At 38.7% G+C, this 144,179-nt stretch overlaps 1 non-coding gene and 3 pseudogenes across 1 annotated transcript; 3 read left to right on the top strand and 1 right to left on the bottom strand.

Annotated features, from left to right (window-relative positions):
• Nucleotides 1-25,321: 25,321 nt before the first annotated feature.
• LOC122911781 lies at nt 25,322-26,255 on the bottom strand (annotated as a pseudogene).
• A 19,163-nt stretch (nt 26,256-45,418) lies between these two features.
• LOC122897536 lies at nt 45,419-45,525 on the top strand. The gene has a single exon (XR_006382545.1). It is a non-coding gene; the product is annotated as a U6 spliceosomal RNA (small nuclear RNA).
• Nucleotides 45,526-48,875: 3,350 nt separating this feature from the next.
• On the top strand, nt 48,876-133,730 carry LOC122911709 (annotated as a pseudogene).
• Nucleotides 133,731-136,233: 2,503 nt separating this feature from the next.
• Nucleotides 136,234-137,183, top strand: LOC122911642 (annotated as a pseudogene).
• The last annotated feature ends 6,996 nt before the right edge of the window (nt 137,184-144,179 follow it).

Here is a 144,179-nt window from a genome sequence, read left to right as displayed (position 1 = left end):
TAATCCTAAATTTTCTGTAAAATACAATCATGTCCTTAAAAAAAATGAGACCATAATATCAGTTCAGTCAAGAAAAAAAAATGGTCTTCTAGAGAACATTTTATTCCTTCTGAACAAAATCTAACCCCAAAATTCAAATCTTTAATCATTTCAGTTAAATTGTGCTTACACTACTCCTCTGTTTGAACTTCAGAGTTCAAGGGCTTGCAATGATACATGAGTTAATTAAGATTCATTTATGACATTTCTCAAGTATTTTTTATAGTAAGTTGAAATCACCTTGAACTGAAGTTCTCTGGATGAGTTGTGGAATTGTGTCGATGTGGAAATGAGTGTGTGTATAGCTATCTATTAATCTATCTTTCTATCATCTATCTGTCTATATATCATCTATCATCTATCTATCTACCATCTATCTATTTACCTATCATATATCTACCATCTATCATTTATCTATCATCTTCATCATCATCATCATCACAATCATCTATGGTGTTCTATTCTTTTTAATATAAATTTTTTTCAGTGTTCCAAGAGTCATTGTTTATGCACCACACCCACTGTTCCATGCAATACGTGACTTCCTTAATACCTACCACCAGGCTCACCCAACCTCCTACCCGCTCTCCTTCAAAACCCTCAGTTTGTTTCTCAGTGTTCACAGTCTATGGTGTTCTTATAAAAAATTAATTCAAAAAGTTAGTTATCCTAAACATTTGCATAGCACCAACTTGGACTTATGAAGAATAACAAAATTTCTCTATGCTCTTATTTAATAGGCAGAATCTGAAGTTTAGATAGTTTATCTGTCTCATCAAATGCCATTATTTTAATGATAAAACAAGCCCAACTGTGATAGAAATTGTAAAGTTGCTACCTCATTAATTTGTGAAAAACCCTTCAAAGTACAAATGCACTCAATTAACACCAACAGAATAAATTATTACTTACTATCAGAGCTATATAAATGTGTCAAGTTTCTCACATCTTCAAGGAAGCACTTTATATAACATTTTCTTAAATTGTGTTTACAGTTCTAACCAACATCTGACACATAAGATGACTGATTTCTAAAATATGTCTTATTAAATATTCTCATTTCTAACACAAGCAAATCCTGAAGAAACTATTTTAGCAATAATGAGAATTGTGATATAGGGGGATCTTAGAATGGGGAAGTTGGCAATGTCTTGAAAAGGCCATGGCTTGTTTACAGTTACTAAGTCATCTGGGGAAAACATGTGTCCCCAGCAGGCAATTAGCCAGGGGACTAACTTCTGGAGATCATCCAAGAAAAAAATGGATACACATATTTCCCTAGTGTGAAGTATTCCATTCTTTCTGGAATATTGCTTTGGGGCCATCTACTTCATAAAGGAAATAGAAGCCATTAGACTTGCACAAAATAAAAACAAGTTATTTCATTAATTGAATTTACTAATTGATTAAAATTACTTGTATTGGATTCTTTCAACTCCACTCCAGTTATAAGAAAGAAAATTAGTCTTATCTTTTTTTTCCAATTTATTTATTTTCAGAAAAACAGTATTCATTATTTTTTCACCACACCCAGTGCTCCATGCAAGCCGTGCCCTCTATAATACCCACCACCTGGTACCCCAACCTCCCACCCCCCCCGCCACTTCAAACACCTCAGACTGTCTTATCTTTTTGAAGTTAATCCTTCCTTCTGTATTTTGAATTTCCTGCATCATATTACTCACTGTAACTTCAAGCATCTTTCCCTATTGAACAAAGTAACATAATAAAAGTTTGTTCCCTATTAGAACAAAGTAACATTATAAAAAAGGGATCTGGAAAATGTATAGATTTACTAACTTTTTGCAATCTCAGCTTTCTCAAAATTTTAATGTTGGATTTCTCAAACCCAGTCCAATGTCCTCTTCTCTTATCACTTTTAATGTCTCCCTAATTAAGCCCATCTGCTAATGACTATATTAATTATGCATATATACCTCTATGAAGACCAGATCCATTTACACAAATTACTTCTTATTTTTCAATTTTTATTTAAATTCTAGTTAGTTAACATACAGTGAATATTAATTTCAGGTGTATGATTTAATGACTTAACACTTACACAAATACCTGGTGTTCATCAAAAAAGTGCCTTCCTTAATCCCCATACAAATTAATCCATCCCCTCAACCTACATCCCCTCTGTTAGGCTTCACTTTGTTTTCTGTTAAAAATCTGTTTCTTGGTTTCTCTCTCTCTCTTTCCCACTATGATCTCTTTCTTTGTTACTTAAATTCATATATTAGTGAAATCGTATGGCATTTATCTTTCTCTGACTGAATGACTTCTCAACATAATACCCTCCAGCTCTGCGCACTTCATTGTGAATGGAAAGATTTCATTCTTTTTTGATGCTGAGCATTAGTCTATTGTATATATATATACCACATCTTTATTTTTTTTTTAATTTCAGGTTTTTATTTAAATTCCAGTTAGCTCTTATATGGAATTTAAAATACAAAACAGATGAATATATAGGAAGGGAAAAAAGAGAGATAAACAAACCATAAAAAACTCTTTACTATAGAGGAAAAAGTGAGGGTTAATGGAGGGGCATAGGTAAGGGATAGGCTAGGTGAGTGATGGATATTAAGGAGGGCATTTGTTGTGATGAGCACTGGGTTTTGAAAATTTTTTTTTTAGATTTTATTTACCCACTTGACAGAGAGAGATCACAAGTAGGCAGAGAGGCAGGCAGAGAGAGAGAGGAGGAAGCAGGCTCCCCGCTGAGCGGAGAGCCTGACACGGGACCCTATCCCAGGACCCCGAGACAATGACCTGAGCTGAAGGCAGCGGCCTAACCCACTGAGCCACCCAGGCACCAGAGCACTGGGTTTTGTATGGAAGTGCTGAATCACTGGATGTTGAATACTAGAATTAAAATAAGACTTGAAAAAAATTTTAATATTAATTTCAGGAGTAGAGTTTTGTGGTTCATCATTTCCATACAATACCCATTGATCATCACAACAATACTCCTTAATCTCTAACACTCATTTAACCCATCCTCTACCCACTTCCCCTCTGGTAGCCATTTGTTCATTCTCTATAGTTAAGAGTCTCTCTTATGGATTGCCTCCCTCTCTTTTTTTTCCCCATTCCCTAGGTTCATCTGTTTTGTTCTTTAAATTCCACAGATGAGTTAAATCATATATATTTGTTCTTCTCTGACAGACTTATTTCTCTTAGGGTTCTACTCTCTAGTTACATCCACACCATAGTAAATGGCAAGATTTCATTCTTTCTCGTGCTGAGCAATATTCCATATATATAATCTCATACCTGTCAGAATGGCTAAAATTAACAAAACAGGAAACAAAAGGTGTTGGTGAGGATGTGGAGAAACGGGAATCCTCTTACACTACTAGTAGGAAAACATATATTCATACTGAATGACTGATTCAATATCTTTGCTGGTTATCAGTCTCTTCAAGTTTTCTTTTTTTTTAAGATTTTATTTATTTATTTGACAGAGAGAGATCACAAGTAGGCAGAGAGGCAGGCGGGGGGGGGGGGAAGCAGGCTCCCTGAGCAGAAAGGCTGAGCAGAAAGCCCAATGTGGGACTCGATCCCAGGACCCTGAGATCATGACCTGAGCCAAAGGCAGCAGCTTAACCCACTGAGCCACCCAGGCACCCCTGTTCAAGTTTTCTATTTCTTATTGTATCTGACTTGGTAATTTATGTTTCTCCGAATTTATCCATTTCTTTCAGGTTGTCCAATTTTTTGCATACAGGTTTTCTTAATATTCTCTTAAGATTGTTTATATTTCTGTGGTGTTGGTTGTTATTTCTCCTTTCTCATTTGAGATTTTCTTTATTTGGGTCTTTTCTTTTTTTGATAAGTCTGGTTAAGGGTTTGTCAATTTTATTGATTTTTTTTTTCAAAGTACCAGCTCCTGGTTTTACTCTTTTCTATCAATATCATTTATTTCTGCTCTAATCTTCATTATAACTCTCTTTCTGTTGGCTTTAGGATTTGTTTATTATTCCTTTTCTAGTTCATTTAGGTATAAGATTAAGCTGTCAATTTGAGATTTTTCTTCCTTCTAGAGGTAGGTTCAAATTGCTACATACTTCTCTCTTAGAATGACTTTTGCTCCATCCCACAGGTTTTGAACCAATTTTTTTTTATTTTCATTTGTTTACATGTATTTTTTTAATTTGTTCTTTAATTTCCTATTTGAACCATTCATTGTTTAGTAGCATGTGATTTAACCTTCATATATTTGTGGTCTTTTCAATTTTTTTTTCTTCTGGTTGATTTCAAGTTTCACAGTATTATGGTCTGAAAATGTGCATAGTATGTTATCAATCTTTTTATAATTTTAAGGCCTGGGTTGTAAACTATTATGTGATGTGTTCTGGAGAATATCCCATGTGCACTTGAAAAGAATGTGTATTCTGCTGTTTCAGAATGAAATTGTCCTGAATATATTAAGTTTATCTGGTCCAACATGTTATTCAAAAGTATTGTTTCCTTGTTGATTTTCTGCTTAAATGATCTGTACATTGCTGTTGGTGTTACACTAACACTTAACTATTATTATAATACAATAATACAACATATAATGCAATAAAAGCACAATACAATAATGCAATATTATTACTGTATTATCAGTGAGTACCTTTAAGTTTGTTATTAATTGTTTTATATATTTGGGTGTTCCCACATTAGGTGCATAAATATTTATTACCATTAGATCTTCTCTTTGGATTGTCCCATTTATTATGATATAGTGTCTTTCTTCATCTCTTGTTACAGTCTTTGTTTTAAAGTTTAGTTGGTCCAATATAAATATTGCTATGCTGACTTTCCTCTGACAACAATGTGCATAATAAATATTTCTTCCCCTCACTTTCAGTCTACAGATGCCTTTTCATCTAAAATGAGTCTCATGTAGGTAACACAAAAGTTCTTCTTTGTTTGTTTTTATCCATTATGACACCCTATGAATTTTTTAAAAAGATTATTTATTTATTTATTTGACAAACAGAGATCACAAGTAGACAGAGAGGCTGAGAGAGAGAGAGAGAGAGAGAGAGAGAGAGAAGGAAGCTAGCTCCCTGCTAAGCAGAGATCCCAATGTGGGGCTTGATCCCAGGACCCTGCAGTCATGACCTGAGCCGGAGGCAGAGGTTTTAAACCACTGAGCCAACCAGGCATCCCAATCCCATGTATTTTGATTGGAATATTTAGTCCATTTACATTCAGGGTAATTACAGATGGATAGGTATTTAGTGCCATACATTTTCATCATTGTTTCTGGAGATTTTCCTCTGTTCTTTTCTTGTCCTTGCCACCTTGCCCTTTCCTTTACATTCAGAGAATATTAAAATATTTCTAGGGGGGACAAGATAGCGGGGTAGTAGGAAGAGGCGTCTTTTCAGCTGGTACCCCAAAGTGAGCTGATTACATACCAATGAACTCCGATCACCCATGAAATCAGCCTGAGATCAGAATTATACACGTCTGGATCTCTACAGGGGCAGAAGACACCAGTGAGCAGGTAAAGCAGGATGGGAACGGCGGACTGACATCGGAAGATAAGCAAAAGGGGGAGGGAGCCACCAGTGGCGACCGGTGGGAAAGTAATACCCCAATCCGAGCAAGAGTGCCCTGCGTCTGGGGACCAGCATTAACTTGGAGACTGGTTGAAAGCACTCCAAAAGAGCAAAGGATCGCGGGGGGAAATTGTGGGAATCGGGGCAGCTAGGGACAGGGGGTTAAGTCCCCGGTCCCAGACGGCCTCCCCGGTGGGGAGGCAGACAGAGTGCGGCGGAGAAACCAGCTCCTGGTCCCTAAGCCGCCAGCGCGCCCCAGAGCGCGTGGGTTCCAGCTCCTGTGAGGGGACGGGAGCCGCACTGGTCTGCAGAATGCGCGCTAGCCCTACCACAAAGCTTGAGATATGCACGTCCCTTGAGCTCCCCTGGGTTACTGAGGCCCGGCCTGCACTCCTTGACCCGCGCCATTGTTTCAAAGCCTAAGCCGCCCGTGCGCGAAACTCTTCCCAGGACAGAGGCACGCAAAAGCACAGCCTGCGGCTTACGGACCAGCGCCTCGTTCTCAGTGCCCCAGACACACGCCCGACCAACAGCCGCCTATGAAAAGAGGTGTGTGCAAGCCGGGCACTCCCAGCCCAGGCCAGCGGAAAAATCTCAGTATGCGATCGCTGTTTGGAACCTCTCTGGCGGTCGGGAGCTCCCAGACAGCCACCACTGCCTTGGCTTTGGGGACGAGCAAAAGATCCTGCGACCCCAGGGTCTGCAACTTGGAACCTGCGCTGCCAGTGGCCAAGGGGGAATTTATTCAGCTTGGGCACCCAGACTGAGGCCTCTCTCTGAGATGGAGATCAGGGTGTGGTTTGATTTCTTCTAATACTACAAAAACCATCAAAGGCAGTCAAGGTGAGAGGGAAAAAAGTGAACAAGCAAAAAAAACCGCCAGAGAACAAAAGCCTGAAAAAAAACCAAATCCCCAGAGCCCACCACCTTGAGGGGGGCGGGGAGACTCAACTCAGGAAACATCATTGACTGACAACCCACGTGGCAGGTCCCTCCCCCAGAAAACAAACCAAGAAAGAAAGAAAAAAAAGGACTACAAGAGAACCACCACTACTTCATAGGAAAACATGTATTATTCACTGGTTTCCACTATTCCGGTTCATATATATATTTTTTTTACACATAGGTAATTTTTTAACCTATTTACCATCACAGCAAGCTGTACAGTACATCAAATTCCATAATACCTTTCTAACCTGAACTTTTTGATACATACACCTATGTTTTTCTTTTGCATTTTTATTTTTTGAATTCCTTTTTTTAAAATTTTAGTTTAGTTTAGTCTAGTATATTACTTTTTATTTTTATCCTCTAATATTCATATAGAGTTAACTTCAAAGTAATCCCCTTTCCCAAATTAATACTACCCCTATAGGTAAACCATTTTTAATCCCATTTATCTTAGGAAAGTTGAGTCCTTTAACAAAGATATCAAGATACATCCAGGAAGAATCAAAACAACCTTCCTCGCACACACTGAGTATTTATAAGAACTCTCCCATCTTCTTCCACCACTGTTTCTGTGTTTTTTGAGTTTATCCTGATAGCATATAAATTTTACACTTGTGGTTCTTTTTGACGAGGTTCTTTCTTTATTTGCATATATATATATTTTTCTTTTTTTCTCTTGCCATATAATTGTACAGTCTTTTTTTCTCTTTTTGTTTGTCTCCTTCATAAATCTTACCTTGGGGCCCACGTGGGCTGAACCTTCTCTTTCATCTTCCCTTTCTTTCCTGTCTCTCTCTATTTTTCTTTTTCTTTTTATTTTCTTCTTTTCCTTTTTTTCTTTTCTTTTGTCTCTCGTTTGGGTGGGGAATCCTGATTGCTCAGAAGTGTTCCAGGGTGCACCTCGACTGCACCACAGTTGATACATCCAGCTACATCTGTTCAGTCTTCTCCCACCAAAATGACTAGGAGGAGGAATGCCCAACAGAAGAAAAATACAGAGGATGGACCTTCTGCAACAGAGCTAACGGCTATCAACATAGACAATATGTCGGAAAGAGAATTCAGGCTAACAATTATCCAGGCAATAGCTAGGTTGGAGAAAGCCATGGATGACCAAACAGAATTGATTAGGGCTGAACTGAAAGCGACCAGGCAGGATGTTCACAATGTTAGGGCGGAGCTTAAAGCTACCAGGGAGGAGGTCCACAATGCTCTCAATAAGTTCCAATCTAATCTAAACTCTCTAAAAGATAGAGTAACTGAGAAAGAAGATTGAATTAGTGATCTGGAAGACAAACAGATAGAGAGAAAAGATCAGGAGGAAGCCTGGAACAAACAGCTTAGATCCCACGAAAGCAGAATCAGAGAAATAAATGATGCCATGAAGCGCTCCAACGTCAGAATTATTGGAATTCCTGAAGGGGAGAGAAAAAAGAAGTCTAGAAGATATCGTGGAACAAGTCCTTCATGAAAATTTTCCGAATCTCGCGAATGAAACCAGCGTTCATGTACTAGACGCTGAACTGTCTCCACCCAAGATTATACACTCCAAAAAAACATCACGACACCTGATAGTCAAATTGAGAAATTATAATTGTAGGCATAATCTATTGAAAGCTGCCAGGGCAAAGAGACTCCTTACTTACAGAGGCAAGCCCATCAGAATAACGTCAGACCTGTCCACAGAGACCTGGCAAGCCAGAAGAGGCTGGCAAGATATATTCAGGGCACTAAATGAGAAGAACATGCAGCCAAGAATACTTTATCCAGCAAGACTGACATGCAAAATGGATGGAGAGATAAAGAGTTCCCAAGACCGGCAAGGCTTAAAAGACTATGCAACCACCAAGCCAACACGGCAGGAAATATAAACGGGGGTTCTATAAAAGAGGAAAAATCCCAAGAATAGCATTGAACAGAAATATAGAGACAGTCTACAGAAAGAAAGACTTCAAAGGTAACTCGATGTCAATAAAAACGTATCTATCAATAATCACTCTCAATGTGAATGGCCTCAATGCACCCATAAAATGGCACAGGGTCGAAGATTGGATAAAACGACAGGACCCATCCATATGCTGTCTACAAGAGACCCATTTTGAACCTATAGATACACGCAGACTGAAAGTGAAGGGGTGGAGAAGCATCTTTAATGTCAATGGGACTCAAAAGAAGGCTGGGGTAGCGATTCTCATATCAGATAATTTAGACTTCAAACTAATGACTGTAGTCAGAGATACAGAAGGACACTGCATCATCCTTAAAGGGACTATCCACCAAGATGATCTAACAATTGTAAATATCTAGGCTCCCAATATGGGAGAAGCCAATTACTTAAGAAAACTGTTAATCAAGATAAAGAGTCATATTGATATGAATACACTAATTGTAGGAGATCCTAACACGCCTCTTTCAGAATTAGACAGATCATCGAAGTAGAAAATCAATAAACAAGAGCATTGAATGACACATTGGACCAGATGGACCTCATAGATATATACAGAACATTCCACCCTAAAACAATAGAATACTCATTCATCCAAGCCTTGCTCAAAGAAATGGAAAATGCCAGAACACACCAGCTGTCTCTACACCTTAAAGAACTGGAGGATCAACAACAAATCAAACCAACTCCACACATAAGAAGGGAAATCAACAAGATTAGAGCTGAGATCAATGAGGGAGAAACCAGAGATACAGGAGAATGTATCAATGAAACTAAAAGCTGGTTTTTTGAAAGAATCAATAAGATTGATAAGGCACTGGCTACACTAATCCAAAAGAAAAGAGAGAAAGCCCAAATTCATAAAATTATGAAAGAAAAGGGAGAAATCACAACTAAAACCAAGGAAGTAGAAACAATCATCAGAAGTTATTACGAAGAGTTATATGACAATAAGCGTAGAAACCTAGATGAAATGGATGCATTCCTGGAAAAATATAAATAAACTACCAACTTTGAACCAGGAAGAAATCGACAACCTGAATAGACCGATATCTAATAATGAGATTGAAGCAGTGATCAAAAACCTCCCAAAAAACAAGAGCCCAGGACCTGACGGATTCCCTGGGGAATTCTACCAAACCTTCCAAGAAGAAATAACACCTATTCTCCTGAAGCTGTTACAAAAAATTGAAGCAGAAGGAAACCTTCCAGACTCTTTCTATGAAGCCAGCATTACCCTGATCCCCAAACCAGGCAAGGACCCTACCAAAAAGGAGAATTTCAGACCAATATCACTGATGAATATCGATGCTACGATTCTCAACAAGATCCTAGCCAACAGGATCCAACAGTACATTAAAAAGATTATCCACCATGATCAGGTGAGCTTCTACCCTGGTCTACAAGGATGGTTCAACATTCGCAAATCAATCAATGTGATACAGCAAATTAATATGAGAAGAGAGAAGAACCACATGGTCCTCTCAATTGATGCAGAAAAAGCATTTGACAAAATCCAACATCCGTTCCTGATTAAAACGCTTCAAAGTATAGGGATAGAGGGAACATTCCTGAACCTCATCAAATCTATCTATGAAAGACCCACAGCAAATATCATCCTCAATGGGAAAAAGGTTGAAGTCTTCCCATTGAGATCAGGAACAAGACAAGGATGCCCACTTTCACCACTCTTGTTCAACATAGTATTAGAAGTCCTAGCAACAGCAATCAGACAACAGAGAGAAATAAAAGGTATCCAAATTAGTAATGAAGAAGTCAAACACTCTCTCTTCGCAGATGCATGATTCTTTTTATGGAAAACCCAAAAGACTCCACCCACAATCTACTAGAATTCATACAGATATTCAGCAACGTGGCAGGATACAAAGTCAATGTGCAGAAATCAGTGGCTTTCTTATACACTAACAATGAAAATACAGAAAGGGAAATTAGAGAATCGATTCCATTTACTATAGCACCAGGAACCATAAGATAGCTGGGAATTAACCTAACTAAAGAGGTAAAGGATCTGTACTTGAGGAACTACAGAACACTCATGAAAGAAATTGAAGAAGACACAAATAGATGGAAGACCATTCCATGCTCTTGGATTGGAAGAATAAACATTGTTAAAATGTCTATACTGCCTAGAGAAATCTATACTTTTAATGCCATTCTGATCAAAATTCCACCGGCATTCTTCAAAGAGCTGGAGCAAATAATCCTAAAATTTGTATGGAATCAGAAGAGACCCCGAATCGCTAAGGAAATGTTTAAAACCAAAAATAAAGCTGGAGGCATCACCTTACCTGATTTCAAGCTTTATTACAAAGATGTGATCACCAAGACAGCATGGTACTGGCATAAAAACAGACACATAGACCAGTGGAAAAGAGTAGAGATCCCAGATATGGACCCTCAACTCTATGGTCAATTAATCTTTGACAAAACAGGAAAAAATATACAGTGGATAAAAGACAGTCTCTTCAATAAATGGTGCTGGGAAAACTGGACAGCTATATGTAGAAGAATGAAACTCGACCATTCTCTTACACCATACACAAAGATCAACTCAAAATGGATAAAAGACCTCAATGTGAGACAGGAATCCATCAGAATCTTAGAGGAGAACATAGGCAGTGATCTCTTTGATATCAGCCACAGCAACTTCTTTCACGATACGTCTCCAAAGGCAAAGGAAACAAAAGCGAAAATAAACTTCTGGGACTTCATCAAAATCAAAAGCTTCTGCACAGCAAAGGAAACAGTCAAAAAAACAAAGAGGCAACCCACCGAATGGGAGAAGATATTTGCAAATGACAGTACAGACAAAAGGTTGATATCCAGGATCTATAATGAACTCCTCAAACTCAACCCCGAAACAGACAAACACATCAGAAAATGGGCAGAATGTATGAACAGACACTTCTCCAATCAAGACATACAAATGGCTATCAGACACATGAAAAAATGCTCATCATCATTAGCCCTCAGGGAGATTAAAAAAAAACCACATTGAGATATCACCTTACAACAGTTAGAATGACCAAAATTAACAAAACGGGAAACAACATGTGTTGGAGAGGATGTGGAGAAAGGGGAACCCTCCTACACTGTTGGTGGGAATGCAAGTTGGTGCAGCCTCTTTGGAGAACCGTGTGGAGATGTTCCTCAGGAAATTAAAAATAGAGCTTCCCTATGACCCTGCAATTGCACTCCTGGGTATTTACCCCAAAGACACAGATGTCGTGAAAAGAACGGTCATCTGTACCCCAATGTTTATAGCAGCAATGGCCACAGTCGCCAAACTATGGAAAGAACCAAGATGCCCTTCAACAGATGAATGGATAAGGAAGATGTGGTCCATATACACTATGGAGTATTATGCCTCCATTAGAATGGATGAATACCCTACTTTTGTAGCAACATGGACGGGACCGGAAGAGATTATGCTGAGTGAAATAAGTCAAGCAGAGAGAGTCAATTATCATATGGTTTCACTTATTTGTGGAGCATAACAAATAGCATGGAGGACAAGGGGCTTTAGAGAGGAGTAGGGAATTTGGGTAAATTTGAAGGGAGGTGAACCATGAGAGACTATGGACTCTGAAAAACAATCGGAGGGGTTTGAAGTGGCGGGGGGGGTGGGAGGTTGGGGTACCAGGTGGTGGGTATTATAGAGGGCACGGCTTGCATGGAGTACTGGGTGTGGTGAAAAAATAATGAATAATGTTTTTCTGAAAATAAATAAATTGAAAAAAAAAACACATTGAGTTACCACCTTACACCAGTTAGAATGACCAAAATTAGCAAGACAGGAAACAACCTGTATTGGAGAGGATGTGGAGAAAGGGGAACCCTCCTAAAGTGTTGGTGGGAATGACAGTTTTTGCAGCCATTTTGGAGAACAGTATGGAGATTTCTTAAGAAATTAAAAATAGAGCTTCCCTATGATCCTGCCATTGCACTACTGGGTATTTACTCCACAGATACAGATGTAGTGAAAAGAAGGGCCATCTGTACCCCATTGTTTATAGCTGCAATGGCCACAGTCGCCAAATTGTTGAAAGAACCAAGATACCCTTCAACGGACAAATGGATAAGGAAGATGTGGTCAATATACACTATGGAGTATTATGCCTCCATCAGAAAGGATGAATACCCAAGTTTTGTAGCAACATGGATGGGACTGGAAGAGATTATGCTGAGTGAAATAAGTCAAGCAGAGAGAGTCAATTATCATATGGTTTCACTTATTTGTGGAGCATAACAAATAGCATGGAAGACATGGGGCTTTATAGAGGTGTAGGGAATTTGGGTAAATTGGAAGGGGAGGTGAACCTTGAGAGACTATGGACTCTGAAAAACAATCTGAGGGGTTTGAAGTGGCGGGGGCGTGGGTGGTTGGGGTACCAGGTGTTGGGTATTTTAGAGGGCACGACTTGCATGGTGCACTGGGTGTGGTGAAAAAATAATAAATAATGTTTTTCTGAAAATAAATAAATTGAGGGAAAAAAAAGAAAGGATAAATACCCAACTTTTGTAGCAACATGAATGGGACTGGAAGAGATGATGCTGAGTGAAATAAGTCAAGAGTAAATCGTCATATGGTTTCATGTATTTGTGGAGCATAACAAATATCATGGAGGACAAGGGAGTTAGAGAGGAGAAGGAAGTTGAGGGAAATTGGAAGGGGAGGTGGACCATGTGAGACTATGGACTCTGAAAAACAACCTGAGGGTTTTGAAGGGGTGGTGGATGGGAGGTTGGGGGAACCAGGTGGTGGGTATTGGAGAAGGTATGAATTGCACTGTGTGTGGTGCAAAAAGTATGAATAATGTTACACTGAAAATAAATTTTTAAAAAATGGTACAGTCATTATGAAAAACAGAATCAACATTCCTCAAGAATTAAAAACAAAACTTCCATATGACCTAACAATCCCATTTCTGGTATATATCCAAAAGAACTGAGATCAGGATCTCAAAGAAATGTCTTTATTTTTGTGTTCATTACAGCATTATTTACAACAGCCAACTTAAGTGTCCATCTATGGGTGAATAGATATGGTATTTATTACTCACTCTTAATGAATATTATATAATTTGATATTAATGTAATGTTATTCAGTTTTTAAAAAGAAATCCTGCAATGCACATCATGGATAAACTTTGAGGGCATTATGCTAAGTCAAATAAGCCAGACACAGAAGGAAAAATACTCCTCTTTCATGAGGTATATAAAACAGTTAAACCTACAGAAATAAAAAATAAAATGGTGTGGTGGCCAGAGGATGGGAGGAGAGGAAAATAGGAAGTTGTTCAATGATTATAAAATTACAGTCATTGAAATGAATAAATTCTAGAAAAATACTGTCCAACATATTTCTTGAATTTAACAATACAATTATGCAATTAAATTTAATTATGCAATTAAAATGTGTTAAGTGGACAAATTATGTTAAGTATTTTTACCACACACACACACACACACGAGGACACAAGTAAACTAGAAAACTTTTGCAGGTAATTTATTACCTTGATTGTGGGAATAGTTCATATATATGTCCAGATTCATCAACTCTATACTTCAAATATGTGAAGATTTTTGTGTATCAGTTATATGTCAATAAAACTGTGTGTGTGTTGAGGGAAGCAATATTATCTACTGCAGGAAATAAATTAGACCATCATTTCCATCCAATCAAATTTACCTCTTTATATTAACATCTTTCTAGTTACAGAAAGATGGGAAATGCAACTAATTTCAATAGAAGGGAAGAAACAGGTTTGTTTTAAGCAATTTTCAATCAAGGGAATAAAACCATTTTCATCACCCAAAATAGTGGAAGCCATTTATAAATTTATATTTTTAAAAATATAGCAAAGGTAATGGTCATTACATTTTTTAAATGGCATTACTTTAAAAATCAAGTCCTGAGAGCTCATGTGACCCAGTCAAAAGCACACATATACTTAACAAATGTATTATATACACTATATAGTGTACACTATATACACTATATAGTGTATATAATATATAGTATATATTATTATGTATTATATATGTATATATCATGTATTATATAATGCATTAATACATTATATAGTGTACATAATATAGTATTATATAATACTATAGTGTATTTTATATACAGTGTATTATATATAGTGTATTATATATATATATATGTATATATATAGAGAGAGTATTATATACACTTAACAAGTCTATTTCTTCCTCCAGTTAATTTTCTACACTACCTTTCTTCTTCCTTCTCATTATGTTTATTTCTTAGGGGTTTTTTGGTGGTCGTGGTGGTTGTTTTTTTTGTTTGTTTGTTTTGCCTACACCTTTTTTCAGAGACTCAGGATACTCCAGGCTCCATAATCAATTTTTAGGAAGTGAAATCCTATCCATATGTTTTAGATTTCTTTTTCCTGGAATCACGTGTACTTTAGTCATCAGCTCAAAGTATGAATGCAAAATGTGACTCTTGTCTTGGAAATAATTAATTAAGGGGCTATTTTATTTCCAATGATGGCACTGTATCCAATTTGTAAAATAATGATACTTAGCAAGTTAGTAATTATGATTTCATTATAAAAAGATGAGTCCTTCTTTTACATTGCAGCTACCAATGAAATTTTCCTCAGTATCATACTTTAATTCTATACCCCAAAACCTTTGTCCTTATTTGAATGGGAAACTAGCTAATGGGGTAATTTTTTTGCACATGACTAGATAATATACAACATCTTCTCTATTTGCTTACATGACTAAGTTGTGTATGTATCTGTTCACAACAGCTTCTGAGAGTCATGAGGCCAAGAGTCATATAAAATGAAATTTTGTAGCACCCAATCCTTAGATGGCTCAGCACAAAGTAGTCTCCCCAAAATTAGTCAACAATTCATCTACATTAAATTCACCATTTCATACCTATTTTATTTTCCCTGAAGAGACTAACACATCTCTAGTCAATAGTAGAGTTACTAGTAGATGCCATTACCAAATGAATGAATAATCAGGCCTTACCAATCTTCTTCCACCTTGGAGCTGCTTCAAACAAATGCTATTCTGCCATCTATTTAAACGTGGCTATATTAGAATTGCTAAAATTGGGACACCTGAGTGGCTCAGTCAGTTAAGCCGCTGCCTTCGGCTCAGGTCATGATCCCAGGGTCCTGGGATCAAGTTCCACATCGGGCTCCTTGCTCAGGGGGGAGCCTGCTTTTCTCTCTGCTTCTACCTGCCACTTTGCCTGTTTGTCCTCTCTCTGACAAATAAATAAAATCTTAAAAAAAAAGAATTGCTAAAATTAACAACATAGGAAACAACAGGTGTTGGCAAAGATGCAGAGAAAAGAAAATCCCCTTACACTGTTGGTGGAAAAGCAAACTGGTGTAGCCCTCTGGACACAGGTTGGAGGTTCCTCAAGATGTTAAAAATAGAGCTACTCTATGGCCCAGCAATTGTACTACTACGTATTTATCCAAAGGATACAAAAATACTTGTTTGAAAAGACATGTGTCCTGATGTTTATAACAGCATTGTCAACAACAGACAAACTATGAAAAGTACCCAAATGTTCATAGATTGATGAATGGATAAAGAAGATGTGAGGGTGCCTGGGTGGCTCAGGGGGTTAAAGCCTCTGCCTTCAGTTCAGATCATGTTTCCAGGATCCTAGGATCAAGGCCTGCATCGGGCTTCCTGCTCAGTGGGGAGCTTGCTTCCCTTCCTCTCTCTGCCTGCCTCTCTGCCTACTTGCAATCTCTGACTGTCAAATAAATAAAATCTTAAAAAAATATGTCATAGATACATACAATGGACTATTACTAAGCTATTGAAAAGAATGAAATTTTGCCAATTTCAACAACATGTATGGAGCTAAAGTTTATTATGCTAAGAAAAATAAGTCAATCAGAGAAAGATAAATACTGTATTGATTTCATGCTTACATGGAATTTAAAAAACAAACAAACAAACAAACAAACAAAAAGATGAACATATGGGAGAGGGAAAAAAGAGGAGACAAACCCCAAAAAAGACTCTTAATGATGGAGTACAAACTGAGGGTTACTGGAGAGGAAGTAGGTGGAGGGAAGTTTTGAATGGGTGTTGGGCATTAAGGAGTGCACTTATTGGGATGAGCACTGGGTAATGTATGTAAGTGATGAATCTCTAAATTCTACTCCTGAAACTAATATACTATATGATAACTAGAATTTAAATAAAAACTTACAAAGACAAAATAAAATTAAAAAATGAAATGAAATAAAATACAAGTATTAAAAAGCATGAATTTGATAGGGGGCTTTTAACGTGGTAAGTAGGAGTCAGACCACACAAAGTCCTCTTGGTTTTGATGAACTCCACCTCAATCTTGTAATTACAAAATGGAACCATCCTGTAGTATCTTCATTACTATTTTGTTTATTTGCCCCATTCTTTCCCAGTAGAAAAAATCATGTATTTTATCTATTATTAAAGAAAATATATGTCTATTACAAAAACAAATGCTTCCTTTTTCAAATTCATTTTTTTCTTGAGTAAATATTATGCAGAATTAATTGTTTTTAGTTCCGTCTTTGTCACTTCATGTACGAGTCCAGCAAAATGTTCGCAGCCCCTTCACTGGTGAACCCTGAAACCACTACCTTTAATATGCATGGAAAATAAACATTGCCTAAGTCTACCCTCCTCCTGAACCTTTATTGATTTCACTCTACACATCCACAAGTGGACTCACAGAGAACAGCAGTGTCCAGTCACCTGCCAATGATGCATTGCAGAGTTTACAGAAAGCAATTAAACCCACTTCAGGTAACACTGAGTTTGGACCTTTTAATCATAGCAATTTTCTGATCAAGTTAGAAATCCTCATTACTCATTAAGAGCAACATGAATTACTAAGCTTTGAAGGTTTTTAAATTAGTTCTATAAAAAAATTATTAAGCTATAAATATTGGCAGTAAAGGCAGTATTTCCACAACTTTTCTCTTCAAATCTTATAGCTTCAACATATCAAACAGGGAGTAGAAATAGAATATTCTAAACAGGAACAATTATAAAACTATGAAATGTGTAAACATATGTATCACATTCCATGTATATGTGCCTAAATTAGAGGAATTCTGTATAGTCATACGTCCCTATATATGCAGATACACAGGAAGCTTTTCAGAGCAGTGGCTTATAGGAGTGGTAGACCTCTGGGAGAGAGATGAGATTTTGCCATTCACTGTTTTATTATTTTGACTTGTGTAACACAAATAGTAATTGTTCAAATATGAATAAATATTTTTCCTATTTTAAAAAGATGGAGTGAAAAAAGATCATATTTAGCAAGTAGTCTAATAAAACATGGCTCATTTTTTTAAATTTTTTAAATTTATTTATTTTCAGAAAAATGGTATTCATTATTTTTTCACCACACCAGTGCTCCATGCAAACCGTGCCCTCTCTAATACCCACCACCTGGTACCCCAACCTCCCACCCCCCCGCCACTTCAAACCTCTCAGATTGTTTTTCAGAGTCCATAGTCTCTTGTGGTTCACCTCCTCTTCCAATTTACCCCAACTCCCTTCTTCTCTCTAACACCCCTTGTCCTCCATGCTATTTGTTATGCTCCACAAATAAGTGAAACCATATGATAATTGACTCTCTCTGCTTGACTTATTTCACTCAACATAATCTCTTCCAGTCCCTTCCATGTTGCTACAAATGTTGGGTATTCATCCTTTCTGATGGAGGCATAATACTCCATAGTGTATATGGACCACATCTTCCTTATCCATTCATCCGTTGAAGGGCATCTTGGTTCTTTCCATAGTTTGGCGACTGTGGCCATTGTTGCTATAAACATTGGGGTACAGATGGCCCTTCTTTTCACAACATCTGTATCCTTGGGGTAAATACCCAGGAGTGCAATTGCAGGGTCATAGGGAAGCTCTATTTTTAATTTCTTGAGGAATCTCCACACTGCTCTCCAAAGAGGCTTCACCAACTTGCATTCCCACCAACAGTGTAAGAGGGTTCCCCTTTCTCCACATTCTCTCCAACACATGCTTTTTCCTGTCTTGTTAATTTTGGCCATTCTAACTGGTGTAAGGTGATATCAATGTGGTTTTAATTTGAATCTCCCTGAGGGCTAGTGATGATGAGCATTTTTTCATGTGTCTGATAGCCATTTGAATGTCTTGATTGGAGAAGTGTCTGTTCATATCTTCTGCCCATTTTTTGATAAAACATGGCTCAGTTTTAAAGTATATAAAAGTGTATCTAATATATATTAAGCAATGTTCACTACAAATAAATGTGCTTAATGAGGAAAACACAGAAAAGCATCCAGGAGAAGAAAAGAAGAAGAAAGAAAGAAAGAAAGAAAGAAAGATGATTCTGTTTATTCAGGAAACAGTAAGCCTAGGTCAGTATGTACATCCAAAGGTGGGTATTTAAAAAATATAAAAACACTGTACCTAGGTTTTGAACATCTCAAAAAATAACTAAAATACAAAACAAGACCAAGGACAAAGACAAAAAGGAGAATGTGCGACCTTCAAGAAACGCAAAGTTCAATAAAGAACATACACTTGCAGAAGAATTTTTCCAAAAACGAGTATAAATATTTGGGAAGCAAACAGTAGTTCTTCACACTCAAGAAATTTAAGACAAGGGTGGTACTAAAACAAATGATTCAAGACAACAGTTGATTTTAAAATTCAAGACAACATTATGTTCTCTAACTCATTTCTACTGGCTGTAGAAAACGATTAAGGACATACAGAGCAATTGCAACCTAATTTGTACTAAGGAAGTGAAAACAAAGCTGAGTAAAAGATATGCCTGAGTAACTTGCCCAGAATGGAATAAAGGAGAAAGAGGGAGTTACAATGAAAGGTGACATGAAAGAGTTAAAATCATAATATATCATAAGATTTTCAATGTTAGTAAATTTTGACATGAAACACTCACAGTTTAACATTATGAAAGTGAACATGCAAGCTAAAGTTCTAATTCTCACAGTTACTTTTTAACTATATGTTAATCTACAATGAGACATAGCCCTACTAAATTCCCATAAAACAAACACAAAATACACAACACACTGGTCATATAATAAAGCTTGTGTTATTGACCAGGTGTTAAGCTTTAATGAAAGACTCAATTATGTGGAGAATAGAAATTTCTCTCATTATATTCTCTAATTCATTGCTGTGAAACTTAAATATATAATAGAAATTTAAGTGAAGGAGTGTGCCAAAATTTCAGTTGGGGATTATTAAATGAATTTTTTAAATTTGAATATTAAAATGTAAACAGAATGTTTAATAATTCCTTTAAATAAGATAAAATGAGAAAAAAATAAATAAGTTAGAAAAATGTCAGAAAATATAATCTAGTAAAAATAAAGATAATATTTTACATAGCATAATAAACAAAAGTAATCATGAATATTAATATAACATCCCCCAAAAGTATGAATGGATAAATGATAGCATATTATAGTAACACAAAAGTAAAAAGATAATTTTTAAAATATTTCAGAAACAGTTTAATAATTTAATAATTTTCATATAAAATGCAAATTAAGAGGCTATATTGTAAACTAATTGTATATTTTTTTACAAAACTGTAAAACACCTGCATTACAAAATACTATCGCTGTTTTCTTAATTAAAGCAGAAAATATCTACAAAGAAAGACACATTTTCTTAAATATGCAGGGATACATTGGAAACAATGAGATTGTCTATTTGGGAACCAAGTAAATCATGCTAGTCATTGCCTCTTTTACCAATATTGAAGAAGTTTCTTTTAAAGTCCAAACAACTTCCCTTCCAGTCCCTCCAGATGCTGACCATGTCCCATTATGCTTCTGTTTCTCCTTTCTGTGCAGACTAGTCTCCCTTGCCATTCAAACACACTATAGCCTAGCCCCTAAACTATCATATAAAGCTGAATTTTGCATTTGACAACTGAAAAGACTTTTAACATGAGCATTTTTAGTCCCTTTGTCTAGACCCTACCCATAGTGACATGCAGCATCCCATGGGACAGGGTTCTCTACACCTTTGCAGATAATGCTTTCTGTGTCTCCACAGTCACTCACCACTTTTAAAGGCCACTAATTGTGCCAACCTCAGAACATAAAATGATCCTAACTAATGCTATTTTGGATATACCTCTCATCTATCTGCCTTAGAATATAGTAAAATTTGCGTATTTCCATATCACACAGGGTCCAGCCTGATGATTGTATCTGATTATCATTGAAAAAGCCCATGCCCTCTGCTTGTGCTGGACACCCCCATAGCCGCTCATCCCCACTTGGAGCTTTTTCTCCTTTAAAAACCTATTCACCAGATTCCAGATCTAGAGTCACTTTCCCAGTCTGCTATTCTAGGCTGACCCTATCAGAAATGCTACATGGATCACTGGATTTTGTGAATTCCTACATCTTACCTCCTTCTCTAAGTGGAATTATTTTCACTTTGAGAATAGTGTGCCCTCCATTATTTCACTGTGTGATTGTAGGGCATGAGTTGAAAATGCTATTGTAATGATGAGTCCATGTATTCTAAATGTTGCTATGAACTATTTAACCTGCTACTCTGTTCTAGAAGACCCCACCCCCACCCCTTTTATTCCTTTTCTAGACCTAACTACAAAACACAAAACAAGAACTTACTTTAAACATACTAAAAGCAACTTTCTCATGCAAATAGAATAAATCTAGGCCAAAGGACACAAATATTGTCAGCTAACTAGATGTACTTTTTAATACAAGAAAAGTTGCACTCAAAAGCAATTTTTTAAAAAATTGAGTTCAGGGTGCCTGGGTGGCTCAGTGGGTTAAGCCTCTGCCTTCAGCTCAGGTCATGATCTCAGGGTTCTGGGATTGAGTCCCACATCGGGCTATCTGCTCAGCAGCAGCCTGCTTCCCCTCTCTCTCTCTGCCTGTCTCTCTACCTACTTGGGATCTCTCTCCCTCTCAATTTAAAAAAAATGAGTTTAGAGGCACCTGGGTGGCTCTGCTGGTTAAGCAACCAGCTCTTGGTTTGGCCTCAGGCAGTATTCTTGGGGTCATGGGATTGCCCTAGCATCATGCTCCCCACTCAGCGGGCAGTCAGTCTGCTTCTCTTCCTCTACCCCTCCCCCACTCTCTCTAAAATAATTTATTAATTAAAAACTCTTTTAAAAAATTGAATTCAAATATTCTCTCAAAACAAGATAATTATGACATGTGCCATGAAAGGAGGGAGCATGCTGATGTAAAATACAAGCATCTTCATTGTCTATAGAATCAAAGATAGCCCGAGAGCAGTCCAGGAGACTGTGGCTGCAAGTAGACAAAGCAGCAAAGAGGGAGGTAAGTGGACATACATGCCATATATTGATCTCCTTTCAGAGCCAATTTTTTCAATAATTTATTTGTAGTCAGAATTAAGATGAATTTGTTGAGCAAATAATGTATATCCTCAATCAATTCCCTTTTAATTCAATGAGATTGTCACCATATCCTCGTAAGATGTTTCACAAATGTTTATTAAATGCAAAAATATTTGAGTGAGAATGACTATTTTTTTCAGTTTGAAGAATATAGAAGAATCAGGAGTGAACAATTTAAACCCAGTCTTTGCTGCCTTTGAGCAGAAGGAATATTGGGTATAAAAAAGAGAGAACAAAATAAAAAGAATTTTATGAGATATTTCCTGTTTGGTTGTGAATAATCAAAGGCAACATGAAAAGACTAGTCTGAAATTCAGACTTCATGATTCTGAGTTGCTTTAATTTCAGTTTGATCTAAGTGCCATAAAACATAGAATCTAACCATAAATGCAAATATACCTATTTCAGGCCAAGAATATTCATTCTGGCCTCGGGAGTTACTTTCTCGTCTGCAGTATCTTCAGCTGCCTGTGTCTTGAGAGGAAATAAAAAGGTGTCCCCAGGTTAAGATCCCAGAAAAAAACTAGCTGGGAACCACATGTAAGATTCTAAGAAAAGAGGAGTCTGGGTTGTTGTAGACTCCAGTCACTGACTGCCCCATAAACGAGAGAGTAGTATGCCCTCAAAGATGATACCTAGCTCTTACCACTGTCTGGAAAGGTATGCAAAAATGTTGAAGCTATGGCTGAGAGTTAGGACCACAGGTGAAGTCTGACCCTCAGTTATGCTTGCAAAGTAAAACAATGGCTCGAAAGCTACCTCTCTCATCCCTGAATCTCTCTGCAACAGCTCCAAAAGTGGTTAATCCTGATCCATGCCTTATGTGGTACAACATGGAAATGTTCATGCCAAATAAGGTAAAAAATTAAATGGTTTCTAGACTAGATGTCAGGACTTGCCAGAGAACATGTCAGAAGAAAGTGAGCTAACCTCAGTGACTCCACTTCTAAGAAAAAGAACTTGGAATTTAGAAACCCAGTGACTTACCTCTGCGATGAGGAAATGGCTTAAGCTAGGAAAGAGGAAAAATAAAGTCCTGTTGATGTGACCTAATCATGTCCCCAGAAGGGTTAGAGATTTACCATCTTTCCTCTATGGAAAATGTGTAGCTCGTTAAAATGTCTTTAGGAGAGGATGCTGGGACATGGTGAATGCACAAGAGCCCTGCGATCATAATTTTTCCCTATCATGTAAGCCTTCACTAAGACATCAGGATCTTACCTTGACACTTTCCAAAACATTACCAATTAAAGTCATCCTGATTATCCCATTGTAATGCAAGAGGCAGTAGAAAAATGCTGTTTCAGTAATCACAGAATTCAGAGAAATTACCTCAAGAATAAGTCCCTTGAGTAACCAGCTCACAATATCATGGTGCCTATGGAGTGAGCTCCAATGGGACACAAAATGCCAGACATTATTGCACTGTGCTATTCTCACTCTAGTAAACTGTCCCTTTACAATTTTGAGCAGAAAAGTTAATAATTCTATTCTTACTTATTGCATCTATACTCAAACACTTAATTGCCCTATAGAAGTAAAAAAGAACTGTTGCTCTATTGTTACTCAAAATAGGAGAGTCCCCATTTTTCCTTCATTATCTAAGTCTCTGATCATGCTTATCAACAATTCCCAAACTCTGCCTAAGAAATCTTTTCATTTCCCATATGTTTTTCTAGATCATTAAGCCCCAGTTTACGTGGAGTTCAGAGATGTTAGTGCACTCCTGAGCACAAAGAAAAACATTCTATTTCCAACCATATCTTTGTATTCTATATATCCTCTGGCTCTTCTAATAATGTTAAATAAAATGGCCTCTCGGTTATCTAAAGTGTATTGCACCATTTGAAGACTATTTGATTTCTGTTATAAGCTGTCAGTCCTTTAAAATTCACCCATGGATCCTTTTCTTTCTTATACACATATTAACTTATTTGTAACTTAGCAAAAAACAATATAAACTATTTCTTCCTTTTTCAAGTTGATGTGCCACTGTTTAGATAAAGTTGATTTGCAACCACATCAATTTAGTAACAAATATCCAAGTAAAATAAAATCACATAGCCATTAAGCTTATAGCTTGAGATAGATTTGGTTTTTTGCAACCAACTTGCTGAAAGTGACTTTTCCCCCCATTAATGACTTATTTTGTTAATAGATACTATCAGATAGTGAAAATCTACCAATTAACTGAATTGAACCACTAGCATATACTGTTTCCTTCACATCTGTTTTCTCAATGTCTCAAAAATTGTTGGACAAACAATTGCATTTTTTAAAGCAGATAGGACAAGCATGTATTCCACAGTGCATTTAAAATTGTGTGCACCTAGTAATGTAAGATAGAGGGTATAATGGAAGATGTGAGTAATTAAATAAATCTCTCCCCATCTAGTAAAGAAGCCATCTCAGCAGTATGCAGGTAGCAGGGAATTAAAATGGAAAGAAGTGGGTAAACTAGGGAGATAATTAAAAGGTAAAATCTACAGAATTGTGTATAGGTTACATACAGTTGGTGAAAGAAAGGGCAGGATTTAGGATGGTGCATGCTTCATTTCATGATATTGAGAATAGTGAGAAAGGGCCAAAAGCAGAGAAGGTTTTGACTTAGTTATCATGTGCTCATTTTGAAGTTGTTTTAATACACTTAGGTGGAGAAGTAAAGCACATAGCTGAACATGAGAATATAGATAGAAAATACAAATCCAGGAGTCACCTGTAAATATATTCTACTTTAAATCATGATTAAGTCAAAATGTAGTTGCCATTCTCAAAAACTTACTAAGGAGAGAAATACAAAAAATCAGAAACTTGTCAAACAGGAGGGAAAATGCTGCAATAGAAATGAGCTCAGTGTGTGATGGAGACTTGACCCCAACTTCAGGGTCCAATAATCCACACTTGGTTGAAAGAGCAATACCACTGAAGTTTAACATTTCTTCTTTCTATTTTGAGCAAATAGTTAAAATATCTTGATCTCTGCAAAATAAGACATAATAATACCGATATAGCACACAGTTGTGTCTATTAAATACAACATACTTTATGAATAAACCTTATTTAAAGTCAGATGCTTTGGGATAGTGATCTAATTTTAATTTGGGTTGTTCAATATTACACTTTCCAGTTCATAGATGGTATAAATTTTATGCAAATTGTTCAAGTCACACAGCTATTATGTCATGAAATGAGCATTCAAACTCAGGTTTGTCCAACTCAGAAATTCAAGTACTATTAATTTTTTTCTAATGAAACCCATTATAGGTTTATGGACATAACCAAATAATTTACTGAGTCATCATCCATTAAATTAATCAGTCGTAATAACTGCCTCCTAAAAAATTTCTTGATAATCACGTTTCACTAAGTCAAAGTTCTCCCAAGAATTTTTTTCAGTGCTGCCTTCACTTCCTTGTTTCTCAGGGTGTAGATGAGGGGGTTAAGTATGGGGGTCACCACAGTGTAAAAGAGGGAAACAAACTTTCCCTGGTCCTTTGATCTACTCTTGGCTGGCTGCAGATACATGAAGATGATGGTTCCATAGAAGATTATGACAACCATCAGGTGGGAGGAGCAGGTCCCAAATGCTTTGTGCCGTCCGATGGCTGACTTGATCTTCAGAACTGCTAGGGCAATGCGCCAATAGGAGATCAGGATGAGTGACAAAGGCACCACCAGGAATAAAACACTAGCCACGAAGAGCTCTGCCTGGTTGAAAGTGGTGTCCACACAAGCCAACTTGATGAGCACAGGGACCTCACAGAAAAAATGATCCACTTGGCGATGCCAACAGAAAGGCAGCTGCAGGGTGAGAGTGGACTGTATGAGGGTGGTGGCCACCCCACTGAGCCATGCCACAGATGCCAGGATGTGACAGAGTCCAGGGCGCATGGCAAAGGCATAATGTAGAGGATGGCAGATGGCAATGTAGTGATCATAGGACATCACAGCCAGGAGGACACACTCTGTGGATCCCAGGGCAAGAGAGACATAGAGCTGAACCACACAGCCACCATAAGTGATGGATTTATCTGAACCACCCAGGTTGACTAGAAGCTGAGGAATAATGCTGCTGGTGAAACAGAGGTCGAGGAAGGAGAGATGGGAGAGAAAAAATACATGGGAGTCTGCAGTTTAGAGTTCAAGAGGGATACTAGGATGATAGTGGTATTGCCTAGGAGTGTCATCAGGTAAAGAAAAAAAAAATTATCCCAAAGAGAACCAGCTCTAACTGAGGCCGGTCAGAGAAGCCTACCAAAATGAACCCAGGGAGTGTGCTATCATTAGTCCACCACATTACTCTTTGATTATTAACTCCAGAGTGATAAAGTCACATTAAACAGAAACAGCAATGATTTTATGTAAATTCCTTCATAATTAAGATCTAAAATTGAAAAATAAGACTTTGGATGTAGGTAAAGAGAATATCAAATGAGATGCCATTGATTATCCCACGAAGTGGCATACCTGGTGTGTTGATCATAGGTTTTCCATCTACCTTGAGGGCAAAACAGAAGTTAAAATAAATCAAAGATCAGGTTTACCCCACTGTTTTCTCAATACCTTTTTTTTCAGTATAAAGGTAATGAAATTGTGTAGGAAATATGGGAATTGCAAACACCATACTGCATTATCAGAATCTATCATATAGGTGGACAAATTAGGGAGGAACATAATGAAACATGTCAGAATGAACAAGAAACCACCAGGGTCAGCAATGTGGTATGAGAGTACAGAGCAGGGAGAAGAATCTATAGAGGGAAGGTTGAGATTAAGTTCAAGGATTAGGTTACATCTTCTTCTTAAAAATGAGAGGAATCAAAAATGATAGAATTGCACGATGTTAAGAAATAAGTATAGAAATGGAGAGTACACTATAGAGTGTCATTAAAAAGAAAGGAACTAAATTTAGGGTGTGATTATTGCATACACTGGCTATGCTATATAATAGAATATGATATTTACAAGGTAAATTTGAGTCACTTTTTCTTTTCTTTGAAACTTTATTTGACATACAGAGATCAGAAGTAGGCAGAGAGAGGAAGGGAAGTAGGCTCCCTGCTGAGCAGAGAGCCTGATGTGGGGCTCAAACCAGGACCCTGGGATCATGACCTGAGCCAAAGGCAGATGCTTTAACCCACTGAGCTATGCAGGCACCCCACACTTTTTCAATGACACCAGTAAGCATTATTTGGATAGCAGAGGCTCTTTTTAGGAGGGTTTTTGTTTGATTTGAATTGTTCTTTTCAAGATAAGTATGGCTACACAATATAGATTTGGGGGTGGTAGCTAAAGAGATGGAGGGAAGTGGGATGGGTAAAATAGGTGATGGGGATTAAGGAGTGCAACTTTCATGATGAGCACTGAGTGTTGTATGGAAGTGTTGAATTACTAAATCCTAAACCTGAAACTAATGTTACACTATATGTCAACTAGCCAGAATTTAAATAAAAACTTGGGAGAAAAAAATAAACAATATAGAATATTTTTAAAAAGAAGACCCTCTAGTCCAGAAACTATGTAGGCAGCCAATGTAACAGTGAATAACACCATGTTACAAATTTAGAATAGAATAAAGGTGATGTAAATAGAATGCAAGAAATGCTGCACAGTTAAATGACAATCAAGATTTAACTACTAATGGGATATAAGACAAATGAATAGGAAGAAGTAAAATTATTAAAGTTTTACATATGATGAAAAAGGGAGATCTAGTAATTAAGAACAGCCTGCATTTGTTCAGTCCCAACTCACTTGGTGATGCCAGGAAGAATCAGACTGATAATTTCTACAGAGTCCTAGAATTGGTTTGATGACCATTGTTTTGATGTTCTCCTTGGTATAAAGACTTGGACCTAGAGTCTCACTTAAGCTGTGACGCATTGGTAGCAGCTACTCATTTGATACGCCTCACAATTTAGACTCTGTAAAAATACATAAGTCATATATATCTTATATAACCACAAAAATTGCATAAAAACATAATTAGGGAAGCTCAATTAACATAAGGACTATTCCCAGTCAAATAATCGCAACCTAGGGTAGTTGGGTTATGGACATTAGGGAGAGTATGCGATACGGTGAGTGCTGTGAAGTGTGTAAGCCTGATGATTCACAGACCTGTACCCCTGGGACAAACAATACATTACACGTTAATATAAATAATTAATTTTAAAAAAGCAAATACAGTTGAAAGGAGTTCTTTAAATTCATTAAGGTCCTAAGTCTTTACTCTGAAGTTATGTTTCAACATCCTATTGAGATTTTAAATTTTTACTGATTATATTTCTTTATACCACCAAGTTTGCCATCTCAGTTCAAGTTTTAAAAATTTTGTCTTTTATGGCATGAAATGAACTTAAAACTAGTATCCTTCCACCGGAACACAACTGAAGCCATATTTATTGTGTTTAAATACACATGCAATCATTGCCACTCCCCATGCTGATGGAATTCTATAAAGCATTATGAAAAATCAAGGACTTTGGTAACAGAAAAAGCTTAGGTTTAATTCCTGGCCCTCCAACTTTTGGTTGTGCACCTGGAGTAAATAAGTAGATACTGCTGAGCTTTGGTTTGTCTGTCTGTGACATGGAGATGATAAATAGTTACCATTTATAGGGATAGTGTTAGGACTGTAGGAGATGGCAGGTCTGCAATACCTGGGCTAGAGTTGAGCATGAAGATGCATAAATAAACAGTGTATTCAGTGTGTGAATCAGGATATTAAATGTAAGTCCTTTCTATAGCTTATAAGCCCCTCAATATTTGCCTAAACCTACCTTCCCAGGTTTTGATGCCTCCATCCAAGCCACAAAAGGAAATACTTCCAGTTCTCCAAACTCAGAGTATGGTCTTCCATTATCAGGCTCTGTCATTGGCTGTGATTTTCATTGTGTTTACTCATGGCACTTGCTCAGACATTTTTCTGCAACCTTTAAGACTTGGTTCAAATAACAAAGATTCTGGGAATCTTTATAGAAAAGTCACCTTTTACAGTTCATTTCCACATCACTCTGTAGGTATTTCTATGTACATTGTAGAATTAAAGGATATTGAATGCTATATCTCACTTATCTTGATGATCTTTAATGCAGCATAGTCCCCCAAAAATGACTGTGAAATAATATGTGTGTATGTGTATAAATAAATGAAAATAAAAATGAAGATTTTATCACTTATTTCATTATATATGTCTTTTATCTTCCAACACGAATACTGATCTTTTATCTTTATCATGGATTTTATTAAAAATACAATATACAATTAATGATATAATATATAAAATATATTATAATAATAGAGTATATAAGAAATCCATGATAAAAATAAAATATCTATAAAAATATATGATATACAGTCATGCACATATTTTACTTGAACACATTAATATATAGCCATATGTACATTATATTATATTAAAAGAAATACCCAACTTTTGTAGCAACATGGACGGGATTGGAAGAGATTATGCTGAGTGAAATAAGTCAAGCAGAGAGAGTCAATTATCATATGGTTTCACTTATTTGTGGAGCATAACAAATAGCATGGAGGACAAGGGGCATTAGAGAGGAGTAGGGAATTTGGGTAAATTGGAAGGGGAGATGAACCATGAGAGACTATGGACTCTGAAAAACAGTCTGAGGGGTTTGAAGTGGCGGGGGGGTGGGAGGTTGGGGTACCAGGTGGTGGGTATTGTAGAGGGCACGGCTTGCATGGAGCACTGGGTGTGGTGAAAAAATAATGAATACTGTTTTTCTGAAAATAAATAAATTGCAAAAAAATGCAAAAAAATAAAAAAATAAATGTAATGAATACATAATACATACTTTATATATAGAAAAATAGGTGATAAAAATAACAGATAATAGATGTAGAGAAATAAAACTCTGGAAATAGCTAAAGAGAAAGGGTTAAAATAGAGAATATAAGGATAAAATAAAAGAATACATTTAGGTTAAGGTCTTCCTTACTTTTTCATCACTGTCAAATGTATTTATATATAATTTATATATACATATATATGTATGTAAAATTATATGTGATTGTCCTACACTGCTCTATTCAGCCATACACACAAAGAGGACATATTTTTTTCATGTTTTCAACAACAAGTTTTAAGGTACATTATAGATATATAATTATAACTTAACTATTTCCCATTGGACATTTTGTCAATTAATGTATCCATCAGTATTTACTGGATACATACAGTGTTCCAGGACCTCTGCTGGGTATCAGACATATGAAATTAGAAGGGCATGAATTTTGGGATGCCTGGATAGCTCAGTCAGTTAAGCATTCAGACTTGATTTCAGCTCAGGTCATGATCTCAGGGTCATGAGACTGAAGCCCTACATGAGGTTCCACACCCAGTGTGGAGCCTGCTTGGGTTTCTCCCTCTCCCTCTGCCCCTCCCCCTGATCATGCACACTCTCTAAAAACAAAATAAAAAGGAATTAATTTTGCTATCAAGAACCTTCTTGGCTATCCAAAACAGAAGGAAACTAAAAAAATATAAGCACAATAGTAAGTTTTAAGTGCAACTAAATGACAAATCTTATTCCATTCTACAATGACTAATAGAAGAGAGAAAGAAGATGAAAAAAAGGCCTCAGAAAACAAATTTGAGTTTTTAAGATTATGAAGTGTTCTTGAGTTGGACAAGGTTGTCCCAGGAGGAAAAAGCAGTCTTACAGATTATGCAAAGTCTTAAAATAATTGGGCATCATGTTCCATCACTCGTAGAGGTTGTGTGTGCTGCTGGAACTGAGATTTTAAGGGATGGAAAGGAAAAAGGGAAGACTAAAACCAACTAAGATTGATCTTAAGCCATGCTCTTTAGGACTAGAAATCCAAACAACATTTTACAATGAAAACTATATGGAAAATTTTACCAAAAGGAATGTTATGAAATGACTTTAAAGACATCAGTGGCTGAGTGAGACTAACGGGATCTGAAATAGCAGGATGGGAAGGATATGGATATAGGGACTACTGACCTCCAGTTTCATTTCCCACTATCTCTGACCCAGTGTATGACTTTTTCTAAAAATAAATGCATCTCATTGCTGCTTTTGAACAGGACATTCTGATACGAGAATTCTGAGTGGGTTTTCTGTTTATCTAGCAATATGAACGTCTAGCTCTTCCAACCACATGTAAATGAAATATTAGCCAAGGATGTCACTCTTCAGACGTTCTAGTAGGAAAGTCATTAGGTGTAAAACAGCCTCAGGTCATCTCTATGAATGCTCCCTGCACCATAGTCACACATGACAAGTAAAGAAGTATGCAGGAAGGAGAATAAAATTAGGGGGAAAAAGTTACTAGACAATAAAACAATAAAAATGTAACAATGGTTTAAAAGGTATCATCAGTAGCAGTACAGAGAGAACATATGATGCATTTCTGAGAGTTAAACCATAATTTATGCAGTTCTTAAACTTTTTAGGGTTCTTCAAGATATCATAACTTAAAAGCTCAGATTAACAGTTTTTACCAGCTGTGTACATCAATGTTTGTCTGCATTCCCTACCTAACTCAAATACCCTGTTACATTTTCCTCCTTGCTGGAAGAACATGTGAGTTTATCCAGGGGAGTGCTACCAATTGGGTTCAACCCATATCCATTTGGAAAGTGACCTGAAGGCGAAGGGACAGCCTGGTCTGTGTCTGAGGGAAGCAGCCAGTAGCATATCCCTCTGAAGTCTGAGGCATGGAGAGAACCTCCAGCGCAAACATCCAAGTCTGACTGCAAACCAGGAACTCAGAAATAAAGCCAGCACTGCATGTTATATGCCTAATGAGTCAATGACTTCATCAAAAATTAATGAGGTACTATATGTTTGCTAATTGAATTTAAATTTAAAAGAAGCAACCCATTGGTGCACCTCACATTGCTGAACATTTTCCCTCTGCATAACAATGCAGTTTCCACGCTTTGCTGCAAGAAGTTTCCAACAGCTTTTACGTTTCTTTTGGAACGGAAGAAAGGTGTTCTGGACTGTTAATGCTGTATTTATCCTGATAGAATGCTTGGACTACAATCTGTGCTGCTGCCCGGGAATTCACTAGATGGATGATGAGCCACGAATCCATGCTAAGGTTGATTACTGAACTCCCTCAATAACCATAGGGAATGATTTCTTATCCCTAAAACTAAGTATCTCCCTATGTAAAGCAAAGATAGTAACATTGGTTTCTGCAAGCACTTAAGACATGTTGTCATGAAGAATGATAAATATCTGAGCATCTGCATTGAGAGCCAACAGTCTGGCCCTGAGCTCCTGGTGATCATGCTATTAGGCACACTTACAGAGGGCTCACTCTTCACCTCAGATTCTGCTCCAAGGACCTATCTTCTATGAAGCCACTGAATCTCTCCACAATGAAAGTGGGGGTATTACTATTCCTATCAACACAGATAAGGAAACTAAGACTCTGAGAGACTCTGAGTGAAGTTGACTTTATAGGCAAAGCCAGAATCTGAGCCCAGGTGATTGCATTCCCAAGCCCCTTGCACTATTCTGGCCTCCTGGATCCATGCTGAGATGGAAGAAATGGACATGCTTATAAATGCTGGGCAAGAACCAGTACCTTCTAAATCATCTCTTTGTCATGCTATTCATAGTGCTTTTCTTCCTCGTAAGCTATTTATTTTAGTGAATGATAGTTCTGATTTGAATTACAGCTTTGAGCTTCCAAGGTTGTGCTGGTCACTTAGAGAACTCTCAGATATTTCATGTTTAAACACTTGTCATTTATACCACAAGATTGCAGACAGGACACAGTGTCTCCATAGTGATGTAGCAATTCTCATTTTAAATATGCATGTCCAGATGTGCTGCTTTGGGTTACAGAGAGAAAGAAATATAAAAGAATATATAGAAAAGACCAGTGACAGTAGAAAAGGAATTAAGGGCATAAGAAATATAATCTTGAGATAACTGGCAGATATGATACTTTGCATCTTCTGGAGCTGAAGATACTTGCCTAATCAGCTGAAGAATTCTGGCATGAATAAGGCCTATGTTTAGGGTTTAATCTCAAGGTGGTGTCTTTAGGTTCAGAAGTGTGCATCATAGGACAATGCTTGGAGAGGGGTGGCAGTCCAGAAAATATTTCTGTTGTTCCACACAATGGACTATAAGTCACAATATCTAAGCATATTTTACTCAAATTAATATATAATGGGTTAATCTGGTTAGATTTTTCAAAACATTTAAACATTACTTATGGGAGAAAGCAGTATTGGAAAAATCAGCATGGTCACTCTTGAAACCTAATGATAAAAGACTTCATGTATAATTGTTTCTCTGAGCTTCCCAGTGTGAAGCTCATAGCTGACCTTTGCTGTGATAGGAGACTCTCATCCTTCCTGCATAAAACATTTGGTCTAATCTTAGTAACTAGTTTTATTTTTCTTTTTTCTTTTTTTTTTTTGGACCACCACCCCCTTTCTTTTCTGAAGTAGAAAAAAGAATAGGGAATACAATTGAACTGTGCAAGGACTGAGTTATAAAAATTTAATTCTTCAACCGGATGGTCACCAGAAAAGAGGTGGGTGGGAGGATGGATTAAATGGGTAATCGGCATTAGGGAGGGCACCTGTTGTGATAAGCACTGGTTGCTGTACATAAGTGTAGAATGACTAAATTCTACACCTGAAATTAATATTACAGTGTATGTTAACTAACTGGAACTTAATAAAATCTAAAAACATAAACAAAAAAAAACCTCAAAAAAATTTTAATTCCTATCAGAACCCAAATCAAAGCATTCCCCAGGGCAGAGGGAATCTTTGCTACTATCTCATCTTAATGCTATACATTAATAAAAAGGACATGCAATTTAAAATACAGTGTTTTGAAGCACCTGGGTGGCTCAGTCAGTTGAGTGTCTGCCTTGGGCTAAGGTCATGATCCTACAGTCCTGGGATCGAGCCCTGCATCAGGCTCCCTGCTCAGCAAGGAGCCTGCTTCTCCCTCTCTAACCCCCTATGCTCTCTGTCACTATCTCTCTCTCTCTCAAATAAAATCTAAATTAATCAATCAATAAAATACAGTGTTTTAAGCCCACAAAACATAAGAAGAGGACTTTATATTTTCCTAAGTTTACCAAGGGAATGGGACTTTGGAAGCCAGGCAGTAGGCAGTCTCTCACAAACCTGCTGGCATTTTTCCATTGGAAATGCATTACCCAGTTACCTTTTCTCTGCTCCATGGCAACATGAGTCCAAACAATCTGCCACCAACTCACTGTAGATTCTTAGACTCCTAGTTTCAACTCTATATGCTTCTGTTTTCAAATCTGGAAAAAGAAAATGAAAATTAAAATAATTTCTGCATATGCTTTAAAGAAAAACTAAAATCATTTCATTTTTAAAACTGCAAAGTTATTGTAACTCAATGAACTACCCATTATATATAAATTTAAGGGTCACAAATGGAGATTCTGCAAATGCTTTAGAAAGATGTCTCTGAAGGAATAAAGTTAATATCATTATTTGGTTGTGATTTAATGAACTCCCTCACGTTTTCCAACTCTAAAAACATGAACATTTCCCTTTGGTCAGCACAGTAGTCCAACCAGAAAAATTCTAAAAACCATCCTTAAAAGCTATCCTTTTAGATGACATAATACCTAATTTTGAAGAATTTCCAAAAAATGCTACTTTTATAATAATCCATCTTCAGAGCAGTACAACACTTGTAGTAGCTTATGGTGTTCTTCCTCCTTGGTGTTCAGAGGATAGATGTAATTTATTCTGAAAATGCCAATTTCCCTGACGTGTGGATTCTTGCATACTCTAGAGAGAGGTCATGGGTTGGTCTTCTGGGTACCAGCTACCATTACAGCCTAGGAAATTTCAATAGTATTTCTGGAAGTGCTCAAAACAATTTGAACACAGGCAGTCTTGCATGAACCCAGCCAGCCAGCTAGCCAATGAGCCCTCTGTCCTTCTTGCCATGTTAACATTTCATTTAATGATTTCTCATTATATTCTAAAATATCACAAAGGGGTTTTTTTTGTTTGTTTGTTTGTCGTTTTTGTTTTTGTTTTTTACTTTTGTTGTTGTTGTTTCAACTTTTTATTTAAATTCTAGTTAGGTGTGGTGCCTGGATGGCTCAGCCAGTTAGGCATATGCCTTTAGTTTAGGTCATGACCTTGAGGTCCAGGGATTGAGCCCCACATCAGACTCTCTGCTTAGTGGGGAGTCTGTTTCTCCCTCTCGCTCTGTGCTTCTATGCTCTCTTTCACTCTCTCTCTCACCTAAAGAAATAAAATCTTCTTCTTCGTTTTTTTAAAATTCTAGTTAGTTAACATATAGGATACTATTGGTTTCAGGTGTATAATTTAGTGATTCACCATTTCTATACAACTCCTATTGCTCAACACAATAGGAGATTACTTTAATACCTATCACCTATTTAACCTATCCCCACCTCCCACCTACTTCTCTTCCAGCAGCCCTCAGTTTGTTCTTTATTGTCAAAAGTCTCTTATGGTTTGCCTTCCCAAAGTTCTGTTTGTTAATAGCAACATTAATAAACATACTAATGGAAAACAATGCAAATATCCAATAAGACCTCATATTTCTATAGAAAAAAATATCATTTAACAAATAAAAAGGGGAAAATTATGAATACATCTGAACACAGTACATGGCCCAGCATGATTTGTATTAGCTTTCTTATTCAACTCCATTTGCCTGTGATTTGTATTTCTTTGTGTTTTTTTTTTTTTTTTTTTACATTTCTCACATTTTAATTTGTTCCTTATTTTGGAACATTTTTTTTAAAGTGTAAAACTGTTTCCTTTGATTTATTTATTTTTTTTCCAATTTATTTATTTTCAGAAAAACATTATTCATTATTTTTTCACCACACCCAGTGCTCCATGCAAGCCGTGCCCTCTATAATACCCACCACCTGATAGCCCAACTTCCCACCCCACCGCCACTTCAAACCACTCAGATTGTTTTTCAGAGTCCATAGTCTCTCATGGTTCACCTCCCCTTCCATTTTCCCTCAACTCCTTTCTCCTCTCTAACTCCCCATGTCCTCCATGCTATTTGTTATGCTCCACAAATAAGTGAAACCATATGAAAATTGACTCTCTCTGCTTGACTTATTTCAGTCAGCATAATCTCTTCCAGTCCCGTCCATGTTGCTACAAAAGTTGGGTATTCATCCTTTCTGATGGAGGTATAATACTCCATAGTGTATATGGACCACATCTTCCTTATCCATTCATCCGTTGAAGGGCATCTTGGTTCTTTCCATAGTTTGGCTGCCCTTAACACAAAAATGTTTTTCTCAGTCTACCTATTCTTCACACTTTATTCCTTAAATACTTTTTCCATAGTACCAGTCTGAAACAAATCTCTTTTTTGTCATGCTCTTTATTTTTTAAAGAGCATCTAAAACAATTAGAAAATTGTCCAACCTGTTTTTTTTTTTAATTCTGGCTATGATCCTAGATTCTGAACTTTGAGATGGTGTCTTAACAATTGTAAAAAAAAAATGCACTAGCATTTAATTGACTGTCTGACACATAGCAGTTGTGCAAAAAAATACTCTTAAATGGGATAATCATTTTAATTTACCTTTCTGTACTTGCATAATTTCCATCAAAATTTACTTCACATTTGAAATAATTTTATGTAAGCATATGATACTTAATAATCATATATACCTTATGTTATTAAAGACAGGTATCATCTCTTACTAATCTTTTAAATTTTCTATAGTAATAAATGCATACTGAATTAAATTGAGTAGTAAATGAATGAAACTGATTCAGGAGTTATTAAGCAAGATTTCATTCCATGGTTATTTCTTGAGTATCTATCTTTTAGCATCTGTATCAAAAAATGAATATGTAGCAATGAACATCCTCTCAGGCATATCATGGGATAGCAGAAGAATGATTACATCTAAGTCAATTGTACAAAGTCAATACAATGCCATATTATCATGTAAAAAAAAGAACAAAAATTTAATCTAGACTCTAAAAAGACAAAAGAGCTATCTGAAATAGGAATGTTCACTCTGAGTTTGAAAAAAGCAGAAATTGAAAGATGTGAGGAAACAAAGTGAGGAACTGTGCAAGAAAAATATACAGAAGAGAAAAATCTCAGAAAAATTTTATTAGTGTTCTGCAAGTAGCTTTGCAAGATCAGGGATAGGGGGCCAGAAAGATAGTGTATGTATAGAAATGTAGATAAATACACAGGACTATAGGAAAACATTACAGATTAAGATAATAAATTTAGCAGCCACTTTCCATGACAGTAATTAAGGCATTTTAAAATTTTAATCAAAAAGCTCAAGGAGAAGGGAGAAAAAATTTTAGATTTAATATAAAATAAACAAGTTTTATTGATACATGACAAGGTAATTTTAAAAGTTATATAGGGAGAGTCACTTATGGGACACGGACAAGATGGCGGGGTAGTAGGAAGAGGCGTCTTTTCAGCTGGTACCCCAAAGTGAGCTGATTACCTATCAGAGAACTCCGATCACCCATGAAATCAGCCTGAGATCAGAATTATACACGTCTGGATCTCTACAGGGGCAGAAGATGCCAGTGAGCAGGTAAAGCGGAATGGGAACGTCGGACTGATGTCAGAAGATAAACAAAAGGGGGAGGGAGCCAACAGAGGCGACCGGTGGGAAAGTAGTACCCCAATACTAGCTAGAGTGCCCTGCCTCTGGGGACCAGCATTAACTTGGAGACTGGTTGAAAGCACTCCAAAAGAGCAAAGGATCGCGGGGGGAAATTGTGGGAATTGGGGCGGCGAGGGACAGGGGCTTAAGTCCCCAGTCCCAGACGGCCTCCCCGGTGGGGAGGCAGAGAGAGTGTGGAGGAGAAACCCGCTCCTGGTCCCTAAGCCGCCAGCGCACCCCAGAGTGCCTGGGTTCCGGCTCCTGTGAGGGGATGGGAGCTGCGCTGGTCTGCAGATTGCGCGCTAGCCCTACAACAACGCTTGAGATACACTCGCACATCCCTCGAGCTCCTCTGGGTTAATGAGGCCCGGCAGGCACTCCTTGACCCGCGCCATTGTTTCAAAGCCTAAGCCGCCACGTGCGCGAAACTCTTGCCTGGACAGAGGCACTCAAAACCCAAGCCTGCGGCTTATGGACCAGCGCCCCGTTCTCAGTGCCCCAGACGCGCGCCCGACCCACAGCCGCCTCTGAAAAGAGGTGCGGGCAAGCCGGGCACTCCCAGCCTGGGCCGGCGGCAAAATCTCAGTGTGCGATCGCTGCTTGGAACCTCTCTGGCGGTCGGGAGCTCCCCGAAAGCCGCCACTGCCTTGGCTTTGGGGACGAGCAAAGATCCTGCGCCCCCAGGGTCTGCAACTTGGGACCTGCGCTGCCAGCGGACAAGGGGGAATTTATTCAGCTTCTGCACCCACACTGAGGCTTCTCTCTGAGAGGGAGATCAGGGTGTGGTTTGATTTCTTCTAATACTACAAAAACCATCAAAGGAGGTCAAGGTGAGAGGAAAAAAAGTGAACAAGCAAAAAAACCACCAGAGAACAAAAGCCTGAAAAAAACCAGTTTCCCCAGAGCCCATCCCCTTGAGCGGGGCGGGGGGACTCAGCTCAGGAAACATCATTGACTGACAACCCACGTGGCAGGCCCCTCCCACAGAAAACAAACCAAGAAAGAAAAAAAAAAAACAGGACTACAAGAGAACCACCACTACTTCATAGGAAAACTTGTATTATTCAATCGTTTCCACTATTCCGGTTCATATATATATATATATATATATATATATATATATATATATATTTTACACATAGGTAATTTTTTCAACCTATTTACCATCACAGCGAGCTGTACAGTACATCAAATTCCACAATACCTTTCTAACCTGAACTTTTTCATATATACAACTTTTTTTTCTTTTGCATTTTTATTTTTTGAATTCCTTTTTTTAAAATTTTAGTTTAGTTTAGTCTAGTATATTCCTTTTTATTTTTATCCTCTAATATTCATATAGAGTTAACTTCAAAGTAATCCCCTTTCCCCAATCAATACTACTCCTATAGGTAAACCAGTTTTTAATCCCCTTTATCTTAGGAAAGTTGTGTCCTTTAACAAAGATATCAAGATACATCCAGGAAGAATCAAAACAGCCTTCCTCGCACACACTGAGAATTTTAAGAAATCTCCCATCTTCTTCCACCAGTGTTTCTGTGTTTTTTGAGTTTGTCCTGATAGCATATAAATTTTACACTTGTGGTTCTTTTTGACGAGGTTCTTTCTTTATTTGCATATATATGTATTTTTTTCATTCTCTTGCCATATAATTGTATCAGTCTTTTTATCTCTTTTTTTTGTCTACTTCATAAATCTTACCTTGGGGCCCATCTGGGCTGAACCTTCTCTTTCATCTTCCCTTTCTTTCCTGTCTCTCTCTGTCTCTTTTTTCTTTTTCTTCTTTTCCTTCTCTTTTGTCTCTCGTTTGGGTGGGGAATCCTGATTGCTCAGAAGTGTTCCAGGGTGCACCTTGACTGCACCAGAGTTGATACATCCAGCTACATCAGTTCAGTCTTCTCCCACCAAAATGACTAGGAGGTGGTATGCCAAACAGAATAAAAATACAGAGGATGGACCTTCTGCAACAGAGCTAATGACTATCAACATAGACAATATGTCAGAAGGAGAATTCAGGCTAACAATTATCCAGGCAATAGCTAGGTTGGAGAAAGCCATGGATGACCAAACAGAATTGATTAGGGTCGAACTGAAAGCGACCAGACAGGATGTTCACAATGTGAGGGCAGAGCTTAAAGCTACCAGGGAGGTGGTCTACAATGCTCTCAATGAGTTCCAATCTAATCTAAACTCTCTCAAAGCTAGGGTAACTGAGACAGAAGATAGAATTAGTGATCTGGAAGACAAATAGATAGAGAGAAAGGATCAGGAGGAAGCCTGGAACAAACAACTTGGATCCCACGAAAGTAGAATCAGGGAAATAAATAATGCCATGAAGCATTCCAACATCAGAATTATTGGAATTACTGAAGGGGAGGAGACAGAAAGAATTCTAGAAGATATCGTGGAACAATTCCTTCATGAAAATTTTCTGAATCCCGCGAATGAAACCAGCGTTCATGTACTAGTGGCTGAACGGTCTCCGCCCGTGATTATACACTACAAAAAAAATCACGACACCTGATAGTCAAATTGAGGAATTATAATTGTAGGTATAATCTCTTGAAAGACACCAGGGCAAAGAGGCTCCTTTCTTACTGAGGGAAGCCCATCAGAATACCGTCAAACCTGTCCACAGAGACCTGGCAAGCCAGAAGAGGCTGGCAAGATATATTCAGGGCACTAAATGAGAAGAACATGCAGCCAAGAATACTTTATCCAGCAAGACTGACATTCAAAATGGATGGAGAGATAAAGAGTTTCCAAGACCGGCAAGGCTTAAAATACTATGCAACCACCAAGCCAATACGACAGGAAATATTAAGGGGGGTTCTATAAAAGAGGAAAAATCCCAAGAATAGCATTGAACAGAAATATAAAGACAGTCTACAGAAAGAAAGATTTCAAAGGTAACTCGATGTCAATAAAAACGTATCTATCATTAATCACTCTCAATGTGAATGGCCTAAATGCACCCATAAAACGGCACAGGGTTGCAGATTGGATAAAATTTCAGGACCCATCCATATGGTGTCTACAAGAGACCCATTTTGAACCTAAAGATACACGCAGACTGAAAGTGAAGGGGTGGAGAAGCATCTTTCATGCCAATGGAACTCAAAAGAAGGCTGGGATAGCGATTCTCATGTCAGATAAATTAGACTTCAAACTAAAGACTGTAGTCAGAGATACAGAAGGACACTACATAATCCTTAAAGGGACTACCCACCAAGATGATCTAACAATTGTAAATATCTATGCTCCCAATATGGGAGCAGCCAATTATTTAAGAAAACTGTTAATCAAGATAAAGAGTCATATTGATATGAATACACTAATCGTAGGAGATCTTAACACACCTCTTTCAGAATTAGACAGATCATTGAAGCAGAAAATCAATAAAGAAACAAGAGCATTGAATGACACATTGGACCAGATGGACCTCATAGATATATACAGAATATTCCACCCTAAAACAGCAGAATACTCATTCTTCTCAAGTACACACGGAACCTTCTCCAGAATGGACCACATACTGGGACACAAATCAGGACTCATCCGATACCTAAAGACTGAGATGATTCCCTGCATGTTCTCAGATCACAATGCTTTGAAACTGGAGCTCAATCACAAGGAAAAGTTCTGAAGGAACTCAAACACCTGGAAGCTAAAGACCACTTTGCTTAAGAATGCTTGGATCAACCAGGAGATCAAAGAAGAACTGAAACAATTCATGGAAACCAATGAGAATGAAGACACTTTGGTCCAAAACATATGGGATACAGCAAAGGCGGTCCTAAGGGGAAAATATATAGCCATCCAAGCCTTGCTCAAAAACATGGAAAAATCCAGAACACACCAGCTGTCTCTACACCTTAAAGAACTGGAGGATCAACAACAAATCAAACCAACTCTATACATAAGAAGGGAAATCATCAAGATTAGAGCTGAGATCAATGAGGGAGAAACCAGAGATACAGTAGAACGTATCAATGAAACTAGAAGCTGGTTTTTTGAAAGAATCAATAAGTTTGATAAGCCACTGGCTACACTAATTCCAAAAGAAAAGAGAGAAATCCCAAATTCATAAAATTATGAATGAAAAGGGAGAGATCACAATAACACCAAAAAAGTAGAAACAATCTTCAGAAGTTTTTACGAACAGTTATATGCCAATAAGCTTAGCAACCTAGATGAAATGGATGCATTCCTGGAAAACTATAAACTCCCAACTTTGAACCAGGAAGAAATCGACAACCTGAATAGACTGATATCTAATAACGAGATTGAAGCAGTGATCAAAAACCTCCCAAAAAACAAGAGCCCAGGACCTGACTGATTCCCTGGGGAATTCTACCAAACCTTCCAAGAAGAAATAACACCTATTCTCCTGAAGCTGTTTCAAAAAATTGAAGCAGAAGGAAAACTTCCAGACTCTTTCTATGAAGCCAGCATTACCCTGATCCCCAAACCAGGTAAGGACCCTACCAAAAAGGAGAATTTCAGACCAATATCACTGATGAATATGGATGCTAAGATTCTCAACAAGATCCTAGCCAAAAGGATCCAACAGCACATTCAAAAGATTATCCACCATGATCAGGTGGGATTCATCCCTGGGCTACAAGGATGGTTCAACATTCACAAATCAATCAATGTGATACAACAAATTAATATGAGAAGAGAGAAGAACCACATGGTCCTCTCAATTGATGCAGAAAAAGCATTTGACAACATCCAACATCCATTCCTGATTAAAACGCTTCAAAGTATAGGGATAGAGGGAACATTCCTGAACCTCATCAAATCTATCTATGAAAGACCCACAGCAAATATCATCCTCAATGGGAAAAAGCTTGCAGCCTTCCCATTGAGATCCGGAACAAGACAAGGAAGCCCACTTTCACCACTCTTGTTCAACATAGTATTAGAAGTCCTAGCAACAGCAATCAGACAACAAAGAGAAATAAAAGGCATCCAAATTGGTAATGAAGAAGTAAAACTCTCTCTCTTCGCAGATGACATGATTCTTTATATGGAAACCCAAAAGACTCCACCCCCAAACTGCTAGAACTCATACAGCAATTCAGCAACGTGGCATGATACAAAGTCAATGTGCAGAAATCAGTGGCTTTCTTATACACTAACAATGAAAATACAGAAAGGGAAATTAGAGAGTTTATTCCATTTACTATAGCACCAAGAACCATAAGATACCTTGGAATAAACTTAACTAAAGAGGTAAAGGATCTGTACTTGAGGAACTACAGAACACTCATGAAAGAAATTGAAGAAGACACAAATAGATGGAAGACCATTCCATGCTCTTGGATCGGAAGAATAAACATTGTTAAAATGTCTATACTGCCTAGAGAAATCTATACTTTTAATGCCATTCCGATCAAAATTCCACCGGCATTCTTCAAAGAGCTGGAGCAAATAATCCTAAAATTTGTATGGAATCAGAAGAGACACCGAATCGCTAAGGAAATGTTGAAAAACAAAATTAAAGCTGGCGGCATCACCTTACCTGATTTCAAGCTTTATTACAAAGGTGTGATCACCAAGACAGCATGGTACTGGCATCAAAACAGACACATAGACCAGTGGAACAGAGTAGAGAGCCCAGATATGGACCCTCAACTCTATGGTCAGTTAATCTTTGACAAAACAGGAAAAATTATACAGTGGAAAAAAGACAGTCTCTTCAGAATCTTAGAGGAGAACATAGGCAGTAATCTCTTTGGTATCAACCACAGCAACTTCTTTCAAGATACGTCTCCAAAAGCAAGGAAACAAAAGCGAAAATAAACTTCTGGGACTTCATCAAAATCAAATCTTCTGCACAGCAAAGGAAACAGTCAAAAAAACAAAGAGGCAACCCATGGAATGGGAGAAGATATTTTCAAATGGCAGTACAGACAAAAGGTTGATATCCAGGATCTATAATGAACTCCTCAAACTCAACCCACATGAAACAGACAAACACATCAAAAAATGGGCAGAAGATATGAACAGACACTTCTCCAATCAAGACATACAAATGGCTATCAGAGACATGAAAAGTTGCTCATCATCATTAGCCCTCAGGGAGATTCAAATTAAAACCACATTGAGATATCACCTTACACCAGTTAGAATGGCCAAAATTAACAAAACAGGAAACAACATGAGTTGGAGCGGATGTGGAGAAAGGAGAACCCTCTTACACTGTTGGTGGGAATGCAAGTTGGTGCAGCCTCTTTGGAGAACAGTGTGGAGATTCCTCAAGAAATTAAAAATAGAACTTCCCTATGACCTTGCAATTGCACTCCTGGGTATTTACCCCAAAGATACAGATGTCGTGAAAAGAAGGGCCATCTGTACCCCAATGTTTATAGCAGCGATGGCCACAGTCGCCAAACTATGGAAAGAACCAAGATGCCCTTCAACGGATGAATGGATAAGGAAGATGTGGTCCATATACACTATGGAGTATTATGCCTCCATCAGAAAGGATGAATACCCAACTTTTGTAGCAACATGGACGGGACTGAAAGATATTATGCTGAGTGAAATAAGTCAAGCAGAGAGAGTCAATTATCATATGGTTTCACTTATTTGTGGAGCATAACCAATAGCATGGAGGACAAGGGGCGTTAGAGAGTAGTAGGGAATTTCGGTAAATTGGAAGGGGAGGTGAACCATGAGAGACTATGGACTCTGAAAAACAGTCTGAGGGGTTTGAAGTGGCGGGGGAGTGGGAGGTTGGGGTACCAGGTGGTGGGTATTATAGAGGGCACGGCTTGCATGGAGCAGTGGGTGTGGTGAAAAAATAATGAATAATGTTTTTCTGAAAATAAATAAATTGGGAAAAAAATTACAGACGCAATGATCAGAAATATATAAATAAAAAGATTGGGAATGTTTAAAAAAATTATAGGGGATTTTAGTAAGATGGAAAAGTCAAGAAATTTTTGAAAACATAAAACAGTTCATTCACAAAAATTCATTCTACCATATTACTAAGACCTCTTAGAATAGTAATCAAGACTTTGCATAATAAGAGCATTGATAACTAAATAGATCAGCAGAAGGAAGAAAAAAACTTAGACACAACAACATGCATCTATGATATGTTACAAGTGTACAATGGAGATCAATAAGTGATTTTTTTTTCCTTTGAATGAATATTTCTAGTCCCACTGGATATATAAATAAAAATAAAGTTGCTATAAAGTTTGTTTGGAATGATGAAATGGATGGAGATATTGGTTGCACTATATTGTGATTATTTTTAGTATCACTAAATTATACACTTATAAATGCACATTTCTTATTTATATATACTTTATCTCAAAATTTCATTTTGTATATTTTACCTCCATAAAAATAAAATTGCACGGCTATCAATACAATGCCTAAAATACCCTATATAGCTACAAATCTGAGAGAAAATGCAAGAAATACAACAAATTTTAGAATTTATTATTACATTTTATTTATCAAGTAAGATTTTTTAAAAAAAATAAATAAAATGAGATTGAGACATTTAATGACAGAACAATCAAGAAATTCTGCTCATTAAAAAAGTTAAAGAAAAGCTATTTGACTTGATATTTATAAAATAAATACACAACAAATGACTTGTATCCAGCATACAAAAACACATCCTAGAAATCAATACAAACATTAAATCCATGGAAGTATGTTCCAAATAATTAAATGTGTACTTTGGAAAAGAAACCAATCAATAAAATAAAGGTCTTCAAGGGAAATATAATTTAAAATAAGAACATGGTTTCAGTGCTCGCTTCGGCAGCACATATACTAAAATTGGAATGATACAGAGAAGATTAGCATGGCCCCTGCGCAAGGATGATACGCAAATTCGTGAAGCGTTCCATATTTTTCAGTAATCTCTTTGATATCAGCCATAGCAACTTCTTTCAAGATACGTCTCCAAAGGCACAGGAAACAAAAGTGAAAATAAACTTCTGGGACTTCATCAAATCAAAAGCTTCTGCACAGCAAAGGAAACAGTCAAAAAAACAAAGAGGCAACCCACGGAATGGGAGAAGATATTTGCAAATGACAGTACAGACAAAAGGTTGATATCCAGGATCTATAATGAAATCCTCAAACTCAACCCACACGAAACAGACAAACACATCAAAAAATGGGCAGAAGATATGAACAGACACTTCTCCAATCAAGACATACAAATGGCTATCAGAGACATGAAAAGTTGCTCATCATCATTAGCCCTCAGGGAGATTCAAATTAAAACCACATTGAGATATCACCTTACACCAGTTAGAATGGCCAAAATTAACAAAACAGGAAACAACATGTGTTGGAGAGGATGTGGAGAAAGGAGAACCCTCTTACACTGTTGGTGGGAATGCAAGTTGGTGCAGCCTCTTTGGAGAACAGTGTGGAGATTCCTCAAGAAATTAAAAATAGAGCTTCCCTACGACCCTGCAATTGCACTCCTGGGTATTTACCCCAAAGACACAGATGTCATGAAAAGAAGGGCCATCTGTACCCCAATGTTTATAGCAGCGATGGCCACAGTCGCCAAACTATGGAAAGAACCAAGATGCCCTTCAACGGATGAATGGATAAGGAAGATGTGGTCCATATACACTATGGAGTATTATGCCTCCATCAGAAAGATTGAATACCCAACTTTTGTAGCAACATGGACGGGACTGGAAGAGATTATGCTGAGTGTAATAAGTCAAGCAGAGAGAGTCAATTATCATATGGTTTCACTTATTTGTGGAGCATAACATATATCATGGAGGACAAGGGGCGTTAGAGAGGAGTAGGTAATTTGGGTAAATTGGAAGGGGAGGTGAACCATGAGAGACTATGGACTCTGAAAAACAGTCTGAGGGGTTTGAAGTGACGGGGGTGTGGGAGGTAGGGGTACCAGGTGTTGGGTATTATAGAGGGCACGGCTTGCATGGAGCACTGGGTGTGGTGAAAAAATAATGAATAATGTTTTTCTGAAAATAAATAAATTGGAAAAAAAATGAATAATGTTTTTCTGAAAATAAATAAATTACAAAAAAATAAAGATAATGCACAAGGGTGCAGTTTTCAGTTAACCTGAAGCAAAGTTCTCACTGAGATTCGCTCCTTTGGCACACTGAGTAGTCTTGGCATATCCCCAGCTACTGAGAGCCAGTAAATCAAAGTAAACTGCTTGGAAAATTACAGTGGTTTGAGAGACTACCAAAGTTAGGGCAAGTTTGAATAATAAGATTCACCTTCTACATGAGGCCATTCCTCATAAGACTACGGAAAAGGGCTGCTTTATCTAGCACTCAGAAACAGACACAGATATTAAATAAAAATGAAAAACAATATTAAAAAATAGGTTCCCCCAAAATGAACTTAAAAACCTCAGAAAATACCTTAATGAAATGGAGATAACTAATTAACATGATAAGGGAGTTCATAAAGATGCTCAGAGGCCAGATGAACAATACCTTTGATTCAATGAACTAAAAAATTTGATTCAAGACAAAGTGAGAATTTCAATAAAGAGATAGAGAATATGAAGCAGTACCAAACAGAAATCATAAAGTTGAAGCATAGAATAACTGCACTGAAAGAATACAATAAAGGGTTTCAAGAGCAGTCTAGATGAAGCAGAAGAAAAGAGTAATGAGTTTGAAAACATGACAGTGGTACTCATTCAATCACAGCAGAAAGAGAAAAAAAAAGTTAAGAAAGAGTTAAAATAGCTTAAAGGATTTATGGAACAACATGAATCAATCCAACCTTTACTTTATAGGATTCTCACAAGGAAAGAGAAAGACAAAATAGGCAGAAAACTTATTTGAAGAAATAATATCTTAAACTTCCCAATGTGAGGAAGGAAACTAACATCAAGATTCAGGAAGTTCAGAGTTCTAAATAATATAAACCCAAAAAGGCTCTCACAAAGACATTGTGCTTAAATTTCCAAGAGTTAAAGGCCTAGAATCTTAAAAACAGCAAGAGAAAAACAATTTGTGGTAAGAAAACCCCCAGAAGACTATAGGTTGACTTTTAAGCAGAAACTTGACATGCCCCCCAAAGAGTAGCATAATATATTCAAAGTGCAAGGAAGAAAAGAAAAATTTCCAACAAAAAATACTCTATCCAGAAATGTTGTCCTTCAGAATTGAAGGATATATAAAAAGTATCTTCAGGTGAAAGTGGAAAAAAATTATCACCACTAGACTGGCCTTACAATAAATTATATACAGACTATTTAAGCTGAAAGAAGGATGTTAATTTGTAACAAAAAATTAATCACTTGTAAGTCTAGTATAAAGTTTAAATGAAAAATGTAGCAAGAATAACTAGAACTACATACTTTGTCGAGAAATATGCAAGGTAAAAGGATGTAAAGGGTAACATAAAAAACAAAAAAATATGGGGGAATAAACCAAATATAGATTCAGAATGTATTCAAATTTATGTTATTAACTTATGTAGTCTGTTATACATACAAGTTGTTACAGGTAAGACTCGTTGTAACATCAAAGCAAAATCCTAAAAGATAGAAAGGACTCTAAATATACCACTAAATAAAAATATCAAATCACAAAGAGAGAGCAGAAGAATAAAACAAGAGTTAGAAACTAAAAAAAAAAAAAAAATCCAGAAAACAATTAACAAAAAGGCAGTAAGTAAGGACTTATTAGTGATTATTTAAATGTAAATGGAGTAAATTGGACTTTAGAAAGACAAATAGTGGCTAAATGGGATTAAAAAAAAAGATGCTGTTTATAAGAGTCTTAGAGTGGAAGATACTCCATACAAATGGAAAACAAATGAAAGTTGGGAAATGTTTATAGCAGACAAACAGATTTTGAAACAAGGACTGTAAAAACAGATTTGCCTCTCTGCTAGTGCCTGAACTGTGGTCTGCCCACCCCTTGGGCTCTCTTCGCAGCCCCATGGTTACGGGGGAGAGGTGTTGGGTTGGTCGTGGATGTCGCCTCTCGCTTCTCTCCCTGCTGAGCTACTGGAGCTATGATGAAGTTCTAGAATATAGGTTAGGTTCGGTGGGGTGAGGTCCAAAGCTGATGACAAAGAAACAATACTTGAGACATCTTTGGTGCAAAATGGTGGTTTATTAAAGAAGGGGGACAGGACCCCTGGGCGGGAAGAGCTGCTGCCCTGTGTTGTGAGAGGTAGCAGGTCATGTACCATGGGGGTGGGGAAGTAAGGAAAAGGGAGGTTTCAATAGAACTTTCATATGCTAAAGAAGACCTGCAAGATACTGGATACCCGAGGCCTTGCCTTTACCAAGGTTGTTTTGTCCTCTAGCAAGGTATTAACATTAAGATGGGTGGGAGATTCCTAAAGAATGTCACAAATGTCCCACCCAAGAATGGTGGGTTGGGGCATGGGGGGTGGGAGGGGTTGCAAGGTGTCAGCTTTTGCTTTGTTCTCAGTCAGCGTTCTGTCCCCTCATCACTAGGACTGTCATCTCTGTCCCCCAACACAGTGGGAGCCTCTTGTTTGGGTGGCCACCGGTTGTCCCTAGCCTTTCCCACCCACGGTTACCCATGGTTACTTTGGGGCCCTCCTGATGGTGGCCACAGCCCTGCCACCTGGACCCTGAATTCCGGACCTCTGGGCACTGTCCGACACCCTTTACCTCTCTCACTTTCTAGGGTGAGACGGTCCCAGGCTGACTGCACAGTCTCATGCCCCTGCAGCTCTGTCCAGCTGTAGTCTTGCTCTGATGGGAGGCATCACTTGGGCAGTACAAAAGAAGTGGTGAAAGAAGAGAGTGCGGGCCAGCACAGCTGGACAATTGCCCAGCTGCTTCCATCAGTACCATGGGCACTGGCCAGTCCTGGAGGGCAGGCAGAGCCCCTCAACTGGCCTAGTGCAGCACAGGAAGCCCCACACCAGCTGGCCAATTTAGCTCCTGGTCCAGTCCTGCAGTTGCAACCCAAATTGAGGAAGTGAGCCCTTTCCCTGTGCAGCTGCTGCTGGCCGTGCCCAGCCAACTCTTGTTCAGAAGAGAAGTTTTACGGGGCGCCTGGGTGGCTCGGTGGGTTAAGCCGCTGCCTTCGGCTCAGGTCATGATCTCAGGGTCCTGGGATCGAGTCCCATATCGGGCTCTCTGCTCAGCAGGGAGCCTGCTTCCCTTCCTCTCTCTCTCTGCCTGCCTCGCTGCCTACTTGTGATATCTTTCTCTCTCCTCTGTCAAATAAATAAATCTTAAATAAAAAAGAAGAGAAGTTTTACATTCAAAAACAGGAAAATTGGAGAAAATTGCCATTTCCTATGTCCAGTTTGTTCATGGTATACACTTGTGTGAACAACCAAAGATAAGCAGACAGAAAAGCAAATATAACTTACCACTAGCCAAAATCACTATTCAAAAAGAAGTGAAAATAACTTTCGGGAGGATTCTGCTTCATCTGACAACTCCAGAAGCAGGAAAAAAAAGAAAGCCTTTTTAAAAATACTGAAAACATTAAAAATACACCATTTGAAGAAATCAGCATTTCTAACTGAAGTGAACCAAAAGGAAAATTATGCTGGGGCAAAATTTAATGATCAGCCTTCTCCTAGTGTTCTTCTAAAGGCTCCCAGTCACTGGATAGGAAACACTTTTGGAAATTCCAACCAAAATAGGGAGTTGATGGCTGTACATGATGAGGGAGCAGGAGGCTGGCTGAGGACAAAGCAAAAGCAAAAGCTTTGCACCCCCTCTCCACCCACTCCCTACTGTAATGTGTGTGACATTCCTCAAGCACCCCTGACTGCTCAGTCATGGGCCATCAAACAATGTCGTTCAACAGGTGCAACAATAGCCAGCCATCATTTTATGATGTGCCAAGCTTCATGCCCTCATCTACCCCAACATGCAGTCCCCAGCTGACACGGAGATTCAGGGGATCCTGCATAGGACTAGTGGCCCCATGCAAATTTTGTTAACACCACTGCCCTGCATCCAGCTTCCACAGAAGTCTTGCCTTGTCTGCTTCCTACAGAGAACAAAAATATCCCACAACAAGCAAAAAGTCAGTGCAAAAAAGCAAACTGAAAGTAAAAGGGAATCAAACAAAATAGCACAACATTCACAGCACTTTTGGATATTTTCCAAAAGTGTCGGGTTCTGCCGAAAGGGGGAACTGTACTTCAGGGCAATCCAGTACCTCTTCTTCATAAAATTACTAATTTCAGGAAAATAATACAAAGCTCACTTTCTTTTTTTTTTTGCTTTCTTTTTCAAATTTTTATTTAAATTTTGTTTAAATTCTACTCAGTTAACATACAAGTAACAGTTAACATAAAAGTCAGTTAACATACTAGTAGGATTTAGCAATGCTTCACTTACATATAAAACTAGTGTTCAACACAAGTGCCCTCCTTAATACCCATCCCCCACTTACCCCATCCCTCACTTAGTCCATCACCCACCTGCCTTCCTTCCATCAACACTCAGTTTGGTCACTATAGTTAAGAGAATGTTTCTTGGTTTATTATCTCCTCCACCCCCCCTTTCCTTATATTCATCTGTTTTGTTTCTTAAATTCCACATTATGAGTGGATTGTATGGTATTTTTCTTTCTCTGATTTATTTCACTTATTTATTTTAATATCCACTAGCTCTATCTATGTCCTCACAAATGACAAGATTTCATTCTTTTTGATGGCTGAAATTATATATTATGTATATATGTACATATACAGATGTATACATATGATTATATATATACACACACATATATGTATATGTGTGTATGTATATGTGAGTACTAATGAGTATGTGTGTATGACACATACTCAATAGATGTGGTGTACATCATAGTACATCACACCTTCTTTATCCATTCAAAAGTCAATGGACATCTGACCTCTTTCCGTATTTGACAAAACATGGCATCTAGGGGGTAAGAAGATGGCGGGGACTAGGAAGAGGCGTCTTTTCAGCTGGTAACACAAAGTGAGCTGATTACCTACCAAAGAACTCCGATCACCCATGAAATCAGCCTGAGATCAGAATTATACACGTCTGGATCTCTACAGGGGCAGAAGACGCCAGTGAGCAGGTAAAGCGGAATGGGAACGGCAGACTGATATCAGAAGATAAACAAAAGGGGGAGGGAGCCACCAGAGGCGACCGGTGGGAAAGTAATACCCCAATATGAGCGAGAGTGCCCTGCGTCTGGGGACCAGCATTAACTTGGAGACTGGTTGAAAGCACTCCAAAAGAGCAAAGGATTGTGCGGGGAAATTGTGGGAATCGGGCGGCTAGGGACAGGGGCTTAAGTCCCCGGTCCCAGACGGCCTCCCCAGCGTGGAGGCAGAGAGAGTGAGGCGGAGAAACCAGCTCCTGGTCCCTAAGCTGCCAGTGCGCCCCAGAGAGCATGGGTTCTGGCTCCTGTGAGGGGATGGGAGCTGCGCCGGTCTGCAGAACGCGCACTAGCACTACCACAAAGCTTGAGAGGCACGCGCACGTCCTTCCAGCTCTCCCGGGTTACTAAGGCCCGGGGGCGCTTCTTGACCTGCGCCATTGTTTCAAAGTCTAAGCCGCGCACGCGTGAAACTCTTCCACTGACAGAGGCACGCAAAAACCCAGCCTGGTGCTTACGGACCAGCGCCCCGTTCTTAGTGCCCCAGATGCGCACCCAACCCACAGCCGCCTCTGAAAAGAGGTGCGCACAGGCCGGGCACTCCCAGCCCGGGCTGGCGGCAAAATCTCAGTGTGCGATCGCTCCTTGGAACCTCTTTGGCACTCGGGAGCTCCCAGACAGCCGCCACTGCCTTGGCTTTGGGGACGAGCAAAAGATCCTGCGCCTCCAGGGTCTGCAACTTGGAACCTGTGCTGCCAGTGGCCAAGGGGGAATTTATTCAGCTTCTGCACCCAGACTGAGGCTTCTCTCTGAGACGGAGATCAGGGTACGGTTTGATTTCTTCTAATACTACAAAAACCATCAAAGGCGGTCAAGGTGAGAGGAAAAAAAAGTGAACAAGCAAAAAAAAAAAAAAAAAAACCGCCAGAGAACAAAAGCCAGAAAAAAACCAGTTTCCCCAGAGCCCACCCCTTTGAGGGGGGCGGGGGGATTCAACTCAGGAAACATCATTGACTGACAACCCACGTGGCAGGCCCGTCCCCCAGAAAACAAACCAAGAAAGAAAAAAAAAAAAAAAGGACTACAAGAGAACCACCACTACTTCATAGGAAAACTTGTATTATTCACTCGTTTCCACGATTCTGGTGTGTTCCAGGGTGCACCTTGACTACACCAGAGTTGATACATCCAGCTACACCTGTTCAGTCTTCTCCCACCAAAATGACTAGGAGGAGGAATGCCCAACAGAAGAAAAATACAGAGGATGGACCTTCTGCAACAGAGCTAACGGCTATCAACATAGACAATATGTCGGAAAGAGAATTCAGGCTAACAATTATCCAGGCAATAGCTAGGTTGGAGAAAGCCATGGATGACCAAACAGAATTGATTAGGGCTGAACTGAAAGCGACCAGACAGGATGTTCACAATGTTAGGGCGGAGCTTAAAGCTACCAGGGAGGAGGTCCACAATGCTCTCAATGGGTTCCAATCTAATCTAAACTCTCTCAAAGCTAGGGTAACTGAGACAGAAGATAGAATTAGTGATCTGGAAGACAAACAGATAGAGAGAAAGGATCAGGAGGAAGCCTGGAACAAACAGCTTAGATCCCATGAAAGCAGGATCAGGGAAATAAATGATGCCATAAAGCATTCCAACGTCAGAATTATTGGAATTCCTGAAGGGGAGAAGAAAGAAAGAAGTCTAGAAGATATAGTGGAACAAGTCCTTCATGAAAACTTTCCAAATCTCGTGAATGAAACCAGTGTTCATGTACTAGAGGCTGAACGGTCTCCACCCAAGATTATACATTCCAAAAAAACCTCAAGACACCTGATAGTCAAATTGAGGAATTAAAATTGTAGGTATAATCTCTTGAAAGACACCAGGGCAAAGAGGCTCCTTACTTAGAGAGGGAAGCCCATAGGAATAACGTCAGACCAGTCCACAGAGACCTGGCAAGCCAGAAGAGGCTGGCAAGATATATTCAGGGCACTAAATGAGAAGACCATGCAGCCAAGAATACTTTATCGAGCAAGACTGACATTCAAAATGGATGGAGAGATAAAGAGTTTCCAAGACCGGCAAGGCTTAGAAGACTATGCAACCACGAAGCCGATACTGCAGGTAATATTAAGGGGAGTTCTATAAAAGAGGAAAAATCCCAAGAATAGCATTGAACAGAAATATAGAGACAGTCTACAAAGAGAAAGACTTCAAAGGTAACTCAATGTCAATAAAAACGTATCTATCAATAATCACTCTCAATGTGAATGGCCTAAATGCACCCATAAAATGGCGCAGGGTTGCAGATTGGATAAAACGACAGGACCCATCCATATGGTGTCTACAAGAGACCCATTTTGAACCTAAAGATACACGCAGACTGAAAGTGAAGGGGTGGAGAAGCACCTTTCATGCCAATGGGCCTCAAAAGAAGGCTGGGGTAGTGATTCTCATATCAGATAAATTAGACTTCAAACTAAAGACTGTAGTCAGAGATACAGAAGGACACTACATAATCCTTAAAGGGACTATCCACCAAGATGATCTAACAATTGTAAATATTTATGCGCCCAATATGGGACCAGCCAATTACATAAGAAAACTGTTAATCAAGATAAAGAGTCATATTGATATGAATACACTAAACATAGGAGATCTTAACACAACTCTTTCAGAATTAGACAGATCATCGAAGCAGAAAATCAATAAAGAAACAAGAGCATTGAATGACACATTGGACCAGATGGACCTCATAGATATATACAGAACATTCCACCCTAAAACAGCAGAATACTCATTCTTCTCAAGTGCACACGGAACCTTCTCCAGAATAGACACATACTTGGTCACAAATCAGGACTCAACCAATACTAAAAGACTGAGATGATTCCCTGCATATTCTCAGATCACAATTCTTTGAAACTGGAGCTCAATCACAAGGTAAAGTTCCGAAGGAACTCAAACACCTGGAAGCTAAAGATCGCCTTGCTTAAGAATGCTTGGATCAACCAGGAGATCAAAGAAGAACTGAAACAATTCATGGAAACCAATGTGAATGAAGACACTTTGGTCCAAAACCTATGGGATACAGCAAAGGCGGTCCTAAGGGGAAAATATATAGCCATCCAAGCCTCGCTCAAAAAAATGGAAAAATCCAGAACACAGCAACCTTCTCTACACCTTAAAGAACTGGAGGATCAACAACAAATCAAACCAACTCCACAAATAAGAAGGGAAATCATCAAGATTAGAGCTGAGATCAATGAGGGAGAAACCAGAGATACAGTAGAACGTATCAATGAAACTAGAAGCTGGTTTTTTGAAAGAATCAATAAGATCGATAAGTCACTGGCTACACTAATCTGAAAGAAAAGAGAGAAAGCCCAAATTCATAAAATTATGAATGAAAAGGGAGAGATCACAACTAACACCAAGGAAGTAGAAACAAACTTCAAAAGTTTTTACGAACAGTTATATGCCAATAAGCTTAGCAACCTAGATAAAATGGATGCATTCCTGGAATAATATAAACTACCAACATTGGGCCAGGAAGAAATCGACAACCTGAAGAGACCGATATCTAATAACGAGATTTAAGCAGTGATCAAAAATCTCCCAAAAAACAAGAGCCCAGGACCTGACTGATTCCCTGGGGAATTCTACCAAACCTTCCAAGAAGAAATAACACCTATTCTCCTGAAGCTGTTTCAAAAAATTGAAGCAGAAGGAAAACTTCCAGACTCTTTCTATGAAGCCAGCATTACCCTGATCCCCAAACCAGGCAAGGACCCTACCAAAAAGGAGAATTTCAGACCAATATCACTGATGAATATGGATGCTAAGATGCTCAACAAGATCCTAGCCAACAGGATCCATCTGCACATTCAAAAGATTATCCACCATGATCAGGTGGGATTCATCCCTGGGCTACAAGGATGGTTCAACATTCACAAATCAATCAATGTGATACAACAAATTAATATGAGAAGAGAGAAGAACCACATGGTCCTCTCAATTGATGCAGAAAAAGCATTTGACAAAATCCAAGATCCGTTCCTGATTAAAACGCTTCAAAGTATAGGGATAGAGGGAACATTCCTGAACCTCATCAAATCTATCTATGAAAGACCCACAGCAAATATCATCCTCAATGGGAAAAAGCTTGCAGCCTTCCCATTGAGATCAGGAACAAGACAAGGATGTCCACTTTCACCACTCTTGTTCAACATAGTATTAGAAGTCCTAGCAACAGCAATCAGACAACAGAGAGAAATAAAAGGCATCCAAATTGGTAATGAAGAAGTAAAACGCTCTCTCTTCGCAGATGACATGATTCTTTATATGGAAAACCCAAAAGACTCCACCCCATACTACTGGAACTCATACAGCAATTCAGCAGCGTGGCAGGATACAAAGTCAATGTGCAGAAATCAGTGGCTTTCTTATACACTAACAATGAAAATACAGAAAGGGAAATTAGAGAATTGATTCCATTTACTATAGCACCAAGAACCATAAGATACCTTGGAATAAACCTAACTAAAGAGGTAAAGGATCTGTACTTGAGGAAGTTAGAACACTCATGAAAGAAATTGAAGAAGACACAAATAGATGGAAGACCATTCCATGCTCTTGGATCGGAAGAATAAACATTGTTAAAATGTCTATACTGCCTAGAGCAATCTATACTTTTAATGCCATTCCGATCAAAATTACACCGGCATTCTTCAAAGAGCTGGAGCAAATAATCCTAAAATTTGTATGGAATCAGAAGAGACCCCGAATCGCTAAGGAAATGTTGAAAAACAAAAATAAAGCTGGCGGCATCACCTTACCTGATTTCAAGCTTTATTACAAAGCTGTGATCACCAAGACAGCATGGTACTGGCATAAAAACAGACACATAGACCAGTGGAACAGAGTAGACAGCCCAGATATGGACCCTCAACGCTATGGTCAGTTAATCTTTGACAAAACAGGAAAAAATATACAGTGGAAAAAAGACAGTCTCTTCAATAAATGGTGCTGGAGAAGAATGAAACTCGACCATTCTCTTACACCGTACACAAAGATCAACTCAAAATGGATAAAAGACCTCAACCTGAGACAGGAATCCATCAGAATCTTAGAGGAGTACATAGGCAGTAATATCTTTGATATCATCCACAGCAACTTCTTTCAAGATACGTCTCCAAAGGCAAAGGAAAGAAAAGCGAAAATAAACTTCTGGGACTTCATCAAAATTAAAAGCTTCTGCAAAGCAAAGGAAACAAAGAGGCAACCCACGGAATGGGAGAAGATATTTGAAAATGGCAGTACAGACAAAAGGTTGATATCCAGGATCTATAATGAACTCCTCAAACTCAACACACACGAAACAGGCAAACACATCAAAAATGGGCAGAAGATATGAACAGACACTTCTCCAATGAAGACATACAAATGGCTTTCAGACACATGAAAAAATGTTCATCTTCACGAGCAATCAGGGAGATTCAAATTAAAACAACATTGAGATATCACTTTACACCAGTTAGAATGGCCAGAATTAACAAAACAGGAAACAACATGTGTTGGGGAGGATGTGGAGAAAGGGGAACCCTCTTCCACGGTTGGTGGGAATGCAAGTTGGTGCAGCCTCTTTGGAGAACAGTGTGGAGATTCCTCAAGAAATTAAAAATAGAGCTTCCCTATGACCCTGCAATTGCACTCCTGGGTATTTACCCCAAAGACTCAGATGTCGTGAAAAGAAGGGCCATCTGTACCCCAATGTTTATAGCAGCAATGGCCATAGTCGCCAAACTATGGAAAGAACCAAGATGCCCTTCAACGGATGAATGGATAAGGAAGATATGGTCCATATACACTATGGAGTATTATGCCTCCATAAGAAAGGATGAATACCCAACTTTTGTAGCAACATGGATGGGACTGAAAGAGATTATGCTGAGTGAAATAAGTCAAGCAGAGAGAGTCAATTATCATATGGTTTCACTTATTTGTGGAGCATAACAAATATCATGGAGGACAAGGGGCGTTAGAGAGGAGTAGGGAATTGGGGTAAATTGGAAGGGGAGGTGAACCATGAGAGACTATGGACTCTGAAAAACAGTCTGAGGGGTTTGAAGTGGCGGGGGGGGTGGGAGGTTGGGGTACCAGGTGGTGGGTATTATAGAGGGCATGGCTTGCATGGAGCACTGGGTGTGGTGAAAAAATAATGAATACTGTTTTTCTGAAAATAAATAAATTGGAATAAAAAAACATGGCATCTACTCTTGGTAAAAACTTCAACAAAGCAGGAATAGAGGAACATACCTCAGCATCACAAAGGTGATATATGGAAGACCCACAGGTAATAAGATCCTTGATGGGTAAAACAGAGCTTTTCCTCTATGGTCAGGAACAAGACAGAAATGTCCATTTTTACCACAGTTATTTAACAGCAGAAACTCTAGTCTCAGCAATCAAACAACAAAAAGAAATAAAAGACATCAAAACTGGCAAAAAAGAAGTCAACCTTTCAGTCAAAACCTGAAAGACTCCATCAAAAAATTACTAGAACTAACACATGAATTCAGCATAGTATAAATATAAAATCAACACTGAATTTCTGCCTGCTGAAACACACAAAGGCAAAAATTTAAGCAGACAGAGAAATTTACACCAATTAAAAGAACAGGAGAAGGCCACAGCCAGAAATCTAAGTGAAACAGATATAAGCCACATGCCTGATAGATAATTTAAAGCAATGATCTTAAGGATACTCACTAGACTTAAGACAAGAGTAGAAGACCTAAGTGACACTTAACACAAAGATATCAATAACATGACATATATAAAGTGCACAATAAATGATATGAGAAACCCACTTGATGGAATGATGAGCAGTCTGGAAGAAGCAGAGTAGTGAATAAGTGACCTAGAAAACAGATTAATGGAAAATAAACAAGCTGAATAAAAGAGAGAGGAAAGAATTAAGCAGAATGAGAGAAGACTTAGGGAGCTCAGTGACTCAGATATAATAACATTCATATTCTAGGAATCATAGAAGGAGAGAAAAGAGCAGAACATTTATTTGAAAAAAATAATAGGTGAAAACATCCCGTATCTGGGGAAGGAAGCAGACATCCAGAACTAGGAGGCACAGAGAATTTCAGCCAAAATTAACAATACCAAAAAAAAAAAAAACCACCAAGACATATTGTAATTAAATTTGACAAATATATTGATGTAGGAAAAAAATCTTAAAAGCAGCTGGAGTTGTGTAGTAGTTACGGCAGAGTAATAGGGGAGTAATAAGTAATGAGTAATGGTAATAAGTAATGGCTTATATCTGTTTCACTTAGATTTCTGGCTGTGGCCTTCTCCTGTTCTTTGGACTTAGGGAACTATGCTTGTCTTTTCCCTTGAACACAGCTAGATAATATCAAGTCACTCTGAGAACCCCAAGAAGTTGATCTGAGACATGAGAGAACAAACTACCACAACTAGAGAAATATAAGAGGTCATATGATGGAAGGTAGGAGGTACAGAGATGTGATTGGGGGGAGAAAAAAAATGAGTGCTGCAGAGGGAAAGGAACCTGGATCAGGGGATAAGAGAGAGAAACAGGGGAATAGAGACTAACATCCTGGGGATTGCACAAGAAAAACCCTTCCCCAAAGCCATTTACAAGGAAAATAAGTAAAGTTGATTATTCCAAGTTTTTATAAGTGGCAGCACTCAAAGTACAGAGTTTAGAAGTCTGCATTGCTGGGGTATGCCCTGGCAGGCACAGCAGTACTCCTATGGAGAAGGAGGACAGGGCCCAAGGAGAAGACAGTGTTGTCTGAGTCCTCTTCAGAGTGTGTGGGTAATTTTAACTAAGTGTGTTTTGGTCTGCTTGTTAAAAAAGGCTAGATCCCATTTCCACTAGAGCTGAAGTTAGCCAAACTCTATGACAGTAGACTTGGTGCATGTGTGTGTAGGGCATGGTGGTGGTTTCTGATGGTCTTCTGGAGAAGGGACCCCTGCTGTTCTGGCTCTTAGGCTGAGTTTCCCTAGTTAAAAGGCACTTGCAGAGTGAAGGGGGATGGGGCTTGGTATAAGCAGCTCAAGCCTCCATTATGGGCACTGTACTGGTCATTGAAGTCAGTCCATACTGACTGGCAGGGAATAAAAATGGTATTAGCCTGTTCTATCATCCCTAGAAAGGGGAATTTGCATCCACTGCTATTCAGGAAGCCCTCAGAAAAGAGTGAATTACCTCCCCTTGTGTGTTCTAGGTATCCCTCATATCCCTGCCTTCATCCTGTCTTTATCCAAGCTATCTGACCACCTGGTGATGCTGTGTTCCTGTGTTTTATGTTATGTGTGCTGGTTATGCTTCAAAACCCTAAATTTTAGGGACCCAGCATGATGTAGACCTGTACTGATCCTCTGGGCAAGGGTCTCTCTTCTCTGGTGGGTGCTAGTTTGTCCCACAGTGGCAGCAGCACGAACGCTCAGGGGCTTGGAGTTTATAGTAAAACACACCAAGAAGCCAGCATCCAGACTAGTTGCCCTTAGCAGTGCCTCTGAGACTATGCTAATGAGTGGGTTAGGTCAATGGCACTCACCAGCTTTTTTGTCCCCTGAGAGGTAGTGCCACCCCTCCTAAATTCCCTCCAAGAAGGGGAACTGTTTTTCCTGAAGTGACCCAGACTATTGCACTGCTTCAGCTCTAGGGGAAATTTTGTCTACCCTCTTTAACACCGAGACCAAAACTCACCTAGTTAAAATACTCCCCCACACTAGACAAGGTCCACACACTTCCCACTGTAGGCAAGGAAAACTCTGAAGAGGACTGACCTGAGGACTAGAACACCCCAAACACAACAGCAGAGAACACAGAGCATATGCCAGAAACACATTCTGATGCCAGACCTTTATAAGTATATGACATCCTCATAATATAGACATTATGCTCAAGAGTAAGAAATACAGACTCTCCTAACACAAAGAAAACAGACTTAGGAAAAATGTCAAGACAGAGGAATTCATTCCAAATGAAAGAATAAGAAAGGGCACAGCCAGGGATCTAATCAAGATATAAGTAATATGCCTGAACCAGAATTAAAAGAACAACCATAAGGTTACTAACTGGGCTTAAGAAAGGCAAAAAGACACCAAGGAATCACTTAGCACAGAAATAAAAAGACATAAAAACTAATAAAGGTGAAATAAAAAGTGCTATAACCGAGATGTGAAACTAATTGCATGTAATGATCACAAAGACAGAAGAAGAAGAAGAGGAATTAATGTGATACAGAAGATAAAATTATGGAAAATAATGAGGCTGTAAAGGAGAAGGTAAGAAAAATATTAGCTCATGAAAGTGGACTTAGGGAACTAAGCAACTCCATAATGCATAACATTCATACCATATAGTTCCAGAAGAAAAAGATAGGGAAAAGGTTTGCATGAGTAAATTTTAGCTGAAAATTTTGCTAACTGGGGAAGGAAAGAAACATCTAAATCCAGGAGGCAGAGAAGACTCCCATCAAAATCAATAAAATCAGGCCAACACCAAGACATACTGTAGTAAAATTTGCAAAAATACCGACATAAGAAAAACATCCTGAGACAGCAAGGGAAAAGAAATCCCTAAGTTACAAGGGAAGACACATTAGGTTATCGTCAGATTTATCAAGAGAAACTTGGCAAGCCAGAGAGAGTGGCATGATATATACAATGTACCGAATGGGAAAAATATGCAGTCAAGAATACTTAATCCAACAAGGCTATCATTCAGAAAGAAGGAAATATAAAGAGTTTCCCAAACAAAAACTAAAGGAACTTGTGGCCACTAAACAATCCCTACAAGAAATAATAAAGGGGACTCTTAGAGTGTGTGTGTGTGGTTGTCGGGGTGGGGGGGTAGTAGCCAAAAGCAACAAAGACTAGAAGGGAACAGGGAAAATCTCCAGAAATTATGAATTTACAGGTAAAACAATGGCAATAAATTCATACTTACCCATAATCACTCAGAATGTAAATGGACCAAGTACTCCAATTGAAGACTTGGGTGCCAGAATGGACAAAAAACAAGACCCATCAATATGCTGGATATAAAAGACTCATTTAGACCTAAAGTCACCTGCAGATTGAAAGTGAAGGGATAGACAAACATTTACCATGATCATAGATGTCAAAAGAAGAGTAGCCATCCTTATATCATACAAATTAGATTTTAGACCAGACTGTAACAAGAGATGAAGGACACTACATCACAACAAAGGGACAATCCAACAAGAAGATGTGACAATTATAAATATTTATGTCCCAAACTTTGGAGGACCCAAACATACAAATCAATTAATAACAAACACAAATAAATTCATTGCTAATAATACCATAATAGTGGGGGATTTTAACATCCTACTTACACCAATGGACAGATCATCTAAACAGAAAATCAATTAGAAAACAATGGCTTTGAGTGACACACTACACCAGATGGAATTAACAGATATATGCAGAACATTTCATCCTAATGCAGCAGACTACACATTTTTTTCAAGTATACATAGTTCATACTCCAGAATAGATCACAAACTGAGTCACAAACTAGTCCTTAACAAATACAAGAAGATTTAGATCATAACATGCATATTTTAAGACCATAATGCTATGAAACTAGAGTCAACCAGAAAAAAAAAATGGAAGGACTATAGGCACATGGTGGTTGAAGAACATAGAATGAATGCTTTAGAATAGAATGAATGATTTAACCAGGAAATTAAAGAAAAAATAAAGAAATACATGGAAACAAATGAAAATCCTACTGTCTAAAACATTTGGGATGCAGCAAAAGTGGTTCTAAGAGGGAATCAAATAGTAATACAGGACTCAAGAAGCAAGAAAAATCTCAAAGAAACAGCCTAAGCTTATACCTAAAGGAGAAAAAGAAAAGCAAATAAAGCCTAAAGCCAGTAGAAGGGAAATAACAAAGATTAGAGCCAAAATAAATGATATAGAGATGACAACAACAACAACAACAAAACAGTAAATCGGATCATTGGAACTAGGAACTGATTCTTTGACAGAATTAGTAAGAAAGGTAAATCCCTGCCAGACTTATCAAAAAGTAAAGAGAAGGATCCAAATAAATAAAATCACAAATGAAAAAGAGATTACAACCAAAACCACAGAAAAATTGGACAGCTATATGTAGAAGAATGAAACTCGACCATTCTCTTACACCATACACAAAGATAAACTCAAAATGGATAAAATACTTCAACGTGAGACAGGAATCCATCAGAATCCTAGAGGCGAACATAGGCAGTAATATCTTTGATATAAGCCACAGCAACTTCTTTCAAGATATATCTCCAAAAGGCAAAGGAAACAAAAGCGAAAATAAACTTTTGGGACTTCATCAAAATCAAAAGCTTCTGCACAGCAAAGGAAACAGTCAAAAAAACAAAGAGGCAACCCACGGAATGGGAGAAGATATTTGAAAATGGCAGTACAGACAAAAGGTTGATATCCAGGATCTATAATGAACTCCTCAAACTCAACACACACGAAACAGGCAAACACATCAAAAAATGGGCAGAAGGGGGCGCCTGTGTGGCTCAGTTGGTTGCACGACTGCCTTCGGCTCAGGTCATGATCCTGGAGTCCCTGGATCGAGTCCCACATCGGGTTCCCAGCTCCATGGGGAGTCTGCTTCTCCCTCTGACCTTCTCCTTGCTCATGCTCTCTCTCACTGTCTCTCTCTCAAATAAATAAATAAAATCTTTAAAAAAAATGGGCAGAAGATATGAACAGACACTTCTCCAATGAAGACATACAAATGGCTTTCAGACACATGAAAAAATGTTCATCATCACTAGCCATCAGGGAGATTCAAATTAAAACCACATTGAGATATCACCTTACACCAGTTAGAATGGCCAGAATTAACAAAACAGGAAACAACATGTGTTGGAGAGGATGTGGAGAAAGGGGAACCCTCTTACACTGTTGGTGGGAATGCAAGTTGGTGCAGCCTCTTTGGAGAACAGTGTGGAGATTCCTCAAGAAATTAAAAATAGAGCTTCCCTATGACCCTGCAATTGCACTCCTGGGTATTTACCCCAAAGACACAGATGTCGTGAAAAGAAGGGCCATCTGTACCCCAATGTTTATAGCAGCAATGGCCATGACCATGGCCAAACTATGGAAAGAACCAAGATGCCCTTCAACGGATGAATGGATAAGGAAGATGTGGTCCATATACACTATGGAGTATTATGCCTCCATCAGAAAGTATGAATACCCAACTTTTGTAGCAACATGGACGGGACTGGAAGAGATGATGCTGAGTGAAATAAGTCAAGCAGAGAGAGTCAATTATCATATGGTTTCACTTATTTGTGGAGCATAACAAATATCATGGAGGACAAGGGGTGTTAGAGAGGAGAAGGGAGTTGGGGTAAATTGGAAGGGGAGTTGAACCATGAGAGACTATGGACTCTGAAAAACAATCTGAGGGGTTTGAAGTGGCGGGGGAGTGGGAGGTTGGGGTACCAGGTGGTGGGTATTATAGAGGGCACGGATTGCATGGAGCACTGGGAGTGGTGAAAAAATAATGACTACTGTTTTTCTGAAAATAAATAAATAGAAAAAAAAGAAATATCATTATTAGAGAACATATGGAAATTTTATGTCTGGACGAAATGGATGAATTCCTAGAAACATATTAACTACCAAAACTGAAACAGGAAGAAATGGAAAATTTGAATAGACATAGCCAGCAAAGAAATTGAATCAGTAATCAAAACAATAAAAGTCCAGAGCCAGATGACTTCCTGGAGGAATTCTACCAAATATTTAAACAAAAGTTAATATCCTATTTTTTAGCTCCTTAAGGAACCCCCATACTGTTTTCCAGAGAGTCTGTACCAACTTGCATTTCCACCAACAATGTAAGAGGGTTCCCCTTTCTCCATATCCTCATCAACATTTGCTGTTTCCTGGCCAAATTGGCTGCTGTGAGGTGATATCTTAGTGTAGTTATGATTTGTATTTCCCTGGTGTCAAGTGATATGGAGCATTTTTTTCATGTTGGTTATTTGTATGTCTTCTTTGCAGAAATGTCTGCTCATGTTTTCTGTCCATTTCTTGGTGTTGAGATTGAGAAGTTATTTATAGATCTTAGATACCAGTCCTTTATCTATAGTGTCATTTGCAAATATCTTTTCTCATTCCATAGGTTCCCTTCTAGTTTTGCTTACTGTTTCCTTTGCTGTGCAGAAGCTTTTTATCTTGACGAATTTCTAATAGTTTATTTTTGCTTTTGTTTCCCTTGCCTTTGGAGATGTATCTAGTAAGATGTTGCTGCACCTGAGGTCGAGGAGGTTGCTGCCTGTGTCCACTTCTAGGATTTTGATGAATATCTGTCTCTCATGTAGATCTTTCATCCATTTTGAGAGTATTTCTGTATATGGTATAAAAGAATGGTCTTGTCTCATTCTTCTGCATGTGGCTGTCCAGTTTTCTCAGGAACATTTATTGAAGAAACTGTCTTTTTTCCATTGGATATTCTTTCCTGCTTTGTTGCAATGGAATATAACTCTTACCATGTGCATCTACATGTATGCTGAGTGAAATAAGTCAATCAGAGAAAGACAATTATCATATGGTCTCATGAGTAGAATATAAGAAATAGCACAGAAGGTCATAGGGGAAGGGAGGGAAAACTGAATGGGAAGTCAACAGAGGGAAGAAAAAACATGAGAGACTCTTAACTATAGGAAAAAACTGAGGGTTCTTGGAGAGGAGGTGGATTGGGGGATGGGGTAAATGGATGATGGACATTAAGGAGGACACATGATGTGATGAGCAGGGGGTGTCATATGAACTGATGAATTATGGAACTCTACATCCGAAACTAATGATGTGTTATATGTTGGCTAACATAAGGAAGGCAGCATTCTCTTTGACCTCATTTGTACCAGCTTCTTACTACACACTTTTCCAGAGTCAAAGGAAACAAAAGCAAAATGAAGTATTGGGACTTTATCTAAATAAAAAGCTTCTATACAGTGAAGGAAAATATCAGTATAATTAAAGCCATCAGATAGGATGAATACCCATCATTGCATTGACATGGATGGAAGAGGAGGAACTTATGCTATGTGAAATAAGTCAAGCCAAGAGGGACAATTATCATACGTGGAGCATAGGGAATAATGCAGAGGACCATAATGGAAGGGAGAGAAAACTGAATGGGAGAAAATCAGAGAGGGAGACAAACCATGAGAGACTCTGAACTCCAGGAAACAAACTGGGAGTTACAGAATTGGGGTGTGTGTGTGGGAGGATGAGGTAACAGGGTGATGAATATTAAGGAGGGCACATGTTGTGATGAGCCCTGAGTGTTTCAATATATATAAGCTAATTGAACTTAATCATAAAATTTTTTTTAAAAGAACACCATTAAAATAATATAATGTTGTTTGGAACATAATATATGAATACTTAATGATCATCTTAATATAATAAAATATAAAATATGCTTCTAAAGTACTGATTTGAAGGGGCACATACACATTGATAGTAGCATTATCAGCAATAGCCAAATGATGGAAGAAGCCTAAGTGTCCAACAACTGATGAATGGATAAAGAAGATATGGTATATATATACAGAATGGAATATTACTCAGAAATCAAAACTGATGCAATCCTGCCATTTGCAATGACATACATGGAGCTGGAGTGTATTATGCTAAGCAAAATAAGTCAGTCAAAAAATATGATTTCAGTTATATATGTAATTGAAGAAAAAAAAAAACAAACAAAACAGATGAACAAAGAGGAAAGAAAAATAACCAGAGGGAGGCAAACCATAAGAAAATCTTAACTATAATGAGCAAACTGAGGGTTGATTGAGGGAGGTGGGATAAATGGGTGAAGGTAAGGAGGGTACTTGTGATCAGTACTGGGTGTTATATGTAAGTGATAAATCACTAAATTCTACTCCTGAAACTAATATTACACTATATTTTAACTAACTAAAATTTTAAAAGAACTTGAAATATTGGTAAGAAAAATAAAGCATAAAAATTAGATTACTTATGTGATAAATATTAAAATCATAGATCTGGGTCACCTGGGTGGGTCATTAAGTTAAGTGTCTGCCTTTGGTTCATGTCATGATCCCGGGGTCCAAGGATTGAGCCCCACATCAGGCTCCCTGCTCAGTGGGAATTCTGCTTCTCCTTCTGTCTCTGCTCCTGCTTGTGTTCTCTCTGTCCCTCTCTCAAGAAAATAAAACCTTTTTTTCTTCCTCTTTAACTTTAATCTTTGACATTTTCATTATTATGTCATGGTTTGGATTTCCTTGAGTTTATGGTATTTGGAACTCACTGTGCTTCCTAAATTTGGATGTCTCTTTCCTTTTCCAGGTTAGGGACATTTTCAGCTATTATTTACTCAAATCGCTTTAGTACTCCTTTCTCTCTTCTTCTTCTGTGACCCCTATAATGTGAATATTTATATACTTGATATTATCCAAATGTTTCTTAACCTAGCCTCATTTTTATTTTATTTTATGCTTTTATTTTATTTATATGCTTTTATTTTATTTATAAAATAAAATTTATCTATGTATTTATCTATGTATTAAATTTATATATGTATTTATGTATTTATTTATCTATGTATTTATTTTTCATTTTGCTGTTCTGCTTGGGTGCTTTCTATTACCATGTCTTCCAGATCACTGACCTATTCTGCATCTTGATCTCCTGATGAAACCTTCTAGTGTATTTTTCATTTCAGTTATTATGTTCAACTCTGAGTTTTACTTATATTTTTTATTTATTTTTTAAAGTTCTCACTGAGTCCTTTCAGTCTTCTTTCCAGTCTAAGGAACATCTCAATGATAATTTATAATCATACATCTTCACCTGACCTAATGTTCATCTCTACTTCACTTAGTTATATTTCCGAGGTTTTATCTTGTTCTTTCATTTGAAGCATATGCTTCTATCTCCTCAATTTGTTTGCCTTTCTGTCTTTGTTTTTTTTTTTTTTTTTTTTTTTTTTTATGAATTAGGTGGTACTGCTATTTCTTCTAGACTTGGAGAAAAGACGGAGAAAAGAGGGTCTACAGTCACTCCCTGTTTAGACTGTGCCTGGGGACTTCAGTTGGCTAAATGGAGCTGTGTCTAATATGAGCTGGGGTTCCTGAGGTTTCCAGGGCACTCTATGTCAGAGCTGCTATGGGAGAGTGGCCAGAGGTAAAGTGGGTATAGGCCATTGTGGTTGCTAGGTTCTCCATGCAGAATACAAACCAGCAAAACAGCTAAAGCTTGTGCAGATGCAAGCTGGGGAGCCCAAGGATCTGCACAGAGGGTACCTGGCAAGATAGCTGACAGAAATGTGGGTGTAAGCTGTATTTCCTGGAATGTTCTATATGGAGCATACAGAGATTCACTGGGGCTGAAGCACGATGTGGGCTAGGGCATTATGAGATGCTTTTTGGGTGGGAAACCCTGCTGGGGTGGCTGGATCCGAGATGTATTAATGTCCTGGGGGTCCCAGTGCTCTCCATGTAGGGGGGTGTCGTGTGGACAGCACTTTATCAAGTGGGTGGAAGCAGGGGTGGTCCCAGGTCCCTTCACACAAGGACACCCTGGAATAATAGCTAACACTGAAGTGCATACACACTGTGTTCAGTGCAGTGAGCACCCTGACATTGTGGCTGGTACTGAAATTGGTGCAGGCTGAGTGCTTGTGTGATGCTGGGGGCACCCTGGTATTGTGGCTAAAGCTGAGATGGACAAATGTTGGAAATATGTGAACACTGTCTAGAGCTGAAGCAGGCATAAGCTGGGAATTCCCTGAGAACTATGAGCAAGAGATGCCTTAGAAAGATATCTGGAGCCTAAGTGGTGTAACCCTGGAGTGTTTCAGGGTGCTTTGCACATTTGTCACCTTGGTGAGAGGGCTGGAGCTGTAGTAGGAACTGACCAAATGTGTCCCTGTATGCACTATGCTAAGGGTGGCTGGGGCTGGTGTGGGGTAGTAGTTTGAGGCTTACTAAGGTTGTAGGTGAAATAGAGCATCTGGACCCAGCTCCCATCCATGCTATCAATAACATAAGAGAATGTAAATCCTATCACTCACTGGTTTCTCTGACGCAGAGTGAGTTCCAGCTGCTCCTCTGCCATTTGTCAGAGTTTGTGGCTAGTTTCTTCATAGTGTAGTAGTTCTTTTAATCCATGGCTTTCTCTTTCTGTCTTCCAAGGCATCTGAGCCTGCTGTGGTCTAGAAGCCTAGAGTTTGCTTATGTGGCATGCTTCCCATAACATCTAGATCCTGCTCCTGTCTGCACTGTAAGTATGGAGGAAGAACATAAACCATCATGCTCACCAGCTTCTCTGACCCAGAGAGAGTATAAGTAGCTCCTCTACCATTTGGCAGAATTCTGGAGCTGGGTCTTTTTTTGGTTCAGTTGTTCTTTTAAACCATGGCTGTTTTCTGTGTCTCAGGGGAGACGAATCTGCTCCTGTTCTAACAGTACTATCACTCCCCACTGCAGTTTGCAGCAGGAGTGAGCATTCCCTTTGTTCCTGTGTCTCCATCTCTCCTCCTATTACTTATGCAGTCTCTCTCTCTTTTGTTGAGCAGAAGCTGTTCAGTTGATTGGTTCTTCTTCAGGAGGAATCATTCTATAAATAGGTGTATATTTGATGTTTCCACAGAGAATGTAAATTCAGAGTTTTCCTACATCACCATCTTGGACCAGGATATTTTTTTTTAATCAGAGTACATAGTTTATAATATCATTTACTTTTGGTGCTGAATTTTGACAAATATATAAGAACATTTATCACCATTATAATATTCTACATAGTAGTTTGCAACCAACCCATATCCCATGTTTCACGGATACATCCCCCTGTCTCCTTACCCCTGGAAACTATGGATATTTCATTGCCTTAATATTTTTCCAATATATCATGAATATGAATCACAGTAGTGTAGCCATTACAGACTGGCTTCTTTACATTGTAATATACATTTAAAATTCATCCATGTTTATCATGATTTGATAGTCACCTAATTTTAGCATTGAATAATATGCCACTGTTTAGATAAACCACAGTTTATATATCTTTTCACTTACCTGAGAACATGTTGATTATTTCCATATTTGCACTACTAAGAACAAAGTGGTTATAAACATTTCTGTGGAGGTTATTCTTAGGACATATTTTCAACTCCTTGGGTAAATATCAAGCAGCATGATTGCTGGGCTGTATGGTAAGAGTATGTTTACTCTTGTAAGAAACTGCCAAAAAGTCTCTCAAAGTGGCTATGTCATTCTGAACTTTCATCAGCAACAAATGAGAGTTCCTATTACTCTACATATTTTCACAAGCATTTTCTATCATCCAAAATTTGGATTTTACCATTCTAGTAAGTCTGTAGTGGTACTCATAGGTGTTTTAATTTGCAATTATCTAATTTGCAATTACCTAATAATACATCTAATGATTTGGAGCATTCCTAAATTTTCTAGCTACATGCATGTCTTTTTTTTTTTTAATCAAGAAAATATTTTTATTTATTTATTTATTTAAAATGTTTAATTTTTTATTTTTTATAAACATATAATATACATATATATTTTTCCAATTTATTTATTCTCAGAAAAACATTATTCATTATTTTTTCACCACACCCAGTGCTCCATGGAAGCTGTGCCCTCTATAATACCCACAACCTGGTACCACAACCTCCCACCTCCCGCCACTTCAAACCCCTCAGATTGTTTTTCAGAGTCCATAGTCTCTCATGGTTCACCTCCCCTTCCAATTTACCCAAATTCCCTACTCCTCTCTAATGCCCCTTGTCCTCCATGCTATTTGTTATGCTCCACAAATAAGTGAAACCATATGATAATTGACTCTCTCTGCTTGACTTATTTCACTCAGCATAATCTCTTCCAGTCCGGTCCATGTTGCTACAAAAGTTGGGTATTCATCCTTTCTGATGGAGGCAAAATACTCCATAGTGTATATAGACCACATCTTCCTTATCCATTCATCCGTTGAAGGACATCTTGGTTCTTTCCATAGTTTGGCGACTGTGGCCATTGCTGCTATAAACATTGGGGTACAGATGGCCCTTCTTTTCACGACATCTGTATCTTTGGGGTAAATACCCAGGAGTGCAAATGCAGGGTCATAGGGAAGCTCTACTTTTAATTTCTTTTTTTTTCAATTTATTTATTTTCAGAAAAACAGTATTCATTATTTTTTCACCACACCCAGTGCTCCATGCAAGCCGTGCCCTCTATAATACTCACCACCAGGTACCCCAACCTCCCACCCCCCCGACACTTCAAACCCCTCAGATTGTTTTTCAGAGTCCATAGTCTCTCATGGTTCACCTCCCCTTCCAATTTACCCAAATTCCCTACTCCTCTCTAACGCCCCTTGTCCTCCATGCTATTTGTTATGCTCCACAAATAAGTGAAACCATATGATAATTGACTTTCTCTGCTTGACTTATTTCACTCAGCATAATCACTTCCAGTCCCGTCCATGTTGCTACAAAAGTTGAGTATTCATCCTTTCTGATGAAGACATAATAGTCCATAATGTATATGGACAACATCTTCCTTATCCATTCACCCGTTGAAGGGCATCGTAGTTCTTTCCATAGTTTGGCGACCGTGGCCATTACTGCTATAAACATTGGGGTACAGATGGCCCTTCTGTTCACATCTGCGTCTTTGGGGTAAATACCCAGGAGTGAAACTGCAAGGTCATATGGAAGCTCTATTTTTAATTTCTTGAGGAATCTCCACACTGTTCTCCAAAGAGGCTGCACCAACTTGCATTCCCACCAACAGTGTAAGAGCATTCCCCTTTCTCCACATCCTCTCCAACACATGTTGTTTCCTGTATTGTTAATTCTGGCCATTCTAACTGGTATAAGGTAATATCTCAATGTGGTTTTAATTTGAATCTCCCTGAGGTCTAATGATGATGAGCAATTTTTCATGTGTCTGATAGCCATTAGTATGTCTTGATTGGAGAAGTGTATGTTCATATCTTCTGCCCATTTTCTGATGTGTTTGCCATCCATATGCTGTCTACAAGAGTCCCATTTTAGAAGGTAGCTATGCTCACCATATACCACCAACGCAAGAGACCCATTTTGAACATAAAGATACACACACACTGAAAGTGAAGGGATGGAGAAGCATCTTTCATGCCAATGGGACTCAAAAGAAGGCTGGGGTAGCGATTCTCATATCAGATAAATTAGACTGCAAACTAAAGACTGTAGTCAGAGATACAGAAGGACACTACATAATCCTTGGACTATCCACCAAGATGATCTAACAATTGTAAATAACTATGCTCCCAATATGGGAACAGCCAATTACTTAGGAAAACTGTTAATCAAGATAAAGAGTCATATTGATATGAATACACTAATCGTAGGAGATCTTAACACGCCTCTTTCAGAATTAGACATATCATCGAAGCAGAAAATCAATAAAGAAACAAGAGCATTGAATGACACATTGGACCAGATGGACCTCATAGATATATACATAACATTTCACCCTAAAACAACAGAATACTCATTCTTCTCAAGTGCACACGGAACCTTCTCCAGAATAGGCCACATACTGGGTCACAAATCAGGACTCAACCGATACCAAAAGACTGAGATGATTCCCTGCATATTCTCAGATCACAAAGGTTTGAAACTGGAGCTCAATCACAAGGAAAAGTTCAGAAGGAACTCAAACACCTGGAAGCCAAAGACCACCTTGCTTAAGAATGCTTGGATCAACCAGGAGATCAAAGAAGAACTGAAACAATTCATGGAACCAATGAGAATGAAGACACTTTGGTCCAAAACCTATGGGATACAGCAAAGGCGGTCCTAAGGGGAAAATATATAGCCATCCGAGCCTTGCTCAAAAAAATTGAAAAATCCAGAACTCACCAGCTGTCTCTACACCTTAAAGAACTGGAGGATCGACAATAAATCAAACCAACTCCACACATAAGAAGGGAAATCATCAAGATTAGAGCTGAGGTCAATGAGGGAGAAACCAGAGATGCAGTAGAATGTACCACTGAAACTAGAAGCTGTTTTTTTGATAGAATCAATAAGTTCGATAAGCCACTGGCTACAATAATCCAAAAGAAAAGAGAGAAATTCCAAATTCATAAAATTATGAATGAAAAGGGAGAGATCACAAATAACACCAAGGAAGTAGAAACAATCATCAGAAGTTATTACGAACAGTTATATGCCAATAAGCTTAGCAACCTAGATGAAATGGATACATTCCTGGCAAAATATAAACTACCAAAATTGAACCAGGAAGAAATCGACAACCTGAATAGACCGATATCTAATAACGAGATTGAATCAGTGATCAAAAACCTCCCAAAACACAAGAGCCCAGGACCTGACGGTTTCCTGGGGAATTCTACCAAAGCTTCCAAGAAGAAATAACACCTATTCTCCTGAAACTGTTTCAAAAAATTGAAGCAGAAGAAAACTTCCTGACTCTTTCTATGAAGCCAGCATTACCCTGATCACCAAACCAAGCAAAGACTCTACCAAAAAGGAGAATTTCAGACCAATATCACTGATGAATATGGATGCTAAGATTCTCAACAAGATCCTGGCCAACAGGATCCAACAGCACATTCAAAAGATTATCCACCATGGTCAGGTGGGATTCATCCCTGGGCTACAAGGATGGTTCAACATTCGCAAATCAATCAATGTGATACAACAAATTAATATGAGAAGAGAGAAAAACCACATGGTCCTCTCAATTGATGCAGAAAAAGCATTTGACAAAATCCAACATCCGTTCCTGATTAAAACGCTTCAAAGTATAGGGATAGAGAGAACATTCCTGAACCTCATCAAATCTATCTATGAAAGACCCACAGCAAATATCATCCTCAGTGAGAAAAAGCTTGCAGCCTTCCCATTGAGATCAGGAACAAGACAAGGATGCCCACTTTCACCACTCTTGTTCAACATAGTATTAGAAGTCCTAGCAACAGCAATCAGACAACAGAGAGAAATAAAGGTATCCAAATTGGTAATGAAGAAGTCAAACTCTCTCTCTTCTCAGATGACATGATTCTTTATATGGAAAACCCAAAAGACTCCACCCACAAACTACTAGAACTCATACAGCAATTCAGCAACGTGGCAGGATACAAAGTCAATGTGCAGAAATCAGTGGCTTTCCTATACGCTAACAATGAAAATACAGAAAGGGAAATTAGAGTATCCATTCCATTTACTATAGCACCAAGAACCATAAGATACCTGGGAATAAACCTAACTAAAGAGGTAAAGTATTTGTACTTGAGGAACTACAGAACACTTATGAAAGAAATTGAAGAAGACACAAATAGATGGAAGACCATTCCATGCTCTTGGATCGGAAGAATAAACATTGTTAAAATGTCTATACTGCCTAGAGCAATCTATACTTTTAATGCCATTCCGATCAAAATTCCACCGGCATTCTTCAAAGAGCTGGAGCAAATAATCCTAAAATTTGTATGGAATCAGAAGAGACCCCGAATCGCTAAGGAAATGTTGAAAAACAAAATTAAAGCTGGCGGCATCACCTTGCCTGATTTCAAGCTTTATTACAAAGCTGTGATCACCAAGACAGCATGGTACTGGCATAAAAACAGACACATAGACCAGTGGGACAGAGTAGAGAGCCCAGATATGGACCCTCAACGCTATGGTCAGTTAATCTTTGACAAAACAGGAAAAAATATACAGTGGAAAAAAGACAGTCTCTTCAATAAATGGTGCTGGGAAAACTGGACAGCTATATGGAGAAGAATGGAACTCGACCATTCTCTTACACCATACACAAAGATCAACTCAAAATGGATAAAAGACCTCAACGTGAGACAGGAATCCATCAGAATCTTAGAGGAGAACATAGGCAGTACTCTCTTCGATATCAGCCACAGCAACTTCTTTCAAGATATGTCTCCAAAGACAAAGGAAAGAAAAGCGAAAATAAACTTCTGGGACTTCATCAAAATCAAAAGCTTCTGCACAGCAAAGGAAACAGTCAAAAAAACAAAGAGGCAACCCACGGAATGGTAGAAGATATTTGCAAATGACAGTACAGACAAAAGTTTGATATACAGGATCTATAATGAACTCCTCAAACTCAACCCACACGAAACAGACAAACACATCAAAAAATGGGGAGAAGATATGAACAGACACTTCTCCAATCAAGACATACAAATGGCTATCAGACACATGAAAAAATGCTCATCATCATTAGCCCTCAGGGAGATTCGAATTAAAACCACATTGAGATATCACCTTACACCAGTTAGAATGGCCAAAATTAACAAAACAGGAAACAACATGTGTTGGAGAGGATGTGGAGAAAGGGGAACCCTCTTACACTGTTGGTGGGAATGCAAGTTGGTGCAGCCTCTTTGGAGAACAGTGTGGAGATTCCTCAAGAAATTAAAAATAGAGCTTCCCTACGACCCTGCAATTGCACTCCTGGGTATTTACCCCAAAGATACAGATGTCGTGAAAAGAAGGGCCATCTGTACCCCAATGTTTATAGCAGCAATGGCCACAGTCGCCAAACTATGGAAAGAACCAAGATACCCTTCAACGGATGAATGGATAAGGAAGATGTGGTCCATATACACTCTGGAGTATTTTGCCTCCATCAGAAAGGATGAATACACAACTTTTGTAGCAACATGGACTGGACTGGAAGAGATTATGCTGAGTGAAATAAGTCAAGCAGAGAGAGTCAATTATCATATGGTTTCACTTATTTGTGGAGTATAACAAATAGCATGGATAAGGGGAGATGGAGAGGAGAAGTGAATTGAGGGAAATTGGAAGAGAAGGGGAACCATGAGAGACTATGGACTCTGAAAAACAATCTGAGGGATTTGAAGGGTTGAGGGGTGGGAGCTTGGGGGAACCAGGTGGTGGATATTAGAGAGGGCAAGTATTGCATGGAACACTGGGTGTGGTGCACAATGAATACTGTTATGCTGAAAAAACTAAATAAATTAAAAAAGAATAAAAAGCCTTCTAAAAAACAAGAGTCCAGGACCTGACAGATATCCAGGGGAATTCTACCAAACTTTCAAAGAAGAAATAGTACCTATTATTCAGAAGCTGTTTCAAAAATTTAAGCAGTTGGAATGCTTCCATACTTTTCTTTTTTCAATTCTTTTCAGCGTAACAGTATTAATTGTTTTTGCACCACACCCAGTGCTCCACGCAGTTTGTGTTTTCTATAATACCCACCACCTAGTTCCCCTAACCTCTCCCCCCACCACTTCAAATCCCTCAGATTGTTTTTCAGAGTCCATTGTCTCTCATGGTTCACCTCCCCTTCCAATTTCCATGAACTCCCTTCACCTCTCCATCTCCCTATGTCCTCCATGTTATTTGTTATGCTCCACAAATAAGTGAAATCATATGATAATTGACTCTGCTTGACTTATTTCACTCAGCATAATCTCTTCCAGTCCTGTCCATGTTGCTACAAAAGTTGGGTGTTCATCCTTATTGATGTAGGCATAATACTCCATAGTGTATATGGACCACATCTTCCTTATCCATTCAACCGTTGAAGCTCATCTTGGTTTACCACTGTTTGGCGACCATGGCCATTGCTTCTATAAACATTGGGATACAGATGCACCTCCTTTTTTTTACTATATATGTATCTTTGAGGTAAATACCCAGCAGTGCAATTGCAGGGTCATAGGGAAGCTCTGTTTTTTAATTTCTTAAGGAATCTCCACAATGTTTTTTTTTCCCAAAATGTTTTTTAAAAGTGGCTGCACCAACTTGCATTCCCACCAAAAGTGGAAGAGGGTTCCCCTTTCTCCACATCCTCTCCTACACATGTTGTTTCCTGTCTTGCTAATTATGGCCATTCTAACTGGTGTAAGGTGGTATCTCAATATGGTTTTCATATGAATTTCCCTGATGGCTAGTGATGATGAACATATTTTAATGTGTTCCAGACTCTTCTTATGAAGCCAGCATTACCCTGATCCCCAAACCAAGCAAAGACCCAACTGAAAGGAATTTCAGACCAATATCACTAATGAATATGGATGCTAAGATTCTCAACAAGATCCTAGCCAACAGGATCCAACAGCACATTCAAAAGATTATCCACCATGATCAGGTGGGATTCATCCCTGGGCTACAAGGATGGTTCAACATTCGCAAATCAATCAATGTGATACAACAAATTAATATGAGAAGAGAGAAGAACCACATGGTCCTCTCAATTGATGCAGAAAAAGCATTTGACAAAATCCAACATCCATTCCTGATTAAAACGCTTCAAAGTATAGGGATAGAGGGAACATTCCTGAACCTCATCAAATCTATCTATGAAAGACCCACAGCAAATATCATCCTCAGTGAGAAAAAGCTTGCAGCCTTCCCATTGAGATCAGGAACAAGACAAGGATGCCCACTTTCACCACTCTTGTTCAACATAGTATTAGAAGTCCTAGCAACAGCAATCAGACAACAGAGAGAAATAAAGGTATCCAAATTGGTAATGAAGAAGTCAAACTCTCTCTCTTCTCAGATGACATGATTCTTTATATGGAAAACCCAAAAGACTCCACCCACAAACTACTAGAACTCATACAGCAATTCAGCAACGTGGCAGGATACAAAGTCAATGTGCAGAAATCAGTGGCTTTCCTATACGCTAACAATGAAAATACAGAAAGGGAAATTAGAGTATCCATTCCATTTACTATAGCACCAAGAACCATAAGATACCTGGGAATAAACCTAACTAAAGAGGTAAAGTATTTGTACTTGAGGAACTACAGAACACTTATGAAAGAAATTGAAGAAGACACAAATAGATGGAAGACCATTCCATGCTCTTGGATCGGAAGAATAAACATTGTTAAAATGTCTATACTGCCTAGAGCAATCTATACTTTTAATGCCATTCCGATCAAAATTCCACCGGCATTCTTCAAAGAGCTGGAGCAAATAATCCTAAAATTTGTATGGAATCAGAAGAGACCCCGAATCGCTAAGGAAATGTTGAAAAACAAAATTAAAGCTGGCGGCATCACCTTACCTGATTTCAAGCTTTATTACAAAGCTGTGATCACCAAGACAGCATGGTACTGGCATAAAAACAGACACATAGACCAGTGGGACAGAGTAGAGAGCCCAGATATGGACCCTCAACGCTATGGTCAGTTAATCTTTGACAAAACAGGAAAAAATATACAGTGGAAAAAAGACAGTCTCTTCAATAAATGGTGCTGGGAAAACTGGACAGCTATATGGAGAAGAATGGAACTCGACCATTCTCTTACACCATACACAAAGATCAACTCAAAATGGATAAAAGACCTCAACGTGAGACAGGAATCCATCAGAATCTTAGAGGAGAACATAGGCAGTACTCTCTTCGATATCAGCCACAGCAACTTCTTTCAAGATATGTCTCCAAAGACAAAGGAAAGAAAAGCGAAAATAAACTTCTGGGACTTCATCAAAATCAAAAGCTTCTGCACAGCAAAGGAAACAGTCAAAAAAACAAAGAGGCAACCCACGGAATGGTAGAAGATATTTGCAAATGACAGTACAGACAAAAGTTTGATATACAGGATCTATAATGAACTCCTCAAACTCAACCCACACGAAACAGACAAACACATCAAAAAATGGGGAGAAGATATGAACAGACACTTCTCCAATCAAGACATACAAATGGCTATCAGACACATGAAAAAATGCTCATCATCATTAGCCCTCAGGGAGATTCGAATTAAAACCACATTGAGATATCACCTTACACCAGTTAGAATGGCCAAAATTAACAAAACAGGAAACAACATGTGTTGGAGAGGATGTGGAGAAAGGGGAACCCTCTTACACTGTTGGTGGGAATGCAAGTTGGTGCAGCCTCTTTGGAGAACAGTGTGGAGATTCCTCAAGAAATTAAAAATAGAGCTTCCCTACGACCCTGCAATTGCACTCCTGGGTATTTACCCCAAAGATACAGATGTCGTGAAAAGAAGGGCCATCTGTACCCCAATGTTTATAGCAGCAATGGCCACAGTCGCCAAACTATGGAAAGAACCAAGATACCCTTCAACGGATGAATGGATAAGGAAGATGTGGTCCATATACACTCTGGAGTATTTTGCCTCCATCAGAAAGGATGAATACACAACTTTTGTAGCAACATGGACTGGACTGGAAGAGATTATGCTGAGTGAAATAAGTCAAGCAGAGAGAGTCAATTATCATATGGTTTCACTTATTTGTGGAGTATAACAAATAGCATGGATAAGGGGAGATGGAGAGGAGAAGTGAATTGAGGGAAATTGGAAGAGAAGGGGAACCATGAGAGACTATGGACTCTGAAAAACAATCTGAGGGATTTGAAGGGTTGAGGGGTGGGAGCTTGGGGGAACCAGGTGGTGGATATTAGAGAGGGCAAGTATTGCATGGAACACTGGGTGTGGTGCACAATGAATACTGTTATGCTGAAAAAACTAAATAAATTAAAAAAGAATAAAAAGCCTTCTAAAAAACAAGAGTCCAGGACCTGACAGATATCCAGGGGAATTCTACCAAACTTTCAAAGAAGAAATAGTACCTATTATTCAGAAGCTGTTTCAAAAATTTAAGCAGTTGGAATGCTTCCATACTTTTCTTTTTTCAATTCTTTTCAGCGTAACAGTATTAATTGTTTTTGCACCACACCCAGTGCTCCACGCAGTTTGTGTTTTCTATAATACCCACCACCTAGTTCCCCTAACCTCTCCCCCCACCACTTCAAATCCCTCAGATTGTTTTTCAGAGTCCATTGTCTCTCATGGTTCACCTCCCCTTCCAATTTCCATGAACTCCCTTCACCTCTCCATCTCCCTATGTCCTCCATGTTATTTGTTATGCTCCACAAATAAGTGAAATCATATGATAATTGACTCTGCTTGACTTATTTCACTCAGCATAATCTCTTCCAGTCCTGTCCATGTTGCTACAAAAGTTGGGTGTTCATCCTTATTGATGTAGGCATAATACTCCATAGTGTATATGGACCACATCTTCCTTATCCATTCAACCGTTGAAGCTCATCTTGGTTTACCACTGTTTGGCGACCATGGCCATTGCTTCTATAAACATTGGGATACAGATGCACCTCCTTTTTTTTACTATATATGTATCTTTGAGGTAAATACCCAGCAGTGCAATTGCAGGGTCATAGGGAAGCTCTGTTTTTTAATTTCTTAAGGAATCTCCACAATGTTTTTTTTTCCCAAAATGTTTTTTAAAAGTGGCTGCACCAACTTGCATTCCCACCAAAAGTGGAAGAGGGTTCCCCTTTCTCCACATCCTCTCCTACACATGTTGTTTCCTGTCTTGCTAATTATGGCCATTCTAACTGGTGTAAGGTGGTATCTCAATATGGTTTTCATATGAATTTCCCTGATGGCTAGTGATGATGAACATATTTTAATGTGTTCCAGACTCTTCTTATGAAGCCAGCATTACCCTGATCCCCAAACCAAGCAAAGACCCAACTGAAAGGAATTTCAGACCAATATCACTAATGAATATGGATGCTAAGATTCTCAACAAGATCCTAGCCAACAGGATCCAACAGCACATTCAAAAGATTATCCACCATGATCAGGTGGGATTCATCCCTGGGCTACAAGGATGGTTCAACATTCGCAAATCAATCAATGTGATACAACAAATTAATATGAGAAGAGAGAAGAACCACATGGTCCTCTCAATTGATGCAGAAAAAGCATTTGACAAAATCCAACATCCATTCCTGATTAAAACGCTTCAAAGTATAGGGATAGAGGGAACATTCCTGAACCTCATCAAATCTATCTATGAAAGACCCACAGCAAATATCATCCTCAGTGAGAAAAAGCTTGCAGCCTTCCCATTGAGATCAGGAACAAGACAAGGATGCCCACTTTCACCACTCTTGTTCAACATAGTATTAGAAGTCCTAGCAACAGCAATCAGACAACAGAGAGAAATAAAGGTATCCAAATTGGTAATGAAGAAGTCAAACTCTCTCTCTTCTCAGATGACATGATTCTTTATATGGAAAACCCAAAAGACTCCACCCACAAACTACTAGAACTCATACAGCAATTCAGCAACGTGGCAGGATACAAAGTCAATGTGCAGAAATCAGTGGCTTTCCTATACGCTAACAATGAAAATACAGAAAGGGAAATTAGAGTATCCATTCCATTTACTATAGCACCAAGAACCATAAGATACCTGGGAATAAACCTAACTAAAGAGGTAAAGTATTTGTACTTGAGGAACTACAGAACACTTATGAAAGAAATTGAAGAAGACACAAATAGATGGAAGACCATTCCATGCTCTTGGATCGGAAGAATAAACATTGTTAAAATGTCTATACTGCCTAGAGCAATCTATACTTTTAATGCCATTCCGATCAAAATTCCACCGGCATTCTTCAAAGAGCTGGAGCAAATAATCCTAAAATTTGTATGGAATCAGAAGAGACCCCGAATCGCTAAGGAAATGTTGAAAAACAAAATTAAAGCTGGCGGCATCACCTTACCTGATTTCAAGCTTTATTACAAAGCTGTGATCACCAAGACAGCATGGTACTGGCATAAAAACAGACACATAGACCAGTGGGACAGAGTAGAGAGCCCAGATATGGACCCTCAACGCTATGGTCAGTTAATCTTTGACAAAACAGGAAAAAATATACAGTGGAAAAAAGACAGTCTCTTCAATAAATGGTGCTGGGAAAACTGGACAGCTATATGGAGAAGAATGGAACTCGACCATTCTCTTACACCATACACAAAGATCAACTCAAAATGGATAAAAGACCTCAACGTGAGACAGGAATCCATCAGAATCTTAGAGGAGAACATAGGCAGTACTCTCTTCGATATCAGCCACAGCAACTTCTTTCAAGATATGTCTCCAAAGACAAAGGAAAGAAAAGCGAAAATAAACTTCTGGGACTTCATCAAAATCAAAAGCTTCTGCACAGCAAAGGAAACAGTCAAAAAAACAAAGAGGCAACCCACGGAATGGTAGAAGATATTTGCAAATGACAGTACAGACAAAAGTTTGATATACAGGATCTATAATGAACTCCTCAAACTCAACCCACACGAAACAGACAAACACATCAAAAAATGGGGAGAAGATATGAACAGACACTTCTCCAATCAAGACATACAAATGGCTATCAGACACATGAAAAAATGCTCATCATCATTAGCCCTCAGGGAGATTCGAATTAAAACCACATTGAGATATCACCTTACACCAGTTAGAATGGCCAAAATTAACAAAACAGGAAACAACATGTGTTGGAGAGGATGTGGAGAAAGGGGAACCCTCTTACACTGTTGGTGGGAATGCAAGTTGGTGCAGCCTCTTTGGAGAACAGTGTGGAGATTCCTCAAGAAATTAAAAATAGAGCTTCCCTACGACCCTGCAATTGCACTCCTGGGTATTTACCCCAAAGATACAGATGTCGTGAAAAGAAGGGCCATCTGTACCCCAATGTTTATAGCAGCAATGGCCACAGTCGCCAAACTATGGAAAGAACCAAGATACCCTTCAACGGATGAATGGATAAGGAAGATGTGGTCCATATACACTCTGGAGTATTTTGCCTCCATCAGAAAGGATGAATACACAACTTTTGTAGCAACATGGACTGGACTGGAAGAGATTATGCTGAGTGAAATAAGTCAAGCAGAGAGAGTCAATTATCATATGGTTTCACTTATTTGTGGAGTATAACAAATAGCATGGATAAGGGGAGATGGAGAGGAGAAGTGAATTGAGGGAAATTGGAAGAGAAGGGGAACCATGAGAGACTATGGACTCTGAAAAACAATCTGAGGGATTTGAAGGGTTGAGGGGTGGGAGCTTGGGGGAACCAGGTGGTGGATATTAGAGAGGGCAAGTATTGCATGGAACACTGGGTGTGGTGCACAATGAATACTGTTATGCTGAAAAAACTAAATAAATTAAAAAAGAATAAAAAGCCTTCTAAAAAACAAGAGTCCAGGACCTGACAGATATCCAGGGGAATTCTACCAAACTTTCAAAGAAGAAATAGTACCTATTATTCAGAAGCTGTTTCAAAAATTTAAGCAGTTGGAATGCTTCCATACTTTTCTTTTTTCAATTCTTTTCAGCGTAACAGTATTAATTGTTTTTGCACCACACCCAGTGCTCCACGCAGTTTGTGTTTTCTATAATACCCACCACCTAGTTCCCCTAACCTCTCCCCCCACCACTTCAAATCCCTCAGATTGTTTTTCAGAGTCCATTGTCTCTCATGGTTCACCTCCCCTTCCAATTTCCATGAACTCCCTTCACCTCTCCATCTCCCTATGTCCTCCATGTTATTTGTTATGCTCCACAAATAAGTGAAATCATATGATAATTGACTCTGCTTGACTTATTTCACTCAGCATAATCTCTTCCAGTCCTGTCCATGTTGCTACAAAAGTTGGGTGTTCATCCTTATTGATGTAGGCATAATACTCCATAGTGTATATGGACCACATCTTCCTTATCCATTCAACCGTTGAAGCTCATCTTGGTTTACCACTGTTTGGCGACCATGGCCATTGCTTCTATAAACATTGGGATACAGATGCACCTCCTTTTTTTTACTATATATGTATCTTTGAGGTAAATACCCAGCAGTGCAATTGCAGGGTCATAGGGAAGCTCTGTTTTTTAATTTCTTAAGGAATCTCCACAATGTTTTTTTTTCCCAAAATGTTTTTTAAAAGTGGCTGCACCAACTTGCATTCCCACCAAAAGTGGAAGAGGGTTCCCCTTTCTCCACATCCTCTCCTACACATGTTGTTTCCTGTCTTGCTAATTATGGCCATTCTAACTGGTGTAAGGTGGTATCTCAATATGGTTTTCATATGAATTTCCCTGATGGCTAGTGATGATGAACATATTTTAATGTGTTCCAGACTCTTCTTATGAAGCCAGCATTACCCTGATCCCCAAACCAAGCAAAGACCCAACTGAAAGGAATTTCAGACCAATATCACTAATGAATATGGATGCTAAGATTCTCAACAAGATCCTAGCCAACAGGATCCAACAGCACATTCAAAAGATTATCCACCATGATCAGGTGGGATTCATCCCTGGGCTACAAGGATGGTTCAACATTCGCAAATCAATCAATGTGATACAACAAATTAATATGAGAAGAGAGAAGAACCACATGGTCCTCTCAATTGATGCAGAAAAAGCATTTGACAAAATCCAACATCCATTCCTGATTAAAACGCTTCAAAGTATAGGGATAGAGGGAACATTCCTGAACCTCATCAAATCTATCTATGAAAGACCCACAGCAAATATCATCCTCAGTGAGAAAAAGCTTGCAGCCTTCCCATTGAGATCAGGAACAAGACAAGGATGCCCACTTTCACCACTCTTGTTCAACATAGTATTAGAAGTCCTAGCAACAGCAATCAGACAACAGAGAGAAATAAAGGTATCCAAATTGGTAATGAAGAAGTCAAACTCTCTCTCTTCTCAGATGACATGATTCTTTATATGGAAAACCCAAAAGACTCCACCCACAAACTACTAGAACTCATACAGCAATTCAGCAACGTGGCAGGATACAAAGTCAATGTGCAGAAATCAGTGGCTTTCCTATACGCTAACAATGAAAATACAGAAAGGGAAATTAGAGTATCCATTCCATTTACTATAGCACCAAGAACCATAAGATACCTGGGAATAAACCTAACTAAAGAGGTAAAGTATTTGTACTTGAGGAACTACAGAACACTTATGAAAGAAATTGAAGAAGACACAAATAGATGGAAGACCATTCCATGCTCTTGGATCGGAAGAATAAACATTGTTAAAATGTCTATACTGCCTAGAGCAATCTATACTTTTAATGCCATTCCGATCAAAATTCCACCGGCATTCTTCAAAGAGCTGGAGCAAATAATCCTAAAATTTGTATGGAATCAGAAGAGACCCCGAATCGCTAAGGAAATGTTGAATAACAAAATTAAAGCTGGCGGCATCACCTTACCTGATTTCAAGCTTTATTACAAAGGTGTGATCACCAAGACAGCATGGTACTGGCATAAAAACAGACACATAGACCAGTGGGACAGAGTAGAGAGCCCAGATATGGACCCTCAACTCTATGGTCAGTTAATCTTTGACAAAACAGGAAAAAATATACAGTGGAAAAAAGACAGTCTCTTCAATAAATGGTGCTGGGAAAACTGGACAGCTATATGGAGAAGAATGAAACTCGACCATTCTCTTACACCATACACAAAGATCAACTCAAAATGGATAAAAGACCTCAACGTGAGACAGGAATCCATCAGAATATTAGAGGAGAACATAGGCAGTAATCTCTTCGATATCAGCCACAGCAACTTCTTTCAAGATATGTCTCCAAAGGCAAAGGAAACAAAAGCGAAAATAAATTTCTGGGACTGCATCAAAATCAAAAGCTTCTGCACAGCAAAGGAAACAGTCAAAAAAACAAAGAGGCAACCCACGGAATGGTAGAAGATATTTGCAAATGACAGTACAGACAAAAGTTTGATATACAGGTTCTATAATGAACTCCTCAAACTCAACCCACACGAAACAGACAAACACATCAAAAAATGGGGAGAAGATATGAACAGACACTTCTCCAATCAAGACATACAAATGGCTATCAGACACATGAAAAAATGCTCATCATCATTAGCCCTCAGGGAGATTCAAATTAAAACCACATTGAGATATCACCTTACACCAGTTAGAATGGCCAAAATTAACAAAACAGGAAACAACATGTGTTGGAGAGGATGTGGAGAAAGGGGAACCCTCTTACACTGTTGGTGGGAATGCAAGTTGGTGCAGCCTCTTTGGAGAACAGTGTGGAGATTCCTCAAGAAATTAAAAATAGAGCTTCCCTACGACCCTGCAATTGCACTCCTGGGTATTTACCCCAAAGATACAGATGTCGTGAAAAGAAGGGCCATCTGTACCCCAATGTTTATAGCAGCAATGGCCACAGTCGCCAAACTATGGAAAGAACCAAGATACCCTTCAACGGATGAATGGATAAGGAAGATGTGGTCCATATACACTCTGGAGTATTTTGCCTCCATCAGAAAGGATGAATACACAACTTTTGTAGCAACATGGACGGGACTGGGAGAGATTATGCTGAGTGAAATAAGTCAAGCAGAGAGAGTCAATTATCATATGGTTTCACTTATTTGTGGAGCATAACAAATAGCATGGAGGACAAGGGGCGTTAGAGAGGAGTAGGGAATTTGGGTAAATTGGAAGGGGTGGTTAACCATGAGAGACTATGAACTCTGAAAAACAGTCTGAGGGGTTTGAAGTGGCGGGGGAGTGGGAGGTTGGGGTACCATGTTGTGGGTATTATAGAGGGCACGGCTTGCATGGAGCACTGGGTGTGGTGAAAAAATAATGAATACTGTTTTTCTGAAAATAAATAAATTGAAAAAAAAAGTAATTGAGGCTGACACAAAAAAATGAGAAGATATTCTGTACTCATCGACTAGAAGAACAAATATTGTTACAATGCCTACATTACCGAAAGCAATCTATACATTTATGAAATTGTTGACAAAATATCACCAGTATTTTTCACAGAGCTAGAACCAACAATCCTTAAATTTGTATGGAACCACAAAAGACCACAAATAGCCAAAACAATCTTGGGCGGGGGGAAGCAAAGCCAGAGGCATCACAATTCCTGACCTCAAGATATATTACAAAGCTGTAATCATCAAGACAGCCAGGTATTGGCACAAAAACAGACACATCACATAAATCAATGGAACAGAATAGAAAGCTCAGAAAGCACAACTTTATGGTCAATAAGTCTTGGACAAAGCAGAAAAGAATATCTAATGGGAAACTGTCTCTTCAAAAAATGGTGCTGGGAAAACTGGACAGCAACATGAATAATGAAACTGGACCACTTTCTTATACCATGCACAATAATAATTTCAAAATGAATTAAAGACCTAAATCTGAGACAGGAAACCATTAAAATTCCCACTTCTGTTCTCTCTCATCTCAAATAAATAAATATTTTCTAAAAATCAGAAGAAGAAAACATCAGAAGACTTTAATAGACACTTTTCCAAAGAAAACAAGTAAAAGGCCACAGACAAATGAAAAGATGCTCAACATCACTCAACATCAGGGAAATATAAATAAAAAGCACAAAGCGATACCACCTCACACAAATGAGGAAACAACTCAGGAAACAACAAATCTTGGTGAGGATGCAGAGAATAAGGATCCTCTTACACTGCTTGTGGTAATGAAAACTGATGCAGCCGCTCTAGAAATAGTATGGGGGTTTCTCAAGAAGTTAAAAAATAATGGGCAAAAGACATGAACAGACACTTCTCCAAAGAAAACATACAAATGAATAGCAGACACATGAAAAATGTTCATCATAATTAGCCAACAGGGAAATTCAAATCAAAAGTACACAGAGATATCACTTTACACAAGTCAGAGTTGCCAAAATTAACAACATAGTAGCAAGATAGTAAACAAAAGTAACAACAAATTCACAAGATAGTAAACAACATGTGTTGGAGAGGATGTGGAGAAAGGGGAACCCTCTTACACTGTTGGCGGGAATGTAAGTTGGTGCAGCCACTTTGGAAAACAATGTGGAGATTCCTTAAGAAATTAAGAATAGAGCTTCCCTATGACCTTGCAATTGCACTACTGGGTATTTACCCCAATGATAAAGATGTAGTGAAATGTTCATAGCAGCAATGTCCACAATAGCCAAATTGTGGAAAGAGCCAACATGCCCTTCAACAGATGAATGGATAAAGAAAATATGGTATTATAGAGGGCACAGCTTGCATGGAGCACTAGGTGTGGTGAAAAAATAATGAATACTGTTTTTCTGAAAATAAATAAATGGGAAAAAAAGAAAATATGGTCCATATATACTATGGAATATTATGTCTCCATCAGAAAGAATGAATACCCAACTTTTGTATCAACATGGACGGGACTGGAGGAGATTGTGCTGAGTGAAATAAGTCAGTCATGGGGACCTGGGTTGCTCAGTGGGTTAAAGCCTTTGCCTTTGGCTCAGGTCATGATCCCAGGGTCCTGGGATCCAGCCCTACATCGGGCTCTCTGTTCAGCAGGGAGTTTGCTTCCCTTCCCATCTCTCTGCCTGCCTTTATGCCTACTTGTGATCTCTGTCTGTCAAATAAATAAATAATATCTTAAAAAAAGAAAGAAGTCAATCAGAGAGAGTCAATTATCGTACGGTTTCCCTTATTTGTGGAACATAAGGAATCGCATGATGGACATTAGGAGAAGAAAGGAAAAATGAAGGGAGTGAAAATCAGAGTAGGAGATGAACCATGAGAGACTATGGACTCCAGGAAACAAATTGACAGTTTTAGAAGGAAGGGGAATGGGAATGGGTGAGCCTGGTGATGGGTATTAAGGAGGGCATGGATTGCCAGGAACATGAGATGTCATAACAAACAATGAATAATGGAACACTACATCAAAAACTAATGATGTACTGTATGGTGACCAATGTAAAATATTTTTTTTTTCTTATAAAGTTTAAAAATAGAGCTACCCTCTCATCCAGCAATTGCACTACTGGGTATATACCCAAAGGATACAAAAATACTGATTCAAAGGTATATATGCACCCTGATGTTTATAGCAGCACTATCAAAAGTAGTCAAATTATGGAAAGAGCCCCAATGTCCATCAACTGATGAACAAACTGATTGTTACCAGAGGGGTAGGGGATGGGTTAAACATGGGATAGGGATTAAGGAGGGCACTTGTGATGAGCACTGAGTGTTATATGTAAGTGATGAATCACTAACTCTACTCCAGGAACTAATATTACATTGTATTTAACTAACTGGAATTTAAATAAAAACTTAAAACAAAACAAAACAACAATAACAAAAAAAAGTCAGGGAATTTAAATAAAAACTTGAAACAAAAAAAAAGGAAGAAGAGGAAGAAAATAAAAATATAAGACCAGTTTCTAAGATAGCCTGCCATTTTTACTCTTAAAAATGCTTTCTAACTTTGGGAATTTTCTGAAATTTTTCTTTCACATTTTAAATTATTATAAAAGCTGGGGCACCTGGGTGGCTCAGTCAGTTAAGCATCTGACTCTTGGTTTCAGCTCAGGTTATGATCTCAGTATTGTGAGATCAAGCATCACATCTGGCTCTACTATGTGGGGTGTTGGGGGTGGGAAAAATAGGTGAAGGGAGTTTTGAACTTTTTGAGGAACCTCCACAGTTTTCCAAAGTGACTGCACCAACTTGCATTCCCACCAACAGTGCAAGAGGTTTCCCCTTTCTCCACACCCTCTCCAACACTTGCTTACTGTCTTGTTCATTTGGCCATTTTAACTGGTGTAAGGTGGTATCTCAATATAGTTTTGATTTAAATCTCCATGATGGCTAATGATGATGAACATTTTTTTTCATGTGTCTGTTAGCCATTTGTATGTCTTCATTAGAGAAATGTCTGTTCATGTCTTCTGTCCACTTTTTTGGCATGATTATCAGTTTCTTGGGTGTTGAGTTTAAGAAGATCTTTATAGATCTTGAATATCAGCCCTTTCTCTGTAGTGTCATTCTCAAATATCTTCTCCCATTCCATGGGTTGCCTCTTTGTTTTATTTAAAGTCACTACTTTAAGGAGCAGAAGATGTAGCTGACTTTCTTAACACAAGGGAACAGGCACACAGAGGCAGACAAAATGAAGAGATACAGAAATGTATCCCAAATAAAAGAACATGACAAGGCCGTACACAGAGATCTATGAAAAAAAAAAAAACAGATATAAGTAATCTGGCTGGTAGAGAATTTAAAGTAATGATTGTAAGAATAGTCACTGGACTTGAAAAGAGAGTGGAAGACATGAATGAGGCCTTTATCACACAGATAAGGAATACTCTGAGATGAAGAACACAATAAATGAAATGACAGATAAACTTGATAGAATGAATAGCAGGCTATAAGAAGCAGAGGAACAAAATAGTGACCAAGAAGACAGAGTAATCAAACTAAACACAAGAGAAAGAAAAGAATTACATTAAGTGAGAATAGGCTTAGAGAACTAACGGACTCCATCCAACATAGTAATATCATAGTAATATCCATATTATAGAAGACCCAGAAGAAGGGAGAGCAAAGGGGCAGAAAATTTATTTGAAAAAAAAATATAATAGCTGAAAACTTCCTTAATCTGGGGAAGGACACAGACATATGGTTCCAGGAGGCAGAGAACTCTCACCAAAATAAAAAAATAAGCAGATCCACATCGAGATATATTAAAATTAAGCTGGCAAAATATAATGATAAAGAAAAAATCTTTTTTTTAATCTTAAAAGCAGCAAAACAAAGAAGACAGCTACTTACAAAGGAAGGTCCATAAGGTTAGCTAAAGATTTCTCAACAGAAACTTTACTAGCTAGAAGGAGTGCCATGATATAGTCAACATGCTGAAAAGGAAAAATCTGCAGCTAAGAATATTGCACCTGCAAGGCTATCATTCAGAATGAGAGAGAGAGAGAGTTTTGCAGAAAAACAAAAACCAAAGAAACTCATGACCAGTAACCCAGAAATGCGAGAAATATTATAGAGAACTCTTTGAATGGAAAGATCAAAACTGACAGTATAAAGGTAGGAAACATAAGAGCAATAAGAATGAATATTTCTGTAAAAAATCACCCAAAGAACTCAAAAGGGTAGAAAATATAACAACATGCCTAAAATTTGGGAGAGAAGTAAAGAAAGGGTTCATGGAGGGGAGGAGGTCGGGGGTTGGGAGGACCCGGTGGTGGTTATTAAGGAGGGCATGTATTGCATGAAGCACTGGGTGCAGTGTATGAACAATGAATCTAGGAACACTGAAAAAATTAAGTTAAATTAAAAAAAAAAGAAAAGCTAAAGTTTGGAGAAGCTTGGAAAATACCTTTGTCATTCAATAGACCTGCACTAAATAAGTATAAAACAAAGCTTACAGAAAAAATAAATAAACAAATAAATAAATATCATCATTTAAAAAAAGAAAATAAAGAATGTGTTCAAACTTAAATGACCATCACCTTAACATAGACTGCTATATGTAGAAGAGGTTACATACAAGCTAATGGTAAATATATCAAAAACCATTAATAAACAGGCAAAAAAAGAAATATTTTCTAATTTATAACTAAAGAAAGTAAACCAAATATGAATGAGAAAGACAAGAAATAATGAGAGAAAATCTTTAAAAAACAATTACAAAACAAATAAGATGGCAAAAAATACATATGAAATAAAATTACTCTGAATGTAAGTGGAGTAATGCTCCAATTAAACGACATGGGTGACAGAATGGACAAAAATAATAATAATAAAAAAAAAGACCCATCCACATGCCGCCTATAAGAGACTTATTTTATACCAAAGACTTCTGCAGATTGAAAGTGAGAAGATGGAGAAAAAAACTATCACATAAAAAGATGTCAAAAGAAAGCTAGAGTATCCATACCTGTACCAGATCACAGACTTTCAAACAAAAACTTTAACAATAGATAAAGAGGAATACTGTATAATAATAAAGGGGACAATCCAACAAGAAGATATGACAATTGTAAATATCTGTGCACCAAACACAGGAGTACCCAAATATATACAACAATTAATAAGAAACATAAGAGAAATCATTGAATATAATACAATAGTAGTAGAGGACTTTAACATCCCACTCAAAGCAACGGACAGATCCTCTAAGTAGAAGATCAACAAAGAAACAAGGACTTTGAATGACATACTGGACCAGATAGACTTCAGAGATATGTTCAGAGCATTTAATCCTACAGCAGCAGAATACACATTTTTTACAAGTTCACATGAAACATTCTCCAGAATAGATCCCCTACTGGGTCACAAATCAGGCCTCAACAGATACTAAAAGACTGAGATCAACTGCCATAAAAACAGACACATAGAGCAGTGGAACAGATTAGAGAGCCCAGATATGGACCTTCAACTCTATGGTCAAGTATTCTTCGACAAAGCAGGAAAAAAATATACAGTGAAAAAAAGACAGTCTCTTCAATAAATGATGTTGAAAAAATAGGACAGCTATATATAGAAGAATGAAACTTAAACATTCTCTTACACCGTACCCAAGAATAAACTCAAAATGGATAAAAGACCTCAACATGATGGTGGGGGACAAGATGGCAGAGGAGTAGGAAGAGGCGCCTTTTCAGCGGGTACCCCAAAGTGAGCTGATTACCTACCAAAGAACTCCGATCACCCATGAAATCAGCCTGAGATCAGAATTATACATGACTGGATCTCTACAGGGGCAGAAGACACCAGTGGGCAGGTAAAGCGGAATGGGAATGGCGAACTGATATCAGAAGATAAACAAAAGGGGGAGGTAGCCACCAGAGCCAACTGGTTGGAAAGTAATACCCCAATACGAGTGAGAGTGCCCTGCGTCTGGGGACCAGCATTAACTTGGAGACTGGTTGAAAGCACTCCAAAAGAGCAAAGGATCACGGGGGAAATTGTGGGAATCTGGGCAGCTAGGGACAGGGTCTTAAGTCCCCAGTCCCAGACAGCCTCCCTGGCGCTGAGGCAGAGAGAGTGCCACGGAGAAACCACTCTTGGTCCCTAAGCCGCCAGTGCACCTGAGAATGTGTGGGTCCTAGTTCCTGTGAGGGGATGGAAGCGACACCGGTCTGCAGAACGTGCACTAGCCCTACCACAAAGCTTGAGATACGCGTGCACGACCCTCATGCTCCCCTGAGTTACAAAGGCCCAGACTGCGCTCTTTGACCCGCGCCATTGTTTCAAAGCCTAAGCCGCGCGCACGAAACTCTTCCCCTGACAGAGGCACGCAAAAGCCCAGCCTGGGTCTTGCAGACCAGCGCCCCTTTCTCAGTGCCCCAGACACACAACCGACCCATAGCCGCCTCTGAAAAGAGGTGCGCACAAGCCGGGCCGTCAGCAAAATCTCATTGTGCGATCGCTGCTTGGAACCTCTCTGGCGGTCAGGAGCTTCCAGACAGCCGCCACTGCCTTGGCTTTGGGGACAAGCAAAAGATCCTGCGCCCCCAGGGTCTGCAACTTGGAACCTGCTTTGCCAGCGACCAAGGGGGAACTTATTCAGCTTCTGCACCCAGACTGAGGCTTTTCTCTGAGAGGGAGATCAGGGTGCAGTTTGATTTCTTCTAATACTACAAAAACCATCAAAGGCGGACAAGGAGAGAGGAAAAAAAGTGAACAAGCATAAAAACCGACAGAGAACAAAAGCCTGAAAAAAAAAAACAGTTTCCTCAGAGCCCACCGCCTTGAGGGGGGCGGGAGGACTCAACTCAGGAAACATTATTAACTGAAACCCACGTGCCAGGCCCCTCCCCCAGAAAACAAACCAAGAAAGAAAAAAAAAGGACTACAAGAGAACAACCACTACTTCATAGGAAAACTTGTATTGTCCACTCATTCCCACTATTCCAGTTCATATATATATATATATATATATATATATATATATATATATTTACACATAGGTAATTTTTTAACCCATTTACCATCACAGCGAGCTGTACAGTACATCAAATTCCATAATACCTTTCTAACATGAACTTTTTGATACATACACCTATGTTTTTCTTTTGCATTTTTATTATTTGAATTCCTTTTTTAAAATTTTAGTTTAGTTTAGTCTAGTTTATTCCTTTTTATTTTTATCCTCTAATATTCATATAGAGTTAACTTCAAAGTAATCCCCTTTCCCCAATCAATATTACCGGTATAGGTAAACCAATTTTTAATCCCCTTTATCTTAGGAAAGTTGGGTCCTTTAACAAAGATATCAAGATAAATCCAGGAAGAATCAAAACAACCTTCCTCACACACACTGAGAATTTATAAAAACTCTCCAATCTTCTTCCACCAGTGTTTCTGTGTTTTTTGTGTTTGTCCTATAGCATATAAATTTTACACTTGTGGTTCTTTTTGACGAGGTTCTTTCTTTATTTGCATATATATTTTTTTTTTCTCTTGCCATATATTTGTATCAGACTTTTTATCTCTTTTTGTTTGTTTGTCTACATCATAAATCTTACCTTGGGGCCCATCTGGGCTGAACCTTCTTTTTCATCTTCCCTTTCTTTCCTCTCTCTCTCTCTCTTTTTTCTTTCTCTTTTTATTTTTCTTCTTTTCTTTTTTATTTTCTTTTTCTTTTCTTTTGTCTCTCCTTTGGTGGGGAATACTGATTTTTCAGACGTGTTCCAGGGTGCACCTTGACTGCACCAGAGTTGATACATCCAGCTACATTTGTTCAGTCATCTCCCACCAAAATAACTAGGAGGGGGAATGCCCAACAGAAGAAAAATACAGAGGATGGACCTTCTGCAACAGAGCTAATGGCGATCAACTTAGACAATATATCAGAAAGAGAATTCAGGCTAACAATTATCCAGGCAATAGCTAGGTTGGAGAAAGCCATGGATGACCGTACAGAATTGATAGGGGCCGTACTGAAAGCGACCAGACAGGATGTTCACAATGTTAGGGCGGAGCTTAAAGCTACCAGGGAGGAGGTCCACAATGCTCTCAATGAGTTCCAATCTAATCTAAACTCTCTCAAAGCTAGGGTAACTGAGACAGAAGATAGAATTAGTGATCTGGAAGACAAACAGATAGAGAGAAAGGATCAGGAGGAATCCTGGAACAAACAGCTTAGAAACCACGAAAAACGAATCAGGGAATAAAAAGATTCTATGAAACGTTCCAATGTCAGAATTATTGGAATACCTGAAGGGGATGAGAGAGAAAGAAGTCTAGAAGATATAGTGGAACAAGTCCTTCATGAAAATTTTCCCAATCTCGTGAATGAAACCAGCGTTCATGTACTAGACGCTGAACGGTCTCCAAACAAGATTATATATACCAAAAAAAAGAAAATCACGACACCTGATAGTCAAATAGAGGAATTATAATTGTAGGTATAATCTCTTGAAAGCCGCCAGGCAAAGAGGCTCCTTACTTACAGAGGCAAGCCCATCAGAATAAGATCAGACCTGTCCACAGAGACCCGGCAAGCCAGAAGAGGCTGGCAAGATATATTCAGCGCACTAAATGAGAAGAACATGCATCCAAGAATACTTTATCCAGCAAGACTGACATTCAAAATGGATGGAGAGATAAAGAGTTTCCAAGACCGGCAAGGCTTAAAAGACTATGCAACCACCAAGCTGACACTGCAGGAAATATTAAGGGGGGTTCTATAAAAGAGGAAAAATCCCAAGAATAGCATTGAACAGAAATATAGAGAAAGACTACAGAAAGAAAGACTTCAAAGGTAACTCAATGTCAATAAAAACTTATCTATTTCATGTTGAGGTCTTTTATCCATTTTGAGTTGATCTTTGTGTATGGTGTAAGAGAATGGTCGTGTTTCAATCTTCTACATATAGCTGTCCAGTTTTCCCAGCACCATTTATTGAAGGGACTGTCTTTTTTCCACTGTATATTTTTTCCTGTTTTGTCAAAGATTAACTGACCATAGAGTTGAGGGTCCATATCTGGGCTCTCTACTCTGTTCCACTGGTCTATGTGTCTGTTTTTATGCCAGTACCATGCTGTCTTGGTGATCACAGCTTTGTAATAAACCTTGAAATCAGGTAAGGTGATGCCGCCAGCTTTATTTTTGGTTTTCAACATTTCCTTAGCGATTCGGGGTCTCTTCTGATTCCATACAAATTTTAGGATTATTTGCTCCAGCTCTTTGAAGAATGCCGGTGGAATTTTGATCGGAATGGCATTAAAAGTATAGATTGCTCTAGGCAGTATAGACATTTTAACAATGTTTATTCTTCCGATCCAAGAGCATGGAATGGTCTTCCATCTATTTGTGTCTTCTTCAATTTCTTTCATGAGTTTTCTGTAGTTCCTCAAGAACAGATCCTTTACCACTTTGGTTAAGTTTATTCCCAGGTATCTTATGGTTCTTGGTGCTATAGTAAATGGAATCGATTCTCTAATTTCCCTTTCTGTATTTTCCTTGTTAGTGTATAAGAAAGCCACTGATTTCTGCACATTGACTTTGTATCCTGCCACGTTGTTGAATTGCTGTATGAGTTCTAGTAGTTTGGGGGTGCAACGTGAGACAGGAATCCATCAGAATCTTAGAGGAAACATAGGCAGAAATCTCTTTGATAATAGCCACAGCACCTTCTTTCAAGACACGTCTCTAAAGGCAAAGGAAACAAAAGCAAAAATAAACATCTGGGACTTCATAAAAATCAAAAGCTTCTGCACAGCAAAGGAAACAGTCAAAAAAACAAAGAGGCAACCCACAGAATGGGAGAAGATATTTGCAAATGACAGTACACACAAAAGGTTGATATCCAGGATCTATAATGAACTCCTCAAACTCAACCCACACGAAACAGACAAACACATCAAAAAATGGGCAGAAGATATGAACAGACACTTCTCCAATCAAGACATACAAATGGCTATCAGACACATGAAAAAATGCTCATCATCATTAGCCCTCAGGGAGATTCAAATTAAAACCACATTGAGATATCCCCTTACACCAGTTAGAATGGCCAGAATTAACAAAACAGGAAACAACATGTGTTGGAGAGGATGTGGAGAAAGGGGAACTCTCTTACACTGTTGGTGGGAATGCAAGTTGGTGCAGCCTCTTTGGAGAACAGTGTGGAGATTCCTCAAGAAATTAAAAATAGAGCTTCCCTATGACCCTGCAATTGCACTCCTGGGTAATTACCCCAAAGACACAGATGTCGTGAAAAGAAGGGCCATCTGTACCCCAATGTTTATAGCAGCAATGGCCACAGTCGCCAAACTATGAAAAGAACCAAGATGCCCTTCAACGGATGAATGGATAAGGAAGATGTGGTCCATATACACTATGGAGTATTATGCCTCCAACGGTAATGATGAATACCCAACTTTTGTAGCAACATGGACGGGACTGGAAGAGATTATGCTGAGTGAAATCAGTCAAGCAGAGAGAGTCAATTATCATATGGTTTCACTTATTTGTGGAGCATAACATCGAGGACATGGGGAGTTAGGAGAAGGGAGTTGGGGTAATTTGGAAGGGGAGGTGAACCATGAGAGACTATGGACTCTGAAAAATAATCTGAGGGGTTTGAAGTGGTGGGGGGGTGGGAGGTTGGGGGAACCAGGTGGTGGGTATTAGAGAGGGCACAGATTGCATGGAGCACCGGGTGTGGTACAAAAACAATGAATATTGTTATGTTGAAAATAAATAAAAAATAAATAAAAAAAAGTATCTATCAATCATCACTCTCAATGTGACTGGCCTAAATTCAACCATAAAACAACACAGGGTTGCAGATTGGATAAAACGACAGGACCCATCCATATGTTGTCTACAAGAGACCCATTTTGAATCTAAAGATACACCCTGACTGAAAGTGAAAGGTTGGACAAGCATCTTTCATGCCAGAAGGCATCTTTCAGCCTTCAAAAGAAGGCTGGGTTAGCAATTCTCATATCAGATAAATTAGACTTTAAACTAAAGACTCTAGTCAGAGATACAGAAGGACACTACCTAATCCTTAAAGGGACTATCCACCAAGATGATCTAACAATTGTAAATATCCATGCTTCCAATACGGGAGCAGCCAATTACCTAAGAAAACTGTTAATCAAGATAAAGAGTCATATTGATATGAATACACTAATCGTAGGAGATCTTAACACACCTCTTTCAGAATTAGACAGATCATCGAAGCAGGAAATCAATAAAGAAACAAGAGCATTGAATGACACACTAGACCAGATGGACCTCATAGATATATTCAGAACATTCCACCCTAAAACAGCAGAATACTCATTCTTCTCAAGTGCACATGGAACCTTCTCCAGAATAAACCACATACTGGGTCACAAATCAGGACACAATCGATACCAAAAGACTGAGATTATTCCCTGCATATTCTCAGATCACAATGCTTTGAAACTGGAGCTCAATCACAAGGTAAAGTTCCGAAGGAACTCAGACTCCTGGAAGCTAAAGACCACCTTGCTTAAGAATGCTTGGATCAACCAGGAGATCAAAGAAGAACTGAAACAGTTCATGAAAACCAATGAGAATGAAGACACTTCGGTCCAAAACCTATGGGATAGAGCAAAGGCGGTGCTAAGGGGAAAATACATAGCCATCCAAGCTTCAGTCAAAAAAAAAATTGAAGAATATAGAACACACCAGCTGTCTCTACACCTTAAAGAACTGGAGAATCAACAACAAATCAAACCAACTCCACACGTAAGAAGGGAAATCATCAAGATTAGAGCTGAGGTCAATGAGGGAGAAACCAGAGATACAGTAGAACGTATCAATGAAACTAGAAGCTGGTTTTTGGAAAGAATTATAGGATCAATAAGCCACTGGCCACACTAATCCAAAAGAAAAGAGAGAAAGCCCAAATTCATAAAATTATGAATGAAAAGGGAGAGATCACAACTAACACCAAGAAAGTAGAAACAATCATTAGAAGCTAATATCAACAGTTATATGCCAATAAGTTTAGCAACCTAGATGAACTGGATGCATTCCTGTAAAAATATAAACTACCAAAATTGAACCATGATGAAATTGACAATCTGAATAGACCGATATCTAATAACAAGAATGAAAAAAAAAAATGAATCAGTGATCAAAAACCTCCCAAAAATCAAGAGCCCAGGACCTGACAGATTCCCTGGGGAATTCTACCAAACCTTCCAAGAAGAAATAACACCTATTCTCCTGAAGCTGTTTCATAAATTGAAGCAGAAGGAAAACTTCCAGACTCTTTCTATGAAGCCAGCATTACCCTGATCCCCAAACCAGGAAAAGACCCTACCCAAAAGGAGAATTTCAGACCAATATCACTGATGAATATGGATGCTAAGATTCTCAACAAGATCCTAGCCAACAGGATCCAACTGCACATTCAAAAGATTATCCACCATGATCAGGAGGGATTCATCCCTGGGCTACAAGGATGGTACAACATTCGCAAATCAATCAATGTGATACAACAAATTAATATGAGAAGAGAGATGAACCACATGGTCCTCTCAATTGATGCAGAAAAAGCATTTGTCAAAATCCAGCATCCGATCCTGATTAAAACGCTTCATAGTATAGGCATAGAGGGAACATTCCTGAACCTCATCAAAGCTATCTATGAAAGACCCACAGCAAATATAATTCTCAATTGGAAAAAGCTTTAGCCTTCCCAGTGAGATCAGGAAGAAGACAGGATGCTCACTTTCACCAGTCTTGTTCAACATAGTATTAGAAGTCCTAGCAACAGCAATCAGACAACAGAGAGAAACAAAAGGTATCCAAATTGTTAATGAAGAAGTCAAACTCTCTCTCTTCCCAGATGACATGATTCTTTATATGACAAACCCTAAAGACTCCACCCCCAAGCTACTAGAACTCATACAGCAATTCAGCAACATGTCAGGATACAAAGTCAATGTGCAGAAATCAGTGGCTTTCTTATACTCTAACAATGAAAATACAGAAAGGGAAATTAGGGAATCCATTCCATTTACTATAGCACCAAGTACCATAAGATACCTAGGAATAAATCTAACCAAAGTGGTAAAGGATCTGTTCTTGAGGAACTACAGAACACTCATGAAAGAAATTGAAGAAGACACAAAAGGTGGAAGACCATTCCATGCTCTTGGATCGGAAGAATAAACATTGTTAAAATGTCTATACTGCCTAGAGCAATCTATACTTTTAATGCCATTCCGATCAAAATTCCACCGGCATTCTTCAAAGAGCTGGAGCAAATAATCCTAAAATTTGTATGGAATCAGAAGAGACCCCGAATCGCTAAGGAAATGTTTAAAACCAAAAATAAAGCTGGCGGCATCACCTTACCTGATTTCAAGGTTTATTACAAAGCTGTGATCACCAAGACAGCATGGTACTGGCATAAAAACAGACACATAGACCAGTGGAACATAGTAGAGAGCCCAGATATGGACCCTCTACTCTATGATCAATTAATCCTCGAAGATACAGGAAAAATATACAGTGGAAAAAAGACAGTCTCTTCAATAAATGGTGCTGAGAGAACTGGACAGCTATATGTAGAAGAATGAAACTCGACCATTCTCTTACACCGTACACAAAAATAAACTCAAAATGGATAAAAGACCTCAACGTGAGACAGGAATCCATCAGAATCCTAGAGGAGAACATAGGCAGTAATCTCTTTGACATCAGCCACAGCAACTTCTTTCATGTTATGTCTCCAAAGACAAAGGAAACAAAAGCGAAAATAAACTTTTGGGACTTCATCAAAATCAAAAGCTTCTGCACAGCAAAGGAAACAGTCAAAAAACAAAGAGGCAACCCACGGAATGGGAAAAGATATTTGCAAATGACAGTACAGACAAAAGGTTGATATCCAGGATCTATAATGAATTCCTCAAACTCAACACACACGAAACAGGTAAACACATCAAAAAATGAACAGCAGATATGAACAGACACTTCTCCAATCAAGACATACAAATGGCTATCAGACACATGAAAAAATGCTCATCTACATTAGCCCTCAGGGAGATTCAAATCAACACCACATTGAGATAGCACCTTACACCAGTTAGAATGGCTAAAATTAACAAAACAGAAAACAACATGTGTTGGAGAGAATGTGGAGAAAGGGCAACCCTCTTACACAGTTGGTGGGAATGCAAGTTGGTGCAGCCTCTTTGAAGAACAGTGTGGAGATTCCTCAATAATTTTAAAATAGAGCTTCCCTATGACCCTACAATTGCACTCCTGGGTATTTACCCCAAAGACACAGATGTCGTGAAAAGAAGGGCCATCTGTACCCCAATGTTTATAGCAGCAATGGCCACAGTCGCCAAACTATGGAAAGAACCAAGATGCCCTTCAACGGATGAATGGATAAGGAAGATGTGGTCCATATACACTATGGAGTATTATGCCTCCATCAGAAAGGATGAATACCCAACTTTTGTAGAAACAGACGGGACTGGAAGAGATTATGCTGAGTGAAATAAGTCAAGCAGAGAGAGTCAGTTATCATATGGTTTCACTTATTTGTGGAGCATAACAAATAGCATGGAGGACAAGGGGCGTTAGAGAGGAGTAGGGAATTTGGGTAAATTGGAAGGGGAGGTTAATCATGAGAGTCTATGGACTCTGAAAAACAGTCTGAGGGGTTTGAAGTGGCGGGGGCGTGGGAGGTTGGGGTACCAGGTGGTGGGTATTATAGAGGGCAGGTCTTGCATGGAGCACTGGGTGTGGTAAAAAAAAAAATGAATACTGTTTTTCCTAAAATAAATAAATTTGAAAAAAACAAAAAACAAAAAAAAAGAAATGAGTCAAGCATAGAGCGTCAATTATCATATGTTTTCACTTATTTGTGGAGCATAACAAATAGCATGGAGGACAAGGGGTGTTAGAGAGGAGAAGGGAAGTTAGGTAAATTGGAAGGGGAGGTGAACCATGAGAGACTATGGACTCTGAAAAACAGTCTGAGGGGTTTAAAGGGGTGGGGGATGGGAGGTTGGTGTAGCAGGTGGTGGGTATTCTAGAGGGCACGACTTGCATGGAGCACTGGGTGTGGTGAAAAAATAATGAATACTGTTTTTCTGAAAATAAATAAATTGAAAAAGAAAAAAGAACTCAACATGAGACAGGAATCCATCAGAATCCTAGAGGGGAACATAGGCGGTATCCTCTTCGATATCAGCCTTAGCAAATTCTTTCAACGTATGTCTCCAAAGGCAAAGGAAACAAAGGCAAAGATGAACATTTGGGACTTTATCAAAATCAAGAGCTTCTGCACAGCAAAGGAAACAGTCAACAAAACCCACAGAATGGGAGAAGATATTCGCAAATGACAGTACAGACAAAAGGTTGATATCCAGAATCTATAAAGAACTTCTCAAACTCAACACACAAAAAACAGATAATCATATCAAAAAATGGGCAGAAAATATTAACAGACACTTCTCCAATGAAGACATACAAATGGCTATCAGACACATGAAAAAATGTTCATCATCACTAGCCATCAGGGAGATTCAATTTAAAACCACATTGAGATATCACCTTACACCAGTTAGAATGGCCAAAATTAGAAAGACAGGAAACATGTGTTGTAGGGGATGTGGAGAAAGGGGAACCCTCTTACACTGTTAGTGGGAATGCAGGTTGGTACAGCCTCTTTTGAGAACAGTGTGGAGATTCCTCAAGAAATTAAAATAGAACTTCCCTATGACCATGCAATTGCACTCCTGTGTATTTACCCCAAAGATACAGATGTAGTGAAAAGAAGGGCCATCTGTACCCCAATGTTTATAGCAGCAATGGCCATGGTCACCAAACTGGAAAGAACGAAGATACCCTTCAATGGACGAATGGATAAGGAAGATGTGGTCCATATACACTATGTAGTACTATGCCTCCATCAGAAAGGATGAATACCCAACATTTGTATCAACATGGACTGGACTTGAAGAGATTTGCTGAGTGAAATAAGTCAAGCAGAGAGAGTTAATTATCATATGGTTTCCCTTATTTGTGGAGCATAACAAATAACATGGAGGACATGGGGATATGGAGAGGAGAAAGGAATTGAGGGAAATTAGAAGGGGAGGTGAACTATGAGAAACTATGGACTCTGAAAAACAACCTGAAGGTTTTGAAGGGGTGGGGGGTGGGATGTTGGGGGAGCCAGGTGGTGGGTATTAAGGAGGGCACTTATTGCATGGAGCACTGGGTGTGGTGCAAAAATAATCAATTCTGTTACCCTGAAAAGAAAAAGAAAAAAAAAGTCTGAGATCATGTTATGCCTATGGTATCACACTAGAAGTCAACCATAAGAAAAAATCTGGAAAGACCACCCATATACAGTGGTTAAACAACATGCTTCTAAAGAATGAATGGGTCACCTAGGAAATCAAAAAAGAAAGAAAAACATACATGGAAATAAATGAAAGTGAAAACACTACCATCCATACCATCCAAAATCTTTGGGCTGCAGAAAAGGCAATCATAAGAGGGAAGTATATTGCAACACAACCTTACAGCAAGAAACAAGAAAAGTCTCAAATATGTAACTTAATGTTACAGCTAAGGAGTTAGAAAAAGAAAAACAAAGCCTACAGCCATCAGAAGGGAAATAATAAAGATTAAAGCAGAAATGAATGATATAGAAACTAAAATAAGGGAGCCTGGGTGGCTCAGTTGGCTAAGCAACTGCCTTCAAATCAGGTCGTGATCCTAGAGTTTCTGGGATTGAGTCCCACATCAGTCTCCCAGCTTCACGGAAAGTCTGCTTTTCCCTCTGACCTTTTCCCCTCTCATACTCTCTCTCACTGTCTCTCTCTCAAATTAATAAATAAAATCTTTTAAAAAAAGTAACTAAAATAAAAAATACACACACGATAGAATATTATCAATTAAAATAGATTAGTGCTTTGAAAAAATTAATAAAATTGATAACCACCAGACAGACTTAACAAGAAAACAGAAAGGACCCAAATAAATAAAATCACACATTAGAGAAGAGAAATAACAACCAACACTACAGAAATACAATTATAAGAAAATGTTATGAAAATTGATATGCCAACAAATTGAGCAACCTGAAGGAAATGGATAAATTCCTAGAAACATTTACACTACCAAAACTAAAATAGGAAGAAATAAAAATACTTGAGCAGACTGATATCCAGCAAAAATAAAGTTGAATCCAAATTTAGAAGTCTCCCCACAAACAAGAAAGAATGCAGGGCCAGATGGTTTTGCAAGGAAATTCTATCAAACATTTAAAGAAGAGTTAATACTGGGGTGCCTGGGTAGCTCAGCTGATTGAGCATCCAACAGTTGATTCCAGCTCAGGTCACATTCTCAGAATCATGAGATCAAGCCCTAGGTGGCCTGGAACCTGTTTCAGATGATCTCTCTCCCTCTCCCTCTTCCCTTCCCACACTCATGCTTTTTCAAAAAAAAATAATAAAAAAAGAAGAGTTGATATTTATTCTTCTCAAACTATTCCAGAAAATACAAACAGAAGGAAAACTTCACAAGTCATTCCATAAGGCCAGCAATACCCTGCTACCAAAACCAGATTAAAAAAAATCCACTAAAAAGAGAACTATCAGCCAATATCTTTGATAAACATAAATGAAAAAAATTCTCAACAAAATTCTAACAAACTGAATTCAACAAAATATTAAAAAAAATTATTCACCACAGTGAAGTAAGATTTATTCTGAGCTTGCAAGGGTGATTCAGTATTTGCAAATCAGTCAATGTGATACATCACATTAATAAAAGAAAGGATAAGGATCATATGATCCTCTCAACAGATACAGAAAAAAGCATTTTACAAAGTATAATACACAGTCATGATTAAAAAAAAAAAAAGATAAAAACCTGACTTGGAGGAGACAAGATGGCGGGGAAGTAGGAGGAGGCACCGTTTCAACCTGTACCCTAAAGTGAGCTGATTACCTACCAAAGAACTCCGATCACCCATGAAATCAGCCTGAGATCAGAATTATACACGTCTGGATCTCTAAAGGGGCAGAAGACGCCAGTGGACAGGTAAAGCAAAGATAAAGGATATTGGAAGATAAACAAAAGGGAGAGGGAGCCACCAGAGGCGACCGATTGGAAAGTAATACCCCTAATACAAGAGTGCCCTGCATCTGGGGACAAGCATTAACTTGGAGACTGGTTGAAAGCACTCAAAAAGATCAAAGAATCATGGGGGAGCAGTGGAAATTGTGGGAATTGGGGCCGCTAGGGACAGGGGCTTAAGACCCTGGACTCAGGACAGCCTCCCCTGGTGCTGAGACAGAGAGAGTGCAGTGGAGAAACCAGGCCCTGGTCCCTGAGCCACCAGCGAGCCTGAGAATGCTTGGGGTCTGGCTCCTGTGAGGGGCTGGGAGCCTCGCCAGATGGCAGAACACCGAGCCATGCCACAGAGACTGAGACGCGCATGCCCCTCACCCTCCCTTGAGAGAGGTGTGTGAAGGCCCAGCCTGGGGCTCTCGGACACGCTCCCTGCTAGCAGAGCCTGAGACACATGCTGGAGGCAGCCTCTCCTGAGTGAGGTGTGCAAAAGCCCAGCGCTCTTAGACCCAGAAAGACCAGGCATTCCCACTCTGGGCCAGTGGGAAAATCTGTGAGATCGCTGCATGGAACTCTCTGGCGGTCTGGAGCTGCCCAGACAGCCGCCACTGCCGTGGTTTTGGGTACAAGCAGAAGATCCTGCATTCCCCAGGGACCACGACTTGGAATCTGCTCTGCCAGCGGCCAAAGGGGAATTTAGATGGGCTCTGCAGCACCCACAGGAGTGTAGACTAAGGTTTTTCACTGAGAGAGAGATAGGGTGCAGTTTGCTTTCCTCTAAACCTACAAAAGATATCAAAAGCGATCAAGACGAGAGAAAAAAAAAAAAGAAAACATAAATAAAAAGCAGAGAACAAAATCCTGAAAAAACTAGTTTGCTCAGAGCCCACCACCTTGAGGGGGGCGGGAGGACTCAATTCAGGGAACATCACTGACTGAAAACCCACGTGCCAGGACCCTCCCACAGAAAACCAAGCAGGAAGGAAAAGAAAAAAAAAAAAAAGATTAAAAGAGAACAACGACCACTACTTAATAGGACAACTTTTATTTTAATTCGTTCCCACTATTCTGTTTTTTTTATATAGATAATTTTTAACATATTTACCATCACACTGAGATGTCCAGTATATCAAATTCCATAGTAACCTTCTAAATGAACCTTTTGATACATATACCTGTGGTTTTTTTGCATTTCTTTTTTTTCAATTTATTTATTTTCAGAAAAACAGTATTCATTATTTTTTCACCACATCCAGTGCTCCATGCAAGCCGTGCCCTCTATAATACCCACCACTAGGTACCCCAACCTCCCACCCCCCCAACCATTTCAAACCCCTCAGATTGTTTTTCAGAGTCCATAGTCTCTCATGGTTCACCTCCCCTTCCAATTTACCCCAATTCCCTACTCCTCTCTAACGCCCCTTGTCCTCCATGCTATTTGTTATGCTCCACAAATAAGTGAAACCATATGATAATTGACTCTCTCTGCTTGACTGATTTCACTCAGCATAATCTCTTCCAGTCCCGTCCATGTTGCTACAAAAGTTGGGTATTCATCGTTTCCGATGGAGGCTAATAATCCATAATGTATATGGACCACATCTTCCTTATCCATTCATCCGTTGAAGGGCATCTTGGTTCTTTCCATAGTTTGGCGACCATGGCCATTGCTGCTATAAACATTGGGGTACAGATGGCCCTTCTTTTCATGACATCTGTGTCTTTGGGGTAAATACCCAGGAGTGCAATTGCAGGGTCATAGGGAAGCTCTATTTTTAATTTCTTGAGGAATCTCCACACTGTTCTCCAAAGAGGCTGCACCAACTTGCATTCCCACCAACAGTGTAAGAGAGTTCCCCTTTCTCCACATCTTCTCCAACACATGTTGTTTACTGTTTTGTTAATTTTGGCCATTCTAACTGGTGTAAGGTGATATCTCAATGTGGTTTTAATTTGAATCTCCCTGAGGGCTAATGATTATGAGCATTTTTTCATGTGTCTGATAGCCATTTGTATGTCTTGATTGGAGAAGTGTCTGTTCATATCTTCTGCCCATTTTTTGATGTGTTTGTCTGTTTCGTGTGGGTTGAGTTTGAGGAGTTCATTATAGATCCTGGATATCAACCTTTTGTGTGTACTGTCATTTGCAAATATCTTCTCCCATTCCGTGGGTTGCCTCTTTGTTTTTTTGACTGTTTCCTTTGCTGTGCAGAAGCTTTTGATTTTGATGAAGTCCCAGAAGTTTATTTTCGCTTTTCTTTCCTTTGCCTTTGGAGACGTATCTTGAAAGAAGTTGCTGTGGTTGATATCAAAGAGATTACTCCCTATGTTCTCCTCTAAGATTCTGATGGACTCCTGTCTCACGTTGAGGTCTTTTATCCATTTTGAGTTGATCTTTGTGTACGGTGTAAGAGAATGGTCGAGTTTCATTCTTCTACATATAGCTGTCCAGTTTTCCCAGCACCATTTATTGAAGGGACTGTCTTTTTTCCACTGTATAATTTTTCCTGTTTTGTCGAAGATTAATTGACCATAGAGTTGAGGGTCCATATCTGGGCTCTCTACTCTGTTCCACTGGTCTATGTGTCTGTTTTTATGCCAGTACCATGCTGTCTTGGTGATCACAGCTTTGTAATAAACCTTGAAATCAGGTAAGGTGATGCCGCCAGCTTTAATTTTGTTTTTCAACATTTCCTTAGCGATTCGGGGTCTCTTCTGATTCCATACAAATTTTAGGATTATTTGCTCCAGCTCTTTGAAGAATGCCGGTGGAATTTTGATCGGAATGGCATTAAAAGTATAGATTTCTCTAGGCAGTATAGACATTTTAACAATGTTTATTCTTCCGATCCAAGAGCATGGAATGGTCTTCCATCTGTTTGTGTCTTCTTCAATTTCTTTCATGAGTGTTCTGTAGTTCCTCAAGTACAGATACTTTACCTCTTTAGTTAGGTTTATTCCCAGGTATCTTATGGTTCTTGGTGCTATAGTAAATGGAATGGATGCTCTAATTTCCCTTACTGTATTTTCATTGTTAGTGTATAAGAAAGCCACTGATTTCTGCACATTGACTTTGTATCCTGCCATGTTGCTGAATTGCTGTATGAGTCCTACTAGTTTGGGGGTGGAGTCTTTTGGGTTTTCCATATAAATAATCATGTCATCTGCGAAGAGAAAGAGTTTGACATCTTCATTAATAATTTGGATACGGTTTATTTCTCTCTGTTGTCTGATTGCTGTTGCTAGGACTTCTAATACTATGTTGAACAAGAGTGGTGAAAGTGGGCATCCTGGTCTTGTTCCTGATCTCAATGGGAAGAATTCAAGCTTTTTCCCATTGAGGATGATATTTGCTGTGGGTCGTTCATAGACAGATTTGATGAGGTTCCGGAATGTTCCCTGTATCCCTATACTTTGAAGGGTTTTAATAAGGATCGGAGGCTGGATTTTGTCAAATGCTTTTCCTGCATCAATTGAGAGGACCATGTGGTTCTTCTCTCTTCTCATATTAATTTGTTGTATCACATTGATTGATTTGCGAATGTTGAACCATCCTTGTAGCCCAGGGATGAATCCCACCTGATCATGGTGGATAATCTTTTGAATGTGCTGTTGGATCCTTTTGGCTAGGATCTTGTTGAGAATCTTAATATCCATATTTATCAGTGATATTGGTCTGAAATTCTCCTTTTTGGTAGGGTCGTTGCCTGGTTTCGGGATCAGGGTAATGCTGGCTTCATAGAAAGAGTCTGGAAGTTTTCCTTCTGCTTCCATTTTTTGAAACAGCTTCAGGAGAATAGGTGTTATTTCTTCTTGGAAGGTTTGGTAGAATTCCCCAGGGAATCCGTCAGGTCCTGGGCTCTTGTTTTTTGGGAGGTTTTTGATCACTGATTCAATCTCATTATTAGATATCGGTATTCAGGTTGTCGATTTCTTCCTGGCCCAATGTTGGTAATTTATATTTTTCCATGAATGCATCCATTTCATCTAGGTTGCTAAGCTTATTGGCAATTAACTGTTCGTAAAAACTTCTGAAGATTGTTTCTACTTCCTTGGTGTTAGTTGTGATCTCTCCATTTTCATTCATAATTTAATGAATTTGGGCTTTCTCTTTTCTTTTGGATTAGTGTAGGCAGTGGCTTATCGATCTTATTGATTCTTTCAAAAAACCAGCTTCTAGTTTCATTGATACGTTCTACTGCATCTCTGGTTTCTCCCTCATTGATCTCAGCTCTAATCTTGATTTCCCTTGTTATGTGTGGAGTTGGTTTGATTTGTTGTTGATCCTCCAGTTCTTTAAGGTGTAGAGGCAGCTGATGTGTTCTGGATTTTTCAATTTTTTTGACCAAGACTTGGATGGCTATATATTTTCCCCTTAGGACAACCTTTGCTGTATCCCATTGGTTTTGGACCGAAGTGTCTTAATTCTCATTGGTTTCCATGAATTGTTTCAGTTCTTCTTTGATCTCCTAGTTGATCCAATCGTTCTTTAGCAAGGTGGTCTTTAGCTTCCACGTGTTTGAGTTCCTTCGGAACTTTACCTTGTGATTGAGCTCCAGTTTCAAAGCATTGTGATCTGAGAATATGCTGGGAATCATCTCAGTCTTTTGGTATCAGATGCGTCCTGATTTGTGACACAGTATGTGGTCTATTCTGGAGAAGGTTCCGTGTGCACTTGAGAAGATTGAGTATTCTGCTGTTTTAGGGTGGAATGTTCTGTATATATCTATGAGGTCCATCTGGTCCAATGTGTCATTCAATGCTCTTGTTTCTTTATTGATTTTCTGCTTCGATGATCTGTCTAATTCTGAAAGAGGCGTGTTAAGATCTCCTACAATTAGTGTATTCATATCAATATGACTCTTTATCTTGATTAACAGTTTTCTTATGTAATTGGCTGCTCCCATATTGGGAGCATAGATATTTACAATTGTTAGATCATCTTGGTGGATAGTCCCTTTAAGGGTTATGTAGTGTCCTTCTGTATCTCTGACTACAGTCTTTAGTTTGAAGTCTAATTTATATGATATGAGAATCGCTACCCCAGCCTTCTTTTGAGTCCCATTGGCATGAAAGATGCTTCTCCACCCCTTCACTTTCAGTCTGTGTGTATCTTTAGGTTCAAAATGGGTCTCTTGTAGACAGCATATGGATGGGTCCTGTCGTTTTATCCAATCTGCAACCCTGTGCCGTTTTATGGGTGCATTTAGGCCATTTACATTGAGAGTGATTATTGATAGATACGTTTTTATTGACATCGAGTTACCTTTGAAGTCTTTCTTTCTGTAGACTGTCTCTATATTTCTGTTCAATGTTATTCTTGGGATTTTTCCTCCTTTATAGAATCCCCCTTAATATTTCCTGCAGTGTCAGCTTGGTGGTTGCATAGTCTTTTAAGCCTTGCCGGTCCCGGGAACTCTTTATCTCTCCATCCATTTTGAATGTCAGTCTTGCTGGATCAAGTATTCTTGGCTGCATGTTCTTCTCATTTAGTGCCCTGAATATATCTTGCCAGCCTCTTCTGGCTTTCAAGGTCTCTGTGGACAGGTCTGACGTTATTCTGATGTGCTTCCCTCTGTAAGTAAGAGCATCTTTGCCCTGGCGGCTTTCAAGAGATTATACCTACAATTATAATTCCTCAATTTGATTTTCAGGTGTCGTAGTGGTTTTTTTGGAATGTAAAATTGGGTGGAGACCGTTCAGCCTCTAGTACATGAACGCTGGTTTCATTCACGAGATTTGGAAAGTTTTTATGAAGGACTTGTTCTACGATATCTTCTAGACTTCTTTCTGTCTCCTCCCCTTCCGGGATTCCAATAATTCTGACGTTGGAGCGCTTCATGGCATCATTTATTTCCCTGTTTCTGCTTTCATGGGATCTAAGCTGTTTGTTCCAGTCTTCCTCCTGATCCTTTCTCTCTATCTGTTTGTCTTCCAGATCACTAATTCCATCTTCTGTCTCAGTTACCCTAGCTTTGAGAGAGTTTAGATTAAAGTGGAACTCATTGAGAGCATTGTGGACCTCCTCCCTGGTAGCTTTAAGCTCCGCCCTAACATTGTGAACATCCTGTCTGGTCGCTTTCAGTTCAGCCCTAATCAATTCTGTTTGGTCATCCATGGCTTTCTCCAACCTAGCTATTGCCTGGATAATTGTTAGCCTGAATTCTCTTTCCGACATATTGTCTATGTTGATAGCCGTTAGCTCTGTTTCAGAAGGTCCATCCTCTGTATTTTTCTTCTGTTGGGCATTCCTCCTCCTAGTCATTTCTTGGGAGAAGACTGAACAGATGTAGCTGGATGTATCAACTCTGGTGCAGTCAAGGTGCACCCTGGAACACTTCTGAGCAATCAGGATTCCCCACCCAAACGAGAGAGAAAAGAAAAGAATAAGAAAAAGAAAAAAAGGAAAAGAAGAAAAAGAAAAACAAATAAGAAACGAGAGAGAGAGAGACAGGAAAGAAAGGGAAGATGAAAGAGAAGGTTCAGCCCAGATGGGCCCCAAGTTAAGATTTATGAAGTAGACAAACAAAAAGAGATAAAAAGACTGATACGATTATATGGCAAGAGAAAGAAAAAAAAATACATATATATGCAAATAAAGAAAGAATCTCGTCAAAAAGAACCACAAGTGTAAAATTTATATGCTATCAGGACAAACTCAAAAAACACAGAAACACTGGTGGAAGAAGATGGGAGAGTTCTTATAAATTCTCAGTGTGTGCGAGGAAGGTTGTTTTGATTCTTCCTGGATGTATCTTGATATCTTTGTTAAAGGACTCAACTTTCCTAAGATAAAGGGGATTAAAAATTGGTTTACCTATAGGGGTAGTATTGATTGGGGAAAGGGGATTACTTTGAAGTTAACTCTATATGAATATTAGAGGATAAAAATAAAAAGGAATATACTAGACTAAACTAAACTATTTTTTTTTAAAAAAAGGAATTCAAAAAATAAAAATGAAAAGAAAAACATATTTGTATGTATCAAAAAGTTCAGGTTAGAAAGGTATTATGGAATTTGATGTACTGTACAGCTCGCTGTGATGGTAAAGATGTTAAAAAAATTACCTATTTGTAAAAAAAAAAAAAATATGAACCGGAATAGTGGAAACGAGTGAATAATACCAGTTTTCCTAAGAAGTAGTGGTGGTTCTCTTGTAGTCCTTTTTTTTTCTTCCTTGGTTTGTTTTCTGGGGGAGGGGCCTGCCACGGGGTTGTCAGTCAATGATGTTTCCTGAGTTGAGTCCCCCCGCCCCCCTCAAGGTGGTGGGCTCTGGGGATTTGGTTTTTTTTCAGGCTTTTGTTCTCTGGCGGTTTTTTTTTTTTTTCACTTTTTTCCCTCTCACCTTGACCGCCTTTGATGGTTTTTATAGTATTAGAAGAAATCAAACCGCACCCTGATCTCCGTCTCAGAGAGAAGCCTCAGTCTGGGTGCAGAAGCTGAATAAATTCCCCCTTTGCCGCTGGCAGCACAGGTTCTAAGTTGCAGACCCTGGGGGTGCAGGATCTTTTGCTCGTCCCCAAAGCCAAGGCAGTGGCGGCTGTCTGGGAGCTCCCGAACGCCAGAGAAGTTCCAAGCAGCAATCACACACTGAGATTTTGCCGCCAGCCTGGGCTGGGAGTGCCCGGCTTGTGCGCACCTCTTTTCAGAGGCGGATATGGGTCGGGCACGTGTCTGGGGCACTGAGAACGGGGCGCGGGTCCGTGAGCCCCAGGCTGGGCTTTTGCACGCCTCTGTCCGGGGAAGAGTTTCGCGCGCGCGCGGCTTAGACTTTGAAACAATGGCGTGGGTCAAGGAGCACCGGCTGGGCTTCAGTAATTCAGGGGAGCATGAGGGGCTTACGCATCTATCCTGACCTTTGTGGTAGGGCTAGCGCGCGTTCTGCAGACCGGCGGGGCTCCCATCCCCTCACAGGAGCCGGAACCCATGTACTCTGGGGTGCGCTGGCGGCTTAGGGACCAGGAGCGGTTTCTCTGCCACACTCTCTCTGCCTCAGCCCTGGGGAGGCCGTCTGGGACCGGGGACTTAAGCCCCTCTCCCTAGCCGCCCCGATTCCCACAATTTCCCCCCGCGATCCTTTGCTCTTTTGGAGTGCTTTCAACCAGTCTCCGAGTTACTGCTGGTCCCCAGACGCAGGGCGCTCTCACTCGGATTGGGGTATGACTTTCCCACCGGTCGACATTGGTGGCTCCCTCCCCCTTTGGTTTATCTTCCGATGTCAGTCCGCCGTTCCCATCCCGCTTTACCTGCTCACTGGTGTCTTCTGCCCCTGTAGAGATCCAGACGTGTATAATTCTGATCTCAGGCTGATTTCATGGGTGATCGGAGTACTTTGGTAGGTAATCAGCTCACTTTGGGGTACCAGCTGAAAAGACACCTCTTCCTACTACCCCACCATCTTGTCCCCCCCTCTGCATTTTTTTTTAATTTCTTTTTTTAAATTTTAGTTTAGTTTAGTCTAGTTTTTTTTTCTTTTTTTATTTTCATTTTCTAATATTCATATAGAGTTAAACTTCAAAGTAATCCCCTTTCTCCAATCAATACTACCCTTATAGGTAAACCAATTTTTAATCCCCCTTTATCTTAGGAAATTAAAGTTCTTTAACAAACACATAAAGATACATCAAGAAACAAATCAACCTTCCTTGCCCACACTGTGAATTTATAACCACTCTCCCAACTTTTTCTTCCAGCAGTGTTTCTGTGTTTTTGTGTTTGTCTTGATAATATATAAATCTTACACTTGGGGTTAATCTTGATGAGGTTCTTCCTTTATTTGTTTATATATATATATTTTTTTCTCTTTTCATATACTTTTATCAGTCTTTTTATTTCTCTCTTTTTGTTTGTATACATCATAAATCTTACCTTGGGGTCCATTTGGGCTGAAGTTTCTCTTTTATCTTCCCTTTCTTTCTTTTCTCTCTCTCTCTCTCTCTCTTTTTTTCTTTTTCTTTTCTTTTGTCTCTCATTTGGGTGGGTAATCCTGATTGCTCAGAAGCATTCCAGGATGCACTTGACTGCACTACGGCTAATACATCCAGCTACATCTGTTCAGCCATCTCTCACCAAAATGACTAGGAGGAGGAATGCCCAACAGAAGAAAAATACAGAGGATAGGCCTTCTACAACAGAGCTAATGAATATCAACATAGACAATGTGTCAGAAAGAGAATTCAGGCTAACAATTATCCAGGCAATAGCTAGGTTGGAGAAAGCCATGGATGACCAAATGGAATTGATTAGTGCTGAACTAAAAGCGACCAGACAGGATGTTCACAATGTTAGGGAGGAGCTTAAAACTACCAGGGATGAGGTTTACAATGCTCTCAATGAGTTCCAATCTAATCTAAATTCTCTCAAAGCTAGAGTAACTGAGACAGAAGATAGAATTAGTGATCTGGAGGACAAACAGAAAGAGAGAAAGGATCAGGAGAGAGCCTGGAAAAAATAGCTTAGAAGCCATGAAAACAGAATCATGGAAATAAATGATGCCATGAAACGTTCCAATGTCAGAATTATTGGAATCCCTGAAGGGGAGGAGAAAGAAAGAATTCTAGAAGACATAGTGGAACAAGTTCTTCATGAAAATTTTCCCAATCTCACAAATAGAACCAGTGTTCATGTACTAGAAGCTGAACGGTCTCCACCCAAAATTACAGATTCCTGAAAAACATCAAGGCACCTGATAGTCAAATTGAGGAATCATAATTGTAGCCGATAAGACAAAGAGGCTCTTTACTTACAGAGGAAAGCCCATCAGAATAACGTCAGACCTGACAACAGAGACCTGGCAAGCCAGAAAGGGCTGGCAAGATATATTCAGGTCACTAAATGAGAAGAACATGCAGCCAAGAATACTTTATCCAGCAAGACTGACATCAAAATGGATGGAGAGATAAAGAGATTCCAAGACCGGCAAGGCTTAAAAGACTATGCAACCACCAAGCCAGCACTGCAGGATTATTAAGGGAGGTTCTATAAGAGGAAAAATCCTAATAATAGCATTGAACAGAAATATAGAGACAATCTACAGAAAGAAAGACTTCAAAGGTAACTCGATGTCAATAAAAACGTATCTATCAATAATTACTCTCAATGTGAATGGCCTATATGTGCCCATAAAATGGCACAGGGCTGAAGATTGGATAAAACGACAGGACCCATCCATATGTTGTCTACAAGAGACCCATTTTGAACCTAAAGATACAGCCAGACTGAAAGTGAAGTGATGGAGAAGCATCTTTCATGCCAATGGGCCTTAAAAGAAGGCTGGGGTAGCAATTCTCATAACAGACAAATTAGATTTTAAAATAAAGACTGTAGTCAGAGATACAGAAGGAAAATACATCATTCTTAAAGGGACTATACACCAAGATGACCTAACAATTGTAAATATCTATGCCCCCAAAATGGGAGCAGCCAATTACATAAGGAAACTGATAATCAAGATAAAGAGTCATATTAATATGAATACATGAATAGTACGAGATCTTAACACACCTCTCTCAGAAATAGACAAATCTTTGAAGCAGAAAATCAATAAAGAAACAAGAGCATTGAATGACATATTGGACCAGATGGACCTCATATATATATACAGAACATTCCACCCTAAAACAACAGAATACTCATGCTTCTCAAGTGCAAATGCAACCTTCCCTAGAATAGACCACATTCTGGGTCAAAAATCAGGTCTCAACTGTTACCAAAAGACTGAGATTATTCCCTGCATATTCTCAAATAACAATGCTTTGAAACTGGAGCTCAATCACAAGGAAAATTTTGGAAGGAACTCAAACACCTGGAAGTTAAAGACCACCTTGCTTAAGACTGCTTGGATCAACCAGGAGATGAATGAAGAAGTGAAACAATTCATGGAAACCAATGAGAATGAAGACACTTCATTCCAAAACCTATGGGACACATCAAAGGCAGTCCTAAGGGGGAAATACATAGCCATCCAAGCCTCCCTCAAAAAAAACTGAAAAATCCATGACAAACAAGCTGTCTCTACACCTTAAAGAACTGGAGAATCAACAACAAATCAAACCAACTCCACACATAAGAGAGGAAATAATCAAGAATAGAGCTGAGATCAATGAGATAGAAACCAGAGATATAGTAGAACACATCAATGAAACTAGAAGCCGGTTTTTTGAAAGAATCAATAAGATCAATAAAGCATTGGCCACACTAACCCCAAAGAAAAGAGGGCCCAAATTCATAAAATTATGAATGAAAAGGGAGAGATCACAACAAACACCAAGGAAATAGAAACAATCTTCAGAAGTTATTATCTACAGTTATATGCCAATAAGCTTAGCAACCTAGATGAAATGGATGCATTCCTGGAAAATTATAAACTCCCAAAATTGAGCCAGGAAGAATCTGAACCTGAATAGACCAATATCTAGTAACAAGATTGAAGCAGTGATCAAAAACTTCCGAAAAAACAAGAGCCCAGGACCTGATGGATTCCCTTGGAATTCTATCAAACTTTCAAAGAAGAAATAACACCTATTCTCCTGAAGCTTTTTCAAAAAATTGAAGCAGAAGGAAAACTTCCGGACCCTTTATATGAAACCAGCATTACCCTGATCCCCAAACCAGGCAAACACCCTACCAAAAAGGAGAATTTCAGACCAATACCACTGATGAATATGGATGCTAAAATACTCAACAAGATCCTAGCAAATCGGATCCAACAGCACATTAAAAAGATTATCCGCCACGACCAGATGGGATTCATTCCTGGGCTACAAGAATGGTTCAACATTCACAAATCAATCAATGTGATAGAACAAATTAATAAGAGAAGAGAGAAGTACCACATGGTCCTCTCAATTGATGCAGAAAAAGCATTTGACAAAATCCAACATCCGTTCCTGATTAAAACGCTTCAAAGTATAGGGATAGAGGGAACAATCCTGAACTTCATCAAATCTATCTATGAAAGACCCACAGCAAATATCATCCTCAATGGGAAAAAGCTTGCAACATTCCCATTGAGATCAGGAACATGAGAAGGATGCCCACTTTCACCACTCTTGTTCAAAATAGTATTAGAATTCCTAGCAACAGAAATCAGACAACAGAGAGAAATAAAAGGTATCCAAATTGGTAAGAAAGTAGTCAAACTCTCTCTCTTCGCAGATGAAATGTTTCTTTATATGGAAAACCAAAATTACTCCACCCCCAAACTACTAGAACTCATTCAGCAATTCAGTAATGTGGCAGGATACAAAGCCAATGTATAGAAATCAGTGGCTTTCTTATACACGAACAATGAAAACACAGAAAGGGAAATTAGAGAGTTTATTCCATTTACTATATCACCAAGAACCATAAGATACCTGGGAATAAACCTAACCAAAGAGGTAAAGGATCTGTACTCGAGGAACTACAGAACACTCATGAAAGAAATTGAAGAAGACACAAAAAGATGGAAGACCATTCCATGCTCTTGAATTAGAAGAATAAACATGGTTAAAATATCTATACTCCCTATAAAAATCTATACTTTTAATGCCATTCTGATCAAATTCCACCAGTATTTTCCAAGAGCTGGATCAAATAATCCCAAAATTTGTATGTAATCAGAAGAGACCCCGAATCGCTAAGGAAATGTTGAAAAACAAAAATAAAACTGGGAGCATCCCGCTACCTGATTTCAAGCTTTACTACAAAGCTGTGATCACCAAGGCAGCATATTACTGGCATCAAAACAGACACATAGACCATTGGAACAGAGTAGAGAGCCCAGATATGGACCCTCAACTCTATGATGAAATAATCTTTGACAAAACAGTAAAAAATGTACAGTGGAACAAAGACAGTCTCTTGAGTAAATGGTGCTGGGAAAACTGGGCAGCTATATGTAGAAGAATGAAACTCGACCATTCTCTTACACCATACACAAAGATAAAGTCGAAATGGATAATAGACCTCAACGTGAAACAGGAATCCATCAGAATCCTAGAGGAAAACATACGCAGTAACCTCTTCAATATCAACCATAGCAACTTCTTTCAAGATATGTCTCCAAAGGCAAAGGAAACAAAAGCAAAAATTAACTTTTGGGACTTCATCAAGATCAAAAGCCAGTGCACAGCAAAGGAAACAGTCAACAAAACAAAGAAGCAACCCTCGGAATGGGAGAAGTTATTTGCAAATGACAGTACAGACAAGAGGTTGATATCCAGGATCTATAATGAACTCCTCAAACTCAACACACACGAAACAGGCAAACACATCAAAAAATGGGCAGAAGATATGAACAGACACTTCTCCAATCAAGACATACAAATGGCTATCAGACACATGAAAAAATGCTCATCATCATTAGCCCTCAGGGAGATTCAAATTAAAACCACATTGAGATATCACCTTACACCAGTTAGAATGGCCAAAATTAGCAAGACAGGAAACAACATGTGTTGGAAGGGATGTGGAGAAAGCAGAACCCTCTTCCACTGTTGGTGGGAATGCAGGTTGGTGCAGCCACTTTGGAGAACAGTGTGGAGATTACTCAAGAAATTAAAAGTAGAGCTTCCCTATGGCCCTGAAATTTCACTCCTGTGTATTTACCCCAAAGATACAGATGTAGTGAAAAGAAGGGCCATCTGTACCCCAATGTTCATAGAAGTAATGGCCACAGTTGTCAAACTGTGGAAAGAACCAAGAGGCCCTTCAATGGATGAATGGATATAAAACAAGTCCATATACACTATGGAATATTATGCCTCCATCAGAAAGGACGAATACCCAACTTTTGTAGCAACATGTATGGTACTCGAAGAGATTATGCTGAGTGAAATAAGTCAAGCAGAGAGAGTCAATTATCATATGGTTTCACTCATTTGTGGAGCATAACAAATAGCATGGAGGACAATGGGAGTTAGAGAGGAGAAGAGAGTTGAGGGAAATTGGAAGGGGAGGTGAGCCATGAGAGACTCTGGACTCTGAAAAACAGTCTTAGAGGTTTAAAGGGGTGGGGTGTGGGAGGTTGGGGGAACCAGGTGGTGGGTATTGGAGAGGCACAGATTGCAAAGAGCAGTTGGTATGGTGCAAAAACAATGAATACTGTTACACTGAAAAAAAAAAATGAAACCTCAACAAATGCAAGATAATTGACATATGTCCTTATATTGTTCTCTAACCTTAAGCTTAACCTTAACCTTAACCATTATTGTAGCCCTAAACCAAATCTTAATCCTGGTTCTGAGGAAAAAAAAGATTTGATATAATGCAATATTCCTCAGCCATAAGAAAGAATGAAATCTTTCTATTTGCAAACATCGATGCAACTAGAGAGTTATTATTCTAAGTGATGTAAGTCTGTCAGAGAAAGACAATTTTCATATGATTTCATTCACATGTGGAATTTAACAAAACAAAGGAGCAAAGGGGGAAACAAGAGAGAGAAAGACAAACCAAGACAGACTGTTAACAATAGAGAATACATTGGTGGTGACCTGAAGGGAGCGGGTAGGGGGATAGGGGAAAACAGGTGATGGGGATTAAGAAGAACACTTGTGATGAGCTGATGAGCCATAGTTACTGTATGGAAGTATTTACTCACTATAGTGAATACTTGAAACTTTTATTACACTGTATGTTAACTAACTGGAATTAAAATACAAATTTTAAAAATAAAATAAAATGTTCTATCCTGATTTCTCCCAACAAAAAAATAAATGACGTATACAACTTGATGATTTGATATACGTACACATTGTGAAATAATCACTATAATGAAGTAAATTTTCACATCCAGCACTTCATGGAGACTTTTTTTTTCATAATGAGAACACTTCAGATTCACTTTCAGCAAATTTCAAAAATACAGTGCAGTATTACTAACAATAGTCACTGTGTGGTGTTTTAGATCCTCAGAAATTAAATATCTCATAACTAAAATTTTGTACCCTTTAACCAGTATCTCCCCAATTTTCCCACTCCCCATCCCCCTGAAAACCATCATCCAATGCTCTGTTACTAGAAGTTGAATTCCTTTCTCTTTCTCTCTTTTCTTTCTCTTTCTTTCTTTTTCTTCTTTCTTTCTTCCTTTTTTTCCTTCTCTCTTTCCTTCCTTCCACTTATAGATGAAATGGTGTAGTATTTTTCTTTCTTTGTATGACTTATTTCACTTAGCATAACACACTCCAGTTTCACCCATGTTTCAAATGAAAGGATATCATTATTTTTATGACTGTATAATGTTCCATTGTATCTTTATCCATTCATCCTTCAACAGACACCTGTTGTTGTTGTTTTTCCATATTTTGGCTACTGTGAATAATGCTACAGTAAACATGAAAGTACAGGTAGTAGCCAACAGGTACATAAAAAGGTGTTTAATACCACTAGCCATCAGGAAATACAAATAAAGACCACAATGAGATGTCATGTCACAATTTTCAAAATGACAAAAGATAACAAAAGACAGTAAGGATTTGGAGAAATGGGGACCTGTGTACACTATTGGTGGGACTGCATATTTGTATGGCCACTGTGGAAAACAGTATGTATGAAGATCCCTCAGCATTCTTAGTTTAAACTCAATTTATTCAATAGAATCTTATTAGTTAAGTAAAGCAATAAAAATAAATAAATAAATAACCAAGTCAAGTAGGTCCTGCTTTTCTTTTTCCCAAACTGCCAAGTTGCTCTGATTGGATTTGTGTTATGAATTTTACTTTTTTTTAAGATTTTATTATTTTTTTATTTGACACAGAGAGAGACAGACAGAGTGGGAGGGGCAGTGGGAGAAGGAGACTCCCTGCCAAGCAGGGAGACCGATGTGGGACTTGATCCCAGGACCCTGGGATCATGACCTGAGTCAAAAGCAGACGCTTAACCGACTGAGCCACCCAGGCATCCATGAATTTTATTATTTTAAGACTTTATTCATTTATGTGAGAGAGACAGCAAAGCAGGGGAAGCCGCAGGAAGAGGGAGAAGGAGAAGCAGGCTCTCCACTGAGCAAGAAGTCGTATGCAGGGACTGGATCCTGGGATCTTGGCCTGAGACAAAGGCAGACACTTAATAACAGAGCTACCCAGGTGCCCCCTGTGGTATGCATTTTAATGTGTATTTCAAAACTTTTCTAAGTTCTTTGTATTTTTGTAGGTAGACTGAATAGGTCAGTCTGAATCAGTTTGAATAGTTAGTTATTTAACTGTTTCTAAGTGTGTTTCAGTATGTATATGTGTGTGTGAGCATATGCAGCTGTTCACACAGATGTCATGCATCTTTGCCTAAGCAAAGTATCAGGAATGGCTCTAGAAGGGATGTAAGAGGTGACAGGCTAGCCTGCAAGATGCTCTTTGTGACTCTGTTTCTGTATTGCAGAAAAAGGAGTTTTAGATCTTGTCAGAGCTAACTTAATTAAGGGTATAAGCATTCAGCTAGAGGATTAATAAGTTCTGGAGAAATAATATACAACCTGGTGACTCTATATAACAATACTGTGTTATATACTCAAAATGTGCTAAGAGAATAAATCTGTTCTCCCCACACACAATGAAAGAAAGGTGAGGTGATGGACAGGTTAATTAGCTTAATCAGGGGCATCATTTCACAAGTATACATAAGTAAAAACATCACTGCGTACATCTTAAATATATACAATATTTGTCAATCATACCTAAATAAAACAACAAATAAAGAAGGAGTCAGGGAAGAAGTTAAGTGAGTTCTTCCCTGTTAGGGCATTGACCATAGTTCTGAACTTTCAGAATAGAAAAATCACAATGCTATGGACTGAATTATAACCTCATCCTATTCATATGTTGAAACCCTAATTCCATTGCCTTAGAAAGCATATTTGAAGATAGGCTCTTTAAAGTAATAATTAACTGGGCGCCTGGGTGGCTCAGTGGGTTAAGCCACTGACTTCAGCTCAGGTCATGATCTCAGGGTCCTGGGATCGAGTCCCGCATTGGGCTCTCTGCTCAGCAAGGAGCATGCTTCCTCCTCTCTCTCTCTGCCTGCTTGTGATCTCTCTCTGTCAAATAAATAAATAAAATCTTTAAAAAAATTATATTTAGAGGGGACAAGATGGCGGGGTAATAGGAAGAGGCGTCTTTTCAGCTGGTACCCCAAAGTGAGCTGATTACCTACCAAGGAACTCTGATCACCCATGAAATCAGCCTGAGATCAGAATTATACACGTCTGGATCTCTACAGGGGCAGAAGATGCCAGTGAGCAGGTAAAGTGGAATGGGAACAACGGACTGATATCAGAAGACAAACAAAAGGGGGAGGGAGCCACCAGTGGCGACCGGTGGGAAAGTAATACCCCAATACGAGCGAGAGTGCCCTGCGTCTGGGGACCAGCAGTAACTCGGAGACTGATTGAAAGCACTCCAAAAGAGCAAAGGATCGCGTGGGGAAGTTGTGGGAATCGGGGTGGCTAGGGACAGGGGCTTAAGTCCCCGGTCCCAGACGGCCTCCCCAGCGCAGAGGCAGAGAGAGTGCTGCGGAGAAACCAGCTCCTGGTCCCTAAGCCGCCAGCGCACCCCAGAGTGCGGGGGTTCGGGCTCCTGTGAAGGAATGGGAGCTGCGCTGGTCTGCAGAACGCGCGCTAGCCCTAACACAAAGCTTGAGATGCGCGCGCACATCCCTCGAGCTCCCCTGGTTACTGAGGCCCGGTGGGCGTTCCTTGACCCGTGCCATTGTTTCAAAGCCTAAGCCGCGCCCGCGCAAAACTCTTCCCAGGACAGAGGCACGCAAAAGCACAGCCTGCGGCTTACGGACCAGCACCCCGTTCTCAGTGCCCCAGACGCGCGCCCGACCCACAGCCGCCTCTGAAAAGAGGTGCGCACAAGCCAGGCACTCCCAGCACGGGCCGGTGGCAAAATCTCAGTGTGTGATCACTGCTTGGAACCTCTCTGGCGGTCAGGAGCTCCCAGACAGCCGCCACTGTCTTGGCTTTGGGGACGAGCAAAAGACCCTGCACCCCCAGGGTCTTCAACTTGGAACCTGAGCTGCCAGCAGCCAAGGGGGAATTTATTCCGCTTCTGCACCCAGACTGAGGCTTCTCTCTGAGACGGAGATCAGGGTGCGGTTTGGTTTCTTCTAATACTACAAAAACCATCAAAGGCGGTCAAGGTGAGAGGGAAAAAAGTGAACAAGCAAAAAAAAAACCGCCAGAGAACAAAAGCCTGAAAAAAACCAGTTTCCCCAGAGCCCACCACCTTGAGGGGGGCGGGGGGACTCAACTCAGGAAACATCATTGACTGACAACCCACGTGGCAGGCCCCTCCCCCAGAAAACAAACCAAGAAAGAAAAAAAAAAGGACTACAAGAGAACCACCACTACTTCATAGGAAAACATGTATTATTCACTCGTTTCCACTATTCCGGTTCAAATATATATATTTTTTACACATAGGTAATTTTTTTAACCTATTTACCATCACAGCGAGCTGTACAGTACATCAAATTCCATAATAACTTTCTAACCTGAACTTTTTGATACATACACCTATGTTTTTCTTTTGCATTTTTGTTTTTTTGAATTCCTTTTTTTTTAATTTTAGTTTAGTTTAGTCTAGTATATTCCTTTTTATTTTTATCCTCTAATATTCATATAGAGTTAACTTCAAAGTAATCCCCTTTCCACAATCAATACTACCCCTATAGGTAAACCAATTTTTAATCCCCTTTATCTTTGGAAAGTTGAGTCCTTTAACAAAGATATCAAGATACATCCAGGAAGAATCAAAACAACCTTCCTCGCACACACTGAGAATTTATAAGAACTCTTCCATCTTCCTCCACCAGTGTTTTGTGTTTTTTCAGTTTGTCCTGATAGCATATAAATTTTACACTTGTGGTTCTTTTTGACGAGGTTCTTTCTTTATTTGCATATATATATATATATATATATATATATATATATATATATTCTTTTCTTTCTCTTGCCATATAATTGTATCAGTCTTCTTACCTATTTTTGTTTGTCTACTTCATAAATCTTACCTTGGGGCCCATCTGGGCTGAACCTTCTCTTTCATCTTCCCTTTCTTTCCTGTCTCTCTCTCTCTTTTTTTTTCTTTTTCTTTTACTTATTTTCCTTTTTCTTTTCTTTTGTCTCTCGTTTGGGTGGGGAATCCTGATTGTTCAGAAGTGTTCCAGGGTGCACCTTGACTGCACCAGAGTTGATACATCCAGCTACATCTGTTCAGTCTTCTCCCACCAAAATGACTAGGAGGAGGAATGCCCAACAGAAGAAAAATTCAGAGGATGGACCTTATGAAACAGAGCTAACGGCTATCAACATAGACAATATGTCAGAAAGAGAATTCAGGCAAACAATTATCCAGGCAATAGCTAGGTTGGAGAAAGCCATGGATGACCAAACAGAATTGATTAGGGCCGAACTGAAAGCGACCAGACAGGATGTTCACAATGTTAGGGCGGAGCTTAAAGCTACCAGGGAGGAGGTCCACAATGCTCTCAATGAGTTCCAAACTAATCTAAACTCTCTCAAAGCTAGGGTAACTGAGACAGAAGATAGAATTAGTGATCTGGAAGACAAACAGATAGAGAAAAAGGATCAAGAGGAAGCCTGGAACAAACAGCTTAGATCCCACGAAAGCAGAATCAGGGAAATAAATGATGCCATGAAGTGTTCCAATGTCATAATTATTGGAATTTCTGAAGGGGAGGAGAAAGAAAGAAGTCTAGAAGATACGGTGGAACAAGACCTTCAGGAAAATTTTCCGAATCTCGCGAATGAAACCAGCGTTCATGTGCTAGAGGCTGAACGGTCTCCACCCAAGATTATACACTCCAAAAAAACAACATGACACCTGAGGTCAAATTGAGTAATATAATTGTAGGTATAATCTCTTGAAAGCCGCCAGGGCAAAGAGGCTCCTTACTTACAGAGGGAAGCCCATCAGAATAACGTCAGACCTCTCCACAGAGACCTGGCAAGGCAGAAGAGGCTGGAAAGATATATTCAGGTCACTAAATGAGAAGAACATGCAGCCAAGAATACTTTATCCAGCAAGACTGACATTCAAAATGGATGGAGAGATAAAGAGGTTCCAAGACCGGCAAGGCTTAAAAGACTATGCAACCACCAAGCCGATACTGCAGGAAATAATATGGGGGGTTCTATAAAAGAGGAAAAATCCCAAGAATAGCATTGAACAGAAATATAGAGAGAGTCTACAGAAAGAAAGACTTCAAAGGTAACTCGATGTCAATAAAAACGTATCTATCAATCATCACTCTCAATGTGAATGGCCTAAATGCACCCATAAAGTGGCACAGGGTTGCAGATTGGATAAAACGACAGGACCCATCCATATGCTGTCTACAAGAGACCCATTTTGAACCTAAAGATACACGCAGACTGAAAGTGAAGGGGTGGAGAAGCATCTTTCATGCCAATGGGACTCAAAAGAAGGCTGGGGTAGCGATTCTCATATCAGATAATTTAGACTTCAAACTAAAGACTGTAGTCAGAGATACAGAAGGACACTACATAATCCTTAAAGGGACTATCCACCAAGATGATATAACAATTGTAAATATCTAAGCTCCCAATATGGGAGCAGCCAATTACTTAAGAAAACTGTTAATCAAGATAAAGAGTCATATTGATATGAATACACTAATCGTAGGAGATCTTAACACGCCTCTTTCAGAATTAGAAAGATCATTGAAGCAGAAAATCAATAAAGAAACAAGAGCATTGAATGAAACATTGGACCAGATGGACCTCATAGATATATACAGAACATTCCACCCTAAAACAATAGAATACTCATTCTTTTCAAGTGCACACGGAACCTTCTCCAGAGTAGACCACATACTGTGTCACAAATCAGGACTCAACCGATACCAAAAGACTGAGATGATTCCCTGCATATTCTCAGATCACAATGCTTTGAAACTGGAGCTCAATCACAAGGAAAAGTTCCGAAGGAACTCAAACACCTGGAAGCTAAAGACCACCTTGCTTAAGAATGCTTGGAAAAACAGTCTGAGGGGTTTGAAGTGGCGGGGGTGTGGGAGGTAGGGCTACCAGGTGGTGGGTATTATAGAGGGCACAGCTTGCATGAAGCACTGGGTGTGGTGAAAAAATAATGAATACTGTTTTTCTGAAAATAAATAAATTGGGAAAAAAAATGCTTGGATCAACCAGGAGATCAAAGAAGAACTGAAACAATTCATGGAAATCAATGAGAATGAAGACACTACAGTGCAAAACCTATGGGATACAGCAAAGGCGGTCTTAAGGGGAAAATGTATAGCCATCTTAGCCCTACTCAAAAAAATTGAAAAATCCAGAACACACCTGCTGTCTCTACAACTTAAAGAACTGGAGGATCAACAACAAATCAAACCAACTCCACACGTAAGAAGGGAAATCATCAAGATTAGAGCTGAGATCAATGAGGGAGAAACCAGAGATACAGTAGAACGTATCAATGAAACTAGAAGCTGGTTTTTTGAAAGAATCAATAAGAACAATAAGCCACTGGCCCCACTAATCCAAAAGAAAAGAGAGAAAGCCAAAATTCATAAAATTATGAATGAAAAGGGAGAGATCACAACTAACGCCAAGGAAGTAGAAACAATCATCAGAAGTTATTACGAACAGTTATATGCCAATAAGCTTAGCAACCAAGATGAAATGGATGCATTCCTGGAAAATTATAAACTACCAAAATTGAACCAGGAAGAAATCAACAACCTGAATAGACCGATATCTAATAACGAGATTGAAGCAGTGATCAAAACCTCCCAAAAAACAAGAGCCCAGGACCTGACGGATTCCCTGAGGAATTCTACCAAACCTTCAAAGAAGAAATAACACCTATTCTGCTGAAGCTGTTTCAAAAAATTGAAGCAGAAGGAAAACATCCAGACTTTTTCTATGAAGCCAGCATTACTCTCATCCCCAAACCAGGCAAGGACCCTACCAACAAGGAGAATTTCAGACCAATATCACTGATGAATATGGATCCTAAGATTCTCAACAAGATCCTAGCCAACAGGATCCAACAGCACATTCAAAAGAGTATCCACCATGATCAGGTGGGATTCATCCCTGGGTTACAAGGATGGTTCAACATTCACAAATCAATCAATGTGATACAACAAATTAATTTGAGAAGAGAGAAGAACCACATGGTCCTCTCAATTGATGCAGAAAAAGCATTTGACAAAATCCAACATCCGTTCCTGATTAAAACGCTTCAAAGTATAGGGATAGAGGGGACATTCCTGAACCTCATCAATTCTATCTATGAAAGACCCACAGCAAATATCATCCTCAATGGGAAAAAGCTTGAAGTCTTCCCATTGAGATCAGGAACAAGACAAGGATGCCCACTTTCACCACTCTTGTTCAACATAGTATTAGAAGTCCTAGCCACAGCAATCAGACAACAAAGAGAAATAAAAGGTATCCAAATTGGTAATGAAGAAGTCAACCTTCTCTCTTTGCAGATGACATGATTCTTTATATGGAAAACCCAAAAGACTCCACCCACAAACTACTAGAACTCATACAGCAATTCAGCAGCGTGGCAGGATACAAAGTCAATGTGCAGAAGTCAGTGGTTTCTTATACACTATCAATGAAAATACAGAAAGGGAAATTAGAGAATTGATTCCATTTACTATAGCACCAAGAACCATAAGATACCTGGGAATAAACCTAACTAAAGAGGTAAAGGATCTGTACTTGAGGAACTACAGAACACTCGTGAAAGAAATTGAAGAAGACACAAATAGATGGAAGACCATTCCATGCTCTTGGATCGGAAGAATAAACATTGTTAAAATGTCTATACTGCCTAGAGCAATCTATACTTTTAATGCCATTCCGATCAAAATTCCACTGGCATTCTTCAAAGAGCTGGAGCAAATAATCCTAAAAATTGTATGGAATCAGAAGAGACCCCGAGTCGCTAAGGAAATGTTGAAAAACAAAAATAAAGCTGGCGGCATCACCTTACCTGATTTTAAGCTTTATTACAAAGCTGTGATCATCAAGACGGCATGGTACTGGCATAAAAACAGACACATAGACCAGTGGAACAGAGTAGAGAGCCCAGATATGGACCCTCAACTCTATGGTCAATTAATCTTCGACAAAACAGGAAAAAATATACAGTGGAGAAAAGACAGTCTCTTCAATAAATGGTGCTGGGAAAACTGGACAGCTATATGTAGAAGAATGAAACTCGACCATTCTCTTACACCGTACACAAATATAAACTCAAAATGGTTAAAAGACCTCAATGTGAGACAGGAATCCATCAGAATCTTAGAGGAGAACATAGGCAGTAATTTCTTTGATATCATCCACAGCAACTTCTTTCAAGATATGTCTCCAAAGGCAAAGGAAACAAAAGCGAAAATAAACTTCTGGGACTTCATCAAAAGCAAAAGCTTGCACAGCAAAGGTAACAGTCAAAAAATCAAAGAGGCAACCCACGGAATGGGAGAAGATATTTGCAAATGACAGTACACACAAAAGGTTGATATCCAGGATCTATAATGAACTCCTCAAACTCAACCCACACGAAACAGACAAACACATCAAAAAATGGGCAGAAGATATGAACAGATACTTCTCCAATCAAGACATACAAATGGCTATCAGACACATGAAAAAATGCTCATCATCATTAGCCCTCAGGGAGATTCAAATTAAAACCACATTGAGATATCACCTTACACCAGTTAGAATGGCCAAAATTAACAAAACGGGAAACAACATGTGTTGGAGGGGATGTGGAGAAAGACGAACCCTCTTACACTGTTGGTGGGAATGCAAGTTGGTGCAGCCTCTTTGGAGAACAGTGTGGAGATTCCTCAAGAAATTAAAAATAGAGCTTCCCTACGACCCTGCAATTGCACTCCTGGGTATTTACCCCAAAGATACAGATGTCGTGAAAAGAAGGGCCATCTGTACCCCAATGTTTATAGCAGCAATGGCCACAGTCGCCAAACTATGGAAAGAACCAAGATGCCCTTCAACGGATGAATGGATAAGGAAGATGTGGTCCATATACACTATGGAGTATTATGCCTCCATCAGAAAGGATGAATACCCAACTTTTGTAGCAACATGGATGGGACTGGAAGAGATTATGCTGAGTGAAATAAGTCAAGCAGAGAGAGTCAATTATCATATGGTTTCCCTTATTTGTGGAGCATAACAAATAGCATGGAGGACAAGGGGCGTTAGAGAGGAGTAGGGAATTGGGGTAAATTGGAAGGGGAGGTGAACCATGAGAGACTATGGACTCTGAGAAACAGTCTGAGGGGTTTGAAGTGGCAGGGGTGTGGGATGTTGGGATACCAGGTGGTGGGTAGTATAGAGGGCACGGCTTGCATGGAGCACTGGCTGTGGTGAAAAAATAATGAATACTGTTTTTCTGAAAATAAATAAATTGGAAAAAAATATATTTAAAGTAATAATTAACTTAAAATGACACTGTTAGAGTAGACCTTGTTTCAAAATGACTGGTGTCATATGAAAAGGAGATCTGAATACACAGATAGACAGACACCAGGGATGAACAGACATGTGAAGACACAGAACTACCATTTACAAGCCACGGAGAGATGCCTCAGGAGAAACTAACCCTGATGGCCCCTTGATCTTTACAAAACTGTATCCTCCAGAATTGTGAGAAATAGATTTCTGTTATTTTAGCTACAGAGTTGTGTTGCTTTTTTTTGTTTTGTTTTGTTTTTTTGTATTTTGCTATATCAGCCTTAGCAAACTAATACATTTGTTTCCATTACAACTTTCCACACACACATTCATTAACAGGCACAAATGCATGAAAAAAGATAAATTAAAAGTATATATTTTTTACCTGTTGTGGGGAGTCACATTGGGGATTAAGATTTCAACATATAAATGGAGAGTACACAACTCTGTTCATAACAGTACAGGCAATTAGCTATAGAAATCTGAACTTTGTGATAGAGGTGCTGACCATAGATATAACATGGAAAGTCTTAAGGATTTAGTATTTGAACCCATTGGACTAGAGGAGGTCAATAAGGGAATTTGTGAAATGGAAAAAAAATGTTACTTAGGAGCACAAATTAAATGCCATCCTTGTCCTGCCATTTTGTAGACATGACCTTGAGCAAACCCACTCAAAGCTCTACTGACCTCATCTTTAAGGTGGTACTCATAATAAATAGCTCTTTACAGAGTTAATTAGGAGTAATCTTCATAATTCATGGATACTTCAAAATTTAGATAAATCTATAATTGGTGTAAAATGACTCATATTGGAATAAATTATGTCAGATACATATTCCAATGCCTGCATTCCTATATGCATTATATACTCATTAACAGAATAGATTTGAAATTATTCATTCATTGAATAATAATTATAAAAATAAATATGTATTGAATGTTGGCAACATGCCAGGTATCATATCAAGACATATATTAGGACAATGGAGAATATAATAGTTACCAGGATAGACACAGACCTTACCTTTACTGAGGTAAAAATTAGAATGATATTCTGCAAATCTTTTAATGTGCATATTAAAAAATAGAAGATAAGTAAATTTAAGAGGCTTGACTAATAGCCAGAACTAGCTAGTTCCAGTGCAATGTCCAAACTCAGTCTTGACAAATTTCAAAGGCCAAATTCTTAGTAATTATGCTTGCCCAAATCTTTACACAAATTAAAGAGTAAATTAATCATGGCTCAATTAGGGACCAGTGCTAGATTAATAAGAAATATGGACATTGGGGAGGGTATGTGCTTTGGTGAGTGCTGTGAAGTGTGTAAACCTGGCGATTCACAGACCTGTTCCCCTGGAGATAAAAATATATTATATGTTTATAAAAAATAAAAAAATTAACAAAAAGAAATACTATCTAGTGAAGTTTTTCCAGAATATATGTAAAAATGTACAGCTGTTAACTAAAGACATTAAAGGAAAGAAAATTGCAGATCAATGTGCTTTGGAATATAGATACAGAAATCATCCAATAAAGCAAATCAAATCTTGCAGAGCATGTTAAAAGCATTATACATGATGACAAATGAGATTTGGTATAGGAATGCAACGACAGTTCAGCAAACAAAAATCAATTTCTTATAATGCAAGAAGGAAACTGCTTCAACATGGTAAGGTAGTATAATTTTGAAAACACACACCTAACATCTAAATTGTGAAAAACTAAGATTACTCCCTAAAATCAGGGACAAGTCAACAGCATCCACTTTTACCACTTCTATTCAACATTATGCTGAAGTTCTAGCGAAAGTAATCATGCAAACAAAAGAAATAAAAACTCTCAAAATGAAAAGGGAGTAGTAAAAAGATCTCTATTCACAAATGGCATGATTTTTAATGTATATAATCCTGAAGAATCCACAAAACTGTTAGAGCTAATAAATTAATTGACCAAAGTTGCAAGACGTTTAATCAAAACACAAAATACAGTTGTATTTTTGTACATTAGCAATAAACATCCCAAAAGGAAATTAACAGAGTAATTCTATTTATAATTGCATGGAAGAAAGAAAATACTTAGGAATAAATTTAAGAATGTTTAAAGCTGATACACTGAAAACAATAAAATATTAATGAAAATACTGAAGACCTAAATAAATAGAAAGACATTAATATCTCTGATCGGGAAGACCTAATGTGTCTTAGATGGCAACATTCCCCAAAATGATCCATGGATTTTATACAACGCCTATCAAAACCCTAATGTTTTTGTTTTCATTGTTGTAAAAACATAAATGCCAAATCTCAAATTCATTTTTAATTACAAGGGACCCAGAATACCCAAAACAATGACGGGGGGGAACCTCATATTTTCCAATTTCAAAACTTACTAAAAATCTACAGTAAACAAAATTGGTCCTAACATAACAATAGATCAGTGCTACAGAATTGGAAGTACAGAAATAAACTCATACATCTGTGGCAATTGATTTTAGACAAGGGTGTCAAGACTATTCAATGGGGAAAGAATAGTTTCCTCAGCAAATGTTCCTGGAACAACTGAATATGTACCTATAAAAGAATGAAGCTGAACTGCTATCTAACACCATATTAAAACATACATACATACATGTTCAGGAACCTTATTACAAGGGCTAAAATTATACAACTCTTAAAAGAAAATACAGAAATAACACTGCATGAGTCTGGATTTGGCAATGGTTTCCTAAATGTAATACCCCAAACAAAAGAAACAAAAGATAAATACACTGGACTTCATGAAAGAAAAATTTCTTTGTCAAAGGACACTATGAAATATGAAAAAGGTGGAAAAAAAAACAGCACACAGATGAAAGAAAATATTTGCAAATGATCTGGCTATAAGAGATTTAATAATCAGAATATATAAAGAACTCTTCTTAACAACAACAACAACAAACAAACAAACAAACAGTGCAATGAAAAGTGGACAAAGGACCTGAATAAATCCTGCTCCAAAAAAGATCTCCAGAACTGTGATTCTTCAGAATCACAGAAGTACAAAAAATCCAAAAGTACATAAACAGATGCATAATACCATAAGTCTTTAGGGAAGTACGAATCAAAACTGTGAGGAAATATGTCTTCATCAGCAAACGAATAGGTAAATATAACATAGTGAAGGCACACAACGGAATAGTATGCAGCTACAAGAGTGAGTTAAATACTGACACGTGTTACAAGGTGGATGAAGAAGACATTATGCTAAGTGAAAGAAACCAAACACAAAAAGCCACAAAATGCATGATTTTATATATGTGGAATATTCACAATAGGTATAGCCTTAGAGAGAGAAAGCAGATTAATTATTGTCAAGGGCTGGAGAAAGAAAGCAAATGAAGAGTGACTTTGTAGGGGGTACATCTGTAGCGATGAGAAAGTTCTGTAAATAGATGGTGATGGTTGCAATATTTTGTGAATGCACTTAATTTCACTGATTTGTATATGCAAAAATTGTTATGCTAAATTCATTATGTGTATTTTAATACAACAAAAATAAGTTCATTTTAAAGAAAAGATGTTAGTTCATTGCTGTGTTGGATACCAATAATTATATGATTGAATTTTGAAGAAAATCTGTGAGCACAGGGTGATATACTCAACTAGTGAATCATTGAACATTATATCAAAAGCTAATGATGTATTATATCTTGATAATTGAATTTAAATAACAATAATAAAAAATAAAATTCTTAATGTCTTCTTCTCTCTCGAAAATAAAAAGAAGAAAATCTATAGCAACATGTACCAAAATTACTGTACTGAGCAAGTATTTCAGACTCTCTTCCACTGCATGATAAATCTTTGAGAGAGACTTGATTTCTATGTTCTGTAAGCAGTATTTAGCAGTATAAAAACTTTAAATGGTGTTTTATTCATAAAAATAACCATTTATTTGATTACAATGAAATTATAATTACTAAATAGAAGAAAAAATCTCCAAAGCTTCCTTCCCACCAATTTCACTCCCCTGATACATACATCACCTTCTGTCTTCCTTCTGAATGCTCCAGAGGATAAAATGAGTGTCTTGTGATTACACAGGCTTTATGACACACTAGGTCCTTTGAGAGTGGGTATATATTTCTCATTCTGGAAACACTATGAGCCATCCTCATTCTTTTTGCTAACAGTTTTCATAGGGAAAAATAGTATTTCTCTCTAACTAAAACCTATTCTGATTTTAAAATTTAAGAAAGTGTTCTTTAGACATACATTTGAACAGAATCTAATACGTCTGCCACCAATGACTTGGAGATTTCCAATATTTTCAGGGCTTCTCAAATCCCATGTCTACCTTCCTACTTTTTAATGTCACATCCAATGAATTCATGGGTTTTAACAATATTTGAAATAAAATACTCTGCATTATTTGATATTTCCACCCTCCATACAGAGAGATGCTGCTGCTAGCTCACCATCAGTAAGTGACATTCTTAGGTTTGCTTATTTGTTTGTTCATTTGTTTGTTTTTTATGGTATTTAAGATGAACTGGGATCACAAAGTTTTTGGTAGTTCCAGTTAAGTTTGATGAACACTGATGCATTTCAATAATCTAACTTGCTCTTCTTTAGGTCTTTGGTATTTTGGCAGGTTACCTACAGTCAGGAGTAGAGTTTATGACTGCATAATTGATTTAAAATTTGAACTCAAAACTTTTTCACAACTGTCTCCATGCTATCTTTCTTTGTCATGATGTCATAGGACTTGGGGTAAGATCACATTTTCAAGAATGATTATATTTACTGTGACAGTTTTGGTGAATCTCTGAGAATGAGAAAACCTCCCCCTTTACTTAAAGGGAATGTTATTTTTGTACTAAGAATCTGAATGCCTTGGGTGTAGATCCAGTTCCAGCACTGAGCAGCTCTGGGACTTTGGGTAAACCACTGAACATTTCTAGAAATAGATCAAATCACTACAAATGTCTCTATTTCCTCAAAAATTCTACTGAACTATTACCCCATGACTGACCTTATGGCTGCTATCTCTTGGTGACATTCCTACATTTTCTTCATATGTGAGCCCACAAAATATACATATCTCCACAGAGAGGATGCTTATATACATAGGGGACAATATGGTTTTGGGTTTTGCCTTTCACTTTTCTATGTCCTCATCAGCTCATCTGAGAGGGCTCTCTATATGGGGTAATCACCTCATTGTGTCATGACTCAGTTGCTCATATCTGCCCTCATTCACTTCTCCTCTCTCACATCCACATTTTGAAGCCACCCATGTCCTTGCAGCTCTCCATGTTTCCCCAGGTTATCAGAGGTCAGAATTCATTTCCCAGATGCTTTTTCAGAGCATCAGTGCTGCACTGCTCTGGTACATGCAAAGCAGATAATTATCTCAGCATTGTGGCTCAGTGAGGTCCACACTGGTACAGCTTCTATGTATAAATGTTGGCAACTGTCTGAAGCCCTCTGAGCCCCATTTTTACAGATGCATGATGGAAACGCTACACATATTTTGAAAATCTGTGAATAAACATGTGTGTTCAAGTCTATTTTCCTTGGTCAACTTCCCATTTTAGAGATGAATGAATTACACTCCCTGGGATTTAGAAAGGCAGACCTTTGAGTTTATAGCTGCTCTGTTCTTCACACCTGGATGGGTTCTAATTATGATCGATTTACTCTTCCTTTTAAAAGACAGGGGATAAAAAATCAATGTATTTGTAAGAAGGACCCTAGAGCTTTTCAAGGACATCTGAAGGACACTAAGATTGTACATATTTTCCCCCCATGGGGATTTCTGGTTTCTCACATTGTCCAACAGTTTGTTTTTTTCCACCTCATAAGATAATGGAATAATCTGGGTCATGAGTACATGACTCTGACCGTTCCAAGAGTTCTTCCCTGATACCACTGCTATGAGATTACACTGAACATTCCTTAACTATGCCTTTATATTGTTCTGCTCCATGTACCCATTATAATGACCTTTTTCACACTTTGCTCATTCAGTGACTGTTGATTAAAGGATTTTTGTGTACCAGACATGAGCTAGGCACTGGGGACCCAGAAGCAAACAAAATAAACAGAAAGCTAGGAGTCCATGGAAATTAAACTCCAGCAGAGTAAGACAGTTACAAACATAGTAACTTAGTATAGTATATTTGTTCCTTAGTGATAAGTACCATGGATAAAAACAAAGCTGGAAAGGAAGAGAAGGGAGTTGAGAGGGGTTTCAATATTAAATAGCACATTTGCTTCAGTGTATGGAAGTGTTCAATCGTTACACTGTAGGTTAACTAACTGGAATTTAAATAAGCACTTAAAATACCATTTTTTGTTTAATAAAAGATGACTTCTGAACAATAACCTGAAGGAGGTAAGAATTGAGTTTGTGGATGGATGTCTTGGGGGAAAGTCACTGAAAGCCTTGCTATAAGACAACAGGGCTGTTAAGAGCAGTATGATCATACTGTATCCTAAGATAATCTTCTAGCTTCTGTGGTGGGAACATTCTGAAGGGAACTAATAGGGAAAGCAGGAAAGCAAGTTAAGATATTAGATCAATAATCCAGGTGATAAATGATGGTGACGTAGGCCAGGATGGTAGCAAGGAGCTGCAAGAAGTGATGAGAATATGAATTTAATGTTAAAGCAAAATTTTGCTGATTGTGCGATTTAAAAGGGAAATATCATGGTGGACTCCATGTGGCGATTAACTAAAAAGGGGAGTAACACGGGCATGCTTTTATTGCCTCTGCAGTGTTTTATCACATGAAATCTTTTACCCAAGAAAACCTCACCACTAAACATTCAGGCTGACTCCAGATGTTGCTACTATAAGGAATATTTCAACAAAATAATCAGTACTAAGAACATTGCATGAATGTCCATTTTCCCCAGGCTATGCATATTCGCATGCTTCTCCAAACTGGCCTTCAGGAAGATGATGCAACATCATCCATGGAGCAGTTGAGTACATGCTTTCAAAAAAAATGGGTATATAAAAGACAAAAAGGAAAAAAAAATTAAATTAAAACACATTATTGAAATAAAAAAATGGGTATAAAATTATGTCTAAAGTCTGCTAACTTATATAGTCACTTGAGGCCCCATATTCTGTGCCCCCCACTCAGCACGGGTAGTCTTTTTGTCCCATTCCTGGATACACATGATGATGGAAATAGACAATGTAAGTTCTCCAGAAGTTTTTGTACTCCTGGGCTTCTCTACATGACCCTCACTAGAATCTATCCTCTTCATCCTTGTCTCAGGATATTATGTGGTGTCTATCTTGGGCAATGGCATCATCATTCTGGTTTCCTGCTTGGATGGGCACCTCCATACACCTATGTACTTCTTTCATGCCAACCTTTCCTTCCTAGACATTAGCTTTACCACAATCATTATCCCACAACTCCTGGTCAACCTCTGGGAACCACAGAAAACCACAAGCTATGGAGGGTGTGTGGTCCAATTCTATATCTCCCACTGGCTGGGGGCGACTGAATGTGTCCTCCTGGCAGTCATGTCCTATGACCACAATGTTGCCATCTGTAAGCCACTACATTACACTGTCATATGCATCCACAGCTTTGCCTCAGCTTGGCCCTTGCTTCATGGCTTGGGGGTCTGACCACCAGCGTGGTGGGCTCCACACTTACTATACTCTTGCCACTCTGTGGGAACAATCACATTGACCACTTCTTCTGTGAGATGCCCCTTATTATGCAACTGGCTTATGTGGACACCAGCCTCAATGAGGTGTAGATGTATGTGGCCAGCTTTATCTTTGTTGTCTTGCCTCTGGGTTTCATCCTGGTCTCATACAATCACATTGCCAGAGCTGTGATGAAGATTGGGTCAGCAGAAGGATGGAAAAACGCCTGCTCTTCCCATGTGGTGGTTGTGGCTCTGTTCTATGGGAACATCATTTTTATGTATCTCCAGCCAGCCAAGAGTAACTCTCATGAACAGGGCAAGTTCATAGCCCTCTTCTATCCTCTTCTCCCAATGCTGAATCCTCTGATTTACACGCTACAGAACAAGAAAATGAAGAAGGCTCTCAGGTGCTTTGTGTTAGAGAATTGCTGTGGCTTTGCAGGGTCAAGGGGGGATATTTAGAGACTTTAGTAATTTGTGAGGAGAAAGAAAAGACTGAAAGATATCAAAATTGACTTGAGGGGCAGGATACTCGGGAGATAGTTTCTCTTCCAATATTGCTTGAGTTCAAGGTAGGTGACAATCTGACATGAATGTGCTCATGCATCATTTTTCAGGCCAGGGTAAAAAGAAAGTATTTTCTGTTTTATTTTTTGCTAATAATCCTATTGTTTTGTTAGTTGTTCATATTGATATATACACATAATATATATGCTGTCTTATTGTTAATTGGTTGTATAGTCAAATACATTAGTTATTATTTTGTTCATTGTTTAGAGTAATTGCCTTTGGAAATGATCTGTGTGAAATCTTTTACATTTTTTCCCTAATATGTATAACTCCACAAGGCAAATATTATTAATCTCATAAAGGTTAACCAATTACAAAACTCTTAATATTTTATACTGAGATTTAACTCTATATCTATCTATCCATACACATATTCCTTATTTGCCTGTGATTCTTAGTAGTATAATAAGGAATATATATAAATTCACTCTTTTTGTCTGATGTAACAGATTTTCTAGGACTCTTGGGATTTCCTGAGTGACATGGGTGAGAGGTACATCTTTTGTTATTAACAATGAGGCCATCTCTACCATATCTGATTTATATCAATCAGCCCTCAAACTTTGGGGGGGGGTCTGTGCTAACTCTGAGTATTAGTGTCAGAATTTCATTTAATATAGTTACCCAGAGAGTTGGAAAGTTAGTTTTTGGTGGGAAAAATCTCACACATTTAGTGTGGGAGGTGTTGGGAATAAAACAGTTCATACCACGTTCAGAGGAGGAATTGGAAAATACAAGCATCTCAAGAATAGAACTGCAATCTGATTTCAAGCAAATCAGTGATTTCATCAATAATATGCTACACTGATTTATCTATAACTACTGAAATACTGATTTTCCTGTTCAACCTTAGGCTTTCCTTTTTAGGATATGTAAAGATGATTTCATTCACTCACTGGTACATTTGCTTACTTTTCTCTTACGTCCAAGCATGCATGCATTCATTCTTTTTTCTTTTCTTTCTTTTTTTAAGATCTATTTATTCATTTGAAAGAGAGCAGGCACATGTATAGTGAAAGGGGGTGCAAAGGGTGAAGGAGAGAAATAATCTGAAGCAGACTCCCTACTGATCTTGGAGCCTGATGTGTGGTTTGATTCCAAGACGCTGGGACACCATAGCTGCTTGGTATTGCCAAGCACGTTTCTATAAAAATTTTCTGGCTTCACTCACTTGATTTTCACAGTGACATTATTGATTAGGCACCATCATTGTCCCCATCTTATAAATGAGGTAACTGAGGCCAAAATCAACAGAGTTTGGATACAGGAAGCTCATATTTTAATCCAGACATCAGTTGCAGAGTGCCCTGCTGCTTCTTAAGTACTTTCCCCATTAAATGACATAAAATGACACTTCTCTATAAAGCAATTCAGGTACCAGACTCAGGAGTGGTACTCAGGTACTACTTCTCCCTCTGAAATGAAGAAGAGGGTGTGTACTCCTCTTCCTTAAGTTAATAAGGTAATGGAAACCAAAATGGTCTCCCAGCTAACCTGGCAACTGCCACCCCACCACAGCTATGTGGAAGAATGGAAATGAGTATGGATTTTAACCAGAAGAGCTGGATTTATAATTAAACTTGTCAACCAATTACAGGGAAGTTATATTAATCAGGGTCTCATCAAGGAACAGATATAAAAGTGGGGCAATTTGAATAATATTTAATAAAGAGAAAATCATCTACATTGTGGACAGACTAAGGAACTTTCCAACGGTAGTCCCAGTGGTTATGATTGCTACTTGTGGACAAAGGCAAGAGGAGAGGATCAGTCACAGGAACCTGAAGAAGGGTTGTGTGGGGACAGATGTTCAACAGCATTTATTTTTTTAGGGAAGAGAAACATCCAGATGCACTCCTAGGAAGAAAAAACAAGGGTCAAGATGTTGACCTAACTCTACTCCATCCTTACTACCTCTGGCATGGCCCCCGATTGGCTGAATGCAACCACAGAATAAAAGCTGAATGCAACCACAGAATAAAGGTTTGTCCCTGCAGATGCAGCACAGAGGAATTTGGAGAAAGTAGAGAGAAAATCTACTGAGGCAGAGTCCATATTCATTGCTCTCTATCTATATCCTGGTCTTTTGGTAAAAGTTCACATCTCCAACTTTAGGGACATAGAAACTCCTATTGGCTACCGTATCACAAGAAGTGATATCAATTTAGGAATAAGCTCTTTGAGATCTAAAAGGTTAGCCACTACCATTGTTTTTTTTTTACATAAATTAGTAAAATAAAAGGGGGGGGCAATAACTTAAGATAAAACATAGCTGCTAACAATTCCCATTACTCTCAATAAGTATGAGATAAGATATTTTAATCACAACTATTTTCTTCCACCACCCTAACCATGTCCCCCTAACCTCTTTCCAGCATCTGAACTGGAAAGGGATTCTTTACCTGATGAGGTGAAACATACCTTCATCCTTTTTAATTCCTTTGAGATTTGAGTATATGAAGTCATTGGCCATTGGTAATTGATTCAACCTCCAAGCACTATACCCACCCCAGATTATCAGGGCTGGGGTGGAGACTGAAAGTTCCAGTTTTCTGATCATGTGAGTGAGTCACCTGGAAATGACCCTGATCTAGTGTTTGTCAAGAGTTTTTTTTTTCAAGAGCTTGTTTTTTATTTAAAAGTCATTTCATTATCATAAGCTCAAGTGTGGTTGAGATTTTTTAATATAAATATCAAATGACAGCCATCAAACTTTTATTACTGCAAATATTTCAAGGACCAAGGGTAAAAAACAATTTCATAATGAAAGATTATTTCTCTAATCACTGAGGAAATTGCAAGGGTTTGAAGAGTTACATTCCAGGAATTGTGGACTATAGACAAAGACCAATATATATGCTTCTTATTACATCTTAATATCATAATTTCATTCATCTCCCTGACACCCTTGAGTCATACATAGCTCTTAGTTATGGTCAAATCCATCTTTGCCCTTGCCCTGCATCCTTGTTCTTAGGGGTCACAGACCAACTCCCCTAGTCACAGGTGCTGCCTTGAGGACACCCACACTAAGGTGTTTTCCTCAATCTCAGTACACAGCAAATTGCCTTCCAGCTTGGGAAAGAACAGTGAGTAAAGTATCAGGAGGCAGCTGGTATCAAAAATTTGAAGTTTAAAAATTAAAAGCACACTCATCATAGCAAGCTTGTCATTCCAAGAGGGGAACACAAGAATTGAGAAACCAAACCAGAGAATAGCAGGTTGAGGACATCCTGGCAATTTTGGTTCTGACAAAATCATAAATGTATTTTTCATATCAATTTATGTTGTGCACATGTATCCTGAAAACCTAATTACCAAGGCATTCTCCCATTTTCACTATTACAAATTAAGTTGCACATGTTAAAATCCTTGCAAACTTAACTACTAGTTTTCGAAGATTCGATCTTAGAATACTAAAGCAAACAATATTCATATATTTTGTAGACATCTTTAAATTTTCCTTCAGAAATCATAAATTTATACTTTTACCAACCACATTTAGAAAGGTATATAGTCACAATTTCACTAACATTGGATTGTAGATCATTTCAGTCTTTGGTTGTCAATCTTACATATTATCAATTTACTTGATCAAGGATGAGTTTTAACACCTTTTGAAATGTTCTGTGGTTATTTGTACTTGATTAATTACTTTTTTTTAACTTTTGCTGTATGAATCTATTCTGCTATGTCATTGTATAAGCAATGAATAATCTTTCCAGTGGGATGTTTATCCTTTGGTTATTTTTGTTTTATTTACTTTGTGGTACAAAAGATTTGATTTTTATGCATTAAACTTTGTCACTCATGCATGTGTGACTTTCTGTGTTATATATTTCATTCAATTCAGTGAATTATTATTATTTGAACATATTTTATGTATGTAGCTTGTCTGGAGATGCAAGAGCAAAGAAATGATATCACTGCTTTTAAGAGATGTACAAGTTTCACCAAGTAAGCAAGCCATTGGAGAATAGAGGTGAAGAAGACCAACAGTCTAAAGGGTGAGACTAGAGGAAGTAACAAGAGATCTGGGAGCTGCCATGTGAACTCTCCCTGATGAAATGAGGAATAGAGACACACAACTTGAGTGCAGAGTAAATCACAAGAGGATGGAGTGCAAAGGGTTTAGAGGAAAAAGAGATTCATATGTGGAAAGGTCTGGTATGGCTGGGAGGTAGGCTCTCTGCTCAACAGGGAGCCTGCTTCCTCCTCTCTCTCTCTCTGACTGCCTCTCTGCCTACTTGTGTTCTCTCTTTGTCAAATGAATAAATAAAAAATCTTAAAAAAAATCCAAAGTAGCAGTTTGGAAAACATCTGGGGTATACATAAAGATTTATTACTAATTTTCTACATGCTAGAGGTACAGAGATCTTTAGGAGACGTTTTTAACAGTAAAAAATCTGGTACTGTCATTTCTTTTCTTACCTTAGCCTAGATACCTGGACCTGTAGGCACCAGCACAAACACTCCCCATCTAACTTGCTAATACCTCTTGCTCAGTCTCCGCTTTGTCCTATGGGTCTACCCCATCCAACCCACTCATTTTGCAGGAATCCTTCCAAAGCACCTCCTGACACACCTCATCCTGCAAGCAGCCCTGACAGTGAGCAGCAGCACTACAAAATGACAGCTGCTCTGGGGGGAGAGAGAGATAACCACATGCACCAGTTTGACTGCAGTCCCAGTAGTGGGCTGGAAGCAGACATCTGATCTGATTGCTGGATATACCTACCAACAAAAACCTCACAGTGGGAGGAAGACAAGATGGTGGGGAAGTAGGAGGAGGCGTCATTTCAACCTGTACCCTAAAGAGAGCTAATTACCTACCAAAGAACTCTGATCACCCATGAAATCAGCTTAAGATTAGAATTACACACTTCCGGATCTCTACAGGGCCAGAAGATGCCAGTGGGCAGGTAAAGTGGAGTGGGGATGTTGAATTGATATTGGAAGATAAACAAAAGGGGAGCCACCAGAAGCAACCCATTGGAAAGTAATACCCCAATATGAGAGTACCCTGCGATTAGGGACCAGCATTAACTTGGAGTCTGGTTGAAAACACTCAAAATGAGCAAAGGATCATGGGGGAAATTGTGGGAATCATGGGGCGCCTGGGTGGCTCAGTGGGTTAAGCCGCTGCCTTCGGCTCAGGTCATGATCTCAGGGTCCTGGGATCGAGTCCCACATCGGGCTCTCTGCTCAGCGGGGAGCCTGCTTCCCTCTCTTTTTCTGCCTGCCTCTCCATCTACTTGTGATTTCTCTCTGTCAAATAAATAAATAAAATCTTAAAAAAAAAGTATCTGTAAAAGAAAATTGTGGGAATCAGGGCAGTTAGGGACAGGAGCTTAAGTTCGCTGACCTAGGACAGCCACCACAGGCACTGAGCCGGAGAGAGTGCAGCAAAGAAGCCAGGTCTTGGGCCCTGAGTCCCTGAACACCTGAAAGTATTTGGGTGGTGGTTCCCATAACGGTGAGGGAGCCTCTCTAGCCAGCAGAACCATAGCTTTTTGCACTCTCCATGCAGGCACCATGCTACCAGAGTCTGAGTTGCACCCCACACCCTCCCCTGAGTGAAGTGCCTGCAGGCACCGGCTGGCACTCTCTTGGACCCCAGAGAGTCTGAGCACTCCCAGCCTGTGCCAATGGGAAACTCTCAGTGCTCTATCGCTGCTTTGGACCTCTCTGGAGGTCTGGAGCTGCCCAGACAGTCTTGGCTATCACAAGTGGGAGTTCCTGTGACCCCAGAGACTGTGACTGGGAAGGAGCTCTGCTTGCAGCAGAGGGGGGATTTATGTGCTCTGGAGCACCCAGAGGGAACAGACTGAGGCTTCTCTCTTAAAGGGAGGTCAGGGAGCAGTTTGCTTTTCTCTAAACCTCCAAAATCCATCAAAAGCTGTCAAGGTGAGAGAAAACAAACGAACAAACAAAAAAATCTCCAGAGAACAAAAGCCTGGAAAAAAAAAAAAAAAAACGGTTTCCCCAGAGCCAACCCCTTTGATGGGCACAGGAGGACTTAGCTCTAGCAAGAGTCCCTGAAAACCAACACAGCAGGCCCCTCCCCCAGAAAGCCAACCAAAATAAATAAATAAATAAATAAATAAATAAAAACAAAAATAAAAACAAAAAACCAAAACAAAAAACAAAAAACAAAAAAGACAAGAGGACAACCACCAATGCTTCATAGATACAACTTTTATTTTTAATTATTCCCAAAATTCTGGTTCATTTTTTTAATATATAACTTTTTAACCTATTTACCATCACAGTGAGATATACACTACATCAAATTCCATAATAAACTTTTAACCTGAACTTTTTGATACATATACCTGTATTTTTTTTGCTTTTCAATTTTTTAAATTTTTTAAAATTTTAGTTTAGTTTAGTTTAGTTTATTCTTTTTTAAAAAATATTTATACAAAGATAAGCTTCAAGGTAATCCCCTTTCCCCAATCAATGCTACCCCTATAGGTAAACCAGTTCTTAATCTCCCTTTATCTTAGGAAAGTTGAGACCTTTAATAAAGGTAACGATACATCCAGGAAGAATCAAAATAACCTCCCTCATCCACACTGAGAGTTTATAACCACTCTCCCATAGTTTTCTTCTGCCAGTGTTTCTGTGTATTTGTTATTGTCCTCATAGTATATAAATCTTATACTTGGGGTTCTTTTTGATGAGGTTCTTTTTTTTTTTCCCTGTCATCTACTTTTGTCGATCTTTTTGTTTGTCTGTTTTTATTCATATACTTTATAAATCTTACCTTGGGGCCCATTTGGGCTGAGACTTCTCTTTTATGTCTTCTTTATTTCTTTCTGTCTTTCTCTCTCTCTCTCTTTTTTTTTTTTTTTTTGCTTTTTTCCTTCTTTTTGGTGAGGACTC

The sequence above is a fragment of the Neovison vison genome, chromosome 1, assembly GCF_020171115.1.
Source record: "Neovison vison isolate M4711 chromosome 1, ASM_NN_V1, whole genome shotgun sequence".
Lineage (NCBI taxonomy): Eukaryota > Metazoa > Chordata > Mammalia > Carnivora > Mustelidae > Neogale > Neogale vison.
The sequence above is the reverse complement of the archived record's forward strand: the minus strand, read 5'-3'. Positions and strand labels throughout refer to the sequence as shown.